This window comes from Equus asinus, chromosome 6 (assembly GCF_041296235.1).
Source record: "Equus asinus isolate D_3611 breed Donkey chromosome 6, EquAss-T2T_v2, whole genome shotgun sequence".
Lineage (NCBI taxonomy): Eukaryota > Metazoa > Chordata > Mammalia > Perissodactyla > Equidae > Equus > Equus asinus.
Genome location: NC_091795.1, coordinates 20199092 through 20319708, shown reverse-complemented (window position 1 = coordinate 20319708; position 120617 = coordinate 20199092). Strand labels below are relative to the sequence as shown.

Genomic DNA, 120617 nt, shown 5'->3' with positions numbered 1-120617 from the left:
AGAACCACACCACTTGTCTGTTGGTAGCCATGATGTGGTGGAGGCTCACACAGAAGAACTAGAAGGGCTTACAACTAGAATATACAACTATGCACTGGGGCTTCAAGGAGAAAAAAAAGAGGAAGATTGGCAACAGATGTTAGCTCAGGGCAAATCTTCCCCAGCAAAAAATAGAAAATTATATGAAATATGAATAAGCAACATATATCAGAGTTAGAAAACTTAGGGGAAAAGGTGATAGACTTCCCACTGTCAGAGAAAAGTTTTCAAATATGGAAATGAGAAGAGCTAGAATGAACTCTATAATATTGGCTTGTAACTAAAGATATCAGTATGAATTCATATTTCAAAATTAGATATATAAATAGATGTAGATATGTGTGTTTTTATTTTTTTTATATTTACTTGTTCTGATCACTGATAGGACCTAGAAAAAGTGACACCCTCAGTAGCAACGAGCACATCTAGTGCTAGATCTTGGTTTATAAATACCATTCTCCATTTAAATAAAGCAGGGCTCCTTGGAAAAGTGGCTAATTCCAGGAATGGGATAGAGAAAGTCATGATGAACTTGGAGCATCTTGTTTTGCCAGAAAGTAAGGAAGCAGTCAAAGAATGATGAGGACATGTCAGAAGAACACAGGTCCCAGCTTGAAGGGATTACCTCCCACTGATCAGATCTGGGGCAATTTTAGCACTAAAATAAATAATGGTAGTAATGGATTGTCACTCATTGAATCAAATAAGAATCCATGAGTCCATATTGATATAAATAAATAAATGGGAGAGAAAGAAAACTTCTGCCTTACAAATAAATATAGAAGGAATGATGGAGTTAGAAAATTGTCATTTGGTACCTGTCATAGTTATAACTGATTCAAAAAGAATCATGAGTTAGATTGTAAAATTAGTCAAATAAAAGTTTGATGAGGAAATATCTGCCACAAACTACTTATTAATTACAAAGAGAAAAATAGTAATTTTACAGTAGAGAAACCTGATAGACAACACCTTAATGATCCAAGTAATAACAAAGAGTGGGACAAATCGACATGACATATCTCATGATATGATGCCCTGAAAAGAAACGGCATCATTTTCATAGTACTCCTGCCAGAAATGCATTACCTGAATCTAATCATAAAGCAATCTCTGATAAACTCAAATTGAGGAACATTCTACAAAGTAACTACCTGGTACTTCTAAAGAATGTCAAGGTCATGACATAGAATCTGAGGAATACTTACAGACTAAATACTCACCCAGAAGAATACTTTTATTTGTTATTTAGACGTGATAACTAAATGTGACTTCTGATCCTAGAAAGATAAATTGTTTTTTATATAAAGGAGATTATTGGGACAATTGGTGACATTTGAATAAGGATTGTAAATTAGAAAATAGTATTGTATCATTTTCAATTTCCTGAATGTGAAAACTGTACTGTTATTACACCGTAAAAGAAGGTCCTCATTTTGGGGAAATACAGAGTATAAAGGGACATCATGTCTGAATTTACTCCCAATGGTTCAGAAAGAAAAAATACTCACCCAGAATGAGAGAATGATAAAACCAGTGAGGTAAATGTTAACAATTGGGGTATCTGGATGTTCTTTGTTTTTTGCTTGCAACTTTTCTGCAAGTTGGAAGTCATTTCAAAATAAAAATTTCCAAAACTAAAAAAGAGAATGGGTATCTCATGTCTTCCAAACCTCACACAGGGATCTCTGCCTTAGTGTCCTCCACAGTGGATGAAAGATTTATGATTACTTGGTAAAAATGGATTGATGATTGACTGATCGCTAATCGGAGTGCTTTATGCATTCTCTTTTGAGTCTTATGGATTTTTAAAAAATTATAATATAATTTTTAATTTATAAAATTATATCCTGAGACAAACAAAGGAAGAACAAGTAAGCAAAACTTTGTGAATAGCTGCCTGTAGGCTGGATCTGAAAGATCCCTACCGTGGGACCAGCTCTCTTCTAGTGGAGTTTATTGTAACTGATGTAAAACTGCATCACCGCCCAGAGGTTACTGTGGGAGGAAATGAAAAGGCAGCTGAGAACATGGAACATCATGCATGAGACCCTGAAATTCAACACTGATAATTAGAGACTTCTGGGTATGGTTAATACCAAAAATGAGTAAGTGCTATTTTGCATTAAAAAAATTGTACATTTGATTTATTACTTTTACTTAAAATATTTGGGTTATATGAGACATATTGAAAGATTGCTATATAAAGCACTTTTTTCACACACTTCCAGTAGCTTCATTTAACTTTTTTTTCTTAATCAAAAATCGTCCATTTTAATTTTGAGTTGAGCTGCATGTAAATATGAGGATTGAATTTCTGATAGTTCTTTTTCACAGGAAGCTTGTAATTATATATCATATATTTTTCCTATTGGGTCAAATTTTTATTTTTACTAATGCTTCAAACAGACCCCTTGTTATACGACCATCAAAATTCAAGAGCACTAAGAACTAGAATTATTTCTAGAACACGAGCCAACCTTCACCAGTAGGTGACACTAGCAGACTGAAGATATTTTATATAAAATAGTGTGTAAACGTCTTTTTAATCTAGAGTTTTCAGCTTCCAACCTCAATTGATGATGCTCTATACACCTCCAATTTACACCACTAAAACCTTGATTCAGGCAACAAGCATTGTGTGCCTTACTCACTGCCAGGTATCACACATTTGTACCGACAGCTGGGAATGGACTCAGCGGGGATTTTACATTATTAAAGAACAAATACTTTTATTTGTTATTTAGATTTTTTTGCTGTTCTAACTTGGCTTCCAAGGCAGATTAGAACTAATGTCACTGACTTAAGCTAGTCAAGCAGCATTGGTATTTCCTACATCCAAGGCACTGCCTGGGTAGGGATAAGATCAGTGATAGGCAGGATGGTCCCTGCCATCACTGCGAGGAGATGCACCTGTAAAGAGCCAACAATACACAGCAGAAGGGGTAAAGCCCTGAAGTCTGGCTATCAAAAGTGTGTTAGGGGTCATTTGGTTATTTTTTTGAGTCCTTATCTTTTAGAGCTTTCCTTCATGTGAGTTCCCCCAGAAGCAGACCCTGAGATAAACATTTCAGTGGAAGCGGTTCATTTGGGAGGTGCAGTAAACACCAGTACAGGAGTGTTATGGGCTGAATTGTGTCCCCCTAAAATTCATGTGTTAAAGTCTTACCCTCCAGTACCTCAGAATATGACTGTGTTTGGAGATAGGGCCTTTAAAGTTGTAATTAAGGTAACAATGAGGTCATTAAGGTAGGCCCTACTTCAATACGACTGGTGTCCTTATAAGAAAGAGGAGATTGGGACACAGACACACACAGAAAAAAGACCATATGAAGACGCAGGGAGAAGACGGCCATCTACAAGCCAAGGAGAGAGGCCTCAGAAGAAACCAACCCTGCCAACACCTTGATCTCCAACACCTTGATCTTGGACTTCTAGCTCCAGAATCAGGAGAAGACAAATTTCTGTGGTTTAAGTTGCCCAGTCTATGGTACTTTGTTATGGCAGCCCTAGCAAACTGATACAGTGAGTGAGCACATGTCACAGGGAGGGAAAGGAATGCACATCATAAATGGGGCATTGTCAAGTCAGCTTGACCATTGTGAGCAAAGGGAACATAATCCCATAGGGAACTTAGGGGAAAGCTGTGAAGCGCATACCTCAAAGTCACCTCACACAAGGGATGAGGGAGCTGGGATATTTATATATTCACACTCATTAGTACTTGGGTGAGGCTGTCCCTGGGAGGGCACCAATTACACTGGCAGCTCCAGCCTGCTATGAACAGGGCACAGTAGCTTTCCCCACTTTTGAGAAAAGCTTTTAAGCAAAGAGATGCAGACCATGAGAGCTAGAAGTCAGTTCAGGCACACTTAAGTGAAAAGACAGGAGGAATATGGGCAGAGCACTGACAGGCATCACTGTGGAAACTCACCCTGAAATATTTACAGATGAGCTTACATGATGTCTGGGATTTGCTTCAAAATAGTACAAGAGGGAGAGAAGTTGGGGGGGGGGGGGCACAGATAAAACAAGCTTTACCATAAACAGATCATTTTTTAAAGCCTGGAGATGGATACATGGGCACTTACATGACTATCTTGCCTACTTTCTTTTAAGTTTCACATTTTCTATAATAAAAAGTTTGTAAAAAGTGCATTAGAGGTGTCTGCTAAATGGAGTAATAGGGACCAAATTTCCCCTCCTGCCTAAAACAACAACAACAACAAACAGACCAAACATATAAAAGAACAATTTTCAAGACACTGGACATCAGACAGGAAGGAAAGAAAGAAAGAGGAAAAAAGGGAAAGGAAGGAAGGAAGAAAGGAAGGAAGGAAGAAAGGAAGGGAAAAAAAAGAGAGATGAGCCCTATGATTGGTCCAACTTACTGGTGAAAAAATTTCCAGGCCACAATACAAGGAGAAGAAACCAAAGCAGAGCCTGGCAGATTCCCTGAGTTTAGAAGACCAAGCTTGGAATCCAATGTGAATAAGGCAAAGTTTGCAGAACTAGAAATATGGAGAGGAGAGAGAGTGAGAGAGGGAATCCTGAAATCTATGGCAGTTCCCCCATAAATTGTCAGCAGAGAACAGATCAGCCTTTGCATGTGCATAAACTGGCTGAGGCATAGAAAAGAATCATCAAAAAGAATAAGAAGGAACAGTACCACAAAAAGCTGGCGAAAGTGCCTGTTCCCATCAGCTAACGTAGAAAACTTCATAATTTGTAGGGCATTGGGTGGAGTACTCAGAAGTTTCTTGCTTCAATAGTGGGGAACAATTAGCCTTAGATTAAACAGGGATCTGATCTCAGTGAACAAATCTTAAAAGCAAGACCCAAAAAGATCATTTTTCAAGTAACTGTGTCCTAGAACAAAGCTCAACGATATTTACAGGAATATAAAAATCTCCAGCATTCTACATGGTCAAATCACAATTGTCATCCAATCAAAGATTACCAGGTATGCAAAGAATCAGGAAAATATGAGACATAAGGAGGAGAAAAATCAATAGAAATTGACCTAGAACTGACACATATGTTAGAATAAGCAGAAAAGGACATTAGAACGTATTGCAATTTTATTCTATACGTTCAAAAGTTAAGTAGAGACATGGAAAACAGAAAAAAGACCAAATCAAATTTCTAGCAATGAAAAATACAGTGCCTGAGATTTAAAAAAATACACTGCTTGAGATTAATGGCAAATTGGCTATTACAGAAGGAAAGATTAGTGAACTTGAAGATGTAGGATTAAAAACCAAAATCTCAAAGAAAAAAAAGAATAAAAAAAATTAACAGAGCACCAGTGAGTATTCAAGTAGTCTAATATGTGTGTAATTGGAATCCCCAAAAGAGGGGAGGGTCGGAAAAAATATTTGAATAAATAATGGCTGAAATTTTCCCAAACTTGATGAAAACTATACACCCACAATCCAAGAAGTTTAATTAAAGCCAAACAAAAGAAATACAAAGACGATTACACCAAACCACATCATAAGTAAATTGCACAAAATCATTAATAAAGAAAAAAATCTTAAAAGCAGAGAAAAAGAGACATGTTACATACAAAGGAAAAAAAAGATAAGGATGACACCAATTTCTTGTCAGAAACAATGCAAGCAAGAAGACAGTGGAGAAACATCTTTAAAATACTTAAAGAAAAAAAATCTTTCAACCTAGATTTCAACACCAAGAAGAAATATCTTTCAAAAACAAAGGAGTGGGGCCAGCCCAGTGGCACAGTGGTTAAGTTCACACATTCTGCTTCGGTGGCCCAGAATTCCCCAGTTCAGATTCTGGGTGTGGACCTGTGCGCCACTTGTCAAGCCATGCTGTGGTAGGTGTCCCACATATAAAGTAGAGGAACATCCATACAGATGTTAGCTCAGGGCCAGTCTTGCTCAGCAAAAAGAGGAGGATTGGTGGCAGATGTTAGCTCAGGGCTAATCTTCCTCAAAAAAAAAAAAAAAACCCAAAAAACAAAAAACAAAGGAGGAATAGAGACATTTTCAGATATAGAAAAGCTGAAAGAATTCATCATGAGATGAGCAGCCATAGAAGACATGTTCGGAAGATATTTGCAGATGGAAAACTGGATTTACAAAAATGAATGAAGAACACTGGAAATGTTAACAACATGTAACAACATGTAAATATATAAGATCTTTTCTTATTATTGAAATATATTTAAAAGATATTTTACTGGTTTGTGGTTTTTTTTTTTTTTTTTTTTGCAGGGAAAGATTTGCCCTGAGCTAACATCTGTTGCCAATCTCCCTCTTTTTTTTTTCCCTCCCCAAAGCCCCAATGTATGATTGTATATCCCAGTTGTAAGTCCTTCTAAATCTTCTATGTGAGCCACCGCCACAGCATGGCAACTGACAGATGGGGGTAGTGTGGTTACACAAACTGGGAAATGAACCCAGGCCACCAAAGCAGTGAGAGCACCAAACTTTTAACCACTAGGCCATCAGGGCTGGCTCAAAGATATTTTACTGTTTAAACAAAAATAAAACACTATTGTGAGGTCTATGACATATGTAAAAGTAAAATTCATGAAGCAATAGCATAAGGCCCAGGACAGAAGAAATGGAAATATCCTCTTGTAAGTTTTTTATATTGTATTTGACATGGTATATCACTTGAATATAGACTGTGATAAGTTAAGCATATATACTATAAATCTTTTTTTTTTTTTTTTTAAGATTTTACTTTTCCTTTTTCTCCCCAAAGTGCCCCTGGTACTTAGTTGTGGCTTGATGAACAGTGCCATGTCCGTGCCCAGGATCCAAACCAGCGAAACCCTGGGCCACCAAAGTGGAGCGCATGAACTTAACCACCCGGCCATGGGGCTGGCCCCGATATTATAAGTCTTAAAGCAACCACTAGAAGAATAAAATCAAAGAGTTACAGCTAATAAACCAAGATGGGAGATAAAATGGAATCATAAAAAATATTTGATTATTCCAAAAGAAGGCAGAAAAAGTGGATAAAGGGAATGAAGAACAGATGGGACAAATAGAAAACAAATAGCAAGATGATTGACCAACCATATCAATAATCACATTAAATGTAAATGATCTAACTATCCTAATTAAAAGGCAGCAATGTCAGATTGGTTGGGGAAAAAAACCCTAATTATATGCTTCCTACAAGAAAGTCACTCTAAATATAAAGACACAAACAGGTTGACATAGAAAGAATGAAAAATGATATAATATGTTAATAGTACAAAGGGGAAAGCTGGAGTGACTATATTAACATCAGATGAAGTGGATTTCACAGTAGAGAATATTATGAGGGATATAAGAAAGGTCATTTTATAACGATAAAGGGGTCACTTCATCAGAAAGGTGAGTCCTATACATCTATGCTCCTAATAATAGAATTTAAGATGAACAAAGCAAATACAGCTAGCAGGAAATGTAGAAAAATCCACAATTACAGTCAGCTATATCAATAGCCTTCCCTGAATAATTGACAGAAAAAGTAGACCAAAAACCTGTAAGAATATAGTAGACTTGAACAACACTACCGACCTGCTCGACCTGATTTATCTTAATAGAACATTCCACCCCAAAACAGCAGAATACACTTCTTTTCAAGTTCACATAGAGCATTTACCAGATAGACCACACTCTGGCAAAATGTTCACATTGGTGAATTTGGTGCAGTGGATTGATGAGTGTTATTGTAGGGGAGGAAAAACTTAACCTTTTTCCTCTACCCTCCCAGGTTCTCTGGCTAGGACCCTAGAAGTTAGACTGACAAAAAAAAGATTAACAAGAGAAATACAGTTTATTAACATATGTACATGTGGGAGAACTCGGTGATGGGTAATTCAATGAGGTAGTTAGAACTTGGGGCTTACATAGCATCTTAACAAGCAACAAAAAAATTTGTAGGGAAATGACAAGACAAGCAAAACAAGTTTTTGGCTTCTAAGGGTAGCAAACTGTGGGAAGGTAAATATATGGGGGAAACTAATGGAGTAAGGTTTATTTGCATGAGTCCATCTTACCCCTGACTTTCCCAAGGAGAGGAAATTTATGGCAGTCCTCACTTTTCAGAAGTTTCTGCTTTCAATCAGATAAGAGAAGCTTGGGGAAATCTTTCTGCATCTGTTGATTCTCATTTGCCTTCAGTTCAAAATAATTCTTATGCCAAAGTGGCATATTTTGAGGTGGTATATTTTAATTTTCTATATTATATTAATATGTATAATTTTCTATATATTTGAAACATGTTTCTAATTTAAAACATTGTAAAAACTTCAAGTTTTCTCTAATTTTTTAGAAAGTTAAACCAAAATGAAGAACCATCTGTTGATCATTTCAAGGAGTCCTTAAGAGCTTGCTTTTCACCAGTCCCCAGCTCAGAAAGACAGAGGACACAGAAGGATTTGAAATGTCTGCATGAGAAAATAATACTTTTTAGAAAACAACTTTATTGAAGATATAACTTATATACCATAAAATTCACCCATTATAAGTTAAAAGTCAATAGTTTTTAGTCAGTTTTACAGAGTTCTGCAACTATTACTACAATCTAGTTTTAGAACATTTCCATCTTCCCTTCTTTGGACATTTCATACAAATGGAATTATACAATATCTAGTCTTTGGCATCTAGCTTCTTTCACTTAGCATAATGTGTTTGAGATTCATTCATGTTGTAGTATGTATCAATAGTTCATCCCTTTTGTTGCTAACTAGTGTTCCATAATTTGGATATACCTTTTGTTTATACACTCACCAGTTGATGGACATCAGAATTGTTTCCAGTTCTATGCTATTACAAATAATGCTGCTATGAACATTCACATACATCTTTGTGTGGACATGTTTTTATTTATTGGGCAGTTTCTAAGGAGTCAAAATCCTTGGGATTATGATAAGTTTATTTTTAACTTTTTAAGAAACTGCCAAACTATTTTCCAAAATGTCTCTACCATTTTCTCCAATAGCAATGTATCAAGGGTTCCAGTTTCTTCATATCTTTGCCAACACTTGGATTGGTCCTTCTGATTATAACCATTCTAGTGGGCCTGTAAGGGTATCTCATTGAAGCTTAATTTGCATTTCCCTAATGGCTAATGATATTGAATATTATTATGTATTTTCATTCTCTTAATAGTATCTTTCACACAGCAAAATGTTAAAATTTTGATGAAGTCCAATTTATCCATTCATCCTTTTATGGACTGTGCTTTGAATGTTATGTCTAAGACCAACCATTTGCCTAGCCCAAGGTCACAAAGATTTTCTCCTATGTCTTCTAGAAATTTCATAGTTTTAGCTGTTACATTTAGGTATGTAATCCATTTTGAGTTAATTTCTGTGGATTTTATATTTTTGGCCTATGGATATCCAATCGTCACAGCACCATTTCATAAAAAGGCTTTTTTTTTTTTTGGTGAGGAAGATTGTCCCTGAGCTAACATCTGTGCCAATCTCCCTCTATTTTGTATGTGGGACACCACCACAGCATGGCTTGATGAGCCACCGGTGTGTAGGTCCCCACCCAGGATCCAAACCCACAAACCCCAGGTCATCAAAGTGGAGCATGTGAACTTAACCGCTATGCCACCAGGTCAGCCCCTTAAAAAGCTTTGAAATCACATGGTTTTGTCTTCCAACTTTCTTCTTTTTCCAAAGTGCTTTGGTTCTTTGCATTATCATACACATTTTAGGATTGACTTCTCAATTCCTACAAAAAAGTTGCAGGGATTCTGATGGGGATAATGTTGAAATTATAGATCAGTCTGGGGAGAATTTTCATCTTGAGAATTTTGGGTGTTTCATTTTATGAACATGAAATATCTCTCCATTTATTTAGATCTTCTTTAATTTTTCTCAGCAATATTTTGTAGTTTTCCGTGTACGTCTTGCACCTTAGATGTTAAATGTGTTCATAAGTGTTCTATCCTTTTTGATACTATTGTGAATAGAATTTTTCTTAATTTCTTTTTTAGATTCTTTGTTGATAGTACAAATGCAACGATTTTTGTATATTGATCTTATCTCCTTTGACCTTGTTAAGCTTATTTATTAGCTCTCATTTTTGTGTGTGTGTGGATTTGGGGATTTTTCTACATACAGAATCATGTTATCTGTGAATAAAGACAATATACTACTTCTTTACCAACCTGGGCACCTTTTTTTTCTTTTGTCTTATTGTACAGGCTAGACCCTCCAGTCCAATGGTGAATAGAAGTGGCAAAGCAGACATTATTGCCTTGTTCTCTATCTTAGGGGAAAGCATCAGTCTTTCACTATTAAGTATGATGTTAGCTGTTTTTCATAGATGCCCTTTATCAGGTTGAGAAATCTCCCTCTGTAACTAGTCTTATGAGAGTTTTTGTCATGAATGGGTGTAGGTTTTTTCCTACGTCTACTGAGATGATCCTGTGGGGTTTTTTTTTTTAAAGTTTATGCTACTAGTATGGTGTATGACATTGTTTTGTTTACAATAGCTTTACTGAGAGATAATTCACATATCATAAAATTCACCCATTTAAATTATCTGGTTCAGTGGTCCTTAGTATATTCAGAGCTGTGCAAGCATCATCCCTGTTTGAGTTTAGAACACTTCCATCACCCCTGAAAGAAACCCCGAACATATTAGCAGTCAATTTTTACTCCTTCCTCCCACAGCCTCTGGCAACCACTAATCTACTTTCTGTCTCTCTGGATTTGCCTACTCTGGATACAGCACATAAATGGAATCATACGATATGTGGTCCTTTGTGATTAGCTCCTTTCATTTAGCATAATATTTTCAAAGTTAATGCAGGTTGCATCATGTATCATTTGTCATTCCTTTTATGGCTGAATAGTATTCCATGATATAGATATCCCACATTTTGTTTATCCATTCACCCATTGATGGACATTTAGGTTGTTTCCACCTTTTGGCTATTGTGAATAGCGTTGCTAGAAACCTTTGTGTACAAGATTTTGCATGAACATATGTTTTCAGTTTTCTTGGGTATATACCTAGGAATGGAATTGATGAATCATATGGTAATTGTATGTTTAAACATTTGAGGAACTGCCAAACCATTTTCTAAAGCAGCACCATTTCATAATCCCATCAGCAATGTATGAGGGTTCCAATTTCTCCACATGCTTACCAATACTTATTATTACCCGTCTTTTAGATTAGAGCCATCCTAGTGGCTGTGAGGTGGTATCTCATTGTGGTGTTGATTTGCATTTCCCTGATGACTAATGATGTTGACTATCTTTTCATGTGTTAATTGGCCACTGTATATCTTTATAGTAGAAATGCATATTCAAATCCTTTGCCCTTTTAAAAATTGGGCCTTCCCCCCCACCCTTTTAATAATTAGGCTGTCTTGTTATTGTTCAGTTGTAAGAATTATTTACATATTCTGGATTTAAGTTCTTTTTATCCAGCCTGACACTCTCTGTCTTTTTGATTGGAATGTTTAATCCATTCACATTTTAGTGAACTATTCATCACTGACTGAACAGGAAACATTGCGAATGCAGGGCAGACTTGTAAACTTCCTGCACTTGAAATATATTCTCCAAGCTATAGACAGATTCATAAAGAAAAGGTGGAGGCCTTATTGGCTTAAGATGTTTAAGTACAATATCTGACCAATGATTGGCTTATTACTAAGCTATGTTGACTTAGGGGTGACTCCTTAAAAGCCAGACGTAAAAAAAAAACAAGAATAATTTTTAAAAAGCAACTGAGCAGAGAATCAGTGCTCAAATACTGCAGGAAAAACACAATCTATAGGATTAGTCCAGGCGAGCCACTAAACGTAAGAAATAAATAGCAATAATTAACCACCCCTGGAAGGAGGAACAAATGACAATCCATAGTTGCTGCAATATATGATCTGAAATATCGAGTTTCAACAGAAATACATGAAACATACAAATAAACAAGAAATTTAATGCATACACAGGAAAAAAAGCAGTCAATAGAAACTGTCCCTGAAAAGGCCCAGATGCTGGACTTAGCAGACACTTCATTATTTAAAATAGCACCTATTTATACACATGTTTAAAGAACTAAAGAAAACCATGTTTTAAAATTTTTCACTTAAAATCAAATAGAGACTATCAATAAAGAAATAGAAGTTATTAAAATAACTGAATGGAACTTCTGGAGTTGAAAAAGTACAGTTACTGAAATGAAAAACTCACTTAAAGGGCTCAACGGTACATACGAGCTGGCAGAAGAAAGAATCAGCAGACTTGAAGATAGATCATTAGAGATTATCTACCCTGAAGTACAAGAAGAAAAAGACTTCGAGAGCTACACATTTTTGTGATGAAAAAGTATCTTCTGTTTTTGGAGAACTAAGTTTGTTCAAACAAGCCATCAGTACTGATGGAGTTAAGCAGCTGGCCTTGTCTAGAACTGCTCAGACGGTGGGATAATGGAATTTTGGTTTTCAGACTCCAACTGATAGGCCTTTAATTTTGAGTCGTATGGGGCGAAGCCTTAGAGCCTGCTTCCCGGGAAAGCATCTGATCTCCAGTTCTGAGGTGCGTTGGACTTTAAACTGCATCCGCAGGCTTGGCTGAGCTGCTTCACTGTGGTATTAATGGACTTCAACAAAATGCAAGTCAGAGCATTCCGAGGAATATTCTTTGAAAGAAAGTATTCATTTTAAGCCATCTATTCTCTCCTCTGGACTGTTATTCAAGACAGCAAGGCCTGGATTGCTGTTCTTTGCAAGAGCCCCGTGTCCAGAACAGAGCCTTCTTCTCAGTGACTATTAGTAAATGGATGAGTTGACTGTATGTGTCCTCACATGACTTGTTCGAAAACCCTTTCTTGGTTAGAATTTGTAATTGTGCAGTCTCGATAAATCCACTAATTAATTTAAAATTATTGTGTCGTTAAGAGGTAGGAAGGGGTAATATATATAATTCTCAAGTTACTCTTTCAAATCTCTATACATGGAGTCCCATTTCAATAAAACATATTGTACATGGAAACATTCTAAAGTAGTGGTCTTTGGGTTACAGTTTCTAGAAATAACAAGTAATTTGGGCATGCTTTTAAAAGTTAAGTAGAATGGCAGTTTCACTTGTGTTCTTAGACTTTAAAAGAGAAAAAAACAAAATCTAAATTAGAAACATTGTACAATACTGAAATGTTCATTAAAGAAAACAAAACTTCCTGTTTTCCCATTTGTCATCCAAGGTAATTAAACGTCTTTAGAGAAGTTAAGTTGTTGTCATAGCTGGTTTATTTTGGGGTCAGTTATTTTTCCATTGACTCTGCAGAAGTTCCAACTTGCTTTCGCCATTGACCAGGAGAAGTTAACAAAGGTCTTGGCTTTCATGAGTCAGGGCTAGTGTGGCCAGAATCAGTCTGATTTCTAAGATAAGAGACTGGTTTGGCCTGTTTCCTGAGCAGGGAACCTCTGCTTGGTCTGAGGGATACGGTGGCAGAGAGAGAACCTCTGCCTCCCCAGAGGGAATTCGGACCCATCTCAGGTCCCCAAATCCTGTCGATAAAGCCACTACTGCTTGCCATCATCCATACAGATAATGGGAGGGATGAGTACTGAGGCTCACAAGTAACCAAACTCCAGGATGAGATGGATAGCAGAGGAACCCTTGGGCATCGATGTGTGGGGAGTTGCTGTCTCTGAGCCCAACAGTCATTTGAAGTGAGAGATGAGGGCCAGTCGCCTTCCCTGTGTCAACTTCCCTAACTGTGTGCATCACTGCAAAGACTAAATTATTTTATTTTGGAGTTAGTTTGTATTATTTTGGAGAGAGTTGATAACATAATCAGGGAAAATATTTCTAATATGACAAACGGTGAGTTTGCACTGCATAAGGAATGAACTGGAGAAGCCTCTAATTGGGAAACGCTGCTAACAGGTATAAAGTTTTCAAAGATCTCGTCTCCTCCCCTTCTTACACACCCACCTAAGGGATTGCAGGAGAAGTCTTTACTGTTCACTTACGGAAACTTGGGCTCCAGGAGAGCCACATGACCCACCAAGATTGCCCAAGGAATGCTCGCCAGTCTGGTTCCTCACCAGCCCAAGGGGCCTTGATCCTCGCTTCTCCTTTCTACTCAGAAAGGCCAGAAAAAGGGAAAAGGAAAGAAACGAAAAGGAAAGGAAAGAAAAAAGGAAGGGAGGAGGGAAAAAAGAAAGGAAGAAAAAAGGAAGCAAGGAAGAAAAAACCCTCTTAAGGCAGAGCTAGTCTCCACCTGTGGGTCACGAGTATTTCTGGTATTTGCTTATTTCTCTTGCCCTCTTGACCTCCCCAGGCCTGTCCCAGCCAAGGGAAGACAATGACCCGACTTGTCTCTCCTTGTTTTCCCTCCCCCACTTTTAGCCCAAAAGAGCCACTTACAAAAGCAATTTGAGTTTATACAAAAGAGAACTTGAAAGGCTATTTTCAGTTCATGCTCAGAAGACAGTACCGGAGTTTGCCAATGATTGGGTCCTCTGAAGGTTAGTTCTTTCAAAACTTTCAAACATTCAAATGTGGCTAAGAAGAGCACTGTGGTTCCAAAGATCTCAATGAGGAGATTTTAAATGGCTGAATAATGGCAGTCCAGCTTCATTCTCCTCTTGGGAAAAGGAAGCTGGGATGGGAAGGTGCTGCCCATCACACTCCATTGAACTAAAGCCCTGGTGCATGGCTGTGGGATGGATGAAGTGAATTTCTCTGCTGTTTGTTGATGTCTCTAGAAAAGCCAGAAGCCACAGCTTGCTCACTTCTCTGCGCTCTCCTATGGCAGAATTAGCCCAAGCTTCCCAGAGTTTCTCAGGCCACACAGCATAAACTGAGCAAACCAGATAGGATTTAGGGGGCTGTGTGCATTCAATGAACTATTCATTATATATATGTTTACATTAATTAAAATTAGAAACAAACACAAACTATATTAGTTTAGCTATTTAATATTAAATTTATAAGAAAGTAACAGTTTTTCAATTTGCTTACTTATCTTACAGACATGAACATACCTTTTTTTTTTTTTTTTTGGAGGAAGATTAGCCCTCAGCTAACTACTGCCAGTCCTCCTCTTTTTGCTGAGGAAGACTGGCCCTGAGCTAACATCCGTGCCCATCTTCCTCTAGTTTATACGTGGGACGCCTACCACAGCATGGCTGCCAAGCAGTGCCATGTCCGCACCCGGGATCCGAACCAGCGAACCCCAGGCCGCCGAGAAGCGGAACGTGCGAACTTAACCACTGCGCAACCGGGCCGGCCCCTGAACATACCTTTTTCCATTGGGTGTTTTGCTTGAACTAGCCACAGTCAGTTCCTGATCAAGACTTTACTGACAAGCTGTTCACATTCCTGATAGTCATCATCAAGAGGAAACTTTGTTTGTACAAGTAGGTGATAGAAAATTTTTTTTTTGATTTTTTTTTAACCATTCAAAAATTTCCAACAGAAGTTATCTTTATAGGATCTAACAGGATAAAATGTGATGCTGGTATTTTTGGTACCAACGGACATTGTCTTGTAACCCTCAGACTTTCTTGTACGGCTCATTTCACAGTAATAGTGGAGCCAGCTCACCCGGGAGACCGGGGCACCTGGGCTGGCAGCTGAGACCAGGACCGAGGCTGTGAGGGCCACAACTCTGGGCCCGGTGCAGACGCTGATCCTCAGGCTGGGTGGCCTAGGTGAAGCTGCTCACAAGTATGGGGCAATGGGCCTGAGGATGCCAGTGGCCCTGGGCCTGCATGGCTGCCTTGAGGGCTGAAGGATCAAAACTTAAACTGACTGCATCAGTCTACTGCCCTTACTAGAGAGTAAGTTAGCCTCTTCCTGCCTCAGTCGGTCCATCTGTGAAGTAGAGATAATGGTAGTACCTACCCAGTAGGGTTGTTAGCAGGATTAAATGAGTGCCACGCCTGGCCACATAGTAAATGCTATCTATGTGTTTATTACATAAAAATAAAAGGTGGGGAGGCTCTGGAGCAGACCTCCAAATCACACACTTAGAGCCAGCCAGCATCAGATTGCTTGGTTCCGAGTTCTGCCTCCACCTCTGCCTAGATGTGGGCCATAGCAGGTTATTCAACCTTTCCAGCCTTGGTTTCCTGGCCTGTACATGAGGATGGCACTGGTACCCACGGTAATGATATACCGATTAAATAGGACAGTTCACATAAAGTGCTTGAAAGATAACAAGTGCTCAACAAGTACGACACAGCCGAGCCAGGACGTGAACTCAGGGGTGCTGAGCTCTAACTAAGCCTGTGCCCACTGCCCGTGTCTGCCTCCCACGAGTAACGCTTCCCCGACGGAAAAGTGCTTCACCTGCCAGGCTCTCTTCTATAATTTATTTAAAATCATTCCACGAAGATTTGTGTTTTTCAACCTTTCAGTATTTTTGGTTCTTTATCTTTGGACTTTCTGGAGTGGCTTTTCCATATCTTTAGAACGATGCCAAGAATGGTCAGAGCAATTGCATGGAGGGCCAGGCATTCCTTTGCAAAGGCACTGAGGCTGCCAGTGCCCGCTGTCTTTCCAGGTCTCAAGTAAGTACAACACATCCTTCCTCCTTCATATTTTATTAGGAAGTCATATTGAAGAATTAATCAGTTATAAAACGTTACCCATTAAATGAATCGAACAGATGATTCCGGCAGCAATATCAGATTTTTCATAAGACCAGAAGAACAAACATGGCATTTCATTTTACAAATATTTTTACATTTCATAGTCGTGAAAAAGAAAAGAACTTACAAAAAACCAACTTTGTGCAAATGTAACCATCCAGGAACAGCTGTAGAGATGGGGCTGTTAAAGCTTAAAGTTTAAGATCTGCAAGATAAGTGACAGGAAATAAGTCATCTTTTATTAAAATATACTCTTTGTCTCTTTCCACCATATACATATATAGATAGAAATTTTCTCTTTAAATAAATATATATTACGTATTTTTAATGGTGACTCACTTGACAACATTCATCCGGTGCTTTTGGGCCATGGCGTTTACTTGGTAAGGAAGACAAATACCAAAACCATCAAGCTACATGGACTCTCCTAAGGCAGAAGAGTTCCTTGGTTTGGGAATGTCTCTCAGCTCTCCTCACACAAGGACTTCTGAATCTTCTTCTGAGTCGTCAGCAAACAAAAGTTCATCAGGCGATGGGTTCCCCAAGGGCAGCGTGCTGGAATGGGACCAGGAGACCCCATTCCTCATAAGTCTGTTCTTTCCCGTTGTCCCGGTCGCCGGGGTGGCAGAAGGCAGATCTGCCCATTCCTCATCGCCCCCATTGAGGATGTACCTTCCTTCGGGAGGTCTGTTCTCATGCACTTCGGCTGTGACCACGCTGACGGTGGCGTTGGGAGCACAAGAGGCAATTCTAGAGTCAGGATTGATGTTCATGTCCAGCTGAGGCAGCTCAGCGTCCTCTGCCGGGCCCTCACAGCTCTCGGGAAACTGTGTGTTGACATAAATGATGTCAGCTTTGTCCTGAACTTCAGGCAAACTTTCCAAGAACTTTTCTAGCTGCAGCTTCAACACTGTAAAGGTGGGTCGGTCCAAGGGCTCAGCTCTCCAGCAAGAGAGCATTATTTCGTACCTACAAGTAAAGAAGAGCAAATTATCTCCTGCACAGCCCCCACAGCCCAGCGTGCCAGCCCCCCTCTTGTTTTCACCCAATCTTTGATTTTGTCACATTTTAATCTGCACTAATTCCACTTTTTTGGAAATTACTGAGGTTTTCTTTGTGGCATAACATTGGCTCAACTTTTATAAATGTCGCATGGGTATGGGATAAGTGATCTCTGTCTCCAGGAACAGAGGACATATGTGGCAATTATATCTAACTTTGCAAAGAAGGAGTACTTCAGGTCCTTTCCTTTATATGAGAGACTGGCAACCTACAGCAGATGGGCCAAACCCAGCCCACCGTCCATTTTGAAAACAGTCTTATTGGAACACAGCCACATTTATTTGTTTACATATTGTCTACAGCTGCTTCTGCTACAGTGGCAGAGGTGAGGAGCAGCTACAGAGACCATACGACCCGGAAAGATGAAAATATTTACTATTTGGCAGTTTAAGGAAAAGTTGGCTGACCCTTGTTCTATACCATCAAACTGGCTGTCACCAGGAGACCTGAGTTAGAAGGGCCCTGAGGCAAGGGCTAAGAAGGCCAGGGGGGGAGGGGAGGGGAAGGAGGAAGGGTGTGTGTCTCACTGTGCTAGTTTTGTATGTGTCACTACATCTAATCTTCTCAACAGCCCTGGCACTGTCACTTTGCAATAAAAATGAGAGTGGGCTCAGAGATGTTACAGAACATGTCATGGCCGTGTGGGCAGCAGAGAGCACTATGGGAACCAGCCTCCGACTGGATAGCTAGACCCCAGCGCTGCTCATGACCCCTCTGCTGTGATCTATAGGGGATGACTCTCCCTTCTGGGTGGTTTCTTCATTCCCAGTGTCCAATATAATTGAGAATTACAGTGGATGGACATTTCCAAGAGCACGATAAAACAGAGAAATGACTGAATTAGGAACCACTAGATTGAGTCATACCATCACTTCATTTTGATTCTTTCCTGTTTTGAGAAACTGATATTCACATCACTGTATAAGAAAACGACCCTAATTTAAATCACCTGACACATAGATTACTGCTATCTTATGAACATAAATATGCAATTCTCATATTTACATTTAATCACATCATGTAGATCCTTTGGCTAGTTCTACTAACATGTGGTACTTCATGCAAGTACAGATCTCATTCAAGTAGACATATCACAATCAATATCTTTTTTCTTTTGGTGAGGAAGATTGGCTCTGAGCTAACATCTGTGCCAGTCTTCCTCTATTTTGTATATGGGATGCCACCACAGCGTGGCTTAACATGGCTTAACGAGTGGTGCGTAGGTCCATGCCCAGGATCTGAACCGGTGAACCCTGGGCTGCTGAAGCAGAGTGTGCAAACTTAACCACTATGCCACCAGGCCAGCCCAATATCTTTTCATTTGTCTACTTTTACAGCCTCTATCAACAGGTGCACGTGCTTCTGGAAAGCACTCTGCATATGAACAGACCGACTGTGAACACAGGCAGTGAGCTAAGGGCAGGGGCTCGCTTCCCCGTCTGATAGTCCTGATTCTCATCTAGACTTCAGGCTGAGGAGTTCTTTTTATTTCCCCTTTGACTTTCCTTAGATGGTCACTTAGACTCGACAAACATTTTTTATTTCTATTTTTGAGGTTTTCATGGTATAAATCAAGTTGCATGACTTCCTTTCTTCCCACAGAGCCTTGACTGTTGGCAGTCTGAGAAGAGCTTCGAGAAATTCTGTCTTTAGAGACACTCTCCTTTTTATTACTTCATCAAGGTGTGTGCTATTTAATTCTTTTTCATGAATTCCATGTCTTAGGAGAGAGAGTTTAAATAACCTCTTTTCTCCATATATGGCATAGTAGCAATATCCTTTTGAAACCTATTTTTCTTTTACTTTCAAGACTTTACGAAATATATAAAAATACAAATATGACTTTTAAAGACATGGTGAGCATGTACCTTGTCTAACCTATTCCCAAAGGGCAACTCCACAGTAGTGGACCAAGGACAGTAACAACAGGGCCTGCAGCTGGCGAGTAACGGGAGGGCTGTGATGTTGCATGATTTTAATTTTACGGATGGAAAGAAAAAATAAGTTCCGTGGCGGCCCTTGTAAATGGTCGTTTTTGTTTTTCTGTTGCCAGGCGCTCAGGGGAGGACAACGGGGAGCTGTTGTTTCATGGGTACAGAGCTTCAGTTTGTAAAGTGAAAAGAACTGTGGGGATGGAGAGGAGTGATGGCTGCACAACAACGTGAGTGTACTTAGCACGACTGAACCGGACACTTAAAAATGGGTAAGATGGTAAATTTTACGTTATGTGTATTTTACCCCAATTTTTAAGAGATGCAATCATACAAATTTACAGAACTTATAAATTTATGAATTTACTCATATTTGTCAAGCACCTGCTTTGTTCCTGGCTCTGAGGATGGCTGAGGGCAGCATTTCAAGTCTGCTCAGAGAAATGACACCCGAGGGCGGATGTCATGGGTCTCCACAGCGCCAAGCCACGGTCTGACCCTAGCTCTGCCACTCCGCCAACGGTGACTCAGTTTCTCTCTTTCTCAGGGCCTGGGCTGCCGCAGGTGGAAGTGGAGCGTTGGTCAATAAGCAGAGCAGAGTTTGAGAGGGGGAAAGTGGGTGTGAGCTGGGGTCCTCGGAGCAGACAGGAGTCAGAGCTGCGCCACGCCCACCATCGTTCCAGGCCCCGGGAGGCACCATGAAGGAATCGCGAGGTCGGTGTGGGCCCGGTCAGGCATGTGAAGAAAGAGGGCAGGGCTGGAATGGCAGCAGGCGAGCCTCTGGCCTGCCGAGGGAGCCCAGGATTCTGGGTGGCTGACACAGACATGATCTACGAGGGCCGGCCATGTGTGGGGCTGCTGCGCCTCAGCCATCTGATGTTGCTCAACCAACAGCGGCTCCGTGGAGGCGAACGGCAGTCCACCGCAGACGGGGCTGCCGAGGCTCGGAGAGGAGAGGGCCTGATTTCAGTCGCACTGCCCGCCAGTGGCAGCGTCGAGTCCTTCTCTCCCCCATGACCTTTACCTCCTTCGATAAAATTAATCATTGCTGACCTTTTGTTCGTGTTTATTATTTGATAGCCATTGTGAGAAATACCTTTAGAGATGTTAGCTTCCCAATCAGCACAACAACCCCATCACACAGGTACCATTATCCCCATTTTACGGAAGAGGAACCTGAGAGGGTGACACTTGGTCCCAGGACGAGGGTGAAGCCCCGGCCAAAATCAAGGGATGTCTAGCACCACTACGCATGTTCTTAACCACTCAACTACCCCGTCTGCCACAGTCAGATCCCGACGGGTTTAGTTTTTACCCTATGGTCAGTGGGGAACTATGGAAAGATTACGTGTAGGTGGTCCCATGATCACACTATAATTTTGGAAAGGTCACTCTGGTTGCCACCCAAAGGATGTATCAGGAGGCTGGGGGTGAGGAGAAGAACGAGACGGGAGACGGAAGGGCCTGAACTACTCCACAAGAAACAACACTCACCCTGGCCGCTCATCCACTTATTTACACTGTGATGCCACTGTGCCACTCTTCCTCATATGTGATGAGGGAGTGGGACTGGATGACCCCGGGCCCTGCCCAGCCCTGGGCTTCTAGAGTTTGACTATTAGGGGTGGAACGGAGGGGTGGGGGGTCTCTGACGGACGTCTGCCGGCTGATGGGAAGTGAGATAAAGAAAGAACAAGGTGGCTCCCAAGTGTCACACTGGAAGCCAAAGGGAATGAGCTCCAGTGTGATGAACCATAGCGGTCAGCTGGTGGGGAGCGTCTGAGGGCTACAGCCAGGAGGCCAGGAGCTCAGCTGAGGAACGTCCCATGGAGGTGACGGGGACATCACACAGAGCGGCCTCTTAGGCAATGGGGCACAGGGCCTGCGGCCCGGCCATTCAGAAGAGGCGGCTCTCCGAGGACAGGATCAGAGAGCAGGGCACAAAGCGCACTCTCTTATTTACATCATTATATTTCTTAGAACTGACTTTAAAAAGACCCAGGGGCAACTAAACGTGAGAGTGAACTCATCTCCACTAAGGTTAGACAGCAAACACAGAGGAGAAGCTCAGAAGTCTCTGTGTCATTTCTAAAAGGGAATGCCCCAGAGATGGAAACACGGAGCCCTCTCTAGGGGATGCTGTTGCTCCCCGGCCTCCAGACCTGAGGGGACCTGAGAAGAAGGCCTGGTTCCCCAGAGCCTCTGCGAGCCTGCGGTGTGTGGGGCCAGCCCTGAGCATGGGGACCACAGAGCCCTCTGCTTCTGCCCGACCTCCCCAGCCACCCGCGTGTGCTGACTCTGCGACTCTCTCACCTAAAATCTCCCACAGAAAACCGACTCAGCATTTCTCCGTTTTGGCTCTACAGGAGACATCTAAAGGCCACAATGTGACACAGCTTAGTCCTCCCTAAGACCCAAATAATAGCTGCAAATACCAACTTCTTTTAGCGCAGAAGAGACACTAAGAAAGAAACAGCAACAAAACTTTTCATTCAATCTTGTTTGATTGAAATTGCTTCCTCGTTTTCAGAAGCAAACATTTCATTAATGTGGCTCTTTTAAAAACTACCATGAAACCCCAGATCTAATTTAATTAGGATTTCATGATGTTTTGATCTTTTGTTTCTGTTCTCAATGTCATATATTTACAACCACAATAATCCCCACCAGCACCACCTCTGAGCAGGGTGAGGCTCTGATGAACGAAGTTTCGTCTTGTCTGGGGTGGATGGGATCCGGGAGGCCTGCATGCAAAATGACCTGGGCCCCCTCACCCTGTGAGGAAACAGGGCCAGAGCGTGTGTGTTTGTGTGTGTGTGTGTGGGGGGGGGTCCTGCACATGCCCACCCACTCCAGCGCCCCGGCATGGCGTTCCACGACAGAGCCTGCCGAAATGTTCGTGCTAATAAATAGGGTGAAAATGCCCCTCTCCAAGCCCGTGCCCCTTGTTATGTTGAGAAGAGACTCACCATTAGGAAGGGTCAAGTCATCAAGCTAGCAATTTGAGGAGATTAATCTGTAATGATGCTGTTAATAATCGGTACCATTACGTGACTTCCTCTGCGTGCCTCCTGCAGACTGAGCACGCCACACACTTTCTTCTTTAATGCTCCCAATACCTCTCTGAAGAATGTGTGACTATACTTTTTTTTGTGGCTGATAATGAGGCACAGAGAGGTTAAGTCAGCTGCCTTGGCCACACACGTGGCTGGTTAGGAGGCAGAGCCTGGCCTGTCCGACTCCAGGGCCCGGTTTCTCCCCACACTGCCGGCCCTGAAGAGAACAGCAGCTGTCAGGACGGGATGAGCACAGTGGCCCTGCACGCTCCGAGCTGGGGGCTCGCACGCCTGGCTGAGCACAGTCTCCCAGGGAGCGTGCTAAAGCACACAGTCCTGGGTCCACTTTGCATCAGCAGAATCACGATCTCCAGGTGCAGGGCTGAGGAATCACACCGTCAGGATATCCCTCAAGCAATGCTGATGACTAGCCTGACCTCAAAACCACCGGCTGAGATTCCTCAATTTCCTGATTACAGATATTACTGTGATTGCTTTGTTTGAAAAGCTGTATAGAAAGAGAAGGACGACTATAGCAAAGAGGGCAGGTAGCTCATGCGCTACAAAGCCAACCTATTATCTACAGGATGTATTTCCTAGAGGTGCTTACAGAGCTGCAGGAAATGCGCGGCTTCACTAGAGATGTGCACACATCGTACCCCACACCAGGAAAGGCTTCTGGCCTGGGTTGTCTGCGCGAGCCGCCTTCCGCACACACTCTCTGGCTAAGAGTATCCCCTCCCCCTGCGGCTGTGTGTCCCCAGGTCTTTGCAGAGCCAACTGACTGAGCCCTGCAGGGTGCCCATGATTCGGAGAGGCTCACTCACAGCTCATCCAGGCAGTCTTCGGGCTGCTTCAGCCTGTGGCCATGGAGAAGATAATCATACATTTCGTGGTTCTGGACTCCGGGATAGGGGGTCATTCCCCGTGTTGCAATTTCCCACATGGTCACGCCAAAGGCCCACTGAGAACAAAGCAATGGCAAGTTAGGAGGCAAGTCTTTTCAGAAAGGCTGAATGGACTTCTTCATTGGGAAAGGTCACTTCCTTAAAGCCCCGAGGATCGTGCACAAAGCTGACAATTATGTCTGAGACACACTGCTCTCCCAACACAGCAATAATGTGAGGTCGGGGCGTCACAGTTCCCCATTTTCACTAACAGTGTTTCGGGAACTTTGACAAAGGCAGATATGGCCTTCTCTCACATCATGCTCTCTTTAATGCTCTGCTCCACTGTTGTCAAGTGTTTTCTTTTGCCCATCTCTGGTCAAGGGTATAATTACATGGTGCCTTTCATATGGCATCTTGGTTCCAAAGAACCATGGGATGAACTTATTCATAGGATGAACACAATATGAATGTGAAATATCATAGTTGTGGGTGATAAGTCACTATATTGTAGCAAAGAAAAATGGGAATAAATTAAGGCCTATGCAAAGACAGATCTTCTGAATGTCAGGAGACCGCACCAGAATCTAGTGTTCCACCAAATTAAAGTATCTAGTGATAAATACAAGAGAGGTGTGAGCAAGCTCCCAATCCTCAGTTTATCAAAGAGGACAATGTCTTGCGATACCAGCTTAAGTCACTTCCTTCAGTGCGCCCTCGTCTCTGCAATGTGGAGCCACCAATCAAAGCCGTGCACGTACCACGTCACTTTTACTTGTGTACACTCGGTCTGCGAGACTCTCTATGGCGATCCACTTCACAGGCATCTTAGCGATGCGGCCTTGGCGGTAGTAATCACCACTGTAAATCTTCTTTGAGAGGCCGAAGTCCGCGACACAGACAGTCATGTCATCTCGCAACCTACAGAGAGTGAGTTCAGGTCCTTAGCGACCTCAGAGGCAAAGCCTTAAATCACAGGTCTGCATCAGATGCAGCCGAAAACAAGCATGATAAGTAACCAAAAGATAGAGACCCCATCAGCCTTCGAGGTCTTGCTTTGTGACCAATGGCAAAGCAAGTGAGGGGGAGCCAGAAGGGTTATAACCTTGTACCCCTCTGGTCTGTGTGGGGATCTGGAGCAGCAAGGGCACCTGTGCACGGAGAATGGGGACACCTGTAGGGAACAGAGGTGCTGCACAGGAGGCGCAGAAAGAGCAGCAGCTCAAATCCAGAGCCCTCTGTTGGACTCATCCAGTGCCCAGGAGCCTTCCTGCCTGACGTCTGGAAGCAGCACTGGCTCTGTGGACTAGCACGCCTCCTGGCAGCTTGGTGAGGGGTGGGGAACTACATGTTCAAGAGGGGGACACTGGACTTCCTGCTGAGACGGCCAGGTCGTACTTAAGGAATTAACTGGAAAATTAAAGAGATACAATCGCATTAATAGCCCAAGATATTAAAACAGATGCTAGACAAGAAGGAGGAGGAGGAGGAGGAGAAATGAGGGGTCTGGAGGTAGGGTGACCATCTTGTCCCTGTTCCCCTATCACTGACTTTTAAAACTGAAAGTTCCATGTCCTGGGAAACCCCTTAGTTCCAGGCAAACTGGACAGTTGGTTACCCTACCTGGTTGGAAAAACATAAAGGAAATATTAAGGGGAAAAAAGGTTTTCATGATTCTCCCTCTATGGTAGGAAAATTATTTAAATAAAAAACAAACACAAGACCCTTCTGGGTTTTCAAAAATGAAGGGAAGGTCAGGGGCCAGCCCAGTGGCGCAGCGGTTAAGCGCGCATGCTCTGCTTTGGCGGCCCGGGGTTCCCCGGTTCAGATCCTGGGTGCACATCTATGCACTGCTTATCAAGCCATGCTGTGGCAGGTGTCCCACATACAAAGTAGAGGAAGATGGGCATGGATGTTAGTTTAGTGCCAATCTTCCTCAGCAAAAAAAAAAAAAAAAAAAAAGAGGCAGATTGGTGGTAGATGTTAGCTCAGGGCTAATCTTCCTCAAAAAAAAATAAATGAAGGGAAAGTGGTAGAGGGCCGATGGACGGGGTAAGTCAGGAGAAGTGAGGAGGCAGCCCTCACCGTCACATCTCCTACCAAGAAAAACAAATAAGAGCAATGCATTTAAGGAGTGCTCCCTCTTCTTGCAATAGTAAACTTGAAATTAAGAAATAGTTATTGTTTTTGAAGATCTGCAGCAAACAAGGGCTCTGCTGAAGCAGGCTGTAGAGAAGGAGAGAGCTTAAGTTTACAGTGTTTGTCTAAAGCCTTGTCTCTGCTGCCGAAGGAGAACTTCAGTGTAGCCACAGGACCAAACTTCTTTGCAAGGCAGCTTCATGAAAACTCAGGGACAAAACCTTTATGGTTTTCATTACTGTCTCCATCATTAGCTGAATTATATGTAACTCTGGGTCCAAAGCTAGCTGACAGCAACGGGGAAGGATCACAAAAGTCACACTGGGCACTCTTAGCTGAGAGAGAGTGTGAAAACAAAAAAGGAGTCACAGCACAAAGTTCTGGAGGCCGACCAGACTCCTGGGGGCAGAGGCAGTTAAACCCCCAAGTAAAAACCCAGTCATACATCAGAGCCACACAAATCCCGTCTCCAGAGCCAGCCACACGGTCCCTCCCAAACCTAGCTCTCGTCTGTATTTTCACAGCCACATGCCACCCCCATCCCTCCCCCAATAAACATCTGACAGCATGAGGTCCAACCCCTTCCAGGGAGGGCCGGAACTCTTACATGCAGTTCCGAGCAGCCAAATCTCGATGAAGAAAATTCCTGTTGCTCAGATACTCCATGCCCTGGGCAATGTCCACCATGAACTTCAACAGCGTCTGCAGAGGAATATGCTAGCGGGTGGACGGAAGAAGAAGAAAGATGACTTTTTAAAAGGGAAACCTGGCAAGCTATTTCCATATGAGGGGAGAAATGAGGGGAGTTTTTATTTCTTAAAGGTGTGGCCGTGAAATCAGGAAACACACCTTTCATTTCCACATCACTAAGATCACAAATAAGGTTTTAAAAAAGAAATGAAAACAACAACAACAATAAACCCTAACACTCCTTGTCAAATATCACATTCTCTTCTCCCCATCTTTAAAATAAAGTATTGACAGTGAAGAACATTCTTTTCGCAAGTTATGAGGTCAAATGCGATCCTCCGTATCCTTCTGGGTGGCATCGGGACGGAGCATCCATGCCACGCAAAGAGGAGAAAAGAGGGGTGGTCTGGCTTCAGCGGGGGCGGGTGTGTGTACAGGGGCCTAATATTTTGGAGGCAAAAGCCCACTTAGAAGGAGCTGTTTCCAATTATGCATCCACATCTGCTACCATTTTACTCTGAAATGTTTTGGAAGATGCTTTTCTTCTTCTAGACTGAAATTAGGATAGTGTTCGCCCCTTCTCACAGGACCAAAGTACCCCAAGTAAGTGTTCAGGAATTTTTATTTTGTTTCTCTAGGGCCCTCCTGTAAGTTTCAAGCATCCAGTGTTTTCTCTATGTTGTAAAAATCAAACTAGACTGTGTTGGAAAACCTGTCATGTTGGAATTGTTTGCGAGGCTGAGGGCTGATGAAGACCTCTGTGTAGTAACTAAATGTCAGAACTAAAGAAAAGGGTTTACTTCAAGTTCCTGGCAATCATGAATGGGTCCAGCTATGACATACTCTCCCCAACGCACTGGATTTGCATGGCTTATTCTCTATGGAACATGACTTTTCCAAAGTGGTACTCCCGAAGATAATGAATTTTTAATAACTTCTATTTCCCAGTTAAGACACATGTCAATCACATACTCCATATATAACAAAATCCTTTAGTTATCCTTTACCCTTACATAATGGAGTTGTTTAAAAAAATGTAAACTAAGCAGGCATAAAAGTCTTATGCCTCTGTTCTGTATATTTAGGGTATTTAACTTTCTGGATGCTCATTTCCAGGAAGGGGTTTGGGTGCTAAGAAATATCAAATCTGGGGCCGGCTTCATGGCCGAGTGGTTAAGTTCACACGCTCTGCTGCGGCAGCCCAGGGTTCGGATCCTGGGCGCGGACATGGCACCGCTCGTCAGGCCACGTTGAGGCGGCGTCCCACATCCCACAACTAGAAGGACGTGCAACTAAGATACACAACTGTGTACAGGGGGTGGGGGGGGATTGGGGAGATAAAGCAGAAAAAAAAAAAAAGATTGGCAACAGTTGTTAGCCCAGGTGCCAATCTTTAAAAAAAAAAAGGAAATATCAAATCTGTCGACATTCATTAAGGTAAAATGAGTATCAGATGCTATTCATTTGTGTTATTTTTTCCTAGAACAATTAGGTTATTCTTGCAGACTCTGACCAAAAGCCATTTAAAAGATAAGATAACTGTGTGCAAGAACTAACAAATGAGTTCAGCAAGGTTGCAGAATACTAGATTGATATACAGGATGCTGTGCAGCATTCACAGCCAGCTGTCTGGAGGCTGCCCTGTTGAGCAGAGGAGCACACGGGATGGGGCAATCAGAGAAGAGCTGAAGGCCCGGCGTCTGCAGCTTGTGGGCCACTTCTGCCTCCACTACTGCCTGATCTGTGACACAGTTTCCCCATCTGAGATTCTACTAGTAACTACTTCCTATGGCTGTTTGTTGTGGCAGTAACTCATTAATATATGCAAAATACAGGCTGGGCTCTGCTAAGTGCTTGAGAAATGTTAGCCATGGCTGACGGCCTGCAGGCAGGCGCATACATGTGAACATGCAGGCGTGGAATAAACAGTTGGGATGTGCATGTCTGAAGATGCCAATGATTGTGCTATGATGTTGGGAATTGTGGGTCACTTTTTCTTCTTTCCCAGGCTTCTTATAATGCTATTGTTTTTCTTTTAGGGAGAAAAAGAGAAGGAAAACACTCAGCCGTGCTGGGCCCCCTACTTCGGATTAGGCTCTTCACCTCTCAAGGATTCTATAATAGCTCCGTGATGTGGCTACAATTTCCTGTCTCTGGTTAGTATTTGTGCTGGTGAAAGACTTCAAAGAAGCCAAGAGGAAGAGAGAAAAATACGTCCGAGTATGGGACCAGAGAGGCAGCTGAAGAAAGAACGGGCTCACTCTCCTGTTTAGCTCACTTACACCTTTCCTGGGAAGAAGAGAACAAGGAAAAGGAAAAGAAAACCAAAGCAAAAATACCCTCCCTCATCTGTGACACACAGGGGCAGCAGGACACACGAAAGAAGCCTCCAGAATATGTTTGCCCTAAATTGGTTCTCAAGTTTTTGTTTTTCAACTGCCTTGCCAAATTTAAATGGCTATTCCTACAGACTTCCCTTCTCCTGGGTTGAGGCCTTTCTCATTAAGCCCCACAGTCATCGTTCTTGTGGTCAATGTTTCATCAACCCCATCAATCACCTGTGACCTGTGGGCCGCATGCCAGTCGGGCGTGCGCTTCAGTCTAAGGTCCTATTTCCGTTTGGTGTTTGGTTTCTCTGTGCTGTGCGGACTCAGGGCAGGGTTTGCGCCATGGGGTCACTGCCTGTCTTAGGGGCACTGCTTAAGAAGTGCATGCTGGTCCACCAAGTCCCAACATGCTTTCTGACTCTGAGGATGGAGGGGCTCAGGAAAACGAGAAAGATGGATGCAGTAAATTCACCCTCAGTGTCTCTGACAAATAGCTCCTTGCACTTCCCTCTGGAAGCTGAAACAGATCCTGTATCCAGTGATTTCAGAGTGAACAAGCTAACAGAGGAGACTTCAAGAGAAAGAGGTCACTCTGACAGCACGAGGGGCCCACCGTCTCCATTGTGATGATGCTTGGGCCGTGAGACTGTGCTCCCAGCCGGCTCCCTCCTTCCATAAAACGGGAATAATAAGGCCCACGAGCAGGCCTGCTGGGGGCACAGATTCCACATTTCATACTGCAGCGCACAAAGTGAGCCCTGAACAAAGGCCAACAGCCTCTCCTTCCCTCCTTTATCGTCAAGGGTAGATGCTGAGGTTGTCCAGGCCTGTCACATAAGCCTGAAAACTGTTCAGAGGCAACGCAACTGGGTCCTTACCTTCGGTCCTGTCTCCAGTCGGGAATAGAGCAGGTAGGTATGCAGATCCCCATACTTCATGAAGGGCAAAATCACCATGGGCTTGGGGATGCCTTGCGAGCTCATTTCTATACACACACCTGAAATTAAGAACAGAGAGGGAGTCACAAAGAGTCCTTGTTACCAGTGACCAGAAAAGCACTGGACGAATGGAAACCATGTGCCCTCCAATTAACAGTTAAAAAATAAACACTCACAACTCACACCACGCTGCAGAATATGGAGCACATACTGGCTTCACTCCTTGGTAATTTTTTTCTTTCAGATTAGTACCAGTCTTTGCATGAGAGCTCTCAAAACTTGATCTATGGCAAGTAGAGCCATCTAGAAACCCAGGGAGTTCTTGTTACACTGAGTCTGAGTGAGGGGTGGTGACCGCAGTAGAGTTCAAGGGCAAACTAGTTTCATGTGACAGTTAAATACTTAATCATACGAAGGAGTCCACTGCAATCAAATGCTTAAAACTATTAAAAGAATTTTGAGGGCCAATAGGTAAAATCCACATCCCTAAATGTTAACGGTTACACACAGGAAAAGCTGCAACCCCACTGATCATGGAATGCTAGAACTGGAGCCTGTCTGTCACCTGATACCAGGCTTGCAAAGCTCTTGCACGTGTCGTGGGGCAATTACAAAGTGCCATTGTTCTCAGAGGCCGCTCAAGTCAATAGCTGCAAATGAGTAACAGTAGTTTCTTTGACATAACATTGTATCCAAACATTGGTTTTCACATCTCTCTGCAGGGGCAATCATAATAAAACTTTGAAAGTTCCCCAAAGAATTTAGCATTTATCAGGTTACAGGAGAACCGAAAAAAAAAAAAGGTCAGCAGAATATTTAATTATTTTTAGGATGCTCTTCCCTCTTACAATATTATCGCATAGCAACCACTCCACACCCGCTCTCCTCTTTGGTGTTTTTTAGCTAATGGTGCCACAAAACCAAATTCTGACCATTAAATCACGTCCCATGAAACTGTCAATGTAGATCCTAAGAAACTGGTGCTTGAAAATACATTAATAGTTTCTCAAAGATCATCTATGGAGTTTGTCTACTTTTACAGCTTTACCCACTGGTATTCGACTCATGGCTAACTTTAAGGCAATAAAAATTACGGCAGGACCAGCTCCCATGTCTTGCCTTTGAGTAACTGGGGGCTGTTTTAATGCTCTGTCACCTAGACCTCTGTGGACACTAAATGTTCCTGAGCCCAACAGTGTCCAAGAAACGCAGGCCCCTTTTTTACCATCAGCCTCAGAAAACGTAACTGTGAGAAGTCTTTTGGGTGAAACACTCAACGTTATAAATTATTGTGGGGTTATACAGAGTGTGAACTTCCCTACCCCAAAGACCTCCCCTTTGGCACAGAGTGGACAAGCGGGCCCCCTGGCCACCCGTCCTGCCCGTGTCTGAGGTACCTAGGAGCCGGATCACATTTGGGTGGTTGAAGTCTTTCATGCATGCTGCCTCACTGAGAAACTCCTCAATCTCTCGCTGAGAAAAGTTGTCCACTAGAAGAAAAGATGGAAACTGTCAGGCACGAATAAAGTACTCAGTGAGGGAGAGGGGATATTAGCAATTTTCTTCTCTAAAACTAAAATCAGGAAAAGGCAAAACTATGGCGACGGTAAACAGGTGAGCGGTGGTCAGGGACGGTGCGGGAGGGATGACCAGGTGGAGCAGAGGGGACGTGAGGGCGGTGAAACCTCGGTATGACACTGCAATGGTGGACCCGCGACATTCTGCATTTGTCAAAACCCACAGAATGTACAACATGGGGTGATCCCTAAGGTAACTTAAGGACTTCATTAACGTTAATGTTAATAATGTATCAATGTGGGTCATCAATTGTAAAAAAAAGTCCCACGCTAAGGCAGGATGCTAATACTAGGGGAGACTGTAGGGGCAAATGGGAACTCTCTCACTTTTAGCCCAATTTTTCTAAAAACCTAAAACTGCTCTAAAAATTAAAGTGCACTTGTTAAAAAAAAACTAAAACCAAACCCAACTGATCTGTTGCAACTGTTTTTGCCTTAAAAAAAGAAAGAACAGGGGCCAGTCTGGTGGTATAGAGGGTAAGTTCACTCGCTCTGCTTTGGCGGCCCAGGGTTCGCAGGTTCGGATGCTGGGCACAGACCTAGCACCACTCATCAAGCCATGCTGTGGTGGCGTCCCACATACAAAATACAGGAAGAGTGGCACAGATGTTAGCTCAGCAACAATCTTCCTCAAGCAAAAAGAGGAAGATTGGCGACAGATGTTAGCCCAGGACCAATCTTCCTCATAACAACAACAACAACAACAACAAAGTAAGAACAGGGACTGGCCCAGTGGCATAGTGGTTAAGTTCATGCACTCCACTTTGGGGGCCTGGGGTTCACAGGTTCAGATCCTGGGTGCAGACCTACACATCACTCACCAAGCCATGCTGTGGTAGCGTCCCATATACAACATAGAGCAAGACTGGCAGAGACGTTAGCTCAGGGCTAATCTTCCTCAAGCAAAAAATAGAGGAAGACTGGCACAGATGTTAGCTCAGGGCCAATCTTCCTCACAAAAAAAAAAGAAGAAGAAGAGGAAGAAAGAAAGAACACATGCCTCTCTCTATTAGCACGTGTCCTGCAAGTCTGGTTGCTCAATCGTGCCTTGTGAACTAGATACACTTTCATACCAAGTTTGTGGAATTAAACCAACGAAAGAGAGACGTTCAAGATTCTACACTATGCTAAGTGAAATAAGTCACCAGAGGACAAATCCTGTATGATTCCACGTGTCTGAGGTACTCAGAGTAGTCAAATTCACGAGACAGACAGTAGAATGGTGGGTGCCAGGCATGGAACGGGGTCTGGGAGAATGGGGAGCTCTTGTTTAATGGGTATGGAGTTTCAGTTTTTCAAGATGAAGAAAGTTCTGGAGACGGACAGTGGTGATGGTTGCACAAGAACATGAATATACTTACTGCCAATGAACTATGCACTTAAAAATGTTTAAGGTGGCAAACTTTATGTTAGGTATATTTTACCACAATTAAAAACAAACATAAATCCAGGCGTGCCTTACGGAATTTGCTTTAACAGGATATAAACACCGACTGAAATCATGTAAGAGAGTATCTAGCACAGTGTCTGTACATCTATGTGCTTAATATACTAATCTTCCTATTAAAGCAAGTTTAAGAAAAAAATTCTATAGACTTGCAAAATGGCTGCCAACTTTGCCCTCACCTATTGCCTTTGCCACAAACTACTAGGTGGGGGAAGGGAAGGGGTAAGGTCTGTCTGTAACATCCTCCTCTCCCAAGGGGCCAAGGCCCGAGACAAAGGCAGATGAGCTCAGGATTGGAGGCTGGCCACTCTTTCAATCTTTGATAATAAGCATGGATGCAATGTGCATGCAAGCTGTTCTAATTCGGCTGGAGAACAGCAGAGGCAAGGCCAGAAAGGCAACAGGTTCCAGGCTCCGCTTCTTCCTCCCCCCCAAATCTTCTACTCGGTTAATGGGGATAACAGAAGGAGCCTTCCCCGGGACACACGGTAAGGTTCAAATAAAATAACGTGAGAGGCAGGCATGGTGCAGAGTGTGGCACAGCACCAGACTCGGCTCCACGCCCACCGGGCTCGGCTCCAGGGACGCTCCAACTTCGGGGTGTCTTGGTTTCTGGGGGAGAAGACTTGAACCCACATCCCAGCTGTGCTGATTGCCTGTTGCTGTTGTAGTGATGAAATGCGGGAAAAACTGTGCTGTGCTCCGGCACAGTGAGTATTACATAAGTTGTGGGCGTTATTATAGACAGAAAAAGCCTTAAAAAGCAAAAAGCACAAAGCACCAGCCCATGTGACTTGCTGGTCGTTAGGGTTCCTTTTTAGAACTGAAGTAAAACTTCAGCCTCCAATTCAAGTTAAAAATTAAGTCTCAGTCCACGCTTATGCCTCAGGGCCCAGTGAACAGTGCATTTAAATTTTAGGAGGAAACCAATGTCACTTCAGTCCTCGATCAAAAAAATTAATACGGAATATATACAGGTGGTTAATGAGGATGGAACAGTAAGAACATCAACAAATTAAGCACCAAAAAAATCTCCCTCCATATGAACGGTGAAGACAACTGCCGATGAAACGGTCTATTTTATGATCACGGTCTGTTTTATGAGTGCCTAGCTGGACACCACGGACAACAGTGTGTCCCCAGGCCCTGGAAATGCACTTCCTGCAGAAGGGCGTAGGGAAAATGCTGTCATGTTCTGCCACTGCAGCCTGGTCAATGTACAGTGACGAAAAAGTCCAGCACCCCTTCCCTTCCCCCTTCCTGGCTATTTGACTTGGACACGTCCTCATGTCTCTGAGCCTTGTTCCCTTATCCTGGGAGACATCTGCACAGACTCTGGGGACCCCTAACCAGCATCTGCCACTATTTTTGTCAACACTGTAATTTGTCCTCCTCCACACTGCCACCAGAGGGAACTTTCTAGAATGTAATCTGCCCTTGTTCCTCATTTGCTGAAGACTCGTAAGTGTGCTCTACTACTCGGGGGATAAAAGCAGATTCTCTGAGAGGACTTCTAAGGCCCTTCCTGACCCAGAAGCAGGCTCTCTTCCCAGCTTGCTTGGAGATTCTAGTTTCTGATCACAGCTCTTCATATGCCTTTGACTAAAGAATATTCTCCTCTCTCTGGGAAACTTACCTTCCAGGCGGCCCACAGCTTCCTGAGGACCATGCAACCATCCTCAAGTGAGGAAGTGACCCCACCAAGTTAGCCACATCAGCCAGACCAACCCCTGGCTCAGATGCTGCCACCATATGAGCCCTGCCTTGGAAATTCATGCCTTACTCTGCAGTCATTAGCTTTACTACATGACAAAGAGAGAGACAGAGAGAGAGAGTAAAAATAACAAATGTTACTGCCTTGAGTGTAAAGAATATATAATGCAGGTATGAAGGGTAACTTTCCCTCCGTTCGTACAGTAACACCCCTTTGTGACCAACAGTGTTCTGGATGGCCTTCTGACCCATCGGTGACGGCGATCACGACATATGAACTCCACCACTGGCCTTATGGAGCTCCAGATCCAGAGGCAACCGCCCACACCCAGAAGAATCCGTTTAACCAGTGATAACTCACACTTCATGGTCTTCACTGCCACTTTCTGAGAGGTCCCATCCTGCTGATTAAGATTTCCTTCCATCACAGACCCAAATTCTCCTGGGAAGTGAAACAACATCTATGTTGACTCTGTGCAAAATCTCCCTTAGACCACAGAAATCCAGCAGTGCCAGAGCGGCTGTTTTCATGTGGTCCGAGAGGGACCCACACACGGCAGCCGTGCAGAGCCTGCCCAGGCCACCCACACTCGCAAGCCAGGGGCACAGCCCACGCACTAGCCTCCTGCTTGTCACAAGCTTGCTTGGCTCGGCTCACTACCGGATTACACATTATAACTGATCCAAGAAACTCGCAGGACAACATGGAAAATGCTATTGCAATTCATAAAGCAGAAACTCTTAATACCATTATCATTCATCTTAAGATCAACTTGACAAGTTAAACATGTATTTTCACCTTTGTTCTTATTTAACGAATAGGAAGATGCCAAGAATAGTAACCTTAAGAACTAGAGGAATAAATTTAAAGTATATAGGAAAATGACCAACGAAAATATGCTTTTCAATGAAGGAAGGGAATTAATATTTTTCAAGGGCCTCCTGTGCGTGCTAGGCACTGTGGGGGCCCCTTTCATATGTGAAATCTCAGTTTCAAAAATCACTATTTACTTTTTCATTTTAAATTATAAAAGAGAACTATTTGTATTATAACAAAGTCACAAAAATGGTATTTTATTTAATAAATACACATTTAGCAAATTACCGTAAACCGCTTACCTTCTTACTTCACATTTTAAAAGAATTCAACTGCTTACCTTCACCGAGAATTTTTCCAAGAATTAACAGATTCCGGTCAATCACAACATCTTCGAGTTTATTTTGCAGTTCCTCGCTGACTCCCAAGCTACGTACTATAAAAGGAGTGACAGGGGATGTGTGAGAGTTGTCATTGTGCTTCCTTCCATTTGAACATAACTGAAATTGTATACAAGTCCCATAAAATAGTTAGACATCTTACAATTTTGTACCGATAGCTCTCCCTTGAAAATGCCAGTAGTAAAATATCACACAACTCTACTATGATTAAAGTGAGTAAAATGAATCCATCAAGGCAAAATTAATTCTGAAGGATTATAAAAATCAGAACAAGGGGCCGGCCCTGTGGCCGAGGGGTTAAGTTCATACACTCTACTTCAGCAGCTCAGGGTTTTGCCAGTTCGGATCCTGGGTGCGGACATGGCACCGCTTAGCAAGCCCTGCTGTGGTAGGGGTCCCACATATAAAGTAGAGGAAGATGGGTATGGATGTTAGCTCAGGGCCAGTCTTCCTCAGCAAAAAGAGGAGGATTGGCAGCAGATGTTAGCTCAGGGCTGATCTTCCTCAAAAAAAAAAAAAAAAAAAAATCAGAACCAGATTTCTTTTCCATGCGCGCAGCAGCAGCCACAATCAGATCACGTAGGGGAGGGCTGCCCCTGACTTAAAGCAGTGAGGAGGGTCAGCCGACAGGTGTTTTCCAGTGGAGAGTTTACATTAGATCCCTGACTATGGTGCACAAAAGAGCCCTCGGGACACCCCCTCTGCCCTCCATGCCAGGGAAGGAGGCCCAGAAACCACAGGAATCGTGGAGAACACGCTGTCGTCCTACATATGGTATAGGGGACCTCACCAGAATGACATGGAGAGTGCTAAACTGAGAGCTTTGGAGGAACTGGGGAATGAGATCCTCCATAATGAGGTGTGGATGGGCACTGACAATCAGGGTCATCAACAAGAGAAATTAACCAGGAGAGGGAGACCAAGTCAATAACTATGGGGCAAATGATTCAGTTTGTGCCATTGTTAACGCATGAGCAAGCCTTTGAAAGAAAACAATGTGGGTAATTAGAAAGGGCACATTAGCTCTTAGAGAAAAAACTTTACCCAAATGGTCCTGCAACCAAGGAAATAAACTGGTCTAAATAAAACAATTTTTAATGCAAGAACAGACATCTAAAAGTCAAAACTTCTAGATCAGAAAAGTAAAGAAATTAATAACATTTACATCAAACGAGCTCTTATTTCACGGCGGCCCGTATTCCATCATTCTTATATTTGTTTCTTGTTGTTGTTTTTGGCAAACATCCAGAAGATGGAATTTGGTAATATTTACACACACTTTCTACACTGTCTCTGAAACTATTCAAGAACGCAGCTATCTGTTTATTCCCACTCCGCAACCTGGAAGACCCCACTCTGATTCAGCAAAACTCAAACCATAATTGTCACAAAGTATGTCGGAGAAGTGTTCTCTGAGTTGGTGGCCAGGAAGAAACAGGAAATGAGCTCTAGACTATGTCAGTTGCTTTGCCATTTCCTTTAAATCCTAGACCTCTACCCACATCTTCTCCGTCACCCCGGAGAGTTCCTTTTTCCCTCCGAGTTTCATGGTAATACAAGTCCATAACCCCCGCCGCTCGACCTCAGGGCCAGCTCCAGGCTCCCAGGAAACAGCCGGCAGGGAAGCACGTGGCCACGTCTGACTAGCCACCTGCCGGCTTCTGACGACATTTTCCTATTTAAAATATCCATTTTTCAGCTCCTTTGGCTTTTCTTAGAAATCTGTCACTTAATTTGTTGTTCTTTCTTTGCTCTCAACTATTTTAACTTTTGCCAAAAAAGGGACATGAAGGCCAACTTACGGGTGAGTTCAATGGCTCGCCGACAGAAAGACTTCTTTGCTATATAATTGACGACTAATTCCGAATCCTCCTCCGTGAAGGCGTTCCTGGTGAAGGAAGACAGACATCTCATACTACAGAACCAGGGCTGCTGAGGCCGGGGCCGAGGCCAAGGGATGCTGCTCAGCTGCCCCCCAGTTCAGAGCGCTCTTCTACAACAGAAACATTTCCACCTGGGAGAAATATGTCTCTTTCTTTAGCTCTATTTCAGGCTTACCTGGTAACATCAAAACAGCTCTGTGTAGGTACCATCGGGAGCAAAGAACAACTGACAAGCTCCCAATGGCCAAAGCTGTCACAATCTGAGCAACAAAATGAAGTATAAATCAAAGTACAAAATGAATATCTATGAGTTCATATATATATATGACCTTGGAGACCATTCAGAGATACATAATACAAAGGAAGCCTGGAAAAGTTAAAAGACCTGTTTAAGTGACAGAATTAATGCTGGAAGCCAGGTGTCATATCTTCTAGTCCAGTGTTCTCTCCTCTGTGTTCTAGGCTCCCTGCCACCACAGGGCCTTTGCATGCGCTGTTCTTTCTGGCTGGAATGCTCTTCCCCTTCTCTCTCACCTAATTAATACCTGTTCTTTCTTCAGATTTTAGCTCAAATGTCAGCTCTGCAGGAAGGCCTTTCCTGACTTTCTTAATGCAGTCAAATTCTCCTGTTAATACACACTTACAGGTCCTTGTATACAGAATTTACCACAGTTGCCAATTTATATTTACTTACATGATTACTGCCTGAATCCCCATTAACTTTGAGCCCCCTGAGGGCAGGAGCAGCGCCTGTTTTTGTTCACCCCTGTATCCCAGGCTGCCGCAGTGCCCAGCACCTAAGGAAGCTTCAATCCGTATTAATGAGCTATGTTTACAACTTCCTCAGAGGTTCTCTGTGCTTGTTTCCTAACGAGCCCATAAACTATACCCAGACTCTGGGATGTATTTTAGTCAACTATACGTTCAGGATTTAGATCAGATTTGACCCACTTCCTTAAAATAGTCATTCTTAGCATACTAAGATATACTAATTACAAGGATAGAGTTGTAAGTACTATGGGTGCCTGACCCCTACAACTGGGATGGACACAAATAAAGGGCAGTCTAGCCTCCACTCTTTTTTTTTTCAGGTATGCTTTTTTTTTTGGTGAGGAAGATTGGCCCTGAGCTAACTTAACACCTGTTGCCAATCTTCCTGTCTTTTTTTTTCCTCCCCAAAGCCCCAACACATAGTTGTATATCATGGTTGTAGGTCATTCTAGTCCTTCTATGTGGGATACCACCACAGCATGGCTTGATGAGCAGGGTGTAGGTCGGTGCCCAGGATCCAAACCAGCCAACCCTGGGCCACCGAAGTGGAGTGGGTGAACTTAACCACTCAGCCATGGGGCCGGCCCAGAGCCACCACTCTTGTGCCCCGTCTCTGGGCCCATGGGAAGTTTTGCGGTGAATGGAACACTCTCACGGCATTCTCCAGGTGGAGCAATGAGAGAAAGCTGCTCAGCTCCCTCCAAAACACAGCCACCACCCCTCCCTCATTCTGCTCCATTCCAAGCTGTCAACAGCTTGCCTCTTAGAAATACTTCCTCCGTCCCATGAGTGGTCAACTGGATTTCATGGGAATCCAAACGCACTTCAGAGGCACTGGAGTAGAAAACAGTTCCAGAAACAACATTTACACACAGCCTTCTTTTCATAGGTTGCTCTAACACAGCTTCTCATTTTTGTTGATATTTAACTACTGTTTGGTTATAAAAGTCAGATGTATAGAAAATAAGAAAAAGAGCTGCTCTCTAAATTTAATGTGAAAATACAGTTTTTCTCTATTAGAAAAATAACTGAACATTACAGAAAACGTGTAAAATACAGCAAAAAAAAAACAAGACAGAATCGCCCACCATTACACCATCCAGCATTGCTAATGCTTGGGTGAATTACCTTCTAGTATTTTTATCTATACATACATTTCCTCTGTTTTGTTTTGAACAATTAGGATCTTTTTTTTTAAAGATTGGCACCTGAGCTAACAACTGTTGCCAATCTTCTTTTTTTATTTTTTTGCTTTTTCTCCCCAAATTCACCCAGTACATAGCTGTATATTGTAGTTGTGAGTGCCTCTGGTTGTGGTATGTGGGACGTGGCCTCGCCGTGGCCTGACAAGCAATGCCATGTCCGTGCCCAGGATCCGAACCAGCAAAACCCTGGGCCGCCAAAGTGGAGCACGTGAACTTAACCACTCAGCCACAGGGTGGCCTCAATTAGGATTATTTTAAAGACTTCTAATAAAAATCCTCATTTAGCAGCACCCCAGTTTGAGGAGTGAAGGCCTACTGATGCCGTTCTTGGTAAATGAGCTCCTTGCAAGGCTGGCTGCCTCCGCAGCGCTGGCCTAAGCAGCGCTGGCCTGCCCCGCAGGTGTGCACAGCACAGGGCATCCAGCTGGGTAAACGTGAAGAGCTGGGCCGGCAAGAGAGGCCTTATCACTGGGCATAACAACCTCCCTGATACCACTAGAGAAAACATTTTAAACTGGGAAACTTACCCGAACTTTGTCTCCTGGACTCTTTTTCTGATGGCCAGAGAAATATACAAAACCAGCCCAATCAAAACAAACCCGCAGAGGCAGCCAAGGATGACGAGCACAGGATCTGCACTGCCAGGGGCTGGAGTTGACGAGGGGGCAAAGTCCACCAAACCTGGTAAAATACCAACAGAATCAACTCAAAACATCTCCTTGGGATCTGAAATACATAAGAAGCATCAGCCTGTCATAGGGAAGAACAGAGAGTCAAAGGCTCCAGAACTTAGTCCTTTTCTATTGTGTGATCTTCGAAGGCAGGCCATCCTCACTCGGATAGTGCAAACTGAGGCTATGCAGAGTGATCCGAACAATCAATGGAAACTCTCCCCAGGTCGGTTATAAATGTATAAGGTGTTGAAAAAATTACATTTATCTGGTACGCCATAATTTAAAACACTAGAAATACTGAGAACTAAGATTTTTTATTTCTTTGTGAAATAGATGAGAAATCAGCTATTTTGCATTGCTCGTAGGCATTTTATAGGACGAACAATCCTGCTCACATCCAGAGTCTGGACAGTAGATAAGGACTTGAGCTTAGGATTCCCGCCACAAGGTCCCACTTTGCTTTCCCTGGGGCATCTTTTAAAATAACCACTTAGAGTTGAGCCCTAGAAAAGTCAGTGACCTCCTAACTTATAAGGCCCAAATCACCTTATAAGTAATAGGTCTTGCTACCCTGTTCTCTATCTTCTGCTCCCTGGTGACCTGGGACAGAGGACTGCCCTTCCCTGGGCTGGTTGGTGTCCTTCCACCCACTCCTGCCCCTGCCCCCGGGTTCTGGGATTTGTAAGCAATAAGTCTTGTGACTTTACTTCCTCTGGGTGAATATACTGAATATTCACTGCACATTCAATCAAAGCGACCCTGGGGGTTTCACTTCCCCACAGAGGGAGCTCGGATGCTGAGGGAACTACCTGCTGACCCCGGGGCGGGCCTGTGCCTCCTCATTCATTGGGTCATAATCTGCATACTCTTAATTTAATACACCAACCACAGGCCCCCCAACAGAAGTGTGAAGATTTTTGCCTAACTTCTTCTGGGACATCTTCATCCTTTTCGGCACAACCACTTCACTCCTGTGGGTAAGTTCCCCCGCACTGTGTTCCCCATCTGCATGACTAGAGTCTATGAATGGCAGCAGGACCAGCACTCCCACCGTCCACTGCTTCTCCCGTAACTCCACGGACGTTCAACTCAGATTCACTTCCAACACTATCACTTTTCCTCTCTTTGCTGCACTTTCGTCTTTGTTCGCCAACTTCCTCTTTCAATTATCCATTTTTGTAAAATATCATGTGGGACTGTCACAGGGAGACAAGAAAATAACACAGCTGGATGTCTTGTTAGATGTGCGTGAACTGAATAAGGAAAGCATAGTGACCAACCACCGACAGACTTTGAAAGAAGTGACGTGCCAGTCACGATCATGACACGCATCTCTTATTTACGTAGCCATCCGTGGACTGAAGACTGGTGGTGAAGTTTATACTGTATGCAATTACTCACAGTTCATATATGATGATAACTCAAACTTGAGCCATATCGTTGGGGAACTGGTGTTAACTAAACTGTGGTAACTGAAATATATGCGTATTGGAATCACGCACAGCAAAGACTGCCAGTATAGCAAAGCTTTTTAAAATTTTGTAGAGTTTATTATGTATGAAGATAAAAGGTCTGTTGTCTTAAACTCTGATGTTTTAACCTGTGCCTTTAGAATCAGCATCTCATTGTTTTTGAATTTCAACCAGGCAGACACACCTTGCGTCCCCATTCCCAAGTACTAATGTTCCCCAGGTACAGGGCCTCCGGGCTGCAGGAACTGCAGTCTGGCTCCAATTTAGCACTAAAAGGAAAAGCGTGTTTGAGGATCCCTGGAACTGACAGATGGTGACACAGTGGTCTGCTCACAAACTCTGTCTGTTACACGTACAAAGGCCGTATTTGGCAAGAACTTGTAAATGCACAAATCACACTGACGAGATGTCTGTGCATGGAGTTTACGACAGCAGTGCAACATCAAACAACCCAGGGCAGGTCACAGTCAGAACAAAGGTGGCCCCACTGGCCTATGGAATGCAAGTTTGGGTCGCTTGGGGCACCCTAGTGGCACCTCGCCAAAGGACACTCCAAGAATACGCAGAAGCCAGCAGGCGGGGCCGGGCCTTCAGCTCAGTGAGCCTGGTGCCATCGAAGGACGGCTTCTGTAGGAAATACTGCATGTTCTGTATTGATTGGTCATGAAGCACGATACCCACGGCTTGAATGAGTAACAACATGGCAAAACAAACACTACCAATAAAGAGTGCCAACTACAGAGAACTAAGGACTAGCCATACTGTCTATCCAAAATTCAGTCATGTATCCATCATTTAAACCAAACTCAATAGGTCAACTTGCTACTCTGAAAGGCCTGACCTTCCTAAGTAAGTTATTACCATTAACAGGAAGGGCAGCGGGAGGACTCACAAGCACCACTAGCTTTGTGAAGCTGTGTTAGCACGTCAACCATCTTTATCGTTGCAAAAATTCCTTTTGGCCTTTCTTTTTCCTTCTTAAACAAGCCGTCCATCCCACAGGTTACCCTCTGGCCGTCTGTGCATTGCTTGGACTCACGTTTTATCAGCCGATAAGGGCGCCAGCTCTCACCGTTTGGAGGGATGGGTATTTTCACTGGGTCACTGAAGGGCCCGACTCCCCCTCTTGTGACAGCTGCAATCCTCACGGTGCACGTGGCATTGTGGACTTGAACAGAAATCTGAGCCCGGCTGCCGTTCTGGCCGACTTCTTCAGACAGCTCTTTCTGGGGACAGAGAGGAAAGGAGAGGGAATGAAATACTGAGACACCAGGGGCTTGTTGCCTGCTTGCCCCTAGTTCCTTCTTCCCACCCACATCCCGGGGGGCAGTGGCTGTGTTTCCACAGCATTCCTTCCTCACTCAGGCCACAGCCAATGACACCAAAAGGCGGGCAGGGATGCGGGACGGGCTGTCAGCAACCTCAGGCCTAGGGGGCTTTGGCCAATGAGGGCCGTTGAGGGCACGGCACTTAGAGTGGTCAGTGAAGAAGCCTCTGGAAGAGAGGGACCATGTAGCAGATGCACCTAGACAGTAAGAACAAGACTGACTCCTTGACACCCCTGCCCTCAGAACTACCACAGAACATTGCCCAAGAGCCACACTGTCTCTTGACATCCACCACCTGCCAGCCTCCCCTGAACCAGCACCAATGGGCTCCTTTCCTTGCAATTATAAGAGTTTTGACTAAAATCTACATTTAGGAGGGCACTGACACTCTTTTTTTCCTCTAGTGTGACACATGCACAATTTGCCCGATTTTCAAAAATCTGTTTCACTTTTACTTATTTTGTTTTAAAGCCATTGCTGTGTAACAGCAGCCATTAAAACATAGGAGGAAATGATTTTTGAAAAAAATAACCAGAACTAAGTGTTTACACAACACTTTGCCCTTTGTTTCCAAACCCCGACTATGACGATGTTCTCTAGTGAAGGAAACTAATTGTGTATTTAGGGCTGGCTTTTCAAACGGCAACTGGAGGGTTTGTGAGGCTGAAACGAAGCCCTAGGAATATGTCTTTATCTCTGAATGTTGGAGATTTGATTTTACGGAAGAAAGAGATAAATGTTACATCATGCGGAGCATACCTATCGTGGATCACCAATGAACAATGGGGGCTGGTTTGGGTAGTAACTTTATTCCCTGTCACGCAGTCTCATGGCTGGTCACTCCTAACAGGGCTGCAGGGTGGGACAGCCCAGCCTTTCAAAGCACAACAGCCTTCATGCCTCACAAGGAACACTGGCTGCTTCTGGCTTCGTACTTCTTGTTTATGAAGACTCAAATAAAATACATCATTTATAAGAGAAGTCTCAAAACAAGAGGAAATGCATGATTGCAAAAGAATTAAATCCCTAAAAGAAGAGAAATCCTAACAAAAACAAAATTATCCTTTTGGAAATAACACCAACGTAGTTTATAATACCCATTCACTTAGGGCCTATAACTCACAATGAACACCCAGAGAAGTTACTATTTTATTTCCATCTCCTAGTCCCCAAGTGAGTTAACAGATGCAAAGAGCTAATCCGTGTGAAGTGCTTGGAAGAGTGCCTGGCCCTGTTCCAACAGGGGGATTATGAGATTACAGGGTAACAGAGCGAATGTTACCCATGGGTAGCAATGGCCATCATCATAGTTGTTGCTGTCATCATTATGAATCTTTTTTTTTTTTTGAGGAAGATTAGCCTTGAGCTAACATCTGCCGCCAATCCTCCTCTTTTTGCTGAGGAAGACTGGCCCTGAGCTAACATCCGTGCCCATCTTCCTCTACTTTATATGTGGGACGCCTACCACAGCATGGCTTGCCAAGTGGTGTCATGCCTGAACCTGGGATCTGAACCGGCGAACCCTGGGCCACTGAGGCAGAACATGCGAACTTAACTGCTGTGCCACTGGGCTGGCCCCCTGTTCTGAATCTTGAAGTATGGAAATGATGCCAGCCACTACTTACTGATAACACATTTTGGAACTACATAAAGAATTATCCCATTTTAGGGGTGGAATTATAATATATGTTAAAGTAGTGATTAGAAAAATATGTGATAAATATTTTAGTGGAGGTGTAACAATTTTCTCTAAGGATACCTCAAATATAGTTTAAAGACGATTCCTGTTTTTAAAAATTGATGCAATTTGGGGGCTGGCCCTGTGGACAAGTAGTTAAGTTCGTGCGCTCTGCTGCAGGCGGCCCAGTGTTTTGTTGGTTCGAATCCTGGGCGCGGACATGGCACTGCTCATAAAACCATGCTAAGGCAGCGTCCCACATACCACAACTAGAAGGACCCACAACGAAGGATATACAACTATGTACTGGGGGGCTTTGGGGAGAAAAAGGAAGAAAAAAAATCTTTAAAAAAAAAACTGATGCAATTTATCCATACTGTTCTGATGCCAAATGTGTAAAGAAAGGCATGACCATATTCTTATTCCCAAACATTTATTTTAATTTTGAAAGTGGACAGAGAAATCCATTTAAAATCAGACACACACGGGAGCCACTCTGTGAGCGTCACTCCCTAACTGTCAGGTGCCGGCCACATAAGGTGGGGCCATTTCCCCCGCACAAGGTGGTCTGGTCCTGGGGCACACGCTCTGGGCCAACTGCATATTTCTCATTCAGTGAGCTTTCATTTTTCACCAACACAGGCCCATATCCTCAAGGACTTAAAATCTAAGAGCGTTTTCAGGTAATGAAATAGGATTTATAATATGACACTCGATCACAACTTTACTCACACAGAAAACACGTGGACCTTGCCTGTTGGGGAAAGTAACAGCCCATCTTTGGGAACACGACTTCCTTTTTCCCGTGTGTGGCATTGGTTGGTTGGGGCAACTGCAGTGGTATTTGTTTTCAGTTATCCAAAGACGTTAATATCTCTAACTCTCTAAGAATTCACAATCCTATCATTCGTAACTGTGTTTGAGAATGTGGCCCGTTTTACAGCCACAAAGAAGAGTAACATTCAGTGGGGAAAGGACTACCAGATAAAAGTTTCTGTCATGCTACAACAACAAAGGTGACTTGTTCAAAAGGGCTTCACATGCACAGGCATCAATGCAAATCTCTCACATCTTACTCTTCAAACGTGTGCTGTTCTTTCTTCTGCTAAGACGCCACACTATGGAAGTGGAATGACAGACACTATATAATGAAGAAAGCCAACGGCATCTGGGAAAGAGTAGTGGGGCTCTGAAAAGCACTCGCTTTGGAGTTAGCCAGACCCAGGTTCTTATCCCAGGGCTACCAATTCCAAGATCTGTGACTCTGGCTAAGTTATGCAATGTCTCTGAGCTTCAGTTTAATCAAATGAAAACTGAGAATAATAACATCTTCCTCACAGTGCTTTTGTAAGAGTTGAGTTCCTTTATGTAAAACACTTCGCGTGCAGTCTGGCACACTGTAAGCAATCAATGGTGGGGATTAGTATTCCTATATTCCCACAGCACCTATAAGGCGCTATATTTGGGTCTTCTTTCCCTGTAGATATAAGGCCCTCTTACAGAATTGACCTGGTAGTATCTTTCAAGTCTTGCTGCATTAGAGAAAAATAATCAAGGCTGTCTAGCTCCCAAAACCAAGAAGTTTATTTGACCCATTCATTGAGTTTTCTGCCATTGTAGGTTCTTCCTCCAGGCAAAACGTCCTATCCTTGATTGATCCTTGGGTTTCAGACCCCTGGCTGGCCTGTCTCCCAAGAACCTCGCCTTTTCCTCAGACCTTATGATGACACCAGCTCAAATGCTCTGCCCACCTTTGACAGTGAGTAAGAGAGAGAAAGAAGGAAAGGAAGAGGCAGTGGGCACACGCCAACGTCTGGGCATGCAGCTTGTTAGGGAGGCAGGGGTCCAGGCCCAAGGAAGGAATCCTGAGAGCACTGTGGCTTCCCGAGGTCTTTTAAGAAGTTAGCTCTACACATCACGTTGTGTCTAAGCCCTCAATAAGCTGCAAGGAAACTTCCTTCTGACCTAACATCTTCACTCTTTCCAAACACAGTTAAACGAGCAGTAGAGCCACAAGCCCAAAACAACGAGCTCTACAAGAATGACTCCTATAAAAATGAGTCCGTCTAACATTTGGGCAATTCTGAGTCAAAGACTTATTTACTGCAGAACATCAAAGAGCCTTAAACTTGCTAGTATATACTGTGGGTCTTCAAGAAGGGGTACAATATGCAATATTTTGTAAACTTATTTGCTCCCTGAATTCTTTTCTTACAGAAGGTCCATGGACACCTCATGGGAACAGGAATGGGATAGGAAACACTAGTCCATGCTCATCAAAAGACTGTCCCGTTCACAGAGAGGAATTCTCTAGCTAGAATGGATGTCAGCCCAGTCCACGCATCAAGTCCACGGTGCCATAAATGCCCACAAAGTTGAAGGGCCTGTGTTCAGACAGTACAAAGATGAGCAAGACATGGCTCCAACTTCAAAGAGAACAGATTGTACTTGCTCTGAAACTTTGGATTTGAGCTTTCATTTGGAAGGCAGGGGATATCAAGAAAAATAGAACCAAATAAAGTCGGTATCTTCACCAAGGTACAGCAAATGTCTATTCAGTAAATATTAGGAATTTCTTAGTCTGAAAGTGACGTAACGGTTGTGGGATAACAAAGCTCCAAACTGAAAACGAACCCAAAGACCACTTCCAAGAAAGTTCTAAAATTGCATACACAAAAATCACCCTTATTAGAGTAATAAGTAGGAATATCTTTCAAAAATATCCAATTCCGTTGCCTTGCATAAAGAAGGTGTAGCTTTAGTGACAGTTTTCTAAAAATGGAAATGAAAGGACAATTTTGAGAGATGAAGTTGTGTCTAACTCTCGCCCTTCCGAAATGAAAGGAGTTCAAGAAGCCGAGGGGATGGGTGCAGAGATTGTTCCAAACCCCACTTTGGGCATGGGTTTTAGGCTCCTTCCAGAGTCGGCTCTTCTTCAGTATTTTTATTAGGCTCCAGCTGTGGTTCACGAGCTTGAAGCTTAGCTGCAGCAGAGAATGTTACCCAAAGTAAAGTGAGCCACTAAGTCTTTTGTTGTCACAAGACCATCGTGAGGCACAAAGCATAGCATGAGTACAATGCAAGTGACCTTCTCACTGGGATGACCCAGCATCTCCAAGGAGGTACCGCGTGGAAAAGTCACGGCCCTGACTGTGGTGGTATTGTTCTCACGCAGAGGGGACCGTTCTGAACAAAGGGCAACAAGTATGCACAGCACAGCTGAGTGTCAACGGCATTTATTGCTTTAGGCTCTCCAGCAGCGTCATTCCTAAGGCGTCATTCATCACGCTTGCTCTTCAGCACAAAGACCTCAGCTCAGGAGGTCCACTCCAAAGAGGGAGCTTTCACCCATGCCAGAAGGAGAAGGAGAAAGGACGACCTGCAGCTCTTTAAACAAACTGGCTTGTTTTTAGACCGCTCGAGTGTCTGCTGGAAACACAATGACTGGACCTTCAGGAGCTATACTAAGAATGCAGCATTGTGAAAAAGAGATTTTCTCTAGGAGAGGCGCTTGATTCCCCTGACTCAACCAGTGTGGAAATGCAGACCACAATCAACAGGCACCTTGCACAAATGCTTTGGGACAAAAGACCAGGAAATGACAGGCTGCTTCTCTCCTAGCTGCAACTATTTCGCAGGGTTTTTACTGGTACTACCAACAAACTCTTATCATTTACTATGAGGCAGAACAAATTGTGGACTTCTAAGTCCTCTTCTTTTTCCTCTCCTTCCATCACCTTCTGTTTCCAACAGTCTGCTTCCTGATAGGTAAACTGAGGCAGGAAAACAAAAAGAATAAATCCCAACTGGCCTTTTGGAAAACAGAACTTTTGGTAAAAGCTGGATGACGTGAGGTTGAAAATGACGGAAACAAAGCTTGGACGTCATCAGTGGTTGCAGCTGTTCACCCGGCCCTCTCTCCTGCCAAGAAGCTGTATTCCTCTTGCGTGCTGCCCCATACAGATGCTGTGAGGACGCTAACATCTGATCTATCACCAGGGTTAGATTGATAAGGAATGTGGCAACACAAAAGAAGCATGCTATCCATGATGGCGATCAAGAGACAGTTCTGATGAAATCAGTGCATCTGCCCTTCCAAGAACGCTCTGTGGCACAAAGCGGTCAGCGTCACGTCAACCCTCTTCCTTTTGCAAGGGGGTGGGGGCCTGTCCGGGAGCTGCCTATGCAACCACACTCAGGCATCATCACTCAGCTGCGCCCCCTACCTCTGTCTTGGGCCAAGTGTTCCCACCACAGCAGTGATCTTTAGACCTCATAGCAGTCAAAATCAGATGGCCCCCTGGGCTTGACTGGACTTGTGCCTGATAAAGTCATTCCCCCTGGAAGGGCACTAGCTGGTACTTAGCGAGGTGATGGGCATCTCACACAAGACCCCCTTTGCTTTTTAGTTACTACTGTGAAATGAAACCAGCAATTACACTACAGAGTCCTCACTGAACTACCGAGGATCTTGTCTGTCTTAGATTAGAAGGCAGGGCTGATCTGACACTGTGACATTGACATACCCCCCAGTTCTAAGAACAGACTAGTATTCAAGAAACACTCGTTGACAACTGTGATGGCTAACTTTATGTATCAACTAGGCTGGGACACGGTACCTAGCTATGTGGTCAAATACTAGCCTAGATGTTGCTATGAAAGGATTTTTTAGATGAGAGTAACATTTAAATCAATAGACTTTGAGTAAAGCAGGTTACCGTCCATAATGTAGGTGGGCCTCATCCAATCAGTTGAAGGCCTTAAGAGAAAAAAGACTGAGGTCTCCCCAAGAGAGAGGGAATTCTGCCAGGAAGGCTACAATATCACCTCTTTCCGGGATCTCCAGCCTGTTGGTCTACCCTGCAGATGAATCCTCTGAGCCAATTCCATCTCTTTCTTTCTTTCTTTCTTTCTTTCTATCTATCTATCTATCTATCTATCTATCTATCTATCTCCTGCTCTCTCGACACACAAACACACACACACTCTCTGTGGCTCTGTTTTTCTGGAGAATGCTGGCTAACACAGCAATGCTGTAAGCGGCATGGTGGGTAACGAATCTTTGGACTATGGAGCAGCAGTCCTGTCCCCCAACATCTAGCACTACAACCTTGATTTTCCTGGGAGCCTGGTTACCCCTTGCCATTCTCTATGAGCCTGGGGTCTTCCCTGACAATCTTCAGAAAAGCATCCTCTGGAATTTCCAAGAGGCCATGAATGGCCAGACTGCTGAGCCCTGTAGCTCCTCGACCTTCCGCTACGGTTACCTGGATAGTTCACAGTGTCTTCCTACAAGAGTCCAAGTTCCCTGAGGCAAGAATTAGGTGATAACAGAGATGAATTCTATGCATATTTACTGAATAGATAGATGAATGGATGAATGAGTGAGTGAGGAAAGCCCCAAAGATTCCTGGGAATTCTGTAACTATTCAGTCACCTTTAATTTTTACTACACTCTTCGTATCCCACTGAAAGGTGCCTTGTCTAACTCAATCATCTCTGGTCTCCTCGTCACAAAGTGAAAACTTCTAGAACAGTATTAAACCAGTAAATCCAAGGAGACAAGAGCACTCTCAATTTCAGAGCTCAGACTTACAGAAGTCACTGCATTCTGCCACACGTGAGAAATCCGGAAGCCCAGCAGTTCCCCATCTTGCCGCTTAATCGGAGGCTGGATCCACCGGATGTCCACCTTATCACTAGACTCATTCAGAGACACGGTGACGTTCAAAGGCGCCACTGACGGGGCTGCAAAAGAGAAGGAGACAAGGATGAAGAACCGCAAAGAAAAGTACACAGAGATTCACTCCCTTCTTGGTTTGGAATGTTCTAGGGAGAGCTCTCAAACCAGACTGAGATTAACAGCAGATTGTCACTCTCTTTTCAATTAAGGATCATTGAGATCTGATATTAGTTTTAAAAAGTAAGCCCTTTCCAAACTAAAATAACAAAGAAGAGGCAGGCAGGCAAGGAGGTGGGCGGCACCCACGGACTCTTCCCGGGAAGCAGAGCAGACGCAACTGGAACAGAGCTCTCCCGGAGAGAGCTGGGGGAAGAGGGCCAACCAGATGGAGTGGAGATTAGCGCTGTGTCAGTGAGACGGGCCAGGCATGGGGCGCCGCTGAGGAAGCCACCATTTGAAAGCCCAGAGGCAGGTTACTGACAGTCCGAACAGAGCTCATCAGTCAATAAATTGTTTTAAACGTGTATATGTAAGACATCTCATTATTGAAGATCAGAGGGTCAAATGCGAACTACTGGGCTGGATGCCAAAACGTAGACTTCAGCACGGGTTTTCACTCTCTGCTTTATAGTAAATTCTGCTTAAGTCACATACCATTTTATGTCAACATGTCTGCTGTCTCTCCCAAAGATGAAATGATAATAAAAGGTAAAGCGTTTTGGGAAAAAAGTATGTATGTATGTATGTATGTATGTGTACAAAATAATTTGGGAAACAGGTCAAGGTATTAATACTACATTCTTTTTCAGGAGGAAAGTAACCTGACTATATTTATTAAAATTGAAAATAATATGCTCTTTGACCGAGTATTTTATTTCCAGGAATTTAATTCAGAAAAAGTCTTCTGTAGGTGTTTTATCCATTGAAACATAATAGTGACCCCAAAAAATCAATGTTATGCTGAATCAATAATTATGAAATAATAATTTTGATACATTGTCCAATGGAATACTTGCTACCCAGCCACTGAAAAGAATTAGGTAGATCATGTGTACTGATATGAAAGAATATCTAACGGAGGGAAAAACTAAATTGCAAAAAAGTACGTATTGATGATCTATTGTAGAAACAAAAAAAAAATAAGGTATATAGAAAGAATAAAAACAGTTGGAATAATATACTAAAACATTGCCTATAGTTGTATTCAGGGGAGATTAAATTATATTTTCCTGATATGTCTGAAAGGAAAACTAAAGGGTACTATAACCCTCTTCATCTCTGTGATTCCAGGAGCAGTGACAATGAATTTCAGCTCAGGAAACGTCATCCAGCTAAAGCTGTGCCTATGAAGAAATCACATACTTCCAAAGTGTTGTAGAATTCATGGATAAACATGGCTGACTCAACATGTCTTTATGTCTGCTCCCTCCTAAAGCCCCTCTATGATGACAGTAAGGTATTTAAAACAGCATAAACTCATAAGGTAAAGAGGAGTCAACAGTGGAAGAAAAATTTCAACATACATTTGAAAGCTGAAAAAGAGATGAAGAAGGTATAATTAGCCCAACAAGCTGATTCTCCCCAAAGGACCATAAGAAGGCTCAGAAGTCGTGGGCCCAGGTACTGAAACTGGAAGATGGAAAGTCTGATCAGGAGGTAGTTAGTCCCTGAGATGCCTCTATCCTATTCCCCCACATCTGGCAGGTACTCCCTCATATTCCCACAGGAGATAGGATGCTTTACTCTCTGAACTGAAAAACCTCTGGACTCGAGCACCAGCCCTATGGAGGTGCAGTGAGGGACCAGACTGACAACTGTGGAAATAAGTGAAAGTGTGCACACCGAATGAGGAGGACTCCGTCTCACCCCTCCCTCCTCACCCAGCTCCTAGAACATCACCAAACACGTTTACATTCCTGAGGCAGGGGACAGGAGACTTCTTTTCTAAAGAAAGTGAGTGATCCAAGAGGAAAGAAAATCAATATTGACACCTGGGGGCATCCAAACCAACAGGTAGGTCACCGCCCAATCACCTGACAGTGAAGTCTACAAGCCCCGCCCACGCTCACAGAGCTTCTAATCAAATTGCTGGTTCTTCACTCTTCAGTAGGAACGCACAGTGGAAGATTAGCAGGTCAGGGAAGCCTCCTTCATGGATATCAGGGACCAAAACAACACACAGGACAGAGGGCTCAGAGCAGACAAAGCCAATGCCGGGAACTACAGAAAACTAAAAACAAAACTGATAATTAATGATACCCAAAGATAAGAAAAGTTTCTCATAATTGAGAACCCAAAAAGATTGTCAGTGAAAAAGAAAACTTGAAATTAGCAATATGATAAGAAAAATGAAATATTTAATAGAAGAATTAGAAGATGAATCAAGCAAATCTCCAAAAAAGTAGGAAAAAATTAAAGAAGCCAGTTTGAGAAAAGAAAATTGAGGAAGCAATTGAAGAGGTCCAACAACTGTCTAATACAATTTCTGTAAAGAAAAACAGAAGGAGACCATTTTCAAAGAAAAAACTGTGTAAGAAAAAGTCTCAAAACCAAAGCAGTTGAATTTCTAGATTGAAAGGGCCATTGAATGCCCATGATGATGACTGACACAAATGCCAGATCACACATCATCACAGCACCACGATTAAAGAGAAAAGATATTTTAAAAAATAAAACTTAACAGTTCACCTAGAAAATTCAAGTGTCACAATTCTTCACAGCAACCCATGAGGCTAAAAAACAATGGAGAAATATTTTTAAAATTTTGAGGGGAAATCATTTCCAACCTAAAATTCTATACTAAGAAAAATGATCAATCCAGTACGACATAAATACATGCAATTCCCATAGTTTTTATTTTTACACATACTCTCCCTGGAGTTAACTGAGAATGTGCCCCATGAAAATGAGGGAGTAAATCAAGAAAGACAAATGCCCAGGAGAGAGCAATGGAATCAGTAGGATGACTGGAGGAAGACAAGAAAAGAGCCACAGGAGAGAATTAAAGATAACAGTGCCTGGGCCTCACGCAGGGCCAGGAATAGTGCCTGTTCTCATCAATCAGACAAGAAAAATCTAACGATTCAAGGAGCACTGGGCAGAATATGCCTAATGGTCGGTCTTGTCTCAATAACGGGTAATAATTGACCCTGGATGAGCATTCCACTGGTCCTGCCTAACAGATCTTAACAGCGAGATCCAAAAGGATCAAATTTTTTCCAATAGCTTAACTGTGCCCCAAAGAAAGCTCAATACTTACAGGAATACAAAAATATCTAGCACCCAAGAAGGTTAAATTCATAATGTCGGGAATCCAATCAAAGATTATCAGGCATGCAAAGAAATTTGAAAGCATTATCCATGATAGGAATATAAATGAATCAATCAAAACTTCCCGAGAAATAATACTGATGTTAGAATTAGCAGACAAGGACATTAAAACAGTTATTTAACCTGTATCCCATGTGGTACAAAAGTCATATAGAGACATGAAAGGTACAAAAAAAAAAGAGACAAAAATTATAATGTGAGAGATGAAATATACACTGGATCGGATTAATGGCAGATTAGATACTGCATAAGAAAAGATCAGCAAATCTGAAGACATAGCAATAGAAACTATCCAAAATAAACCACAGGCAGAAAAGCAGAGGAAAAAATGAACAGAGCATCAGTGAGTTGTGGGACAACTTCAAGTGATCTAATATACGTGTAAGTGGAGTCCTCAAAGGAGAGGAGTGGTGGGGAAAGAAAATATATCTGAGGAAATGATGGCCAAAATTTTCCAAATTTGATGCAAACTACAAATACACAGATTCAAGAAGTTCAGTGAACCCCAAGCTCAAGGGATATAAAAAAATTATACCAAGGCACATCATGATTAAATTGCTCAAAATCAATAATAAAGGGAAAACCAGAGACAAATGACACATTCCATACAGAGGAACAAATTCAGAACTACCACAGATTTCTTACCAGAAACAATGCAACCAAGAAGACACTACAGAATTTTTAAAGAACTAAAAAAAAAATTGTGAACCTAGAATTCTATATCTAGCAAAAATATCTTACAAAAATGAAGGCAAAAGAAAAACACCACAAAGGTAAAATAAAGACTTTTTTTTTCAGACATACAGAAGCTGAATTCCTCACCAAAATCCACACTACAAGAAATGATGAAGAGTCCTTTAGGAAGAAGAAAAATGATACCACATGGACATATGGATCCACTCCAAAAAATGAATAACGTTAGAAATGGTAACTACATGGGTAAACATGTTTTTTTCTAATTATATGTCACTCTAAAAGATTATTGATTATCTGAACAAAAATAATAACAATGTAGTGTGGGTTCAGAACATATGTAAAAGTAAAACAGATGACAACAATAGCACAAATATACAGAGGAGAAAAATGGAATTACGATTTTAAGGTTCCTATACTGTACATAAAGTGGTATAACATCCATTGAAGGTAAATGGTGATAAGTTACACATGTATACTGTAAACCCTAAAGAAACCACTAAAAGAACAGAATAAAAGAATTATGGCTAATAAGCCAACAAAGGAGATAAAACAGAATAAAAAATATTTAATTAATCCAAAAGGAGGAAGGAAAAGAAGAAAAGGGGAACAAATTACAGACAGAAAAAACAGAAAACCTGATAGATTTAAACCTACCCATATGAATGATCCTATTACATTTTAATGGATTAAATAACCAAATTTAGGGGCTGGCCCCATGGCCGAGTGGTTAAGTTCACAGGCTCCACTGCAGGCGGCCCAGTGTTTCGTTGGTTCGAATCCTGGGCGCGGACATGGCACTGCTCATCAAACCACACTGAGGCGGCGTCCCACGTGCCACAACTAGAAGGATCCACAACAAAGAATATACAACTATGTACTGGGGGGCTTTGGGGAGAAAAAGAAAAAAAATAAAATCTTAAAAAAAATAAATAACCGAATTTAAAGGCAGGGATTATGCATGGATTAAAAAGCAAGACCCAAGTATATGCTGCCTATATGAAACACATATTGCATACAAAGATAAAAATATGTTGAAAATAATTATGAGCACAACCAGAAGGACCTACAAGTAGAATATGCAACTACGTACTGGGGGGCTTTGGGGAGAAGAAGAAGAGAAAAAAACAAGATTGGCAACAGATGTTACCTCAGGTGCCAATCTTTAAAAAAATAAACAAAATAAATAAATAAAAATAATAATTATGAATAAAAGATGTAAGACGTAATCACAAGAAAGGCTGTAGTAATATCAGACAAAGTAGATTTCACAGAAAATAGTATTACCAAGGATAAAGAAATACTTTCATAATGATAAAGTGGCCAATTCATTAGGAGAGCATAGTAATATTAAACATTTATGCACAAAATAACAGAGCTTCAAAATATTTGAAGCAAAACCTGCTAGAACTGCAAATAGAAATACATAAATTCACAATTATAACCACAGATTTCAATGCCCTTCTCTAAACAATTAACAGAAGAAGTAGGCAGAAAATCAATAATACAATTTGAAAAACACTATCAACTAACTCGACAAAGTTGACATTTATGGAACACTCTATCTAACAAGAGCAGAATACACACTGTCGTCAAGTGCACACAGAATATTTTGTCCAGAGAGACCATATTCTGGGCCATAAAATGAGTCTCAAAAAATTTAAAAGGATTCAAGTGATAGAAATTATGTTCTCTGGCCCCAGTAGAATGAAATTAGAAATCAATGATAACAAAGATCTCAGGAAAACCCCAAAATATTTGGAAACTAAGTTACACACCTAAATAACTAATGGGTCAAGGAAGAAATCAAAACAGAAATCAGAAGGTATTTTGAAGTGAATGAAAATGAAACAGCATATAAAAACTGTTCTTAAAAGTTTTCCTCTTGGGGGGGCCGGCTCCAAGGCTGAGTGGTTGAGTTCGTGCGTTCCGCTGTGGTGGCCCAGGGTTCGGATCCTGGGCACGGACATGGCACTGCTCATCAGGCCACGTTGAGGTGGCATCCCACATCCCACAACTAGAAGGACCTGCAACTAAGATATACAACTATGTACCGGGGTGGGGGGGGGTGGTTGGAAATCAAGCAGAAAAAAAAAAGATTGGCAACAGCTGTTAGCCCAGGTGCCACTCCTTAAAAAAAAAAAAAGTTTTCCTCTCTCCTTTGAGAAAAGAAGATATTTTACACTTTTGGCACTAGTTTCATTTGTGCAAGGCTCAGCCCTAACAATGTACATCCCAGACCTGCCCCACAGTCTGTATTAAGACTAGAGCTGATTATGTGAGGCTGGAGTTAAGGGCAAGAAAGAGGTGCTGAGTGACCTAGAGCTCTAAATTGAGAAGTGATGGAAACTATGCAATTCAAATTTAACAGAACTACAATATTCATAGAAAAGGAAAAAAGTCTCAGAAATCAAAAGCAGCACACAGGTGCCAGCCCCATGGCCTAGTGGTTAATGTCGGTGCGCTCCGCTTCGGCAGCCTGGATTCGGTTCCCTGGTGTGGACCTACACCACTTGTCATAGGCCATGCTCTGGCGGTATCCCAAATACAAAACAGAGGAAGACTGGCACACATGTTAGCTCAGGGAAAATCTTCCTCAGCAAAAAAAAAAAAAAAACAAAAGCAGCACCCAGAAAATTCTTTGAAGTTTAAAGATATAAATAAAATAGGCTATGAACAAGATCACCTAGAGATAATAGTACCTACTTCATAGGGTTGCCATGAGGATCTAATGAAATAATGCAAGTAAAGCACTTAATATGGTCCCTGGCACATAGTAGGTGCTTGTGAATGTTAGCCACCTTCACATTCATTAGTTCTCTTGAGTTTGATACTATGAGTAATAACTTTTATATTATATTTTAATTAAAATAGCATATGCTATAAAGAGTGTGCTGCTATTAATACCTTCTTGTGTGAAAGAAAATATGCTTATATAGTATGTATAAGTTTTGCCACTCAACCCTTTTAAAGTTTAGAAGGAAATATCTTCCTTCCCATTTTCATTGGCCACCTCGATAAAATTCTCCTGCAGAGACAAAGACTGCTCAAGGCAAAATTTACTCTAAATCAGGCCGCTGGGGAGGACTTGTTTCATCCCACACCATCAGGGGCACTATGCACTCCGAACTCCGGGAATTACCTCCTTCGGTCGTGCTGGCCAGAATCCAAGGGCTCAGTGCTGACCAGCCAATTTCATTCATGCAGGACACACCAACGCTGTAATTAGCCAGAGCCTGCAGCTGCTCAATTTGATACAGATGTGGAGAAGCAGAGGTGTTAAAAATCATGACTGAGCCATTACTCAGCGGATCAACTTCCTTCACCTACATGAAAAGTAAGAACACAGATCAGGCATTAGTAAGGCGGAGGGAATGTCAGACGTGGGGCACTGGTGCATTCGGTGCACATGGCCCTTCCTCTCCTCTGAAGGGATGTACCTGCTTCCTTTCCTGCCACACACTAATTTTCCTCCCTGTGTTACTGTGTGTTACTCACGCTGCATGAGCAACAATTGAGGACCTGAGGAAAAATGCCTAAAACAAGTGTTCTCACTGTGCAGGGGACAGAGCAAATGATTATCAGTATAATATTAGAATTACTATAATTTGTCTTATAACACAAAATAAAGTAGCCCTTCTTCTCTCAGAATCACCTCAATTCTTGATTTCTTCTTTCAGCTGTTTCACAGAATAGGCAACAGAGACAAGAGACATCATATGTAGTGGCAAAGGCTAAAATATTTACTATACGGTTCTTCAAAGAAAACATTTCCCATCATACTTTAGAAGATGAAATACTTGATTAAAAAAAAAATCTGTATTTCTTCTTATTATGTAACCTGAGGAACTCTGCTCTTGCCTTGAGGCTAATTTGAGCATGTCCTTTATTTCTTAGCCAGGCTCCCACCCCAATATAAATTCAACTCCCAAACAATACACAGATAATGTAGATTTTATGACATTTTTTGGTGGAGAGATATAGGAAAAGGTCATTTGCACCTCACCCAACAAACTTTTCTTTAAAACATATCAGCTCTTTCCTCTGAATTCTTCTCTTCATCTTTCCCTGCATAAACTCCCCAGTCTCTCCACATCCCTCTCCAGATGCCCTCTATGCCCAGGCAAGAGAGGGGGAATTCCAGCAAAAATCTAGTCCTAACCCGAATTTCTACCTTTTTCCTTACGCATACCTCCTGTCTGGGAATGGGGATAAGGGAGCGTTTTTTTTCCACTATACATTTTTCAAATTTCTACAATATGTAGTACGTATAAATCAGAAAAGACAAAATAGTATTGGATTCCACAGAAGCAACCAAAAACAATTTGGGAAAAAAACCTTAAACCCACAAAATGTATTGCTGATAATAATGGGCTTGCAATTATGGGGTGTGGATAAGCAATGCTGTTATTTCAGGATATATGTGTTTGAAATTTAGGCCAAGGGGCCACGAGTCAACATTTTGGAATTCCAAATCCCCTAGTGAACACCACGACGGTGGTGTTCGGGCTGAGTCCGTCCTCTGGCGCAGACTCTGCTGGTTGACAAGAAGGCAGCAGTTGGCCTGAGAAGCCAGCAGAGGAGAAATGAAGAGCTGTGTGCTTCTGTTGGTGGTGGTTCTTGGCAGAAATTACTTTTTGTTTCTTCACTTTAGAGCATGCACCTACTTCCTTCTGACCAACCACTGGAACTAAGGTCAAGGAAACCTCTGGCTCTCCACCCACCCCATTTCCTGAGCAAATGTGGAGCATTTCCAGGCACAGGGACACTAATTGAGAGCATGGTCCTGAAAAAAGCTGGGGTTTCTATAACAGTCCTTGTCAGTGGGTCCTAGGAGAAAAAAGGGCATGAAACGGCAAGAAGTACGTGAGAGAGTTAAAAATAGAAATGGAGTATGCAGCCTAAAAATGGGTGAAGAAAGAACTAACATCAGAACCAAAGGAAGTGAGAGGGTGTGTCCCACTAGTGCGTGGATCTGAATCTGATCCAAAGCATTCATTTGTGACCAAGTCAGAGTTTAAAATTGTAATGAATTGGGAACCTGCTACAAAATGATACTTGGCTCCTTCAAAAATGAGAATACACAGTTAATCATCAGAAAATAAAAGTATAACTTACAGAGCCAGTCCTAACGCTGCTAAGACTGCCTAAGGAAAAAAAGGACACCCAGTTATATTTGAATTTCAGATAAACAACTAATAATTATATGTATATGTATGTCACAAAATTACTCGTGTAATTTAACTGGGTGTCCTGTATTCTTAGTTGCTAAATCTGGTAACGCTAGCAGAGATGGAAAGGAGAGTGGGTGAAGGGAGGTTCAGCTGGCTGGTGGGGCAAAGCCAGAATAACCATGTCTGGCACCAAAGGATCCCAGGTGGGCAAGAGGTTCCCGAAATTTGGCAGTCACAGGCTGATTTTTCACTCATGCCATGGCCACCCAAAGCCAAGGCAAAGAGAGAGCAAGTAGGTAAAGCTTGTGTGTGATCATCTTCCACCTTCGGGGTGACCTGGTGTTTTCAGACCTTCCAACTACCCTGCTCCACCTCATGTCTACCCTAGATCCACTCTCTCACGGCAGGGCAGTACTCTTCCTCAAAGTCGCCCTGAAGGTGACCATCCTCATGTTCCCTTGGACTTTTCATTCAGCTCAGCAACAGTTTTAAAAAGGGCTGGTCCATGCTTCAGTTATGTCCATATATGGGGACAGCCATGTCCCTATTTAGGGACACAGGCCCTGGTTGTTCCTAACAACAGAGCGCTGAAATACAGGAAGCAAAAACTGATAGAATTGAAGGGAGAAACAGACAATTCAAAATTGTCTATTCAAAATTATTATTCAAAAATAATAGTTGGGGACCTCAATTCCCCACCTTCATTAATAGACCGAACCACTAGGCAGATTAACAAGAAAAACGAAGAAGTGAACAAGACTATAAACCAACTAGAACCTACCAGGCATATAGAACACTCTGCCCAATAACAGCCAAATATGCCTTCTCCTCAAATGCACGTGGAACATTCTCCAGGGTAGAATCTATACTAGGCCATAAAATAAACCCTAACAAATTTAAAAGGATGGAAATCACACTAACTACATCCTCCAAACACAGAGGAATAACACTAGAAATCAACAAGGAAAGAAAATTTCAGAAATTCACAACTATGTGAAAATTAAACAACACATTCCTAAATAACCAATAGGAAAAAGAAGAAATAAAGGAAATGACAAAAAAACTTGAGACGAATGGGGGAAAAAACCCAAATACCAAAACTTATTGGATGCAACTAATGCAGTGCTTACAGGAAAATGTACAGTATAAATGCTTATATTAAAAAAGAAGAAATTCAAAATCAATAACTTAACCTTTCACCTTAAGAAACTAAAAAACAAAAGAGCAAACTAAGCTAAACCAAATAGAAGAAAGGAACTAAAGATTAGGGCAGAAATGAATGAAATAGAGAATACGAAAACAATAGAAAAAATTCACAAAACCAAAAATTGGTTCTTCAAAAAGAAATCTATAAAATTGACAAATCTTCAGCTAGACTGATCAGGTAAGAGGTAAGACTCAAATTACTAAAACCCAGAATGAAAGAGGGGTCATTACTACTAATCTCAAAGAAGAAAAAGATTTTAATGGAATATTATGAATGATTGTATATCAACAAATTAGATAACCTTGAGGAAATGGACAAATTCCTAGAAACACACACACACTACCAAAACTGACCCAAGAAGAAATAGAAAATCTGAATAGATCTATACTGAGTAAAAATATTGAGCTACCATTCAGAAACCTTCCCACAAAGAAAAGCTCAGGACCAGAAGCCTTCACTGGTGATTTCTACCAAATATTTAAAGAAGAATTAACATCAACCTTTCACAAACTTTTCTAAGAAACAGACGAGGAAGGAACACTTCCCAACTTACCCTATAAGGCCAGTATCACCCTGACACCAAAACCAGAAAAAGCTAACACAAGAAAACTACAGACCAATATCTCTTATGAATATAGACACAATCAGATAGTGGTGATGGTTGCAGAACTCTGTGAATACACTAAAAACCATTGAATTGTACACTTTAAATGGGTGGATGTTATGTATGTGAAACACATCTCAAAAAAAAGCCATTAAAAAAAAAAGGTTATCCCTGGTGAGGACTTTGTAGACACAATAAGAACCCCTAATTCCAGTACACTGGGGAGGTTTACAAATAAACTTGGGTAAGAGTTAAGCAAGGCTGGGGGTGGCAAGGTGAGGGTGGAGGCTATTTTGGGGATAATACATGTTTTTACCCTTCAGAGAAGGAACAGCTGTTAGACAAGAGGGGGAGGCAACAAGAGCAGAGAAACCAATTCCATTTGGTACTAAAAACACCTGGTGGTCAACACAAAATTCTTCAGAAGTCATTTCTCTAAGCTGAGTTGGCATGACTGGCCTGTGTCAGGTTAACTTGTTTTTAACTAATAAGACGAGACGTTTATGAAACTAAGAACAATTCCCAACCCCACTGTATGATCAAGTCCAAGGCAGAATCCACCCACGTTTTCAGTGGATGATCCATACGTGTTCAGTTACCTGTTCGCATGCACCATGTCTCTCCTGAGACATGGAGGACCAGAGGGTTTTGAGCACTGCTTTGGGCATCAGAGCTTCCCAGGCTTGAATGCTGACTCTGTCACTCACAGGCTGTGTGTGCACTCTGAGCCTGCAGCACTGGCGTGGGTTTTGAGTAAGATAATGTCTGTAAAGTCTCTAGGCCATTGTGGGCACTCAGTGAAGGGTAGAGTTATTGCTTTCCATTTTTATAAACACTCAGAGCAGAGGCTACACCATGGCAAGGTATCATTTTAGGATGGCTAACCTGTATTTCTTACAGCACTATTTTCTACTGATTTTAGGTAGTGGTTAAAAATGAGTGAAGTCTCTGCAAGGCCGGTAATCCCCAGGTTTCCCCGAGAGCCACAGGCCAGGGTGCTACATTGAGCAGCCAAGATGACCTGTCTCGTGCTTGCCTGTCTGTCCTTCATGGCCACCAGCCCAGAGGATCCAGGTAGGGAAGTACCTGGCTTCCTGAAGTCTTGGTCACGAGCCAGTCCTAATTTAGGGACGCGTTTTTGTACCTTCAAATTAATCCTCCCTGGTCTCATGATATTCTGTCTCGTAAACATGTTTCCCTCTGGTTGAGCCCTGGACCACACACAGGAAGAAGGCGGCATCCCGGGGCAGAACGCCGGAACTTGGCGCATGCGCGGCAGACACTGAGCAGCGGGGAGGTCAAGGGACTCTGAAAGGAGGTGTTGAATGCTCAGCGCCCATCCTCAGGAAGAAGAAAAGTCAGGTAAACCCACAGACACCAAACAGCTACTTCCGTCTGCACCTGAGAGGTTTACCTGAATGCTGCAATTCCTGAACGGGGAGTAGCCATCAAAACCCGGGACCCAGGAGATCAGCATGCTGTGTGCGGTACTGTTGTGGACGCTGACTTCCGTTGGTGGGGAGGGAATAGCTACGCAAAAAACAAAGACACACAAACACAATTATAAACCACGGGAGGCGACGGCTACCAAACAAACCCATTATACCAAGCCTGCTTCTGTTTCTTACGATTTAGAAAACTGAACACAAGTTTTAGAAAAGAGCCACCCTATTCCTGAGGGTAATGGTGTTAGCTTACAGATCGGTCTGCCAGGGGTAGGAAGGTGCCGCCAGGGCGGGAGAAGTGGAATGCAGACCTGCTTTCCTGCCCACTGATGAAGCGAGCACTTTCAGCTGGAAGAGGATGTGGAGATAGACACACATTTCCTTCCCTGAGCTAGAGATCACCACCCTACTGTGTGCGGTCAGGTTGCTGGGCACTAGTGCTCTAAACGGGGATGAAGAGCCAAGGCTGTGACTTCGAGGAGCACACGGTCCAGTGGAGGAGACTCACAGTAACCAGGAGCGCCCTGTACCAAGAAGAGAGGAGTGCCACGGGAGTGTGAGTGTGTGAGTGTGTGAGTGAGTGTGTGTGTGTGTGTGTGTTGGGGCAGGAGCGGCTTCCTAGGCTGAGGAAATAGGTGAGTCAGTTCAAGCAAAAGAGCCAACTGCATCTGCTCTGTGGGGAGAGGGGAGGAGATACCATAATGAACTTGCGATGACCTCGGCCACTTGTGCAAGTGGAGAGGTACTTCAATTAGAATCTAAGAAGGATCCGCAGTTTCGGGAATCCTATTTTCTTGTGCTAAATTTAATTCTTACTTAATAGTAATAATCATACTTACAAGCAAAAACGAAGACTAAAGTTTCTGTGTGCTTACGATGCACCAGCACTTTATGAACTTCATTGAATCATTACTAGAAGCCTATCATAGAGGTAGTCTTGCAATTCCCACTTATGGATGAGGAAACTGAGGATCAGAGAAGTTAAAAAGTTGCCACAGGTCACAGAGCTGTAAGCCTTTGAATGGGGACTTGAACTCTGCCTGACCCCAGAGCTTGTGTCCCTCAGCAGGACACTGGAGGCTGGTTGTGGGAGGCAGCAAGTGGACCAGGTGAGTGCCACAGGGCCTGGGGAGTCTGTGGTCACCACTTGGCTAGCTGTAGGGCCCTAGGCATGGTTAAAAGCCCTCTCTAAACTCGGTTCCCTCTTCTAGTAAAGGGCGTAGATGATAGGATGGACAGGAGAGAAGGGGAAGGAGGGCTGGGACCACATTAATTGCACACTGAGCACCGTGTTGAGGAGCTTCGGTTTTACTAGTAGACATGCAACTTGGCGAGTGGGAAAGAATCAGCATTTTGTTTGACTCACTTCCCTAAATAGATTATTTGTAGAACTGCCCTAAAATATCTGCCTTTCCAGATGAAAATATAGCCACATAGACTACAGTCAATAACAGATTAGAAGAAGGGAGTCTTGGTTGCTTTGACATAAATTTTTAAATAAATGAAAGCCAAGAACATAAGCTCTGAAAATAGGCATTGTTAAAAAAAAAAAAGCTGACATTCTGGAGGAAGCATACAATTAAAGAAGTGCTTCTCATTTTATGGATTTTTATATTTTAAGATGTTTCTGAAAATGTCTTTATAAATTTAGGCCCACTCCTGAATTCCTGAAATTCCCAACGTGTCTTTCGAAAACTGTTCTAATGGGATTGGTCACGAAGGAAGGAAGTGATACAGTTCCGCTCCAGTACTGAGTTCCAGTGTGCTCACTTTTTTCTTCCAATGGACTTTAGAAAATGCCCTCTCACCACCTCTGAGTTGATTTGCTGGAACTAAACATCAGTAGCGTTTTAAAGTGTCACTCCTTTTGTAATTTTAAGTCCCCTGTATGTTACCCAACCTTCAACTCATTATTAAACACATTCTGCTTCTTCCTCATGATGTTGTTTCCCCAGGGATAAGACCAAAAGGAATACGAACTCAATATTTGCTTCTCTTAAATTAAGAACAAATACTAAAACGTAAAGTTTGCTTGAATTTCTATGAGAGCGTAAGGAAGATGATTTGAAAAGGGATAAAGAGACAGTATTTACTTCTAGGTTTTCCTTTCAAGTTTCGGGTTTAAACACCTTTGACGCCACAGAAGGAGGAGGAAGAGGCAGGTGATTGGAATAGAAGGTCTCCACTAGTTTGGGGGACCTTCAGACACGTCTCCCATTATGTTATATGCCAGCTCAGAGAGAGCAGGAGGGAGAGGGAGATTAGGAGAAAGAGGGACAGGAGCATTGGGCCCCAGGAGAAGAGTGACTCTGAGCTGCTCTCCGCTCCACTCTCCCTCCCTCAGAGCAGCTGGTGGACACTGGCTGAATTCAACTCCAGCTGCCCTGGGAAGGACAGAGCCCTTTCCTTCTAGCCCAAAGCCACCACACCCCCAGGGGCTCTTGGGGCAATGGGGACTAGTTCAGGGTGGAAAAGGGAAAAATGAAAACAGGAGCTAAGATGATCAAAGGCACACATTTCAGCCTATTGTCTTCTCAGACTCAGCAGAAGGAAACTAGCTAATGTTTATCAAAGAGTAAGTGCCAGACACTGTTGGGACTCCCATCAGTGCTTTTACCTGCATTATCTCATTTAAGTCTCAAGAATAGGTAGGTTCTGTATTTATCCCCATTTCACAGAGGGGAACACTGAAGCCACAGAGGTGAAGTGGCTTATCCAAGGTCACAGAGGAAGTCAGTGGGGAAGCAAGGGCCCAAACCCGGGCAGCTGGCTGCAGAGTTGGTGCTTGTCTCCCCACCAGCTGCCAGAACACGCGCGCACGGGGGACCTGGCCCCGCTGCTTACCTTTGATGTTGATCTGCACGCCCTTGGACACGGTCAGCCCTTTGTCATTGTGGGCCTCACAGCTGAAGACCGCTGCCTCGGTCAGACCTGGAGTGGAAGGAGACCCGGTGAGAGCAGCCACCGAGAAACAGGCTGCTATTTGCCAGACTCCTACTGTTGTCAGCGTTCTTTTACTTCTCGGTCCATTGCTTCAAGCCGTAAACGCAAAGTTAATTTAAAAAGTGTGCTGGTGTTTGAAAAACAAAGAAGGGATTAAACTCTAGGCACCGGAAGCAAGGCAACTGTGGGCCTAAAAGGCAGCTATTCTTCAGTCAAATCCTTTATGTTTCCCTGATGGTGAGACATTAGGTACCAAAGCAGCATCATTTAAATTTTTAAATTTCTGCAAGGAGGTATGGCAACTGTTGGCCCTAATACCAAGAAAAGTGGTTTCTGAGGCTCACCCCGACAGTCCCCTGCTGCTCAGCCCCCCAGCACATACTATGTCACACACTATGGACACTTCAGAATGAGTACCAGAAACAGCAGGATAAAAGTCACAGTGTTTACAATTTCAGATGACCTGTCATAATGAATCCTTTTTTAATAGTAAAAATTGGTCAATTCATAAGGAATCATTATATTAACACAAGGAATTATTATTCCTCGAAGAGAAGACACTAGTGCTGAATGAAGAAAAATTCTGTCATTTCAGAGGTTTAAAGACATCTTAGAAATAAAAAAAAGAATTGATTCGTTAATTTTAAATAGAAAGGAAGAGAATTAACTCAGGTCTTGGTTTCTAATACTATTCTCCAATAATAGGAACCAGAGCTCCTTGGAGAAATGGCTGGTTCTCAGACTGAAACATACAGGATGAGCCTGGAGCTAAATATAAGACAAACATACAACACACACACACACACACACACAGAGTGAGCACAGAGACACAGGAGCCAACTGAAAGAATTCCCAATGGCCAGAGCTGGAACAATTTGTGCAAGAAAATAAATGAAGTAGCACTGGGCTGTAACTAACCCAAAGTATAAAATAAACATCCATCCATGAGTCCACATTGATCTAAATAAATGATTAAATAAATGGGGAAGAATAGAAAAATCTCCCATGCAGAAGAATTCCAAATCATTTATGTGGATGCTCTGCCCTCAAGGAGGTGGAGCATAACTCCCAACTCCTTAAGTATGCACTGCATACAGTGATTTCCTTCCAAAGAGGACAGTATGGAAGGGGAATAAAGGAAAAACTTTAGAGTGGAGAAAATGACCAACACTACCTCGGCCAGATGATCAAGGTCAACATCAAGAGTGATAAGTCCTGTGGACAGAATGTGCCCTCGACATGATGTGATGCAAATGGCACTTCCCCTCTGTGGTCTTCTTCCCGAAAACACATAACCCAAATCTAATCATGAGAAAAATGAGAAAAACATCAGACAGGACTAAATTGTGGGATATGCTACGAAAAACCTGACTAGTAACTCCTCACAACTGTCAAGGTCATTAAAAACAAGCAAAGTTTGAGAAATTGTCACAACCAAGAGGAGCCTAAGGAGACAGGACAACTAAATCCTAGATGAAATCCAGGAACAGTAAAAGGATAAAAGGTAAAAACTGAAGAAATCTGAATAAAGTATGGACTTCAGTTAAAAATAATGCATCAGTATTGGTTCATTAACTGTAACAAATGTACCACATCAATGTAAGATGTTAATAACAGGGGAAGGTGGGGGTGGGGTTTATGGAAATACTCTGCACTATCTCCACAACTTTTCTATAAATCTAAAACTATTCTAAATTTTTTTAAATATACCATCTAGTTGAATCTGGAAACTTCTCTATCTCTGGCACACAAAGGTGTCGTCTGGCACAGAGTTCAAATCATGAACTGAAGACAGATAAAATTCTTGAAAATATCCCATCATTTGCTTCTTGCCTGAAAAGCTTATTTTGTTTTCTTCTATCCATCTACTTGTATGGGAAATTTTCCATCTGATAATTTTAAAATTCAAAGTTTGTCACTAATGGAGTAATTAAATATTTGAAAAATGAAAGAGGAACAAGCCATTAAGGGAAGCCCAGCGGGCATCAGCCAAGCTAAGCCATGTTGGATGCCCACATGCCCAATGCTGTGCCTAGGCTGCACCAGGTGGCCAGAGGACCGGGTCTGGGAGAAGTTCTAGGAAGAAATGCAAATCTTATCTCTTTTATGTCGGTGCTTCTCCTCGGGGGTTAGAAGTGCACAGAAAAATCAGCACTGTTGGGTTTTTCTCTCCCATCCAGCTGGAAGTTTGTCCTGGTTCTGCAGACTAGACATGGCCCACCCCTCAAGGGGGAAAGGAACCTGTCCATCTCTGTCCTACAATTCTGTAGAGACTTTTTACTTCTCTAAAATAACATTATATCTGAATGTGACAGCTACTTCAGGTATTTCAATTTTCCAAGATGAGGAGTATTTCCCTCAGACGGGAGGAAAATTCTAAACTAGATTGCTTCATTAGATTCTCTGGACAATTCCAAGCGCTAAGAAACTAAAATTCCAGGTAGGACTCATCATTTTTCACATTTGGTCACCTCCTCTCCAGTGAGAGATGAAACTGCTAATAGTCGGTGTGATGGTTGAGAAAATATTTATTTCATTCAAGAGGAATATTTATTTCCAACCCGTTAGCCACATCTATAAAAGCACACGTGTGAATATTCTGCCTTAGTGGTCTTCACGTCTTCTGCTTTTATGCCTCCCAAAGAATTCTGAAAAATATACGCAGCCTCTCACACATTTTGAGGTTTGCATCCTAAATGTTTCATAATTTAAACAGCTGCAAAGAATGTAATTTCAAGTACCCTGAATATCCTGATATTTTAAAGTAAAACTCCTTTAAAGGGTCCTATGCAACATACACACTACTAGGATGGGAGACCCAGTGTTATCCTCTGAAACAATGCTCCCCCAGCAGTCAGAAGTTTTCCATTATGACTTTTCTCTTTCCCCTGCAGAATTTTATCCTAATGGCATTCATGTGTGTGTTTGAAAGTTATTGATTAATCACCCTATGATGCTTCTTGGAAAGAAAAATACACATTTACACTGAAATTGGAAAAAAGTTTTCTTCTAGCTTGACTGTCCTTACAACTATTATTAGGGCACAACTGATCAAAATAATACAGATAATTCTTAAATGTAAAAATTTGTTGGAAAGGTGACTCTTTTGCTGAACAAAATTTAGTATTTGTGTGGTCTGGAAAGTGTAGTGGTCTGGAAATTTCTTAACCTCGAGCCGATATAGTAGTATATATTCTCAAAGTGTAGTCTAGAGACGCCTGGGTGTCCCAGAAGCCCTTTTAGGGGTCTTAAGGTGAAAACTATTTTTGTAATAATAATATGTTATTTTCCCTTTTCACTCTCATTATCTCAGGAATGTATAATGGAATTTTCCAGAGGCTGTATGATATGTGATGATGTCATAGCTCTATTAGCTACTGGAACATGTGCTTAAGTATTCTTGTTTTTTAAAAGTTTTCAGTTTTAATTTATAATTCAGTAAATATCATCAGATGTAACTTACATTAAAAAAAAAAAAACTCTTTGGTTCTCAATAATTCTTAAAACTGTAAAGGGATCTTGAGACCAAGACATTTGAGAACCGATGCCCCACAGTGACCCCAGACAAGCCAGAGGTCTTTATTCTTTTGTAAAGTGTGGGTGAGATGATGGGGAAGCAGGAGGTGGAAAAGAAGAAGTGGCGCAGTATCTGGACTTCGGGCACGTTGTCAGGCACTGATTTTAGGAAAGAGGGCCCACACTGGATGAGGATCAAGACACCCATCCCTCTAAGCCACCACCTGGGGCCCGTTCTGCCGATCACTATTTCACAGTCAGGCCTGGGACACATCAATGTTCATGCTGAAGTATCACTTTTAACCTTCCAGGTCACCAGCTCCCAAAGGAGATGCCCATTTCATCAGGCTCCGTGAACTTAACAAAACCTGGCTTATATTTAGAAAAGCCGACTTTGGCTCATTCAGAAAATACAGGCAGTTGCTACACAACTTATATTTTTTATATATTCAAGCAGACATTTACAGGTTAAAACCAGTCATTTGACTTCAATTTCTCTTGTTGAAACTCTTGGGGAACACTTGAGTACAAACTACAAATTCCATTCCCAACTAGCTGTGATGGGGAGCGGCCCTGCCACAAAACGAGACGATGAGTTTATTTCATTGAGGTCTGTTACCCAGTTATGATCCCAAAGAAAGATAATGTCCTTCCGTCCGGGCGAGGTTTATCAATGCGGAAAGTGAAACTGCTTATCAAGGGACAAGATTTTAGGTTAAGCAGGAAGTCACTTTTCCTCTTTGTGTTTCTTTTCAAAGTGTATACAAAGTCAGGAAAACAATCTGCAGAAAACTCCCTGGCACCAGGCACCCGCACCAATTCAAGTGCCCAGAAGCAGCCAAACCACGTATGACAGCAGCTCTCCACATGGTCTGAGGTGGTTAATGCCCACAGCCCTCAGAGATGCCAGCAGAGAGAAATGGAAACTGGTTCAAACCAAAGTTAACTTTCTCCAAAACTTGATGGGTGCTTAAGGCCAAATACAGTCTTCTTGGCTTAATGTATTCAGTTACACGTTTCTTATTTAATGGGACTAGCTTCCCAACTAGAGACTCACTTATAAGCCTGGGTTGAATACCGCAGCTAGCGTGCACTAGGAAAGACAGCTCTCCTCACCTTCTTGTTCTCCCTCTGGATGAACAATAACCACCAGGACTGGAATAGACCGTGAAGTTTTATAGCCCAAACCCTGTGGCTTTCCAGGGAGAAGATCATCCACCCCCTCCCACCCCGCCCAGGTCTCCGCCCTGCCACCCACTGTCTCCCCGGCCCCAGCAGCTGGAGCCTCCAGCCTCCCTGAGCCGCATCCTCTTCCAGCGGGCCATCCCCCTTTCTCCATTGCACTTCACTTAGCTCCATTATGATGGTCCATGCCCCTCTCGCCTGGTCCTCTGCTGGCTTAAAAAAAGATAGTTTCTGACACAAGGTCTGAAAGATATTTTAAGGAATATTTGGGGACAGGATGTTCCCTTGAGGGAAGGACAATCAGAATCACTGACGAAGCAACTTTTAAAAAAGAGCACAGTTAGGCTAATTCTTTGAGTTCTGGATTAAGCAATCTTGTCCTTTTTTTTTTTTTTTCCTAGTGTCCATTTTTCTATGAAAAGAGGCAACAAATAGAAGAATATGCTGCATAAATGAAGTAGCTTATTAACTTGGAACTTACTATCTGCCCTGAATCCATTCACTTGACAAACATTTACTGAGTACTTACTCTGCGTCAAATGTTTTCCCAGGCACTTGGTATTCATCCATGAACAAAACAAAGATCCTTGCCCTCACAGAGCTCACATTCTCATGGAGGGATGGGGGTGAGAAGTAAGAACCTTAATAAATAACTAAGCTGCATGCTCCATCAGAAGGGAATTAGTACTATGGAAAAATAGAAGAGGATCAGAGGGTCAAGGGTGGGTGAGGAAGTGGGTTGTGATTTTAAACATGCGGGTCAGAGGTGGCTCCTTGAGAAACGTTTTCTGAGGATAGACTTGGGGTGAGGACATGGGCCAAGTTTATACAGAGGAGGGGGGTGGGGGGGGAGTGGGGGAAGGTTCCAGGCGGAGGGAAAAGGTAGGTTAGGGCTTTGCTTCATTCTCTAAGTGGGATGGGACACCTACCACTCTGAGCAGAAACCTGACATGATCTATCATGTTTTATCAGGATCATTACAGTTACCATATAAAGACTAGACCTTAAGCAAGTAGGTCCCTTAATTGCTCCAAATTTTTTCCTGATCTGTAAAATGAGTATTAAAAATGCCCAACTTTATCACAGCTTGCTATCAGGTTCAAAGTCAATCTTTACAGAAAGTATTGTGAGAATTACGAACTGACATATAAATTCTACTTATTTTTACTGATGTTATTACAATGAATATTAATAACTATATCCAACTAATTAAAACAGAAGCTCGCTTAGCTGTTGCCTAACTGTAGATTTAAATATAAGCATTTTTAAAAAATAAAAGCCAGAAAGACCATCATAAGTCCATCACTCTTAATAGAAAGGAAGCTCAAAATTGATACTGAGTTAGTAACCATCGCATATAAAAACAACACAAAAACTTCTAACAAATAGCATTTGCCATTCCTGCAGGTTGCCCCTGTACCAAGGGCTTTCCACTCGTTATTTCACTGAATGCTCATAAATGTTCCATAAGTGGATACTGTTATCATCCTTATTTTCTATAAAGAAGGGCAGTCACTTGCCCAGGGACACAGAATGGCGAAGTGGTATCAGTCCACGTGTCAAAGCTGGGATCCTAACCACTAACCTCTAATGCATTCCGCCACGAAACACCCGCAACAAAAGCTTTTTTGCAGTTCTGCTCTTTATTTTGGGATTTGGTTTTTCCCATGACAAAGCTTCTTTAAAAAAAAAAAAAGAACTTTGTTTTGAAATAATTTTTGATTCACAAGAAATTGCAGAAGTAGTACGGAGTTCCTGTGTACTCTTCACCCAGCTTCTCCTAACGATGAGATCTGATGTAATCATAGCACAATGATCCAAACCAGGAAAGTGACTTGGTGTGATACCATTAACTAAAAAACAGACCTTATGCAAATTTCACCAATTTGTGTTCTGGGTTTTTTTAGGCGGGGAGTGTATAGTTCGAAGAAATTTTATTACAGGTATAGATTTGTGTACAGATACAGAACTGTTCTATCACCAAAGAGAAGCTCCCTCATGCTACCCCTTTCAGGAACATCCTACCCCCATCATAACCCCTGGCAAGAGCTGATGTGTTCGCCATCACTATAAGGCTGTCATTTGGAGAAAGTTATATAAATGGAATCACATAGCTTGTAACCTTTGAGACTGGCTTTGTTGACTCAGTAACGCCCTTTAGACAAAGTACTTCTTTGCTCATGTCTGTTAAAGACAGCTCTTACATCACAGAGGGAAAAAAAAATCTGATATCAAGAGGGAAAAAGTATATGACCTTCCCGCTCATAAACGTGCTTGTTCAAAGCAGTCGTTAACAATCAGGGCTCTTGAAACCACTTCCCTGCTTATTAACATTCTATCCATAGAAGGGATCAGAAAAGTTTACTTCGGGTTAATTTCAAGACAGAGCGGCGTCTCCCTGCAGACACTCACGGCCTTACATCAACAAGTGAGGCGTAGCTTGGGCCAAAGCCCCTTTAAGGCATCTCTCGTCACAACAGCCTCCTCACCTAGTTCGCCAAACATGAACCCCTGGGAGGGGCTCAGATATCACACTAAAGTGTTCTCAGAATTCAAAACATGTAGCAGCCGGCCCAGTGGTGCAGCGGTAGCAGCCGGCCCAGTGGTGCAGCGGTTAAGTGTGCACGTTCCACTTCAGCGACCTGGGGTTTGCCGGTTTGGATCCCGGGTGTGGACCTGGCACTGCTTGGCAAGAAGGAAGATGGGCACGGATGTGAGCTCAGGGCCAGTCCTCCTCAGCAAAAAGAGAAGGATTTGGCAGCAGATGCTGGCTCAGGGCTAATCTTCCTCAAAAAAAAAAAAAAAAAAAGATGTAAATAAGAATAATTTTTTATGTAGTTCTTTTACAATGTTACAAAATTCAGCTGCTTGGGAACAGTCTGCATATAGCTGACTTGATAGGACTTGACAAGTCCAGCACAAGCCTGCACTCCGGGCTCTTTCTCCATGGACTTATTGAAGTCCTTGGGGTCTGCAAATGGATATTTAAAAATCCTGTTCTACTAATTTCACAGAACTGGTTAGAAAAGAGATGAGAAAGAGTTTAAATGCAAAAATAATGATACAAATACAAGTTACTTCACTATCACTATGTCCCTTTGTCCCAGTGAAGGGATCTAAGACTCAGAGGATGTTTGTAACTCATTCATTTGTTCATTAGCTCATTCATTCATTCACACGGTTCTGATGTGGCAGGCACTGTGCTGGGTGGTGGGGATTAAACTAATTAGTAATTAATATGTAATAATCATATTAATAACGCGGGGGGGGCAGACAAGCAGATGGTTGTGCTTCTATGTGATGGGGGGGCACCAGAGTTACAGAAGAGACAATGTGGGTGCACAGACAGGGATGTGGTGTCCAGCAAGGTTTTCAGAGAAGAAATACATATGGGAACAAAGATGTCTGCAATAAGTAACAGAAAAAAAAGTTAAAACAACCTAAATGTTCATCAACAAGGGAGTGGTTAAATAAATTATGGTCCACCCACACAATGAAGCGATTGTCACAATGAGATGGGCCCATGAGTACCTACGTGGAAAGATCTACATGTCTTGGCGATGGATGTGTATTTGCACATATATGAGTGTATTTCAAGGACTAGAAAGGGCCCGGGAGGAAGTGAACCAATGGTGGACACTGGTCTCCTCTGTACAAGGGGGTGAAAGTGTGGACATCAGAGGGAGACCTTCACTTTTCGCTTTGGTATGTCACTATGATGTGAATGTTTTACAACATGAAAGCAATCTGCACCTGTACTCTCATGCTAATTGAAGGAAAATCACTTATATACATATATATGTACACAAACATATACTTAGAGAAAAAGTTTGGAAGGAATCAATCGGTATTTTCATTGTAATTGTAAATGTGTAGTAAGATCTAAACATACTTGAGTGAATTTTCTACATTTTTAACATAAAATCATTTCATAATTATGTAAAATAGAGTTCTAAAAAAACTATTTTGAAATAATTATAGATTCACAGAAAGATGTAAAGAAATATACAGGGAAGTTCCCTGTATCCTTCACCCTACCGCCCCACTGTTAACATCTTTTTTTTTTTTTTGAGGAAGATTGGCCCTGAGCTAACATCCATACCCATCTTCCTCTCCTTTATATGTGGGATGCCACCACAGCATGGCTTGCCAAACAGTGCCATGTCCGGACCTGGGATTTGAACTGGTGAACCCCGGGCCGCCAAAGCAGAACTTGCAAACTTAACCGCTGCGCCACCAGGCTGGCCCCTGTTAACATCTTAAATAACTCTAATACACTGTCAAAACCAGGAAATTGACACTGGTACCATCCACAGAGCTTATTCAGATTTCACCAATTAGATAGAGACTCGTGTGTGTGTATGTGAGTGTGTACAGCTCTACGTAAGTCTACCCCATGTGTAGCTTCAGATAACCACCATCACAATAAAGGTTATTTTAAAATGCACTTTAAACTGCTCAATTTCTATTTTATTTCTATCCTTTCTACCAATGGAAAAAATCTTCAAGTCAAAGAAAGTAAAATGAAAATTGTAAAGAACTTGAAACCCAAAATACAGTTGTAAGGGTATATTACCATTTAGAAATAAGTCAGACCTCTAAGCTGAGATAAATTATATATAGCCTTGAGTATTATAAGAATTTGCAGATCTTATCACAGAAACACATTTCTAATTTCTGAGAAAATATACAGAAGAGGAAAAGTTCTAGATAAACAGAGATGGAGAGGTTTTGTCCCTATTTTCATAAAGAAAATGACATTGATTCTTGTAAGTACAGAGTCATTGAGACATAGAAACCCACAGCAAAATTTAAGAGGGGGTTATAAAATTGGTGCCTATAAGAATATGGAAAATGGTCATACCTAGGAGGTCAGCTCACCAACAAGAAGTCAAGTCTGATTTCAAAGCAAACTCCAAAGTGATTTCCTGTCTTTCTGTGACAATTATTAGCCCAATGTATCAAGGAACATCTCAGAAGACAAGATGGATAAATAAATGGTGGAAAAAATAAAATTAAGCAGATTTACAACTGCCTGAAAGGTAGCCAAGAGAGTTGACTTAATGAATGGATGTCAACTCACAGGATGCCTTTACGAATAGGCCACTGGGCTCTGCCCTCAGTTAGATTAGAATCCACATTTCTATTAATGGCTTGGAAGAGACAAAAAAGGCAGCCAGTGCAAAGCAGGGAGATGATTTGCTAATCCAATGAGAGAATCAAGGTTCAAAATGGCCTCGGTAGGCTGGGAAAATGGATAAAATTTTGTTAAGGATAAATGTCAAACACTAGGCTGAGATTTCAAAAACAATTCAATATACATACAAGGAGGAGGACAGCTTTGACTCTGCAGCAATTAATGAGAAAAAAAGACCAGGGAATTTCAGTTAACTTCAAACTCAACATTAACCAATACATTAACCTTCATCAAAAAGGTAATGCAAACTGCATTAGCAGAAATAAAGTGTCCAAAACACAAGAGGTTATAGCCTCCACTGAATTTTATGCATGTCTTTTCAAAATAACACCAAAATGACTAAACTCTTGGCAGAAAACAGAGGAGGTGGGAACACTTTCCAAGTAGTTTTATGAGATCAACAATAGCCTGTTACCAAAAACTGAGATAATAAAATTACAAATCAATTTCCCACATGAACATTGTTGTATAATAAAGAATTTGGCTTTTGTCCCTTGCAGTTTCCTGAGGGATTCAAGTGGATGTATTATGCTAACAAGGTGACTCATGGGCCCCTAGATAACTTCAAGACGGGGACTGGTCACCAGAATGACCAACCACGTGATGAGACGGTTGGGGCTTTGAGACTCATGATACTAGCCCATCCTCCCAACCTGCAGGGAGGGGCAGGAGGTCTAGAGGTTGTGTTCAATCACGTGGCCAATGATTAATCAATTGTATCTATGTAATGAAACGCCAATAAAACCTCTGGACCCCAAAGCTCAGCAGTTTCCTGTTCAGTGAATACTTTGATGTGCCAGGAGGGTGCCACCCTAAGTGATGTGCCACCCTAATTCCACGAGAGGCCATGGAAGCTCTGCATCCGGGATCCTCCCAGCCCTCACCCTATGTGTATCCTTTGTAACAAAACTATAATCCTAAGTATAGCACTTTCCTGAGGTCTGCAAGTTGTTTTAGCAAATTATCAAACTGGAGGGGGTCATGCGAACCTCCAAATTTATAGCCGGTCAGTAAGAAGTGCAAGCGGCCTGAGGACCCCCCAAGACTTGTAGCTGGCATCCGAAGTGAGTGCCGTCTTGTGGCAGGCTTTGTCCTTAACCTACGGGGTCTGCATGAACTCCCCGCAGTTTGTATCAGAATTGAATTGCAGTACACGCAGTCGGGGTTACCCAATTTTGGGGTGAAACAGAATAAATATAAATACAAAAATCTTTAACTAAATATTAGCAAATTGAATCCACTATACTACATCATGACCAAGTAGAGTTTTTCCCAAGAACGCAACATTGGTTTAACATTTGACAATCAAATCAATGTAATTTAACATATTAAAAGAATAATGGAGAAAAACCATATGATTATCTCAGGAGATGCAGAGAAGAAATTCAACAAAATTTGACACCCATAATGATAAAAAATAAACTTTTCAGCTAACTGGGACTAAGAGGAAACTTCTTCAATCTAACCAAGGGCACCTACAAAATCCCACAGTTAACAAACATCATACTTGATGATCGGGAACAGAGATGTCCATGCTTCCCACTTTTATTCAGCATTGCGCTCAAGGTGCTGGCCAGTGAAATAAGGAAACTAACAGAGATAAAAGGACAAGGTTGGAAAGGCAGAAGTAAAACTATCTTTATTTGCACGTGACATTATTGTCTAGATAGAAAACCCAAGGAATCTACAAAAAAAACCTCTTAGAATTAATAAGTGAATTTATTTAGCAAGGTTGTAGGATTTAACATCAACATACAAAAGTCCATGTATTTTCTATATACTAATAGTAAACAATCGGAAAATGAAACAAAAGATGCTACTTACCAGCATCAAAAACATAAAATATTTAAAAACAAATTTAACAAATGACAGGTACGACCTCTACATCAAAAACTATAAAAAATTGCTGAGAGAAATTAAAGATGACCTAAATAAACGAAGAGAGTGTGTTCATGGATTGGAAGTCTTGATATTAAGATGTCAACTCCCCCTAAACTGATGTATAAATTCAATACAATTGCAAATAAAATCATAGCAGACTTTTCTGTAAAAACTGTCAAGCTGATTCTAAGATTTATGTGGAAACAGGCAAAAGGCCTGAAGTGACACTTCACCAAAAAGGATATATGATTAGTCAAGAAGCACAAGAAAAGATGCTAAAACAAATCCTTTCTAAATCTAATCTAAAATTAGACAGGGAAACGAAATGCAAATTAAAACCACAATAATTTACCATTTCACTAGAACGTCTAAAATTGTAAAAACCATTAACCATATCAAATGTTGGCAAGGTTGTGGACAGAACAACTGGAACTCTCGCCCACTGCCACTGGGAATGTAACTCGAGGCAACATCTTTGGCAAACAGTTCGGTGGTGTCTTTAGAAGTTAAACATACATCTGTAACATGACCCAGCAGTTCCCTCCCAGCTATTTATTCAAGACAAAGTAAAAACATATGTCCTCCAAAAGACTTACACACGAATATTCAGAGCTCCTTTATTTCTGATAGCCAATAGCCAGAAACAACCCAAATGTTCACCAAACAGATAAACAAAATACAGCGATGCATACCACAGAGTACTATCAACAACAAAAATTACACTGCTGATACCACAGTGTGGATGAATCCCAAAAACACCGCGTGGAGGGAAAGAAGCCTGACACAAAAGAATACATACTTATGATTCCACTTATTTAAAGTTCAAGAACTGGCAAAACTAATTTATGATGATGGACGTCAGAACAAGGTTCCCTGGGGGAGGTGGGCACTGACCAGAAGGGAGCACAAGGGAACTTCTGAGGTGACGGCCATGTTCTATATCTTGACTGCAGAGGTGGCTCCACGGGTGTCTACATTTAGCAAAACTCACTGAGCTGTGCACTCAAGTTCTATGCATCTAATTGTATGTCGATTTTACCTCCACGAAAAAAATCTTTCTTTACGGGACTTCCTAGCAACCATGCTAGAAAGGGTGAATGTATTTTTAAAATTGATTTTGAGCAAAGAAGTCACTTGCTTATCAACTCCTTGGAGAAACTCAAAGAAAACTCAGATAGAGGCAGAGAAAACCGTAATGTTCCTCATGGAGTCAGGCGTTAGAAAAGTGATTCAGAGACAAGACCCAGGGGCTAGCAGTCACTTGCTGACCCAATCTTGCCCTAAGTATTCAGTGAGTATTACCATGAGTCAGGCACTGCCTCAGGGGAGACAAAGTCCTTGTCCTTCTGAGGATATGTTCTCTAGAAAGACAGACGAGGAGACTGTAAAAATAAACAGGGTACTTACAGACTGCGATGAGTGCAATGAAGGAAGTCCACAAGAATATGTGATCGTGAGTCAATAAAGGGGAGTCTATACTGGGGTATCTTAACTAAAATCGTTAAGAGTGACCAGGGAAGGCCTCTTTGAAAAAGTGATATTTGAGTTGTGTCATGGGACGAAGGGCAGATGGAAGAACATTATAGGCAGACAGAAGAGAGAGTGCAAAGGTCCTGAGGCAGGAAGGAGGGCAACGTGTCTGAAGAAAAGAAAGATAATCAGTGTGACTGTGCTTAATAAGCAGGGAGGAGAGAGTGGGCTGGGGTTCAGCGAGAGAACTGGGCAGGGACCAGAGCATACAGGGCCTAGGGGCAGGGACAAGAAGGACTCTGAATGACAGTCTAAGACAATGGGAAGTCACAGAAGGGTTTCCAGCAGGTGGATGATGTGTGATCTGCCACTGAGGTGGGTGGATTAGAGTGGGGACAAGGCTGGAGGCAAAGGGATCAGTTAGGAAGCTACAGCAGCAGTGTTGGCAAGAGCTGGCAGCAACACGGACCAGGGCAGTGCAGCAGAGACAGAGAAAAGGCAGACTCCAGATACACTGAAGAAGCAGAACTGACAGAACTGCTGACACATTCAATGTGGAAAAGGAGAAGGAGGAAGGATGGGCAAATGGTGACATCATTTACTAAGATGGGGAATTCTGGGGCAGAACAAGTCTGGGGGGAAAATCAAGAATTTCATTTTAAGACGCCTACATACCCAGTAAGTGGCAATGCCAAGAAGGCAGCTGGATACAGGAGCCTGAAGCTCAGGAGAGAGGTCTGGTGGAGACACAAAGTTCGAGGCCATCATCGCACAGATGGTACTGAAGCCAGGGGCTGAGAGCAACTCTCCCAGGAAGGAGTGTCTCAGAGGGAACAGAAGTGGGCCCAGGACTGAGCGCTAGGACGCCCCAAATTCAGAACTCCCGCAGGGGCAGAGGAGGAGCAGCGAGGTGGGAAGAAAGCCAGGAAGACAGTGTCTCCAGAAGTTCATCACTGTGTTCTCAGTGCCTGGAACGGCCTCTGGCACAGAGCAGTCCCTCACAGAACATTTGCTGAATGCACGAAGAAAGGAAGGATTAGGGCAGATATTGCTGAAAGACGCAATGAGAGGTGCCAAAGAAGAACCCGTTGGCTTTAGCAGCACGGGCAACATCCATGGCGTTGACTCTAAGAGCACTCAGCAGTGATGGGAATGAAGCTGGACACTCCCGTTCAGATGGAAACCAAGATGAACCTGACCGTCAATGCAGCCACAATCCCACAATGACTCAGTCTTCCCACAACAGCCCCGTGACCAATGCATTTTCCTTGCTGTCAAATCTCACGGAGGCCTTCACATCAGTGGTCCCTGAAGTGCAGGACCTGCCAGGCCAGCAAGGCCACAGCTGCAACGGGAGATGTGAGCAGGCCTCCCACTGCCTGGGCTCGGGGATTCTGGCCACTTCAGCTTAACCACAGACACCTTCAGGGCACTCACCCACTTCCCAGCCCTGGCCTGTGAACGTTCACCCCTCAGATTCCTACCTGCCTTCCCAGCCACCCGGCCCCTAACCTCAGCTGCCACAGCTGCGTTTTCATCCTCCTCCACTGCTCGTTGCTGGTACACAGCAGTGGTCACCAAATTTTGATCCCTTCCCCTCTTAGAGAGAACATGACCAATGAACCACACAGCTCGGACTTACCAGGAACAGTCAGAACGGAGGGGGATTTTTCAGGCCCTTCGTTAACACGGCTGCTGTTCTGAATCCAGAATATGGTGACAGGCTCAGGCGGGCCCACGGCCTGACAGGTGAGGTTGAAGGCTGTGTTTCTGGTGACATTCATGCTCTCAGGCTGCCTGGTAAAGTGAGGAAGTCCTGCAGAAAGAGAGTTAAGTGAAAGAATGTTTCAGATCCACAAGGAAAGGCAGAGCACGGGGAACAGAAATTGCACTGGAACTTTGCAACACATTTCTTTCCCTACCACCCCAGGTCTGAAACGGCCAGTCTCCATCTCCTGAAATTTGGGTAAGAAGGGACAGAGGCTCATTCCTACGTGTCTAGCTCCAGCCGGCTTTCTAGGATACTTTCCCGTAGGGGTTGTAATGGTGATTCAGAACTGGTCCTACCAGAAGGGAGGCCTGGCAGTTCTGAAATCAGGAGTGGCTCACACTCCTGGGGCAGGTTGGCAGGTTTTCAGTATTCCTTACCAAAACAAACACAGAGTAAAAATCAAGCCATGTAATAGGTCTGCGCATTTTTGAGGACAATCTATTGTGTGTGAGTTTCAGATGAGTGATCACAAATGTTCAAATCTGTACACTCGTACAGGGCTGAACACTTTTTAAAGCACATTCTCATGGAAACAGTGTAGCCACAGTCACAATCCTAAGATCTCCTACTGGAATTCCAGAATCAGGGTCATAAGGAAGGGGACTTTAGGAGCATCTCAGAGAAAGCCAGTTGGTACTTATTTGGGGCATGTGCCAAAAATTTAAGCTAACTGTCCTCAGGCTTTTAAATTGTGTTCTTTTGGGATTAGGAATTCACAGATCTGGTCCCAGCAGGAATGATGTGGGACAGGTAAAATGGGACACTTTTTTTTTCCTATATCAAAGTTCGAAAACTCCATTTGGACCTAATGTGTTCCTCTGGGCATTTTTTTTGGATTCTGACAAGTAAAATGTCCTTTAAATATTTTTCCCAGATTAGCAGCAAATGTAGGGACCACCATGCCCCTTCTGGCTGATGCTGACACAACCCTGAGGCCCTGGCTGTCCAGCTTGGGATGGGCCTAGAAGAAAGCTCTGAAAGAGACTCCTCCGAGGGAGGAACCATGCACCGTCCTGCAGTATTTTGGGGGATCAGGTTCAGGTTTGCAAAAGAATGGGTCACAGAGGAGCCTTTAATTGGGAGATGCTTCTGGTTGAACGTCCCTAAAAAGCTAATGACCTGCTCTAAAGACCCAGATGAGAGGGTCAGGAGAAAGCAGAAAAGAAGTGGTTCTGATGGCTCTGCTGATAGGGGCACCTCAGAAACGCAGGAGGCCTGGAGGGCAGCCCCAGGCTGGTGGGGAGCAACCATGTGGGGTGGTAATAAAGGGGCTTCCTCCTTGAAGCCGTTCTTCACAGACCCTGCCACTGCAGAACCAGGCATGCCAACCCTGAGACCCAGGACCTGGGCTCACCTGGCCTGGCCCACCTGCGCATCAGCTCACACTCCCCACTAGCGTTCAGATTCCTCGAGGGTAAAGCCTACCTTCCCCTTGCCTGATGTCCCCCTTCTCAGCCCCCACCAAGCCCATCTCACATCACGTCATGGAACTGCACTGAACCACGCGCCCGACAAATCCCAGGGCCTAAAAGGAGTCCCAGCCCGAGCCTCGACTCACTCAGGAAAACCACTCACCCTCCCTGATTTCACACACGCAAGATGGGAAAAGATGCTGACTAATAAGCAAATAGCCACTTGCCCAGGTGAGTGGTATCTGGTGCCAGCACTGAAACCTGGATCATAGAATGCATTTTGCTTCCTAAAATAAAAGATTTCAGCTTTTTTAAACGTAAATAACCTGAAGAGAAGGAAGTTCATAATCCTTTTTGTATCTCAGCCCTAGTGCCCAGGATAGAGCTCAAACTTTAAGAATTGAATTAAATTCATTATTACCTAAAGTCTGAAAAGAAGATCGCCTTGTCAAATTTCAGTGCTCGTGGATCTGCAAGGTTTGCATACAGAATTATAAACGGGCATGCCAAACTCTAGAGGATTATCCATAAAGCACATAATACAGGATCTAAAACAAACAGCCCCGGGGCAACTGGACACTGTGCAGGCCCTGGACTTACCTTGCACCTCGACGTAGATGGGGTCAGACACAATCTCTTCATTGTTTATTTTCATCTTACAGATATACGACCCATTGTCTGAACGCTGCACACTGGATATGCTTCAGAGAAAGACACATAAAGAGATTTACAGTGACTACCCTTTGAGTTTCTACTATAGGAACAGAACGTTCTTTAATGTCTTTGTCACATGCTGTGACGGTTAATCTTATGCGTCAACGTGGCTAGGTCATGGTACCCAGGTATTTGGTCAAACATTACTCTAGATGTTTCTGTGAAGGTATTTTTCAGATGTGAATAACATTTAATTCAGCAGACTCTGAGCAAAGCAGATTACCCTCCATAATATGGGTGGGCCTCATACAGTCATTTGAAGGCCTTATGGGCAAAGACTGAGGTCCTCCAAGGAAGAGGGAATTCTGCCTCCAAACTGCCTTGGGATCCAAGACCGCAATACGAACTCTTGCCTGGGTCTCCAGCTGACACCCTGAAGATTTCAGAATTGCCAGCACTCACAATTACATTAGCCAATTTCTTAAAATAAATTTCTCTTACTCTCTCTTTATACACACACACACACACACACACACACACACTCCATTGGTTCTGCTTCTCTAAAGAACCCTGACTAAGGCATACACCGTCACTTGTCCTGACTTCTATGGTAGATTCTCCAGCACGGTTCTCAATATCCAGGTACCGCCCCATCAAGGCATTTTGCAAATTTGTAGGGTTGCTTTGGATGGTCACAATAACTAGGGGAACCATGGCTTTTAGGGGCCAGAGGCAACTGTTCCATATCCCAAGTGACCTTCTGAGACTTGAATTCAATTCCACTTTACATACAAACAAAGTATTTTGCCTGGTTTTCACATCCACCTCATTTCCCGGGACCGTAACAATGGAGGGCCACGATCCCTTCATCCTGTTTGGGACTTTGCGGTGACTCGGTCGTCACTTGGAAAATGAATCACTGACAGCCCCGCTCCCTCTGCAGCTGCCATGTGCATGGGGCCATGCCAGGTTCCCCTGCGTACTTTATTCTCTCTCCCTGTGTGGTCATGCCCAGCATTTACAAGTTCACATTCACATTATTTTATTACAAATCATCTTTCTTTTGTTTTTCTTATATTACAGTTTGAACACTGCATGTTAAAAAACATCTGAGATAAACCCAGGGCCTTGCCTCTAAGAGGCTGTGAATCCTGCTTTTCACCTTTCCGACCTGTTTACAAACAGAAAGTTATGCAACAAATGTGCAACCTGCACTTTGCAATGCTCACAGATGCTCTTCAACAGAGAATGCCTTTATTGGCCCAAAGGCACTGATGTTTTCTGTGCTCCTCAGACACAGCAAAGAGGACCATGACCAGAGGAAAAAGAAGAAGAAGAAAAACATGGAGGGGTGACCTTCCTTCCCAGCAGCCGGCTCCCCTGATACAACTTATTTATACCAAAGCAAAATAAAACCCATCCCTCAACCTGTAAAGGTCTGAGACGCAAGGTTTAAAAGAGACCAGGAAGCTAGCAAGGTCAGAGGGACCGCATCCTGGCCCACGGGCAGCTGCCAGCGGTTGACGCGCTGCAGTTAGCATCGAGAGCCAGCACACGGCAGTGAGAGCCCCCAGCCCTCGAGGAGCCACAGTTCCCTTCGGTTGAACACACAGTTTTCGGACCAAACACTGAACATTTTAAATACAACTTGCCCCCAGCTATACCATTTTGCAGATGCCTGTTAGCCTATGATAAACAGAGTAACTAAAATACATGCCAAGATTGGTGTCAATCAGAACTAGGGGGACCAGGGCTGCTTGGGTTAATATCACCTCCTTATTATGCCCAGGACTCAGCAGTGTGACTGTCACCTGCATTTCCTGATGTGCCAATCTGAGCAGTGCCCCACTGACTCGGAAGACTCCGACTCCCCCTCTCCCCTCATTCCTGCGTAGGAGCGATATAATTCTGGAATGCACCTGGGGAATGAATGTTGGGCTTGGGGAGGACCCAGGGGTCGAGGAAAGGCCGGATCTCTCCATGCTTTAGGGCAGGAGGCAAATGTCACAATGTCTACAGGTCACTAGGAGAAGACAGAAAGAGACCTCACAGGACAAATATCTCCAAACAAGAGGCTAGCTCACCTTTCCCTGACAATCTCCCTGAATGTCAGGGTGACAGGAAGCGGCTGAAGAAACGGGGAGAGAAGCATGTATCTAGAATGGTGCCCTGCCTGTCGTGGGTCAGGACTAGCGGCTGAACGGTGCACGCTGGCTTTCAGCAGCTCCCGAATATTCTGTACAGCTGACCAGTCTAACCTTCTTTGCAGTTCTAAGGAAAATCCAGGTCACAGCTACTGAAGAGGGGGTCCTTTCCACATATTGCACAAGTTCAACATAGAAGAGGCGTCATTTTCTTGAGGCAAGGCCCAGGGGCTCGACAGAGTGGGTGATGAGATCTGACAGGCTGAGGACACCTGTACTTTGAAGACCGGGCTCTGGCTCAGGGCCTGGGACCCCACAGTTGCAGCAGATTTGTCACATGCCTTAGGAAGACAGGGACCAGCGAGAAAGTGAAAGCCAGAGAGGGATGCAGGCACAGCCCCAGAAAGGGAGCCAAGGGGGCTGCACCCAGCCCAGAATGCAACGCGCACCTGTGCAGAGGCCCCAGGGAACCCGAGAGACCACCAGGCACAAATCACAGTTTAGCAGCATATTTTGTGGCTGCAGAAATCAGACTACACAAACAAGTCCAGGAGTACCTTAAGCCAACCAGCAGGGAAAATTCAGGCCAGGAGAAGGAAAAGAGAACACAAAAGAAAAATGATCAAAACTTTAACTTTAATCATTCAAGTCAGGAAGAGTTTAATAATTGTTGGGTGAGAAGGACTATGTGACTACATTAATTAGTAAGTCCAGATCCATCGTACCTACAGTACAGGAAAGGTTTTTCACAAATAATTCTACTTGTTGCTTTCTACACATCCAAGTAAAGGCTCTCATGTGAAGGCAGCGTGGGGTGGGGTGGGGCTGGAGACGAGAGGAGTAGTTGTCCCCGCCCAGCAGGAAAGGCTCTGAGCTCAGAGCTGCAATCTAGGTTCCAACAACTGAGTTAGAGGAGTTCCAGAAAGAACACCGAAAGGGGAGGGGCAGCATAATTCAAGAAAAGGCCCCCAAACTGGAGATGTGGATCTTTCCTACACGGCCTCCTAGGTGGGCAGCACAGTGGGAGAGAAAAGTCCCACCAAGGGGCTTCTCTGGGGATGTCACAACTCCAAGATAACGTGAGGATCCCAAAAGCTTCCAGGTCATTAACGAGTGACTCAGGACAGCACCACAGTTCTCAAGAACAAATCCGGGAGTGAAAAGGAAATATAATAACGACTTCAAAATGACAACAGAAATTATTTTCCTTTCAAATTCTGTATCCGGCCAAACAACCTCCAGGTGAGGGTAGGAAAAAAATGGCATTTTCAGACATGCAAGTCTCAGGAAGCCATGGGACGGTGGGCTCTATGCCAAAGGGAGGGAGTGAAGGCCAAGAAGAGGGGGGCCTGGGCTCCAGGAAGAAGGAGCTAGAAATCAGGAGGAGTGAGGGTACCCACAATGAGGGCAAAGATGGCTCCGTTGGACCCCAGACCTGGAGGGCCGCCTGCCCGGACGGCAGCAGGAGAGGGCTCCAGGACTGGCCTCTCCAAGGAAAAACCTGTCCTGACCACTCTGTCATTTTGAGAGGAGGTGCATATTTTCCAATAGAGTTTAGGGAAGAATGAGTGATTGATCCTTAGAAAATTAAGCAAACTGACAAGCAAGAAAACTAGTAAATTCAAGAAAATAAAAAAGCTATAGAGAAGAAAAATGTAATTACAGGCCAGTACATGATTCAGCTGAAAACAGTACTTACGTAGCTGAAAAAAATGTGAGCCCTGGGTATTGATTTAATCACAAGTGTGAGTAATAACACACCATACTGGGGCCTGCACACACACACACACACACACACACACACACACACACACATAACTCACATGGATTGAATACCATCTCTGGAAAGATACTCAAGAAATGGGTAACCTCAGCTTCCCACTGGGAAAGAGCTGGGGGTTGAAGTGGGAGAGAGAATTTTACATGTATGCACTGCTTTAAAAAAAAAAAAAGTATAAAAATCCTATCAGATTTTGGCCAAATACAAACATCTGAACCAGGGAGGACCAAAGAAACCATACAGACTCAGCCATGGTGTCTAGACAGGAACCACCTGGACAAAGCCGCAGGGCCAGCAGCTGCAACAGCCGGTCACCACAGGGCAGCCATGGCTGGGTTAGCCCCGGGACCTCCCGCAGGGACACACAGCCTCTCCCGACCCTCAGACCTGTCACCACTATGCTGGCCTACTCAGAAATTGCTTATAAGTAATAAAAAAGCTCTAGGGTCTTCTTAAAAGAAATGCAAAAGAGGACCAATATTGGACAATTCCACCTACATGAGGTGCCTAGAATAGTCAGAATCAGAGAAAGAAAGGAGAACAGCAGTTGCCCAGGGCTGGGGAAGGAGGGCTGGGGGGTCAGTGTTTGATGGGGACAGAGTTTCAGTTTCAGAAGATGACAGAGTTCTGCGGATGGATGGTGCAATGGTTGCACAATAATGTGAATGTATTAATGCCACTGAATTGCACAGTCGAAAAGGGTTAAAATGGTAAATTTTATGTTATATATATTTTACCTCAAAAAAATTTAAAATGAAAAAATTTTTGGAAAGAAATACTACGATAAGTGTCCTATTTTCCCGTCACAGTTCAAATGGTGCTGAGAGGATCCAGGGATAACCTGAGCGCAGACACCTTGGATAAACTCTGAGCTGAAGGGAAGTCTTCTGGATATGAAGCAGGTCAGAGCGTCAGGGATCTGCGGCTAATAATTTTTCCAGCTGATAGTCTGGCTTCAGAAATTATGTTCTTAACTTTCTACATGTTTTGCGGATTTTGATATGTAATTCCAGTTCTGGGTCACCAAAGGCAGCAGCATAAAGAACAACTGGCAAGAGGCATCCGCAGGCCCACAGAGGGCAGGCCGTGGGCTAGGGGCTCAGCACACAGCCCCACAGGGACCCCGCTAACACGAGCATCTCACACGGATGGGGCGGGGGTGTGCTGCAAACGGCACAGGGTTTTAGCGGACCCAAACTACCCACTTAACATGTTTACAAAGAAAATTTATTGAGAAAGTAAAATCCTGCCCGCTTTAGCTACTGGGAACTGTGCCAGAATTTAAAGTGCACTGGGAAACCCTAGACTACACAGAAAACAAACACCAAATACTTTCCCTTTGCCACAAATCCCCCAATAACTAAACCTGCAGGGCCCGCCAGCCTACAGGGGCATCAGCATTTGTTTTTGCTTGAGAGTTGGTCTCCCCAGTCTTCTGGTTTGATGACTAGTGCCTTCCTGGAATGTTCTCCCTGACGAGAGAGCATTTCCACCTAAGCTAGAGAGCTCTTTACGCCCTACCCCAGACCTTAGAGCTAATTATATCCCACAAATTACTCCCTCTTTTAGAGGCTCCAGGGAAAGGTCTTGGCCAAGGAATGTCCCAGGGCCCCGACAAACGGATGCACTACAGTTTCAAGATGATAGCAGTCAAGCTTGATATCACACAAGGTGGGATGCTGGTTGCAGTGCCAAGGGGGAAGCCCAGCCGGCTGACTTAAGTCACGCAAAGGAGGTCCCGTAAATGTTCTCGAGTGACGCAGTCTGAGTCCCATACCCTCCACGACTAGGCCGGGTGGCATGGGGTGGGCAAGTTGGGGTGGTGGCATGGATTTTCACTATTAACCCCCAGGCCATCAGTTAGGAATATCCCAACCCACTAGCAGATACTGAGTGCTTTCTGCACCTATTAATGAAAGACAACTCTTGGCTCTAACAACAACAACAGATAGCCAGTGAAGTAGGAAAAAAATGTGTATTAGCACAGAATGAACCCAGCTCAAGAGGGCATCTGGACTCCAAGTATCATATCAGTTACTCCTTCCCTTATATATGCCCCCAACCTTGGCATTTTGAAAATATTTAACGTTTACCCATTATAATTTCATTTGCATTCTTCCATATTTGCTTCTGTTTTATAACAGCAAATTACAGTAGCATATAGCAGCCATTAAAATATTTTGAAGACTTTTAATAATGTAGGGAAATATTCATAATATAATGTTAAGAGAATGAAACAAGACATCTATTCATCTATGTAATAAAGTACTAATCTATTTCAAGACTATTAAATTTACATATGCTTGGAAAAGTTTTCCAAGCATGGTATTGTGGGCCATGCTTTCCTTCTTTGTATTTGTTTGGTATTTTCCAAGTATTTAACAAAATACATATTTTACTATTAAAATAATTAAAAAATACACACATACAGGAGCTAAGACCAAGTAGTTTCAAATACCTTTCAGGGACATTCTCATGCATGATGCCAAATCTCCTGTAACCTTTGCAGAGTATGTGGGATTCATACTTAAATGCCCATTAGCTCCTCCTACCATTTCCAGCCCCATCCTAACCGCCAGTTTCAATAAGCTGAGGTTTGACCTCTTTTTTTTTTTTTTGAGGAAGATTAGCCCTGAGCTAACATCTGCTGCCAATCCTCCTCTTTTTGCTGAGGAAGACTGGCCCTGAGCTCACATCTGTGCCCATCTTCTTCTACTTTATATGTGGGATGCCTACCACAGCATGGCTTGCCAAGCAGTGCCATGTCCACACCCAGGATCCGAACCAGCGAACCCCAGGCTGCCAAAGCGGAACGTGTGCACTTAACCGCTGCACCACCAGGTCAGCCCCAATAAGCTGAGGTTTGACTGCAAGATGTGGTTGCTCCTGAGCAGCACAAGGGTCCTTCCCTGGGTCCTGAGGTCACATCCTCTCCCCTACTTCAATACTTCAAGGCCAAATCCAAACTCGGAGGGAAACCCTCCCTCACCATATGAGCAGTACCTTAGCACTTCTGCACTTGACCCTTGACTCTCCCTTCCCCTCCATTCTGTTCACCAGCACAAGCAGGAGGACAGGGACCAGGTCTGCTCCCCTCGTCTCAATGCCCAGCCGTTCATTCAATTAGTTCTTCATCCCACAATTAGCGAATTGCCTGCAAACATCTTCCCCAGCGAGGCTGGCTGTTTTTAAACCGGGGGGCCGTTGCCTAAGTTGTAATTTGGAAAAAATCTCTACTCCTTTGTCTAAAATGATGTTACTAGTGAATGTTAAAGCTTTCTCTGGTGTAAATTACTTTATCACATCCTTTTCTTCCTTTGGAAGAGAGAGAGCAATATGACAGCATGAGGCCACTGTGGGAAAGAGGGGGTCAGAAGCAACGGAAGGAATAACAGAGAAGGTTCTGCTGCATTAAATAGGCACGCCTCCCAAACTACACCTTCTACTAGAACAGGTCCTGTTTTAGGATCAAAGACCAGATGCTTCACTAACCCTTGTTTTTAGAATGAGGAATTGGGGAATTTAAGTGTAGGGTAGGCAGGAGGCAAGAGTTCGCATGTTATGGAAGAGAAAAGGTGCAAGCAACATCCAGCTGAGAAAGTTAAATACAGCTTCCATAACCCCGTCAGTCTCCAGCAACTCACAAGTGCTTCATATTTAAAGGATGAGTGCAGGGACTAACTGTGGAGTCCTCAGTCTGGAGACCTCATCATTTTCAAAATTCATGTCAGAATTTCGACATGTTCTAATAACATCTTATACAAAAATGGTCCCATGACCCAACTCAAAATACCATGTGTTTCTCTCTATAGTTCCTTTAACCCCTGCCAATATACAGATAGCCATATTTTGTGTTCTCTTCCCTTCATATTATTTCATCTGCAGATTCCCTTGAATAAACATGGTCTGTACATGTACTGTTGATGGCAACTCCAACAAACCTGCAGGCTAATGAATTCCTCATAAAACTGCATACATTGAAAGCCTAGAACTAGTTTTTAACCCTTCACTGTTCATGGGAACCAGAGTGGATTTCCTTAGGGCACAGGAGATGTGAGAAGACAGAATACGGCAGGTGTGCAAGTCGGGTTCCCTGTTTAAGGATGACTAGCTCACTATCTAGTGACCTTGGGAAAGTCCCCCTATGCATAGGGACCTCAGGGTCCTCATATAAAATATACCACGTTTCAGATCTCCAACATCCTTCTCTCTTGCCAATAAATTATGCAAATATTTATAATCTTGATTAAGTCACTATAATGTACTTCACAGACGCACTCTATAGCTACTGTACCACCTGAATACGACTTTAATAAAGTCGAAGGGCATTATAATGGTGTCCTTGATGTTGCACCAAATGCTACTCAATTCAGCTGAGTGTCCATCATTTGTAAGAATTCTGATCACTCAATTTGCCTTAAGGCTTATTAGTTTGAAGGTCAAATAAGATTTTTCTCCTTTAGAACGTGTTTATGTATAATAAACTGAATACATACATAAGTCTAAATTTTTCTCTAAAGTTCTCAAAATATCATTCAGGTCACCTTCTGAACTTTAAGAGCAAAAGTTCAAAACAAGATACTGTCTAATCTAAGTTGAAAAACTCTCCAATTTAAGTCCTGTGAACATCTCATGGCCCCTTAGAGCACACTCGGAGCTGGTAGTCATGTGGTCCAAACCCATCTCTCTGGCAAGAAGGCCAGAGAAGATGCAGCAGCTCACCCGTGGTCTCCCCGCTGGCCAGGGGCAGGACTCCTGCTTAGCAGCCCCAGCCCAGAGAGCCAGCAGGCCTGTGTGCCCCTCTTAAATGATGCCTGATGAGACCAGTGGGCTAGGTTTCTGTTTCTTTAAGGCTTTAAACTGCTCCTTATTCATTATTAAATGGTGATTTTACTTCTCCCATCAGAAGTTGTGTCCCCTTAATGGTAAAATGTCTGCAATTTGTAGTTGATTCAGAGAAAAATATAGTCAAAGCTCCTGAATGGTCTCAGCCACTGGCTGAGAAGGGCAGTCTGAGACCCAGCCAGAGTTTAGTCAATCAATAGAAAACATGGAGGTTATTGTGTTCTCTGCCTTGACTCTGACCAAGCCTATAACCTGGGATAATATGGGGAAAAAACGGCACATCTTATGGAAGTGTTGACACTAAACTCTAACTGGAATCGTTAGGTCTGTGGTAACTCTGAGGCGGTTTTCTGAAAAGGAAACATAAAATGATTCACCAAAAGACACGACACTGTCTGGGACTGCCCCGCGGATCAGGTCAGAGAAAGTGAAAACAGACCAGATCAAAGAGGGCCCCTCGCCAGGGCGGAGGCATCCCGGACAAAAGGCCCTCGCCTCAACTCTGCGTGCCTCTGACCTCATTCTGATCTTCTAATGACTACAGGTCCACCTAACTCTACAACTATACATGCAAGGAGGTCCTGACATTTAAACAAACGAACAAAGAAAAAACACAAAAACCCTCCTGGCTGAGAGGAAGGAGTAGCGAATAAGAAAGGGTGGTGAGAAGAGAAGCAGCTGGCCAGTCTCCAGCATTCTGAAATATGCTGACTCAGTCCTGGGAACAATGTATTCCAGACATACGTCCTGGCTTGGCTTATCTGTGTCACTCCCCTAACTCATGTGGCTTGCCCCTGCCAACACCAAGTGGAATACCGACCCACGTGGCTGAAGTTTGTCTAGTTTCCCCAAACTTTACAGACTCTCCACCTTTTTCCTACCCCAATACACATGATCTGCACGTCAGTACCATGATCTGCAGCCGCAGCAGGGGGTGTTGAGGAGAGGCGGAAGGGAGCGGGGACAGGGCACGTGAAAGGCATGAGAGGGCTGCATTGTTTTAAAAGCTCCCCACCCACCAGGTGATTTAGATGTCTCCTCATACCTGGCAAGAAACACCGTTCCCACTCACTGGGAAAGCTCTGGAGTCAAGCAGGACTTGACATGACTTGTAGGTCAGCTGGGAAGTGGTCCTCCAGAACCAGAGCATCTGATAACCAACATTCCAGAGGGAGCAAGAGCCATTTAAAAGAGGTCAACAATACAGACCGTCAGCTATTAATCTATACTCTAAATGGACCAGTGGGGTGGCTCACACAGAAGACAAAAGGATGTTTTTTATTGACAAGGTCTTTTACTTTTGAGCAACAGCATAACAGCATTAAAAAAGAAAGGAAGAAAGAGCACACGTACCTGAAGGAAGCGATTATTGTTGTAACTTCATCATCTGTATAAAACTGAGTAATTGCATGATGTGCCCCAACCAATTCCTTTCCGTCTTTCCACCAAGAAATAATGTCGGTGTCCTGGTACACATTAGGTATACTGATTGAGCAATTAAACTTGACGTCCTTATGTTCGGAAAGTATTATGTGGCCCACCGTGTGATTAAATGCAAGAGGCGGGAGGAGCTTTGACCTGGCAGAGGTCACCCTGGGAAGGGCTGCATTTCTTGTATGCAGTCTTCTGGGCTGGGTTGGCGAAAACATCAAGGCAGGCTGGTACCCACTGGTGTGAGGAAAGGAGGCTGGTGTGTGGTCCGCTGGCAGGCTTCCCGGGGCAGGTCCTGGGAGTGGCACGTTGGGCGTGGTTGCCTCCCTCACCTCAGCAACAGCTGGAAAACAGAACATTCGATTTTTAGCCTTGTAAATAACGGAGCTTTCCCAGAAGGTACCCAACTTATTAGGCCACAAAGAGAGAGAAATGGGGCATCCTCAGTGTCCTCAGAAAATACGAGCAGGATTTATTTAACACACACGTCTGGACATATATTCTCACTTACAAATTCATTCGTTTACTTACCGCCTTCTAAATAATGCTTAAGATATATAATTCCCCCATCAAAAAATATTTTCTTTTTTATTGAGATATAATTGACATATAACATATTAGTCTCAGGTATATGACATAATGAGTCGATATTTGTTATATATCACGAAATGATCACCACAATAAGTCTACTTAACATCCATCACCACATATAGTTACAAATTTGCTTTTCCTGTGATGAGAACTTGTAAGATGTACTCTCTCAGCAACTTTCAAATATACAAACAGTATCATTAACTACAGTCACCATGCTGTACATTACATGTCCAGGATTGATTTTATAGCTGGAAGCTTGTACCTTTTGATGACCTTCACCCATTTTTAAAAAGTGTGACTCATTCCAAGTCCTTCATACCCAACTCAGCACCATGGCAGGAAGGTGATGGCACCTGAGATCACTCGTCTCACTGTCTGCTCAGTCCTCGACTATGTCGCAAATTTGGCCAGCAGTCTTGCAAAGGCTGCTCCTCGTCACAAAGAGACAAGTTTACAATTCTTGTGCCTCAACAGGACCCATCCCTAGGCATGGGGAAAATCAACATGCACTTATGTCACCAGCTAGAATGACTTGGGGCTTCCAGCAAGATGCTTGCCTGCTGGAATGGACCTGGAAATGTTTGATTTCATCTGGCCCACAAGTACTTCTAAAATAGAAACAAATATTTAAAAAAATAATAAATATATGTAAATAGAAATAAACATAAAATAAAACTAAAGGGGCCGGCCCCATGGCCGAGTAGTTAAGTTCACACGCTCCACTTTGGTGGCCCAGGGTTTTGCTGGCTTGGATCCTGGGTGCAGACATGGCACTGCTCATCAGGCCATGCTGAGGCGGTGTCCCACATGCCACAACTAGAAGGACCCACAACTAAAATATATAACTATGTACTGGCGGGATTTGGGGAGAAAAAGCAGGGGAAAAAAAAAAGAGAAGATTGGCAACAGTTGTTAGCTCAGGTGCCAATCTTCAACAAAAAAAACTAAAAACAAAAATAAAAACTCACTTCTAGTTTTTTTAATGGCATTTTGGGACCATACATTCTATACTGGTGGTTATTTATTCAAACATATTGACCGCAAGTGGGTGAGACAGGCAGGCAGGAGAAACACAAGCCTGGCATTTTGTGGGTTAGTGACTGGGGCACACAGAGGCGCCCCATCCCCACTCGAGGGCTGTGCCTCCTGCCACACTCAGGTGTCACACTCTCCTGGGCCCCTGAGTGTGTGTGTGCAGGGAGTAGTGTGGTCTCTTTTTAGGGTCATGCGAGATTTAGCAAATAAGAACACAGCATGCTGAGTTAAACTTGCATTTCAGATAAACAATAAGTCATTTTTAGTCTAAGTATCCAGCTAAGTACTTATTTGGCTAATGGAGGGACAAGCAGGAGATGTGAGGGCAGAAGGGAGGACCTGGGAATTTATTCCTCTGGGTCCCTCCCTGCCAAGTCACCCTGGACTGCACAGCTCCCTCAACTAAAGTCACGGCCCCTGTTGGGGAGTGCTTTCCCTACAACTCTTGCTCCTGTGCCAGGGCCACTCTCACGGCTGCTGCCAGGCTGGAGGACAAGAGATTCCACTCTAAGAAACCAGGGACGGCTCACTGCTTGTCCTCAGCCTGAGGTCTCAGTGGGTGCGAGAGGGCAGGGGCCCTCTGCATGCTCTGGGGGCAGATGAGGTGGGTCAGCTGTGTGATGGCCTTGAGCCCAGTCATCCACACAGATGAGTATGCTGCCATGGGAGCGATCATTTACTCCAGGGACTGGAGGTCAGGGTGACTCCACAGAGAGGGGCCCCCGCCAAGCCAAGCAAACCCTATGCACAAGTGTGTGCCTGTGCTCCAAGCAGGAGGTGGCGAAGCTCAGTGTCTGGGTCCCATCCAGCTCCCCGGTCTTCCTCTGATTTGGGGACACTTTCTGGCTGTTTGTCTGGCTGTTTGTCTTATCCCTGTAGACTCTCCTCCAGAATACCCTTTTTCTATAGGCTTCGAAGCACTTACACTTCACCTGGACCTCAGATGAGCAAACTTCTCTGGAGTCCTTCCCCATCACTGAGTTCCTCGGGAGTCAGGGCTTTTGTTCAAATAACTATTTTTTTTTTTCTTTAGATATATGTCCTTTTCACAGAAGGCGAAAAGTGGAGTGAGAAAAGCAAATAATATTGTCTTTGGTTTGTTTAACTCACTTAAAAATATTTAACCTTTTTAATTATAAAGGTAACACAAGTCTGTTGTGAAAAATTCAAGTATTTATAGAAAGATAGAAGGTATAAAATGGAAACCTGTTTTGTGACCCCAACCCTGCAAGATTACAGTTTGGGGTATAGCCCTCAGTTTTCTATGAGACAAGCTGCTAACTGAACAAACTAATGGCAAGGCCACCCACTCAGATGACATCACAGAAGTCGGGGAGCAGCCAAACCCACATTGCAATCACTATGGATGATTTAAAAGACAGATAATTTCCACAATTTGATTTGCCAGAAGTTGGTAGAATCATTTAATTGCCAACAAATATTTATACAGTACCTCCTGGGTCTAAGATTTGCTGCGACAGTCTAATGGGATAAAGAAAGCCACCTGTCCCAGGAGAGGAGCAGCAGAGGGTCCCAGGAGTTAAAGGGGAGATGGGACACAGCTAACTGCTGGTGGGGGGGAGGCTGTCCCGATAGTGTCAGGGAGGCCTCCCTGATTGCCTCACCACACACCCCTAGACAGTTAGGCTGAATGTGGAGAGAACTGAATCCCAGCTGAGGCAGGAGAAATTCTGATACTGGCTCTGATACCAGATTCCCCACATTAAACACAGCATATATTGGGGTTAAAACCAAAGCACTCCTTCCCTGCTTACTCCCTGGCTTCTCGGCTCCAAAATACACTATTCTCCATGGAGACAGACACAGCCAACGACAACCACCTGGATTCGTTATCTCCTCCTCCTCCCCACCAAGGAGCTACAGGCTGGTGGGAAAGCTCTAAGCAGTGAGGTCACGGGCTCCCTCCTCTCTGCAAGTAGTCTCAAGGCCAAACACAGGCTGGTGGAAAAGCTCTGATCAGCAAGGCTATATGCTCCCCCTCCCCTACCTAAAACCCCAAATAAAAATCCTTCCTTTTAGCTTTTCGAGGAGTTTGGGATTTCAGCATTGGCTGCCCTTTTTCCTTGCTCAGCACTGTGCAATAATAAAATTCCTACTTTCTTTCACTACACCTATTGTCAGAGACTGGCTTGCTGTGCAACGGGTGAGCGAACTCACTTCAGGTTCGATATCAATTCCTGGAAGGTTTCTGAGCATAGGAAGGAGAAGATCAGAGCTGCGCTTGACCAGACACTGACAGCTGGCTGAGCGAGAGGAAGAGGAACAGGAAGAAGGCCAGGAAGTAGGAAACCCGTCAGGAAGAAATTGAAGACCTAACTACGGGAGTGGCCAGGCAGTCGGAAGGATGCGGAGACAGAAGAGCGGCTGAGGCAACAGCATTCTCAGTATCGCCATCATTTCACAAAAGAAAGGTCAGTCTGACACCAAATATTTAGGAAGGATGAAATCTCAGAACACAGGACAGTTCTCAGGAGCGGTCAGCTGGCAGCTTTATACTGACTGCTGCCTGAAGACTGCAGGCTCTCAGGCTGCTTCGGGTTCAGTTTCCTCACAGGGAAAACAGGACCATAATGGTGCCTGTTGGGTTGCCATTAGGAATAAAGGAGTCATTATGATGTCTGGCTCATAGTAAGCACTCAACAATGTTAGCTATTATTACTTTGATTATTTTCCCTTTTTATTGTGAATCAGTAAAAACCTGCCATGGTCTCAACTTGAGAACTCCTGATTTACATGGTTGGTACTGACAGTGGAACGACCACACATACTTGGTGAGGTTGCTGAGGTACGCACTACACAACTTGTGGGGAGCGGGTGTGGCCATTCACACAGCTGTCTGTGTAAATGGTGTTCTAGAGTTGTCGCCAGCCATATGCGAGGGCTCTGAATGATCATGGATAATGTGAAAAAGGCAAAATGAAAACCATTCCAAGGTTTTGGACTTAAGGGTCAAGGCAATGATGAGTTAGAAATGACTATTTAAGCTGCTAACTTTTCACTGTTTTGATGACTTCAATTGTATAACTTCAGCCTCCTTGTTTTTCCTCACAGAAGTAGAATACTTTAAAATTATTTTGTGGGGAGTGACGGTAGGAGGATGAGGGCAGACTAAAGATTTAAAAACTTTTGATTTTCATTAACATGTTCCTGTTAACTCAGCTTCAAGATGACAAAAGCACATGTGGCGGGCCTGTGTGATGATCACCATTTTGGAGACAATGTTTAGTCAGTGTGAGAGATGTATTAAAAAACCCACAATTGGAGACTTAACTAGAATCTGGTCCTTTCCACACAGCACACACGGAAAAGTGGGCTGACTCTGGCTGTAATTTACAAGAAATCTTCACCTTGCCCCTCCTACCTTCTTTTAAGGTCGTGTCTTCCTGTGGACTGGATAGCAGCTAAAGTGGGAATTTAACCTTACAAGTAAATGCAGCTAAGCAACCTTGAATAAATGGCCTCCTGCTCAGGTCCAAGAGTAACTGCCCAGGTGTTCCATCTGCCAACTCCAGGGAGCCACACTCATCCAGTCCTGGAGCTGCTGATGGAGTGACCCTGCCGTGTGCCATGTGTTTCCAATCACCACCAGCCCTTAACTAGATTCCAGTGCCAGCTTCTTAAAGACAGGGATCGTGTCTCCATCCCCTTCTTCCAGTGGCTGGCACAGGGACAACACCCTGGGTCATGGGTAGCAAATGTTTATTCACCCAAGAAACAAACGGGTTGGGTATACTGTCCCTTGTCCCGCATGGGCTTGCCTTGTTTTTCTGAACAAATTTGTCTATAGCTTCCTAGAAGGCTGGAGGCACTCTCTGAACCCAGCATGATGCACGGCATGGAGCTGATACGCAGTGAGCATCTGTGGAATAAATGGGTGTGATATGGGCAGGGTTCTGAAGGGTGAGAGGTGGTCCAGGCAGGGACACTGCTGTAGGGGGGAGTGGGACAGCTGTCATGCCTCTGAAGCAGCACATCTTCCACCAACCACACAGAGCCACAGCGATCAGACATTTAGGCACCTTAGTCTTTTAGACTCAAAATTGGCCAACTGGAGGATGCTAGCAAAGAGGCTATTTTCTGTGTGATCAGCTAGCGCATCCCACCCTTACATCCATGAATATTTGCTGAGTGCTTGCTGAGCATGCCTGATGGCAGGCGGGTTGGCCAGCAGCTCTGCAGTTAGAGAGCCAAGACCCATGCAGCCACCTGCTGCCCAAGACAGGACCTCAGGAAAGCTCTTTAACCTCTCTGCTCTCCTGCAAGGATAGAGTACCTCAGTGGGAGGAGATGATCAGAATTACTGGTCCACCAGCATACTCCACAGATATTGGCTGATGTTGTTGCTGTCTTGCACGTGAACCTGGGCCTGCTGCCCCCCGAAGGAGGAATTTCTGGGCTTTGTGGGAATGAGTGCTGAGATCAATCAGGGAGGTCCATCTCAGACAGTACATAGCGCCACTAGAGCAACGTAAATGCCAGCCTTGAATGAGAGAGAAAACACACTTCCGGCTTGTGATGGCCAGCGGGCTCTGGGCTCTCTGAACTTCTCTATGGCTGGCCTCTACAATCCTTTCCCAGCATGAGCTCCTTTAAAGTTCATTGAAGCCTCAGGATCACAGCCCAATGAGATACAGGAAGCAGCAGCAGCAGAAATGTCAAGTCCCAGGATAGCGGGAGACCCCCCAGGGTTTGGAAGGGGGCTGGAGAGCAGGCTGGCGAGCCCTGTTTTGTTCAACCCTGCCCTTGGGTGTTGTGTACCATCAGCTTGTTTTACAATCCCGGGTATCTGGGGACGAGGAGGAGAGTGCCTTGGCCGCGGTGGTGGAAGGGGTCCTCGCAATCCTCTGAGGGGCCAGCCACCGGGACCCACTTCCCCTGCTCTTTCCACTCTTTCTCAAACAAAAAAACGGACAGAGGCATCAGCCGAGCTCTCTCAAGTTCAACCTCAAAATCAAGAGGCCCAGAGGAGACTACAATAGAGTGAGGACTTCTCCTCGAACTCCTATGGGTTCTTGGCTTCCCATCCGAGGAGCAGATGTGGGGCAGAGGCAGCAGCCAGGCCAGGGGAGCAGGGACCAACCTGGCAGGGAGGATGCGTTTTGCTCAGGCGCTAAGGCTTCCTCTCCCGCCTTGATGCCGGCGGCGTGGCTTTGCTATCAAGCAGCCAGCGCGGTTGGGAGGAGAAAGGCCCCTTTCTGGGGCGGGTTTGCGGTTTACAGGAAGGCTTTTTGTATCCAGACTCCTATTTATGCCCTTATGCCCACGCCCCTGTCCCCCTCCGCTGCCGCGCCCTGAGTCCCCACCCAGGAGAAAGGGCGTATCGGGACTGGTGCCCCCCACCCCTGCCCCATTCCAGACGATGTTTGAATCACGCCCCTGAGTGGCTTCTCTGTCACCTAGGGTAAGACTCCGCCCCCTACGGCTGCTGGCTGAGGCCAAACACAATACAAACTTTCTATTTAACATTGTTTCACTTGAAGCAAACGTGATTGATAAAGACGTGATTGATAAGGATAAAATGCGAGTGATAAAGAGTAGCAATAATACTAAAGAGAGAAAATTTTTTAAACCTTCAACCAGAAATAACCAGACCTGATTGTTCCCAAACTGTAAGCGGTAAAATAAACATTAACTTCACTGGAATAAATGCCCTCCACCACTTGGAGAAAAATGGGGGAAAAAAAGGCCATTCGTGGGATGAAAGTGATTTCCTGGCCCTCCCATTGCGCCAAGTGGAGCAAAGTCCCGCAGGCGGACCCGGGGGAGCTGACCCCGAGAGAACCGGCCCTGGCAGGGGCTTTACTGGAAAGGAAGAGGAGTAAACAATCTGGCTGCTGTGCTTGGAGGGTCACAGCTGCGGTGTGACAGTGGAAAGGCGGGGGAGCCAGTGAAAACCCACTGAGATGCCTGCACAGAGTTGGCGGGTTGTGCCAGTGGCTCAAATTTTCCACATGGGCCCCAGTGGGCATAGGGTTGCCAGATAAAAAACAGGAGGCTCCAGTTACGCTCGAATTTCAGATAAATAACAAATATGCGGGACATACTTAGTCAAATAAATATAACTTAGTATGATTTAGCTGAAACCAGCTGGAGCCAGAGTACCAAGGAGTTCACTGTCGCCCTCCCACAGGCGGGCCTCCTGGGCGGAGAGCAGGGGGAAGATGAGTCTGCAGGGGCAAACAGGGATCCAGCCCACAGAGCAAGCTCTTCAGCCTCTGAGCCCTCACCTGGAGGGAGTGAAGGGGCTTGGACCTCTGAGCAAAAATGATGATAATCAGGGTGACCTCCGGCCACTTCCCCTGGTCCCCATACATTCTTTTGGGCTCAGGAGAAAAAAAGAAAAAGAGTAGAGCCCCACGCGTGTCTCCCCTTGGCCTCATGCACACACTTCAGAAGTAGGGAGTCCCTCATGTTCCCCTTCAGCCTGCATCCCACTTTTTGACTTGGGTATTTGACTTTTTCTTGGTAGAAATGTTTTGCAAAAGAAGCTTCCCAAAAAGACTGCAACCCTCAAGTCCTTTGTAAGCGGGCACCCATGCGACCAGAAAAGAGAGTTCCAGAATCGGACTGTGACTCTTTACCATCATCTTCCAACTCTCCACCATGCTCTCAATCTCCACTGGAATCTCCAGGGAAGTTTTTAAAGCTCTGATGCCCGGCTTTCCCCCAGAGCTTGAGTTTACTGGCCCCGGGTGCAGCTTTGGCATTGGAATGTTTAAAAATTTCTTCTAATGATTATAATGGGCAGTCAGGGTCAGACCCTCTATTCTAGGGAATGGATCTGGTGGCCAAAATCACCTGGGGCAGAGGGGGAGGGGGGCTCCTGAGGGTCCAGCCCAGGAATCCCCACACAGAAGGCCCAGGTTCGAATGCATGTAGCTTGGGGGCATGGTAAGAACAAGAACTCTGGAGTCAGAGGGGCAAGGGGGTAGCCCCAGCTCAGCCACTCAGAGGCCAGATGACCTTGTGCAAGACACTTGTCCATCTGAGACTCAGTCTCTCATCTGTAAAGTAAGACAGATAACACCCACTTCTCTCAGAGACAAGAGCAGAATACTGCACATAAGATGCTGTGCACACTGCTTGACATGCGCAGACATGCAATAAATGGCAGTCATTTTCATAACATGAAACATCTGATCTGTCTTATTTCAAAGGTGCAACTAGTCATGCCTGGACTACCAGTGCTGAACATATGGAACCAATTATGCTGGCTTAGACCATTCACCTCCTGCAGTGAAATATATATGTTTACTTAACCAAGGGGTTTCCTTCTCTTTCCCCTTTGGCAACATACCAAGTGTCACAGAAAGATTCTGAGGGAACATTTTCTGGCCAGATTTCACGAAGCAGCTTCCCCCCTCACCTCCCCATCCCCACCCCCCGTGCCCAGGGTAGTTTATCCCCAAGAACCAGATGTGACTTTCACAAGACCCAGAAGAGACCCTCAGTCTCCAAGTTTAACTACTCCATCACGCTGCCCCTAACACATGCCCTCTAGCCACCAACATCTGAAATCCTATTGATAAAAAGGTATTCTTTTAAGGAGAAAAATGTTTTCCTTTAAAATGTGACTATCTGGAAGACCAAACATTTTAGCAAGAATAGTTTGTCAGTCTTTCCTAAGTGACAGAGGGCAAAGAATTTCCTCCAAAAACAGAGTAGATGTACTTTTTTCTCTATTCCTCCCACCACATACACCAAAAAAACCACTGGACATCATATAGAAAACAAACCCTGAAAAGTGGACAGAAGGCAGACTGACTAAGGACCTCAGGACCCAAGAACAAGATGGTGATGAATTCTTTGGGTTTTCCTTTTGCCCCACATGTCCCAATTTGGAAATGCTAATAGGCAGAAACAACAACAACAAAAAAGCCTGTTCTCTCTCTTCTCTCTCAGTCAAAAGACCAAGAAAGGGGCAGCCCAGCAAGACAGAAGACTTTTAGACATTAAATGCTCTCCTCCAGTCAAACAATCCAGAAGAAACTATGGCTCCATCCCCACTCATGCCAGCAAAGGTCAAGTGGGGAGCCTAGACTTCCACCATTATCAGGCTGCAAAGAGGTGACACAACTATTCCACTGGGGTGATATCAGATAGGGCCAACTAGAGAGCTGGGATTTCACCTCCACTGGCAGGCGTTAGTAAAAGACCATGTGGGGAGCCTGGACTTCCACTCCCTCCTGGCATTAATGAGGCATCCCTCCTCGTCCCCACTGGGGTGGTATCAGAGGAGGCCTAGTGGAGAGTCAGGGCTTTCACTACTGTCCAGGGAGTCCTGCTTTCCCCCTGCCCTGGTGTCAGTGGAGATCAGGCAAGGAACAGTCTGGAATGTAATAAGGCCTTCTTACCCCTCCCAGCCAAGGAGGTATCAGTGGAGGCCTGGTGGGTAGCCAGAATTCCCACCCCACGTCCAACCAACAGTAATAAGGACCCTCCCACACTCAGATGTCAATGCAGGCTGAGTAGGGAAGCTAGAATTCTACCCCCACCAGGCAGTCAAGAGGGAGCATGCCCTCCTCCCCTGCCAGAGCAGTTCAAAGGAAACCAGGTGGAACAAAAACTTTAAATAAGACCCAGACTGTCATCATATAATACCGACAATGTCTAGGTTTCAATAAAAAATTTGACTTCAAATTGAATGAAATACCAAGACAACAGAGAATTATCCAAAAAAGCTATTAAAGAAAGAACCATAAAAATACTTCAACGAGCCATTACAAACATGAATCACATAAAACAACAGAAAGTTTCAGCAAAGAAATACAAAGTCTCAGTAAAGAAATAGGAGATATAAAAAGAACCAAATGAAAGTTTTTTAACTGAAAAATACAATAACCAAAATAAAAATTCAGTGGATGAGGGGCCAGCCTCACGGCTGAGTGGTTAAGTTTGCACTCTCCACTTCAGCAGCCTGGGGTTCGCTGGTTTGGATCCTGGGCACGGACCTACTTGCAGCTCGTCAGGCCATGCTGTGGCAGCATCCCACAGAGAACTAGAATGACTTACAACTAGGATATACAGCTATGTACTGGGGCTTTGGGGAGAAAAAAAAAAAAGGGAAGATTGGCAACAGACGTTAGCTCAGGGCCAATCTTCCTTACCAAAAAAAGTATTAAAAAAAAAGAAGAGAATCATAAGTTTTAAAAAAATTCAATGGATGGGCTCAACAGAAGAATGGAGGAGCAGAGCAAAGAATCAGTGAACTGGAAGACAGAACAACAGAAAATTATCCAATCTGAACAACAGAGAGAAGAGACTGAAAAACACAGGAACAGAGTCTCTGAAACTTGTAAGACTATTAGTAAAGATCTAACATTTGTATCATCAGAGTCCCGGAAGGAGAGGAGAAAGAGGGCAAGGCTAAAAAAGTACTTGAAGAAATATTGACTGAAAACTTCCCAAATCTGACAAAAGATATAAACCTACAGAATCAAACATCTGAGTGAACCCAAAATAGGACAAACTCAAAAAATATCCACACCAAGATACATCACAGTCAAAATTTTGGAAACTAAGGACAAAGAAAACAGTTTGAAAACCCTGAGAGAAAGATGACACCTTACCTATGGGGAAAAACAATTCAAATCACAGTGAATTTCTCATCACAAACCATGGAGGACAGAAGGAAGTGAGCCAACATTTCTTAAGTGCTGAAAGAAAAGAAATAACTCAGAATTTTTCAGGAATGAAGGAGAAATCAAAATATTCTCAGGTGAAGGAAAACTAAGAGAATCTGTCATCAGCAGACCTACCCTAAAAGAACAGCAAAAAGGAAATTCTCTAAACAGAAAGGAAACAATAAAATAAGGAAATTTGAATCATCAGGAGGGAAAAAAAATGTGGAAAGCAAAAATATCAGTCAATACAATAGACTTTCCTCCTCCTCTTGAGGTCTCCAAATTATGTCTGATGGTTGAAGAAAAATTTTAACACTGTCTGATGTGGTTCTATATGTGAAGAGGAAATATTTAAGGTAATTATGTTTTAAATGAGGGAGGGAAAGGGACTTAAAAGGAGGTAGGGATTCTGATAAACTGATAAAATATCAATACCTAATATATCAATAACTCCATTAACTATAAATGATCTAAATATATCTATTAAAAGACAGAGATTAGCAAAATGGATTAAAAAAACATAACCCAACTATCCGCTGTTTGTAAAAAGTTCACTCCAAATATAATGATAGGCAAGTTGCTCCCAAAAGGATAGAAGATGATATATCATTTCAATCATGTTTTAAACAGAAGAAAGCAGGCTGGCTACATTAATATCAGATAAAGAAAATTTCAAAACAAATGACCAGACACAGAAAAGCATATTATATATAATGATAAAAGAGACAATCTACCAAGAAGACATAGCAGTCTTAAATGAGTATGCACCAAAGCAAACCACTGCAAAATACATGAAACAAAAACTAACAGAACTGACAGGAGAAATAAACAAATCAACAATTATTGTTGGAGACTTCAACACTTCTCTCTGAACAACTGATTGAAGAACTATGCAGAAAATAAGCAAGGATATAGAAGAACTCAACAACACTGCCAATGAAAAGAATCTAGTCTATATTTATAGAACATTCCACCCAATAACAGCAGAATACACATTCTTTCCAAATGACGAGGGGATATAAACCAAGATAAACCATATCCTGGGCCATAAAGCAAATTTCAACAAATTAAAAAGAAAACTGAAGTCATACAGTTTGTGTTCTCTGACCACAATGGAAATAATTAGGAATTAATAACAGAAAGGTAAAAGGAAATTTTCTAAATACTTGTAAACTAAACTTCTAAATAATAGATGGATCAAAGAGGAAGTCTCAAGGGAAATTAAAAAAATACACTTAATGGAATGAAACTGAAAACACAACATACCAAAATTTGTGGGACACAGCTAACAGTGCTGAGGGGAAAATTTATAGTACTAAATGCATACAATGGAAAAGAGGAAAAGTCTCAAATCAGTAGTCTAAGCTCAGAACATAGAAAAAGAAGAGAAAACAAACCCAAAACAAGCAGAAGGAAGAAAATAATAAACATAAGAAACAAAATTGAAAAAAGAAAAGCAATAAAGTAAATCAGTGTAAGAGCTGGTTGTTTGAAAAGATTAATAAAATTGTCAAATCTCTAGCAAGACTGAGAAAGAAAAAAAGAGAAAACACAAATTACTAATACAGTATCAGGAATGAAACAGGGAATGTCACTATCAACTCTGCAGACATCAAAAGGATAGTAAGTAAATACTCTGAAAACTCTACACACAAATTTGACAACATAGAAGAAAGTGACTAATTCCTCAAAAAACACAAACTACTGTAATTCATCCAAAATGAAATCGATAACTTGAATAGCCCTATAGCGATTAAGGAATTTGAATTTATAATTTAAGGAATTCCCAAAAAACAAATTTCCAGGCCAAATGGTTTCACTGGAGAATTACACTAAATGCTCAAAGAAGAATTAACACCAATTCCACGTGATCTCTTCCAGAAAGTAGAAGAGGAGAGGGCATTTCCCAATATATGTTATGAAGCTAGTGTTGCCCTGATACCAAAACCAGATAAACACAGTATAGAGAAAGAAAACTACAGATCAACAACATCCTTCATGAATATAGATGCCAAAAATCCTTAAGAAAATATCAGCAAATAGAATTTAGCAAAATACAAAAAGAATTATTTACTACAATCAAGTGGAATTTATTCCACAGACAGAAAGTTGGTTCAACATATGAAAATTAATCAAGGTGATCCATCATCTAAACAGGCTAAAGAAGAAAAATCACAGAATCATATCAATCATCTAACGAAATTCAACAACCATTCAACACCCATTCATGATTTTTTCAAAAACTCTAAGAAAAATACAAAGACGGGAACTTCTTCAACTTGATAAAGAGCATCTACAAAAAACCAACAGCTATTATTATACTTCATGGTAAAAAACTGAGTTCTTTCCTCCTTAGATTGGGAACAAGGCAAGCATGTCTGCTTTCCCCACTCTTAGTCAACATAGTGCTGAAAGCTCTATCCAACGCAAAAAGGAAAAAGAAAAAAAAGCAAAAAAAGAAATAAAAAGCATCAGAAAGCAAGAAATAAAAGTCGTTATTTGCAGATATGACTGTCTTCATAGAAAATCCCACAGAATCTCCAAAAACCCTCCTTAGAGGTAAGTGATTTCATCAAGGTCACAAGATACAAGATAAACATACAAAAATTATTATATTTCTATATATTAAGCAATGAACACATCGATATTGAAGTTAAAAATATAATACCATTTATAATCACTCATAAATAATGACATACTTAGGTATAAAGCTAACAAAGCACATACAGAATCCTATCCTGAAAACTACAAAACACTGACAGCAGAAATGAGAGAAGATCTAAATAAATGGAGAGACATACTATGTTCATAAATTGGAAAACTCAACACAGTACAGATATCAGTCTTCCTCAAATTGATATACTGATTGTGGTATAATAAAAATATATTTGGTCTTTGTCCCCAGTTCCTGACACAGAGCTCCTAAAACTCTTGGAATTTCCTGGGTAATAGGAGCGTGTTTTGTTATTTATAATGAGCCCCTCTGGAACACATCTGCATCTATGCTAATGAAGTGACTCAGGGTAGGGCTCCTAGATAGCTTCAGGATGGGGCTGCTCACCAGAATAACCAACCATGGAATTAGAGGGTTAGAACTTTCTGTCCCATCCCCCAACTCAGGGGAGGATAGAGGGGCTGGAAATTCAGTATAATCACTAATGATCAGTGATTTAAACAATCATGCCTATGTAATGAAACTCCATAGACAAACCATAAACAACCAGGCTTGGGGAGCTTTGGGTGGGTGAACACATGGATGTGCTGGGAGAGTGGTACACCCTGAGATGGCAGTGAAAGCTCTCAGTCCCTTCCCCCATACCTTGCCTTGTGTATCTCTCCCATTCGGTTGTTCCTGAGTTGTATCATAATAAAAGTGTAATCATTAGTGCTTCCCTGAGTTCTCTGAGTCATTCTAGTGAATTATCAAACTCGAGGAGGGACTGAGGTCATGGGGATCCCTGAGTTACAGTCGGCTGGGCAGAAGTGTGGGGAGCCTGGACACTCCATTTGAGCTGGTATGTGAAGTGGGGTGCGGTCTTATGGGACTGAGCCCTTAATCTGTGGGGTCTGTGCCAACACTAGGTAGTTAGTGTCAGAATTGAACTGAATTGTAAGATACTCAGTTGATGCCAGATAACTGGACAATTGGTTGTTGTTGAAACAATGTATTTGGTGTCAGAAGAAAACCACACACAGATTTAATACAATTCCTGCCAAAATCACAGGAAGAGTTTTTTGTAGATATAGACAATATATTTCTAAAATTTGTGTGGAAAGGCAAAGGAACTAGAATAGCTAAAACAGTTTTGAAAAAGAAGAATAAAGTGGGAGGAATCAGTCTATCCAATTTCAAAACTAATTACACAGCGACAACAATCAAATCGTGTAGTATTGGCAGAGGGTGACACACACAGAGATCAATGGAACAGAGGACAGAACCAGAAAAAGACCCACACAAATGTACTCGACTGCTTTTTTGGCAAAGGTCAAAAGCAATTCAAGGAAGCAAAGAAAGCTTTTTCAACTGATGATGCTGGAGGAAGTGGATATCCATGGGCAAAAAAATGAACTTTGACCTTATTGAGTATCTTCCACCTTATTCAAAACTGAACTCAAAATGGGCCACAGATTTAAATGTAAAACATAAAGTATAAAACATTTAGAAAAAATCTTCCAGACCTATGGCTAGGCAAAGTGTTCTTACGCTTGACACCAAAAGTACGATTCATAAAAGGAAAATCTGATAAGTTGGACTTGCATGCGTCAAAATTAAAAATGTTTGATCTGCAAAAGACCCTGCTAAGAGGATGGAAAAACAACTACAGACTAGGAGAAATCATTTGCAAACCACATATCTGACAAAGGACTACCATCTAGAATATTAAAGAGCTCTCAAAATTCAAGAGTAAGAAACAACTCAATTAGAAAATAGGCAAAGACATGAGGAAACATTTCACCAAGGAGGATATACGGATGACAAATATGTTCATGAAAGTGTTGAACATCATAAGCCCTTAGGGAAATGCAAATTAAGACCACAGTGTGGTATCACCACATACCTATCAGCATGGCTAAAATAAAAAATAGTGACATCACCAAATGCTGGAGAGGATGTGTCATTACAAGGGCTCTTAAAATGGGGAGACGAAGGCACAAGAGTCAGTGTCAGAGTGATGCGGTGTGAGAAGGACACGACCCACACCTGCTGGCTTTGAAGATGGAGGAAGGGGCCCTGAGCCAAGGAATAGGGGCAGCTGCTAGAAGCTAGAAGAGGCAAGGAAACAGATTCTCTCCTACAGCCTCCTGAGGGGAACAAAGCCCTGCAGGTACCTTGATTTTGACCCAGTGAGACCCATGTCACACTTCTGACCTACAGAACTGTAAGATAATATGTTTTGTTGTTTCAAGCAACTAAGTTTCTGATAAGTTGTCATGGCATAAAATGGAAAACTAATACAGTATGATTGCATTTACATAGCATTTTTGAAATGACAAAACTATAGAAATGGAGAACAGATTAGTGATTGCCAGGGGATGAGGAGGTAACAGGGCAGGAGGGAAGTGGGAGTGGCTATAAAAGGGCACCTGCAGGATCCTTGTGGGGATGGAAGTATCCTGCATATAGACCACATCCATGTCAATATCTTGCTTGTGATACTGCACTACAGTTTTCTAAGATGTCACCCACTGGGGGAAACTGGATAAAGGGTACGTGGGAGCTCTCTATACTATTTATTAGAAAAAGTATGAGAATCTAAAATTACTATTTATATAAAACTTTATAACATGTGCATGGCAGCTGCTGCTACTGTCCTGCTCAATGGTCATTCCCCTAGTGTGAAACTGTCTTTTGTCCTTCCTACTTCTTTCTGCTTGGAATACAAGTGAAATGCCCAGAGGTACAGCAGCCATATGGAAACAACAGCTCTAGAACAAGACACTAAAGACAGCAGAATAAAAGAGCCATGAAGAGCCAGGTCCCTGACCCTATCATGGAGCCTCTATTGCAACCCTAGCCTGGCTGCCTTCAAGCTGCTGGTTATACGAGAGAAAGACTTCCCTCTCGGTTAAGCCACTGAAGTGAGGTTTTCTGTTACATGCAGCCAAATGTAAACCCTAACTAACATGGTATAAACAACACCATAGAGTGTTACCAATACCATAATGTGTGGCCAAAGGATAAAGAGATGTCTGGGAACTAAAACACCTAATGTGGGGTAGTGGTTTTCTCTGGGGGGAGGGAGAGCAATGGGGGACTTCAACTCTATTGCTAATGTCTGATTTCTTACGCTGAGTGGTGAGTACAGATGTCGCTTTTATTATCTTTTATATTTTTTTGTGTATCCTAAATGTTTTACAACAACATTTGAATATAAAGAAAAGAGAGTAGGTGCTGAAGAAAAAATGTAATGGTAAAAAGATGATAACTAAATGGCAAGCAATAGGATATACTGGAGTATATGCAGAAGCCACTGGTGTTAAACTCACTGGGCCTGACCTTGTTTTTCCAAAAGGGCCTGACGTGGCCACTGAGCATATCTGCTTTAAGCATTTGCTATGTCCCAAAGACAAGAACAAATGCCCTTAGGATAAAGACGCAACTTCCCCCACATTGGCATTTCCTTAAGGATAAGCATCTCTAGGCTAGGAACTGATTGCTTTGCTAACCCTGGACCACTCAGCTCGAGACAACAGACAGGCTACCTGCTGTGTCCACCAAGACAGCAGACCTACCACCTGCTGTGTGAATTGCTATGCCAGCAGAGCAGTCTCGTGACTGTTGTAAAAGGGACATTCCAATCATATGTGATATATGCTCTTTGACGGTACATAACCACTCTGTACACCCCACTTCTTTGGTGCCCTTCCTTCCTCGGGGAACTAAGGACCCAGGCTAGTTCTCAGATCTGGCTCATAAGAAACTCACCTCAATTTTGATTTATAGATTGGTTATGGATTATTTGCGTCGACAAAAAGAAAGGCCTTTCTATTTACTCGTTGGCCCACCTGATAAGAATGATGGACTCCTTTCCGCAAGCAGCTCACAGAAATGACCTGAACCCTCCTTCCACCTGTAGCTGCTAAAATCAAAAGGGCACCTGGCATGAGGAATCGTCCAGCCCCACAGTCCTCAGCCTGGTCCAAGACTCGCCACCTTCCTTGGATAAACATAACTATCTTATTCCTACCCTTAGTGGCCAGGTTCCGATACACGCCCCTCAGGGGGATGGGGCGCAGGGGGCAGTCTGAGGCACCATACCCCTCCTGAAGAATCAGACACTCTGGATGAGTGGACTGTAACAGGAGATGTGGCACAGAATGGCCTGGACCCACACAGGACAGGGTCGCACTCCAAAGACTGAGTCCACAGGTCCTGGGTAGGGCCTGGGCTTATGCCGTTTGGAAAAGCTCCTAGTTGACTTCTTCCTTGTCCTCCCAGCTAAAATGCTTAGCAGCTTTATATTCTACAATTTATATTACAAAATATTTTTTTTATTTCCAAATATAAAATTACACCATAATATTGAATGAATAGACTTTTAAAAATGACATCATTCGCTCTACCCCCTGGGGATTCTGCTGTGCACCCTGGGGAGACGTGCCCTACTCCAACCAGCCCAGAAAGACTGATTCAAACATCCCCCCAGAACCCAGGAGTCCACGCTCCCTGCAAATTTGACAGTAAGAGCTCATAACTTGTTTGGGCAGGTCCAGTGTTCTCAGAAATACACCTCTGTGTTTCTAGACTATTCTACTGCCCCAGACAGAGCTGGAGGGAGTACTCACAGAGGCACAGACAGCCCAGGCAGCAAGAAATGGCAGCTACCCACAGTGAGGAACCCACTGGCATGACTTGTTTTTAAGAAATACCCGGCATTGCCTCTGGTCCCATTTCTAGGCTGATGCCTGAGGACACTCACAGCCAGAGCAGGTCCAGGGGTGGGGACAGGGGTCAGGGGTCACACTCATGCTAAGGCACTGTGTCTAGAACCGCACTGTGAGAAAGCGTCCCACTTTCAAATGGAATCCCCTTCAGATGGAGTCTGTTTTCTGCCCAGAAGGGACCCCAGAATCACCTATCTGCCCTTCCATTTGATCAATGCGGATTTTCAGAAGGATGAAACACCATACCCCTGGCGCCCCTGCATGTTAATATCAAAACTGGGATGAGAATTTCCATCTTTGGACTCCCAAAGCGGTAATTTTTGTTAACTAATGCTTTAGATGTAATGTTAAATCTAACAAGCTTCCTTTTTCCTCTGCCCCAAAACTTTCAAAGAACATTGTTTTCCATCAACAAATCTTCAAATCACGTGCCAGAACTGCAAAAAGGCTTAAAGGCTGGTTTCACTTCCTGAGTGGAGGCAGCCTGCCACGAACTGCACAGCCTCCAAATACAGGCAACACTGGGAGCCCATGAATATTTACTGCCTCACTGTGCATTCACTAAGTGGGGCCGGGCCAGAACACAACTTTCAGCAAGTTTGAGTCTATGTTCTAATATTCTCCACCAAGACAGCCTGTTCTCACTGGTAAAAAAGATCATTTTCAAAAACCATAATGAGGCCAGTCTACTATTAGAAGCTTAACAAGCCCCAAGGCTTAAAATAGCAAAACAACCCCTTCTCCAAAATAAACAAGGCTTTCCTTTGTGCGTCTAAGGAGAGGCAAGACCACGGCTAAGGCAAATTCTAAGACGTTTACTGTCCCTGAATGCTGAGGAAATTGGAGCCCCCCACCAAAGCAGATTACACAAAAGGGGATCTGCTCCAGAGCATTTGCCTGATTGTCAAGTGCCAACCTGAGACTCAAATCCTGAGGATGGGCTCCCTCTCCGAGGGAGCTAGGACAGAGCACTAACCCCGTGACCATCAGATCTGGCTGGGGCCTTGGCTTACTCCACAGACCCTAGACAGAACCTTGGAGGGGACCAACTGAGAAGAGAAATATCTGAAAGACACCGTTAATGACTGAGGACCCGGAGACACATAAATGCATAAAATTTGCTGCCACAAAAATCTATATATTGAGATACGAAATGAAATGAGTTTTCTCCAGGCATAAGTCTCTCAAATACGCTTAGCTTTTGGTGTAGAACTTCTCATATATGATCTTGGTCCAAACATAAAGTCAACATCTGTCCCCTCTCTCTCTCTTTCTCTCTCTCCCCCTCTGCTCCTTCCCCCACCCTCTGCCAACCCCAAGACTCATGGAAAATCCATTTTACCATTAAGTAGAAGAAACAATGACAGTGGCTGAAATGGGCAAAGGGAAGAAATAAATAAAATGCTTTAGAATTGAGCGTAGGTTTCTCAATGAAATGTTGGCGGCACAATCAGCCTTTCTCTCTTTATCACTTTAAAACCGGGGCAGGAGGAGGCGACCTGGACATGGCAGCCTAGGGCTTCACCCAGGGGCCAGGCCCACTGGATCCTGCTGCCTGACAGAGGCCAGAGAGTAAGAATGGCACAGTTACTAAGAAGGATGGCTGCCCAGCTACTTGAGGTGCAGCTGAGGGCCAAGCTGCGAGGTCTCACACAACTCGGAACAACAGGTCAGAAGACCCTGGCCCTCTGTGTTAAGAACCTTCCATATAGTTGAACAGCTACAATTCAGACCAAGAAAATGAAGGCCTAGGAGGGGGACGGGGCCAGATTGGCAGGTCTCAGTCTCCTGCTCTCCCAGAGGGGCCCTCGGATCCTCATGGAATTCTCAACCCCTACCAGGCTGCATTTTCAGCATTTTAGCTGGAGGCAGGAGGGCCGGACAAGGCAGAGGTGAAGACAGGGAGCAGGTGACTTTCTAGTGTGGGATGAGCAAAAGCCCAGAGTGCAGGATGCAAGGAGGCAGGGCTCCCCTCAGGGTGCCTGGGGGCTGCGCATACCCGCCACTGGCTAGAAAGGATCCAGGAGCCAGGAGTGTGCCCAGGGCCCCCTGCCTGTTCCATTTGCTAGAGGACGGCCTGCACATGCACACTCAGACATGTACACAGAGCGTAACCTAAGAAACAAAGGCTCACGTGGCAGCCACTGCCGCCAAAAGGCTTCACTAGGGAAACGTAGTTTTAGCAGGTAAAAAGGCAAGGGACTTTCAAGATGTTTATGATCAAAAAACCAAAACCAAAACAAATACAAAAACAAAGCCACACCCACTCTGGAGTAGAGTTATATGGGAAAAGTTAAGCAGGAATTGGACTTCATTTTTATACCTTCCTGAGAGGCACATGACAGGAAGCTATTCCTGTACTATGCTCTAAGGCTGAATTCAACACAGGAAGGCAATGGGGGGGGGGGTGGTCAGGGCAGGCCCCGGCTCATCCAACAGCGTGGGTTTTACTAGCAGAATGCCTATGGAGCAAAATCCTAAAGAGCCACAGCAAGGACTTCAGTGCTCTGGGCCAGAACCCATCACAGCTTCACTAAACTGCCATGAACAGTGGCAGGGGCCCCCAGGGCTGCCCTCATATTTCAAGTTGCAATTTAGGATACTTTTCCATGAGAAAAGAAGAATCTTCTCCCCTGACACCTTTTGTCTAGGAAAAGCAATTACGCCAAAATCTGAGTGCAGAAGAACAGAGGGGAACCATTGGTAATAATGGCTAATATTTTTGGAGCACTTACCATGTGCCATTAGCTCATTTCATCCTCCCAAGAGTTCCACTGTACCAGAGAGGAAACTGAGGCCCAGAGAGTTAGCCACCCTCCATGGGGCCCCCACAGGCCAGCCAGGCTGGACGTGAAGCAGGGCTTGCTGGCTGGCTGCTCAGCCCCTGAGCTGAAGCCTCTGTTAACATTTCCATTCCCATTCCAAGAAGTACACATGGTGAGCCTACTTTTTTTCAGTTTTTATAACAATTAACTTCCTGCTGAGATGCATCCCAACCCAGAGCCATGTGCTTGGGTTAAAGTTAAGTTAGTGACAATGGGCCAAAGTCAAGGGGCTCAGGGTCACAACTACCTGGGCTGATATCAGACAACCTGCCCCTGGTTCAAGAGTAGCTAAAACTGTGTTTTTAACATGCAAACTCAGCTTCTGACTTTTTTCCTAGTTGGAATAGTTAAGAGAATATAAAATATGTTAATATTGCCATATTGGGGTTAACATAGTCCCCAAATCTATCTTCTTTCAATGTCCTAACTTTTCTAGTAATGAAATCATTTTGGCGTCAAAGCAAAATAAAAGATTGTTTTCTATCCACCAAGCCCCGAGCACAAGGGAGGGGAGCTGCAGCAATTCTGTTTCTGGAAAAGCCAGTAGGAAGAGGGAAGGGGGAGGAGCACATGGCGAGACCCGCAGAGGCCTGGTTCTTTGATACTATCCACAGATACTCACCCAGCACCTGAAACAGGCTACGTGCTGTGCCATTTACTGTCAGGTAGTGATAAGCATTATCAGGAAATTAAATGTAACAGAGAGAGAGAGAGTGTGTGTGCAACCTTGCCTGGGGGTGGGAGTGAGGGAAGGCCTCTTCAGGAGACCATCCAAGCTGAAACCCAAATGACAAGAAGCAGCCAGCATGCAGAGATCTTGAGGAAAAGATTCCAGCCAGAGAGAACCTCCACACAAAAGTGCTAGAAAGAAGACACTGTGGCTGGAGCAGCACGAACAAGCAGGGAGCAATTGGAAATGAGTCAAAGGGAGTGGGAGGCCCTGCGAGTCCTTGCAAACCCTGGTAAGGAATGGGAAGCCACTGGAGGATTTTAAACAAGGGGACAACACAATCAGATTCATCTTCAAAATCTCGTTCTGGCTATTATGTGGGAAGCAGGATAACACATGTGGGATCATTGGCAGGTGGGGGGAAATCCATTTAAACCAAGGTTGGGGCTTCTCTACCTGGCATCATGTTCCCAATTCACAGACATCTAAAGAGTCAACCTGTTAATAACCAGGCTGGTCCCTGATTCACTTTCTTAAAGTGCTGAGTGGAACACAAATATTTAAAAAATTAACCACAGGGTCCGGCCCCAGTACCCATCAGAGATGGTTATTTGTGTTCCACTCAGCACTTTAAGAAAGTGAATCAGGGACCGGCCTGGTGGCACAATGGTTAAGTGCGCACATTCCGCTTTGGCAGCCCGGGGTTCACTGGTTCGGATCCTGGGTGTGGACATGGCACCACTTGGTACGCCATGCTGTGGTAGGCATCCCACATATAAAGTAGAGGAAGATGGGCATGGATGTTAGCTCAGGGCCAGTCTTCCTCGGCAAAAACAGGAGGATTGGCAGCAGTTAACTCAGGGCTAATCTTTCCCAAAAAAAAAAGAAAAGAAAATGAATCAGCATTATTTTTAAAAAGTGCCCTGCACACTTCCAAAAAGCATTTGAGGCCATTGTGATAAAGCCCATAAGCAACAGGACAACTAAAGTTCTCCCTGGGAAAATGTCTATAATATACGGTAATATGAGTTACAGCATCAGTTGGAGAGAGAAACACAAACAATGAAGAATTTTAAAAGCCCAATTTGTTCTAAGGGTTGAGTTTAAATGCACTCATGGCTTCATCACGGGCTGAGTCCTTCACTTTTATCCACTTTTCTATTTCTCCTCCTTGTCCTCTCCCCTGCCTACCAGCCAGCCACTCTTTTCCTGGTTTTCTTGCTCACTGGCACCCCCATCAGAGACTGAGCAGAAAGGATGGACTGGAAAGCCTGGAAATGCCCCTGGGTCAGCAGTTTCAGTTCTCTGTGCGAGTCTTTGTGGGATGGTGTTTGTTTGCATGGGGTTGGTGGCAGGATTCCTGGGTTAAAGTGATGCGTAAATTTTAATCATGTATCCATTCCTCTAAGGTGTAGAGTCAACACACATTCCACCCTGTCTTTCTCTCTCTCTCTTTCCTGTCTGCTAAGCAAACCACTTGCACCCACAATATGCAAAATTAAAATCTTAAAACTACATTTTAATCTCTTCCTATTGCACTCTTACCTCTGCTCCAATTCTGCCAGTGAGAATCCCATTCTTTAGCTTTTCACAAGGTAAGAGGTAACACCGTCAGACATCTCACAGGTAAGTGTAAGATAAAAAACAAAAGGCAGAAGAAGAAACATTGGAGAAATGTTTCATTCTTCCTGCTGGGGCAATTTTAACAGACCTTTTATGATTATCTGACTAAACCTGATTGTCAGCTACAAAATTTTTTATTTCAGCTTTCAAAATTTTCGAAAAAGAAAAACTCCATTTTTTTACCATCTTACACCAAAACTATTGTTTCCGTTACTTTCCCATAATTTTCACCACATTCACTACCTCCAACACCTCGCTAGTAGCAAAATCTAACAGATTTACTGCAGATTATGAAAAGTGGAGCTGGCTAAACGCTGAGGGATTTCAGGGTTTGGGGGAGTGGAGAACAGAACTGTTTTAGTCCTTTGTTTGGTTTTGGATTTTGATGTTTGTTTCAAATTGCTGTGTTGCCCCAAATTATCAATAGCTTTTCTAATTCCCAAACGGACCTGCCACCAACTGCTTAAGATTTCATTTGAGCAACTGAGATTTCAAAGGAAAACTTCAAAGGAAGAAACTTTCTATAAATTGCTTACTATAAATTGAACTTTCCAGGCATTCTTTAAAAAACATCTTTATAATAGGTGAAAGCTACTCTGCCTTATTCATGGTCAAAAGAGACAAAAATCACATGCTAAGTGGTAATAGAAAATTTTTAGTTAAGCAAAAATGCCTGGGATGTGTTTATTTAGAGTATCTTATTTTTTCTCTTTCTTTTTCTTTTTGGTAAAGCCTGGTTAAGAAGGGTCCAGCTCCCTTAAGAAACGCATCAGCGATCAAACTTCTAGCCTGTCATCACTTCCCTCCAAACAAGCTGTCGATGCAGAATGGGACCTGCCTTACCTTGCCTCCACTTATCAATCCAGCATCTTATTCTGGAATGCCTGTTGCACTATTTGGCAGAACTGAGATAAACCTAGACCCTGTCCAAGCACATTACATTCTATTCAGCAATAACAGAGGTGAAAAGAATGCTTCCCCGTTTTCCAGGGGCCCCGCACTCACAGGGTGTCCCTACAAAAGGGTGCTAATATTGCCCATAAGGACCCAGTGGGAGCCGCTGGGACCCCCGTCTCTCCCCAGCCGACTGCCGGCGTTGGTGGATCGCAGCACCGGGGGCGTGACCCCCACTCCCGCAGCGTGCTCGTCTCCGGGCGCGCGTCCCTCGAGAGACAGAGTCTGCGGCTCCCAGAACTCCCGCCGGAGCAGGAGTCCAACCACGCGACGATGTCTAGAAAGTTTTCGGCGCATTCCCAACCGGACCTGCCACCAACGTTCCTCTCGGCCGAAAACTTCGGGACTTGCAGCGTTCCCGGCCGAGCTCGATGTCCTCCTCTGCGGTAAAGGGGGGTGCCCACTGCTACCCGGCTTCTCGGGGACGCCTACCCACGACCCAGCCTGAGTGCCCTGTCACTGGGCTGGTGGGTGCCCCTGCGCTCCACTCCCGGGCACCGCTGGGCGGCGGGAGGTGTTTGCAAACCTGCCCAGCAGCCGGCGCGCTCCCTCCTCGAGCTCCGGGCCGCGAGCCCCCGGCCCCGCGCCTGGCCCCCGGCCCCGCGCGCTCACCTCCTCTCCAGAACGCGGGGAGGAAGAGCCAGGGCAGAAGCAGCAGCAGGGCCTGTCCCATCCTGGGGCCGCGGATCTGGAGATTCTCTCCGGACCGACGGACAGATGGACGTCCTGAACCTGCCGCGGCGCCGGCCAAGCGCGCCAGCGAAGCAGCCTGGTCCGGGAGGCCTGGGCAGCCAGCGCCGGAGTGGCGGGACCGAGCCGCGGCGGGAGGAGCTGGGGGCTGGAAGGGGCGGGCCGGGGGCCGAGCCGGGGCCGACTGGGGCTGGAGGGGAGGGGCGGGCTGGCGGCTGAGTCCACAGGACGGAGCCCGCTGGGGTGGGGAGGGGGCGGGAAGGAGGACGGGAGGGGCGGGCCGCGAAGGGGAAGGAAGGGGCCGGGGCTGGACGGGAGAGGCGGGGAGGGGCGGGCCGGGGCCGAGCCGGGGCGGACCGGGCTGGGGGAGGGAATCGGAGACCTGTAGAAGGGAGGGAGGGCCGAAGGTGGGGAGGAGAAAGGGGCCCAGGTCTCTGCGCGGGCCCGCTGTCCAGCACGTGGGGGTGGGAGGGGAGAGGGAGGAGACCAGGTTGGAGAGGAGTGGACGGCACCCGACGCAGCCGCCACACCTACGAGGAGGGTCCAGCAGTTGGGGTGCCGTGGCGACTCCTCCGTCCAGGCGTAGCGGACGCGGAAAACCCAGGCAGCAAGGCTCCCAAAGGCTAGGGCCACCGCGGCCCCGCTCCGTGCTGAGCGCCCCCTGGGTGCTGCCAAAGGTGTGAGAGCCCGCCCGGCGTCGAGGAGTTCTTTGCCTCCTGGGGAGCGGTTCTTGGGGAAGAAGTCTTTGCTGGGCCCCGTTGAAGAGTCAGAGAGAGGTGAGGCTTGTGGAGGGAGATGAACCTCACCGAAAAACTGCAGCGCAGGATTGGAGAGAGACGGCTCTGCAGCAGAGAAAGTTAGTCATAGAGGAGATCTAAGCCGCTTTTACCAATAATCGCAACAAGTTACATTTATATACATTCTTACTTAAAGGAAACATTTTTAATGTGAGCCTTTCACAACGTGAGCCAGATCATGCCATTCCTTGCACATAACTCTGAAAACTCTACAGTGGTTCCTGCTTTCTCGCTGCATAAGAGCCAAAGTCCTACCTGTGGCCTACAAGGTCCTCCATGACCTGGAGCACCCTTTCCTCTCTGACCTCATCTCCTTGCTCCACTGACATCCATGCTGGTTTCTTGTCAAGCAGTGTGTGAGCCCTAGGCTAGCTGGCCTCTTCAGGTAGATTTGGCTCTAAGGAGACAACCAGCCCAAATAATTTGGACAGGTTATTACTTATACTGACAGCAAAAGCAAAATCAGCATGGTGTCCGCTCCTTGAGTCCATAGCCCCACATGGTGACACCAAGCCAGAGGGGCCAATGAAGAGACATGAGCAGTGGGCGGCTCTGCTGCTAAGCAACCAACTCTAAGCTGCAGCCAAGCAGTTTTATAGACTTACACAGGAGCCTGAGGCTGTATCCTTGGGGGAAGGGGGAGTCATGGAGGGAAGACGACGGAAAGTCCTGTGCTCAACTGAAAATATAGAGAAGGAAGAAAAACAGCCTTGCAGCCATCGCCCACAAGATAGGGATATGAAACTGGCTCCCAATAGCTGCTCACCAGGCTTACCTCCCCTTGCTCCAAGGGGAATCATAGGGCAGTCCACCAAGACTTGGGCGAGACTGCAGTCCGGCCTTGCCCACATGCCTGTGTGGAGATGTGCCAGGTCGCCAGGTTGTCTCAGCAGAGCAGCTCTCCTATAGCCTTCTTGCTGTTGCTCATAGACACCAGGTACTCTTCTACCTCAGGGGTTTGCACTGACTGTTCCCTCTACCTGGAAGGCTCTTCAGCCAGTCTCACACCCTCTCAGTTAACTCTCCTCCTTCAAATCTTTGCTCAAATCTCACTTTCTTGATAAGGCCTTCCTTGTATAAAACTGTTCTAGTTATCTCTTGCCGTGTGACGTACCACGCAAACAGTGGGGGTAAACAGCAGCAGTTATATTAGATTCGTGGATTCTGGGTCTGAGATTTGTACAGGGCACAGGGATGGTAGTTTGACTTTGCTCTTTGATCTCTGCTGGGATCTTAGGCTAGGGACTAGAGTCATCTAAAACAGGGGTCAGCCAACGGCAGCCTGCAGGCCTATTGCCTGTTTTTGTAAATAAGTGTTATTGGAACGCAGCCATTCATGGGCTTATTCTCTCTGGCTGCTTTAGGGCTATAGCAGCAGGGTCGAATAGTTGTGACAGAAT

General features: G+C 43.7%; 1 protein-coding gene and 1 long non-coding RNA gene across 3 annotated transcripts; one reads left to right on the top strand and one right to left on the bottom strand.

Moving 5' to 3' along the window:
• Positions 1-16574: 16574 nt before the first annotated feature.
• MERTK (MER proto-oncogene, tyrosine kinase) lies at positions 16575-118552 on the bottom strand. 2 transcript variants are annotated; one of them, XM_014852720.3, is made up of 19 exons: positions 118343-118552; positions 92922-93342; positions 82746-82846; positions 80605-80778; positions 65615-65701; positions 62740-62855; positions 57483-57666; positions 50231-50382; positions 42701-42854; positions 40010-40163; positions 37426-37511; positions 35563-35658; positions 34767-34847; positions 31066-31158; positions 29609-29727; positions 26321-26430; positions 24336-24495; positions 23515-23651; positions 16575-17607 (listed from the first exon to the last, which is right to left on the bottom strand). In XM_014852720.3, exons 1-19 carry the CDS (start codon positions 118401-118403, stop codon positions 17112-17114), a joined length of 2982 nt encoding a protein of 993 aa, XP_014708206.1. In that variant the 5' UTR covers positions 118404-118552; the 3' UTR covers positions 16575-17111. The 2 variants fall into 2 exon arrangements, with proteins under 2 accessions (XP_014708206.1, XP_070367863.1); XM_070511762.1 differs by lacking the exons at positions 82746-82846; positions 118343-118552 and having other exon boundaries at positions 42668-42854; positions 92922-93057.
• LOC139045493 (uncharacterized) lies at positions 19282-20682 on the top strand. The gene is made up of 4 exons (XR_011503881.1): positions 19282-19383; positions 19754-19903; positions 20179-20345; positions 20526-20682. It is a non-coding gene; the product is annotated as an uncharacterized lncRNA (long non-coding RNA).
• Positions 118553-120617: the final 2065 nt, after the last annotated feature.

What these genes read in the sequence shown, in the direction of transcription:
- MERTK (XM_014852720.3), bottom strand. Translation starts at nt 118,403, where the DNA reads ATGGGACAGGCCCTGCTGCTGCTTCTGCCCTGGCTCTTCCTCCCCGCG. An exon ending in AAATGTGATCCGGCTCCTAG is followed by an intron (nt 29,728 to 31,065) that starts GTACCTCAGACA and finishes TCTTAATTTCAG; the next exon opens with GTGTGTGTATAGAAATGAGC. An exon ending in ACACAAGTAAAAGTGACGTG is followed by an intron (nt 23,652 to 24,335) that starts GTACGTGCACGG and finishes CTTTGTTCTCAG; the next exon opens with TGGGCCTTTGGCGTGACCAT.